General features: G+C 37.8%; 1 protein-coding gene and 1 pseudogene across 2 annotated transcripts; one reads left to right on the top strand and one right to left on the bottom strand.

The window, feature by feature from the left end:
* Positions 1-29934: 29934 nt before the first annotated feature.
* LOC131899063 (uncharacterized) lies at positions 29935-107082 on the bottom strand. 2 transcript variants are annotated; one of them, XM_059250434.1, is made up of 7 exons: positions 107010-107082; positions 103741-103846; positions 75024-75215; positions 72347-72468; positions 31557-31641; positions 30843-30978; positions 29935-30089 (listed from the first exon to the last, which is right to left on the bottom strand). In XM_059250434.1, exons 1-7 carry the CDS (start codon positions 107080-107082, stop codon positions 29967-29969), a joined length of 837 nt encoding a protein of 278 aa, XP_059106417.1. In that variant the 3' UTR covers positions 29935-29966. The 2 variants fall into 2 exon arrangements, with proteins under 2 accessions (XP_059106417.1, XP_059106418.1); XM_059250435.1 differs by having other exon boundaries at positions 31557-31639; positions 72375-72468.
* Positions 84904-85418, top strand: LOC131899064 (histone H3.3A-like; annotated as a pseudogene).
* Positions 107083-144179: the final 37097 nt, after the last annotated feature.

Raw genomic sequence — 144179 nt, 5'->3', positions numbered from 1 at the left:
CCGAACACCCTAACTGTCATGATAGAATCCTCATCCGGTGACTGATGAAAGCAGATGCAGAGATCCATGGCCAAGTCCCAGGTGGAGTTCCAGGAGTCCAATCGACAAGAGAGAGGAGGGATTATATGAGCAAGAGATATCGAGACCATGATTGGAAAAAATACAGAGACAACTAGCCAAACTAGTGGAAACTCATGAACTGTGAACCAACAGCTGAGGAGCCCCCATGGGACTGGACTAGGCCCTCTGGATAAGTGAGATAGTTGTTTAGCTTGAACTGTTTAGGGGACTCCCCAGGCAGTGAGGCAGGGACCTGTCCTTAGTGCATGAGTGGGCTTTTTGGAACCTAGTGCCTATGGTGAGACACTTTGCACAGCCTTGGTGCAGGGAGGAGGGGCTTGGACCTGCCTCAACTGAATGTACCAGGCTCTGCTGACTCCCCATGGGAGAACTTGCCTTGGAGGAGGTGGGAATGGGGGGGTGGGTTGGAGGGGCAGGCTGGGGGGCGGGAGGAGGGAGGACAGAGGAATCTGTGGTTGATATGTAAAACAAATAGAAAATCTTTTAATAAAAAAAAGAAATAAAACATAAAAAAGAATATGAGTCTGAAAATGAAGTGTACTATAAAATGCTGTCCTTTGGATGTAATATGACCATTGTAGTCATGAACACAAAGTAGCTGTGGTGCCTAACCAAGTCTTACACAAAATTGGCTCCTCAACATCCCTTCATGGACAGATGAGAGGCTCATAAGGCCTCAACTTACCTAAATATTTTGGTAGTTAATGGCTCCTGGGGAGGGGGGAGTCATTTTTTTTTACTTCATTATGTAGCCTGGTATGTTGCTCAAGATATGGTAAACAAACTACCACCCATTCTCATGAAAGCAACTCTAATTAAACTCAGTGAGTCACACATAAAAAGAAGACATGAAACCAGGATGGGAGTTAGTTGGAGAAAGAAAAGGAGTCAGCAGCAGTGGGAAGGCGATTAAGAGAGAAGGATTGGGATCAAATATGATTACAAAAATAATGTATATATGTATATACTTGTCAAAAATTAAAAGTAAAAATGAGAGGGAAATCTAGACAACTGGAATATGAGCAATTTAGGGTGCAATGTAGAAACCTGGTGCATTGGGAACTCCCAGGAATCTATGAAGGTGACCCTAGCAAGGACTCCTAGTGATGGGGAATACAAGACCTGAACTGGCCATCTTCTATTACCAGGAAAGGTTCCCAGTGGTGGGACTCGGATACCAACCCAATCACAAAACCTTCAACCCACACCTGTCCTACCTGCAAGATGTGCTGGGGTAATGGTGTAAAACCTGTAGAAGTGACCAACCAAAGGCTGGTCTAACTTGAGGCCAAAGTCTCAAGAGTCAACCTAGGCTGAACAATGCCTGGATAGCCAGGAACTGAAAATTAGATGGCCCAGAGACCTAGGATAGAAGCAAACATGATCAGAATTTTAAAAAAATCAATGAAATGATTCCTAACATTATTCTACTATACTCATAGATCAGTGCCTAGCCCAATTGTCCTCAGAGAGGCTTCCTCTGGCAACTGATGGGAACAGATGCCGAGACTCACAGCCAAACATTAGGTGGAACTCAGGGAATGCCTCGAAAGGTGAGGGAGGATTGTAGGGGCCAGAGGGGTCCAGGACACCAGAACATGGTCCACAGAATCAAATAAGTAGGGCTCATAGGAGCTCACAGAAACTGAAGCGGCAATCATTGAGATGGCACGAGTCTGCATTAGGTTCTCTGTATAAATGTTGTGGGAGTTTTGTGGGACTCCTAACTGTTGGAGGAGGGTTGTCTGTGACTCTTTTGCCTGCTCTTGGGACCCTTTCCATCCTCCTGTGCTCTCTCTTTCAGTGTTGATATGAGGGTTTGTGTCTAGTCCTATTGCATTCTTGTTATGTGCATTCAGTTGACATCACTGTAGGAATGCTCTTTTCTGAGGAGATATGGAGGAGCAGTGGATAGGGGAGAGTGTGGGTGGGGAACTGGGAGGAGATGAGGGAGGGAATGCTGTGGTTTGGATGTATTGTATGGGAGAAGAATAAATGAAAAGAAAATAGAAGAAAAGTCAAGGAAAAATTCTACTTTTCTTTATTAGTTCTCTGAGAATTCCATCCAATGTATTTTGATTATATTCACCCTTGCCTCAATTCTCCCAAGGTACACTCCCATTTCCTTCTCACTCAACTTTGTTTCCTTTTTTTTTTTCACTTGTCAAGTCCAAATTGTGCAGTCTATATATGCTTGGATGTGTGATCTTTCACTGGAGCATGGTAGACTTACTAGAGAAAATAGTCTTAAATTAACCTTCCCTTTCTCAACAGTTATTAAGTGCTGATAGCTCCTTGGCTATGGGCAGGGTTTCATGCCCACCTCCCATCTCCTTGCTGGAATTTGTTCTGGTTTGAGTTTTCACAGGCCTTGTGCATGCTGTCGTGATCTCTGGCACTTTATATGTGTAGCTGCCCTATTGTGTTTCCATCCTCTGGCTCTTATTGCCTTTCCACCTCTCTTCCAAAATGATCTCTGAGCCCTGAAAAGGAAAAGGTGCAAGATATGTTCTCTTTAGGGATTTACATTCCAATCTCTTATTCTGTGAACCTATCCTGACAAGTTGTGGATCTCTATATTAATCACCATCTACTGCAAAAAGAAACTTCTCTGATGAGTACTGGGAGATGCATTAAAATGAAGGTATAATGATATGTCATTAGGAGTCATTTTATTGCTATGTTCAGGTAGCAGAATAACAGTAACTGGTATTTCCTAGGGTCATGACTTAACTAGTCTTAGGTTCTTGGTCTCATTAATAGTTTCAGATACGCATTCCAACTCATTAAGCAGACCTTAAGCCCCATTAAGAAATGGTTATTTGCCGGGTGGTGGTGGCACACGCCTTTAATCCCAGCACTCGGGAGGCAGAGCCAGGCAGATCTCTGTGAGTTCGAGGCCAGCCTGGGCTACCAAGTGAGTTCCAGGAAAGGCGCAAAGCTACACAGAGAAACCCTGTCTCGAAAAACCAAAAAAAAAAAAAAAAAAAAGAAATGGTTATTTACTTCCATTATCATTTGCACCAGCAGATACATCTTGCAGGCAGGTTACTATATATTATTGTAGTTAGCAGAGTTTGTAGCTGGGTGAGATTGATGATTACTTTTCTGTTCTTGTAATGTGTATAGTATAGTATAGTATAGTATAGTATAGTATAGTATAGTATAGTATAGTATAGAAGAAGATCCAGCTATACAACTCTTTGGCATATACCCAAAGGACTCTACTTACTACTACAGAGACACTTGCTCATCCATGTTCATCGCTGACTATACATAATTGCCAGAAATAGCTAGACATTCACCATTTAATGAATGGATAATGAAACTTCAGTACATTTACACAATGTAATACTATTCAGCTATTAAGAAAAATTGAAATTATAAAAATGATTGTAAATGAATGGAACAAGAATCTTGGCTAAAGTAACCCAGACAAAAAGACAAACACCTTATATTTTCCTCATATATAGATGTTAGCTTTAAGCTTTAGATATGTGAATTTCATTTAGAATATCCACAGAGGTTAGATAACTAGTGAAATACTGTGGAGAGGAGCAGATCTTTTGAGGAAGGGGAAATAGAATGTAGTATTATAAAGAGATAAAGCAGAGATAAGAATAGAAGGGTTACATGGTGATGGGAGGGCAGGGTAGAAGAGGGAATATGGGTAGAGATAACTAACACAAAAGGTCTTTTGAAAGGCTACTTTAGTAGAAGATTTGTTTGTTTGTGTGTGTGTGTGTGTGTGTGTGTGTGTGCGTGTGTGTGTGTATGTGTGTGTGTGAGTGTGTGTATGTGAAAATAATTTAATTGGAATTACCATATAATGAAGGAGACATTGCCCTAGACATCATATGCTATGAAATAAAACTCTCAGTACCAGGAATAGGTTACATCTTTTTGAGTTGCAGACCAAAACATTACAGGCTACTGCCAATGCTACTGTTTACCCTCCACAACCTGGTAACATGCTATTTTCAAAGACACCAATTATTTATGTCAGTGAACATAGAGAAATCGAGCTGTCATTCAACTAGAAGCTGCATTCCTTCTGACTGCTTCTACTTTAGTAAGTTTCCATATGATTTTTTTAAAAAGGCCTTTAATATTTCTTATCTTTCCCCATATTCCCTCATCTATATCTCTCTCCTATCCCCCACCTCAATTTAATACTTCCTGTTTTTAAATTATCTTTAAGCCTTCATACTACTGTTTTCTCCCTCCCCTTCCTTGAAGGCTGTCTCTGCTATGGTCCTGAGTAAACTGGGGGTCAGGAGGGGGGATTGAGGGGAGGAGACTGGGAATGAGAACGTAAGGAAACAGGATAGTCGGGCTGGAACAGGGACAGAGTGGAAGAGCAATGAAAGAGATATCATGATAGATGGAGACATCATGGGGATAGGGAGAAATCTGGCACCAGGGAAGTTTCCAGGAATCCACAAGGATAACCCCAGCTTAGACTACTAGCAGTAGTGGAGAGGACGCCTGAACTGGCTCATCCCAGTTATCAGATTGGTGAATACCCTAACTGTCATCATAGAGCCCTCATCCAGTAACTGATGGAAGCAGATGCAGAGATCCACAGTGTAAGGACTGTGTATATGCTCAGCTCAGGGTGTCTCATCCGGTGCCTTATTATGTCATCAACAGGCGACTGCGTCTTAGCCTAAAAGCCGGACTTGCACCCCGCACTCTCTCTCTCTGTGCCTCTCTGGTCTCTCTCTCTCTCTCTCTCTCTCTCTCTCTCTCTCTCTCTCTCTCTCTCTGAGCCCCTTTGCACCCCTCTCTTTCTGTTTCCTCTCTGCCAGGCCTGGCTTCTCCTGTCCTATCCCCTCTTCTCTCTGATAAAGCCCACTCTAACTCTGGTAACCATGGCTCGTGATTCCTCAGCTCATGACTCTTCTGCCACTAGCCAAATCACGGCTGCTGCAGTAACCAGTGCTAGCCAAACCATCACCATATACCCTTTCACACAGCCAAGCACCAGGCTGAGCTCCAGGAGTCCAGTAGAAGAAAAGGAAAAGGGATTTTATGAGCAAGGGGCATCAAGATCATGATGGGGAAACCTACAGAGATAACCGAACCAAGCTAGTGGGATCTGTGGTAGGTATGTAAAATGAATTAAAAAAAAATTTAATAAAGAAAAAAACAAAAAAAAATAATTTCCTAACCTCTATGGGCATTCAAAATGAAACACACTTCTCTGAACATACAAAGCTAAAATCCACAAATGAGAGAAAACTTGCCACCTTTGTCTTTCTGGGTCTGTGTCACCTCACTCAAAATAGTCATTTCCAGCTTTACCTATTTACCTGCAGTTTTGAGATTTCGTTTTTTCTTAACGGCTGGATAATATTTGATAGTATAAATATACCACATTTTTCATTATCCTTTCATCAACTGATGGTTATCTGTGTTGTTTCAATTTCCTAGCTATTATGATTAGAGCAGCAATGCAATGACTTTGATGAGCAGGTATCTCTATATGAGGATATAGAGTCCATTGGTACATGTCCAAGAGTGGCATAGGTGGACCGTGTGGTATATATGTTCTTAGATTTTTGAGGAAACATCTCATTGATTTTCATAGTACCTGTATCAGTGTGCATTCCCACTAGCAATGAATAAGTGTTCTCCTTCTCTCACACCGTGCCAGCATTTGTCACCATTTTGTATTAATGTTAACATTTCTGTATGGGGTGAGATTAAAATCTCAAAGTAGTTTTAGTTTGCATTTCCTTTATGGCTAATAATCAATCCTGAACAAATTTTCAATGTGTTTTAGACATTTATATTATATCTTTTGATAACTCTCTGTTAGTTCCATGCCCCATTTTTTTTATTGGGTTGCTTGTTTCCTTGATGTTTAGTTTTTTTATTTCTTTGTATATACTAGCCCTCTGTCAGGTGTATAGTTGATAAAAACAATTTTCCCATTTTCTAGAGTGCTTGTTCACTTGAATGATTGTGTCCTTTGTTGCACAGAAGCTTTTTTTAGTTTCATGTGGTCTCATTTATTAATTGTTGGTCTTGATGTCTGAATGATTAGGGTCTTGTTCAGAAACTTCTGTGACAATGAGTTTAAGTGTTTTTCCAACTTGATTCTCTATCAGACTGAAAGAGTCAAGTCTTACGTTGAGGTCCTTCATCGACTTAGAGTTGAGTTTTTTGCAGAGTAAAAGATAAGGATTGACAAATAGGACAGGAATAAGTAAAAACACCCTTATTTGCATATGATATAGTTCTATATATAAAAGACCCTAAAGATGCCACAAGAAAATATAAATGACAAACACATTCAACAAGGTAGCAGGATGCTGTGGGATGTTCGGAATGCTGAAACTGTGTTGCTCTGATTGGATAATAAATAAAATGCTGATTGGCCAGTAGCCAGGCAGGAAGTATAGGCAGAATAAGCAGACAAGGAGAATTCTGGGAAGGAAAAACAGGCTGAGTCAGGAGATGCCAGCCTGCCATTCAGGGAACAGGCACACAGGTAAAGCCATGGAAAATGTGGAGACATATAGATTAATAGAAATGGGCTGAGTTTAAGTGTAAGAGCTACTCTTACACTAGCCTGAGGTAATGGTCAAAGAGTTTTAATTAATATAAGCTTCTGTGTGTTTACTTGGGGGATGCAAATAGAAGAGATTTGTCCTGACCGCCGGCCAGCCGGGACACAGGAAATGTTCTAGCTACAGCAGGATATAAAATTAACCAAAAGATCAGTAGTTTTTCTATATACAGATGACAAATACGTAGAGAAGGAAATCAGGGAAACAATACCATTCATGATAGCCTCAAAAGTATCAAGATCTTTATCTAACTAAGAAAATGAAAGATTTATGAAACTGTAAAGAGAAATTGAAGAAGATATCAGAAGATGTAAAGATCTCCTATGCTTATGAATTGGTAGGATTAATATTGTGAAATTGGCCATCCTACCAAAAGCATATACAAATTCAATGTAATTGCCATGAAAATTCCAGTATGAATCTTCACTGAAATTGAAAATAACAATCTTAAATTTCTTATAGAAGCACTAGTGACCCGGACTAACCAAAACAATCTTGAACAATAAAAACACTGTTAGAGGTATCACCATCCTAGATTTCAAGTTAAGCTACAGAGCTATATAATTTAAAAAACTAGGGCATAAAAACTCTAAACCCATTCATCCATGGAATGGGATTGAAGATCTGAACATAAACACAACACTCCTACAGCCACCTAATTTTTGATAGAGAGGCTAACAACATACATTGGAAAAAAGACAGCATCTTTAACAAATGGTACTGGACAAACTAGATACCAACATATTAAAAAATGAAGCTCACTCCTTCTCTTTCATCCAACACACACACACACATACAAACACACACACTCACACACACACAAACACACACACACACAAACACACAGAGAGAGAGAGAGAGAGAGAGAGAGAGAGAGAACTCTACATTAAAAACTCTTTTTTACAAATGGCATACAGGTTTGTTAAAAGGACATGAAAATGCGGCATCTGGTAATATCTCAATAGCAGATCAATATTGCTAGATGTGGTAGTGTAAGCCTGTAATCCTCAAATGTTAAGACCGAGGAAGGAGAAACCTCATGATTTGAAGATAGCCTTAGCTAATTAGCAAGATTATGTCTCAATAAACCAAAAAAATTTAATGAAAAGTAAATTTCCTCTCCAACTGTGCTGGCTAGTTTTATGTCAACTTGACACAAGCTAATGTCATCTGAGAGGAGAGAACCTCAATTGGAAGTTGTCTTTATAAGACTGGGCTGTAGACAAGCCTCTAGGGCATTTTCTTAATTAGTGATTGTTTGGGGAAAGCCCAGCCCATGCTGGGTGCTGCCATTCTTGGGCACCAGGTGGTCCTGCATTCTATAAGAAAGCAAGTTGAGCAAAGCCATAAAGAGCAAGCCAGGAAGCAGCACCCTTCCATGGCTTCTGCATCATACCCTGTCTCAAGGTTCCTGCCTTCCTTGAGTTTCTGTCCTGGGATCCCCCTGTGGTTGATTGTTACCTAGAAGTGTGATCAAGTTTTTGCTTCTCCAAGTTGCTTTTGGTAATAGTGTTTTATCACACCTCTGCTGTGGGATGGTCTGTATGTCAAATGTGTTGCTGATTGGTCAGTAAATAAATCACTGATTGGCCATTGGCTAGGCAAGAAGTATAGGCGGGACAAAGAGAAGAATTCTGGGAAGTGGAAGGCTGAGTGAGGGAGACACTGCCAGCCGCCATCAGGACAAGGAAGATGTAAAGTACCGGTAAGCCACAAGCCATGTGGCAAGGTGTAGATTAATGGAAATGGATTAATTTAAGATATAAGAATAGTTAGCAAGAAGCCTGCCACGGCCATACAGTTTGTAACCAATATAAGTCTCTGTGTTTACTTGGTCGGGTCTGAGAAGCTGTGGGTCTGGCGGATGAGAGAGATTTGTCCTGAGGTGGGCCAGGCAGGAAAACTCTAGCTACAAATGGCGCCCAACGTGATGGCAAGAGTTTCCATCTAAAACCTGAGTAAAAAGATTCTAAAACGGAGCTAAAAACAGCTCCTAGTTGTCTCTTTCAAGCTAGCGGCAGCCTGCGTGTTTGAGCTACTATGGCGGGTTCCTGGCGTGCACGCTCGACCTGCAGTATGGCGGGAACCAGGCCTCTGCAAATGGCACATTAAGCTGCATGGTGGATTTGGCCTTTGCTAATACAAAACAAAAAAAGAGGTTTTTGGGCTATACGCTGCTTGGATAAAAGCATAGACCCACGATAGCTCCCAGAGCTGGCAGGAAACGTAGCCATGTTGGGAAGCTGAGGTGGGCAGAGCCAGCAGTCACAGCTGCTGCAGGTTAAAGCAAGAAATTCACAATAAGACAGATTCAGATGTAATAGTTTACAATGTGTGTAAAAGATACGTAGGCTTGAAAGAGACAAAAAGGTGATATATAGAGTTATAGAAACAAATACATAGTTTTAAAAAAGTAAAGTCTTTAAAGAGACAGTAAAGGTAGTATAAAAAATAAGCCACGTAAAAATGGATATTACACAGAGAATCTGGATTGTGTTGTCTTTGGGATTTTTAACTGCAGAAAAACATTTGATTGTAAAAGCTGTTGAGTTATGCCAAAATGTATATTTTAAAGGTACCTTGACTTCAAAATTTGGATATAAGGATATGTTACTTTGGAAAGGAGTCTCTGCTTTTGTTTCCACAGAAAGCCAGAGGCTACGGATTTGTTCCAGACTAAGATACATCAGGTTTGACCAGCCAAGACCACCTGAAAGGTCTCCGATGACACCATGGCCCAGATGATCCAACATGCCGTTTCAAGGCAACTGGCTCAGACGATACACCCTCATGGACTACTCCATAATCCTAAAATATTCTTTATGTCTCCATAAGATACAGCGCCCCCCTCCAGCAGGAAGTAGTAAGAGAAGCTACGCCCAAATTCCCAAATATACCAAGCTAACTTTGGAGATATGTAAAGTTTAAAACCTTCCTTTTTAAGAAAAGAAAAGGGGAAGTGCTGTGGGATGGTCTGTATGTCAAATGTGTTGCTGATTGGTCAGTAAATAAATCACTGATTGGCCATTGGCTAGGCAAGAAGTATAGGCGGGACAAAGAGAAGAATTCTGGGAAGTGGAAGGCTGAGTGAGGGAGACACTGCCAGCCGCCATCAGGACAAGGAAGATGTAAAGTACCGGTAAGCCACAAGCCATGTGGCAAGGTGTAGATTAATGGAAATGGATTAATTTAAGATATAAGAACAGTTAGCAAGAAGCCTGCCACGGCCATACAGTTTGTAACCAGTATAAGTCTCTGTGTTTACTTGGTCGGGTCTGAGAAGCTGTGGGTCTGGCGGATGAGAGAGATTTGTCCTGAGGTGGGCCAGGCAGGAAAACTCTAGCTACACACCTCCCTTTCACTGAGAGATTCCTCTAGCCACACTGCTTCTTCATGTAGGCCATCATGGACTAGGAAAGGCAAACCCATACCCAGCTTCCAGTAATTTCACCCTTTCCCTGGAGGACTCCTACAGCCAAACTTCATCATTATATGAAACCAAGCCTGGTGAGTACCCAGAGACGTGGTCCACCTTGGACCTCCTGGGATCTCTCCCTTGATCCACTGCCTTTCCCAGACAAATTGCCAAATGTAGGCCTGGCATGGATCTGTAAGGCAGCCCCATCTTCAAACTGGAGCCCTGTCTAACTCACCTACCACAAGCAGCCTGTTAAAGCAGACCTTTGACCCTGACCCACACTGTTCTCTTCCCTCCAATCTTCCTAAGCCTCCTAGTGTGCTGCTTACCCCCAGATACTAGCTGAGTGGAATGAAAAAGCAAAACAAAAACAATAGCAGACATCCAGGTGCCATTGGAAACACATAAACAGTAAGAAAAACCAAGACAACATGTCTGAAAACAAAAACAAAAACCAAACAACCCCACAGCAATGATCTCTAAGGAGAATAACTTAGGTGCATTCAAGACATGGAATTCAAAAACAATTATGAACCACATGCAAAGGTTTCAAAGAATTTAAAGGAGGAATTGTTGTGTAGCAGTTTCCTCTGAGATTAAATTAATCTATCTTGGAGCTAAGTTCTTTAACACCCAAGATATGTATAGAGAGATGAAATACTCAGATGTTAGGAGGGAAAGTAAAACCGAACATAATGCAGGGAAGCTCCTTAAGACAGGAAGTTGAGAGGACTGGGTGGCCAAACCAGGGCCATATCAGGCTCCTCTGGCAGCCTTGACATGGACCAGGCCTTTGTTTCGATTCACTAGAACGGGCTGGAGCTAAGCAAGCAATTCTCAGAAAAACCACAACTTAGGGGCAAGCAATCAACAGGTGCCCCCTAGCCTCCTGCCAGCTCAGCAGGCACCCCCAAGCCCCTTCTGCTGGCTCAGCAGGCACCCCCAAGCCCCTTCTGCTGGCTCAGCAGATCCCCCCCCCCGAATTCTGCTAGCTAAAGATATCTTTCCCTACTCTCTTGTCAACAAGCCCCTAGACACTAGACCCCACCACCTATGGGCTCCTGACTACTACAGCCTCCCACAAACCAGCTCCTAGACTAATCTTTCCTCCACCAATCAGCACCAGATTAATATCTCCTCTCTGGAATTCCCCTAACTCTGTTTAAAAGGAGCTTGCAACCCTCCTTGGGGGTTGCTATTTGCAACCCCATCATGCTGGAAATAAACGCTCTTGCTAAATTGCATATGTGACTGTTGGTCTTTCTTGGTGTCTTCTCTCAGACCCTAACAGAAGTAAAAGACTCAAAGTAGCTTCAGGAAATCCCTGAAACTTACCAGATTTACTAGCTACTGTCCTGTCACCCCAAGAGTATACATAAGCAGTAAAGACTGCTGAGAGTCACTCTCAGACAAGTTGAGCTTCATAGACAATGCAGAGATAGTCAAATAGTCTGGAAGATGCAGAGGCCAGCTGTACAGCCTGAAACAAGTAGAGAGACCAGTTGTGCAGCCTAGAACAAGCAAAGAGCTTCTGAACTGCCTAGAAGAAACAAAACCAAGCCAAGATGCCTAGAAGAGGCTCATATCAACTGAGCTACCTGGAAATGATACTCTCCAACCTGCTGAGTTGCCTTCCGTTTATTTCAGTGTGCTCCAGGTTTCCAGTTTTCATGAGGATAGGCTTTGGTGATACAGCTGTCTTGGTGTCATTTCTGCTCCTGCAAGTAACTACTTATTCATAGTCTTATATGCAACTCTAATAAAATTCACTGGTTCACTAAGTTGGGCTTTGGTGGTATCCATACCCTAATTTTTCATCGGTTCCCTACCCAGAATGAGTAGATGTGTGCTCACATCTCTCCAGGAATAATTCCACACAATAGGCATTAATAAACATCTGGAAGAGCTGAGAAAAGTCAAGAAGCCCAAGTTATTTGAAGCCCAAGAAAACACAAGAATAAATAAGATAATCCAGGATATGAAAATTGAATTCAATAACAAGAAATACTGAAAGAAACTCAAACTTCAAAGAAGCTAGAAATGAATCAAACAAAATGATTATTGAAAAGCCTTTCCAACAGAATTTATCAGGTGTAAAAGGGACTGAAGACAGTGTGGAGGAATTGTATTATTCACTCAAGAAAAATTATACTAAAAAAATCACATGAACAGAGCATGCAAGATCTTTGGGACACCCTGAAAAGATCCAACCACGTAAATTATGAGCATAGAATTTGAATAATTCCAAATTAAAAGCATAGACAATATCATATCAAACTGTGAGCACTGCAAACTTCAGCAATGATTGGTCTGATATGACATGTCCAGTGGTGTAATAATGGCATGAATATCATTTATTGGATACAAATCCTACTTCACAAAGTGAAACCCATGTTCGGCACCATTATCTGGCAACTAGCCTATTGCATCACAGGCCCTAGAGAAGAACCTAATACTATTATTCTACTAAATAGACATAGTATTAGACCAACCCATAATAACTTATAGATAGTCCATCTCTCAATAGTCATCTGTAAAGTTTCTATTTACAGTAGATTGTAGCTAGAGTTTTCCTGCCTGACCCACAGTCAGGACAAATCTCTTTCACCTGCCAGTCCCACAGCCACTCAGACCCGACCAAGTAAATACAGAGACTTATATTGGTTACAAACTGTATGGCCGTGGCAGGCTTCTTGCTAACTGTTCTTACATCTTAAATTAATCAATTTCTATAAATCTATACCTTGCCACGTGGCTCGTGGCTTACCGGCATCTTCATATGCTGTTTGTCATCGTGGCGGCTGGCAGTGTCTCTCTGACTCAGCCTTCCACTTCCCAGCTTTATTCTCCTCCTTGTCCTGCCTACACTTCCTGCCTAGCCAATGGCTAATCAGTGTTTTATTTATTGACTAATCAGCAACACATTTGCCATACAGAACATCCCACAGCAGTAGATGATGATTAACACAGAGATCCATTACTGGCCAAAGTGCAGAGATTTAAAGAATGAAGAATGCTTGTACCTTTAGGAAGCATATATACCATCACCACAACCTCCAGGCTCAGAGAACACTGTGGAAGAGGGGGCAGAAAGCATTTAAGAGTGAGAGGTGGTAGATGACTACCGACAAACATCTTTTTGATACAGCAAGGCAACTTCACATATGAATTCACAGTAGTTGTGACAGCATGCACAAGACCTGTTCAAGCCCAAGCCAGACAAAATTTCAGCATGGAGAGAAGAGTTGGAGTTCTAGTTATGGTTACTGTTGCTGGGAGGAAATACCATGACCAAAGCAACTTGAGAAGGAAAGGGTTTATTCAGCTTACACTTTCATATCACAGTTTATCATCAAAGGAAGTGAGAACAGGAACTCAAGCAGGGAAGGAACCTGGAGGTAGGAACTGATGCAGAGGCAATGGAGGAGTGCTACTGACCAGCTTGCTCCTCATAGCTTGCTCCTCCTTCTTTCTTATAGAATGCAGGACTATCAGCCCAGGGGTGGTCTCATCCGCAGTGGGCTGGGCCCTCCCCCATTAATGACTAATTCAGAAAATGCCATAGAGGCTTGTCCACAGCTTGATCTTATAGAGATATTTTCTCAACTGAGGCATCCTTCTTTCTGATGACTCTAGCTTATGTCAAGTTGATACAAAACTAGCCAGCACAGTTGAATACAAAATACCACCAGGGGTCATAGACTCTATGTCATAGAGGGATTGACAACTGTTAGGAAAGAAGAAAACAGTTTGTTTCTAAGAATGTGGCCCCTGGCAAAATTGGCCATATTCCAATGGAAGATCACACATCCAAGAATATTTGGGCATCACAAACTGGTTTTGAAGGTTTAAAAGAAAGGAGACACAAAGTTGGGTGAGCAAGGAAGAGAGTGTGGATCTTGGAAGAGTTGGGCAGAGGGGTGAATATGATCAAAACACATAAGAAACTTAAACCTCAAAGAATTAATAAAGTAATTTTTAAATAGAAAAGATTTTCAATAAAAAACATTAAGGAAAATTTCCCAAACTTTGGGAAAGAGTTGCTCATAGAGGAATAAGAGACCTACAGAACACAAAATGGACAGGACCAGAAAATAAACTCCCCATATTATATTTAAATATATTATATTTAACATAGTATACTTAAAATACTAAAACCACAGAATAAAGAAAGAATATTGAAAACCACAAGAGAAAGGGGTGAATTCACATATAAGTACAGCTATACTGAAATAATAGCTGATTACTTGGTAGAAAATTAACTTAGTTTTTATTTTATGAGTATGGAAATTCATGTGTATGCATGTTGGTGTACCATGTGTGGTGCATGCCCATCCTCCTCACCCAGGCCATAAGAGGTGATTAGATATCCTGGGACTGGAGTTATAGACAATTGTGAGCCACCATGTGGGTGCTGAGAATTGAACTTTGATCCTCCACATGAATAGCCTGGTAGAAACTTTTAAATCCACAAGATCTGGAAAAATGTATTCCAAGTTCTGAAAGACTATAACTTCTAACTGAGGATACTATACACAGCAAAAAAATCTTTTAAAAATAAATGAAAAATTGAAAAAAAAACTATTTTATGATTTAAAAAAAAACAACCTAAAGGAATTTATGATAACTAAACCAGTACTACAGAGAATACTGGAAGGTGTACTTCAGACAAAACAGGAGGATAACCAGACCCAAGCGGTCACAGGGAAAAGTACAAAATTCCAGGGCAATTAGTAAAATGATGTGTGAAGAAATAAAAACAGAAAATCACCAAAATGACAGAAATCAATACAATATTTTTCAAAAATAAATCTGAGTATTAATAGCCTCAACTTCCCTATAAAAAGACACAAACTGGAAGACTGGATTAGAAAACAGGACTCATCATTTTGTTACCTGCAAGAAATACACCTCAACATCAAGGATAGGTAACACCTTAGGGTAAAGAATGAGGAATGATATTCTATGCAAATACAACTAAGAAACAAGCAAGCGCAGCTATTTGAAAAATAAACTACAGACCAAAATGAGCCAGAAGAGGTGTATTTCTACTTAATACTCATCAAAGGAAAAAATCTACCAGTAGGAAAAGAGATTTGTAATGAAGCTTGTATAGGAGTCCTACATGAAAGGGAAAAGAAATGTAGCATATAGGGAGTGAGTAACCAGAAAGCATTATGTACCTGTATGAAATGTGAAAGAACAAAACTTATTAATAAAAAGAAAGAAAATTATTTTCCTTTTGGAAATAAGACTATGTGATTTTGCAGTACTTGTGTCATCCAGAGCATAATTTTTTAGGTAATAGGTTTTCTTTTTTTTCCAAACTCATCTTCATTCCTTGACAAAAATAAATGGCCTGATGATCATTATCTAGAACTATCTTGGTCCCTTAATCAATTTTCTTCCTCCTCCTCCTCTTCTTCTTCTTCTTCTTCTTCTTCTTCTTCTTCTTCTTCTTCTTCTTCTTCTTCTTCTTCTTCTTCCTCCTCCTCCTCTTCTTGTTTATACAGTCTCTTTATGTAGCCCTGGCTTTCCTGGAACTCCTTATGTAGACTAAGCTGACATCTATCTCACAAGAATCTGACTGCCTCTGCCTTCCAATTGTTGGAATTAAAGATGTGTGCCACTGTGCCTAGTCATTTAATCTATTATTTTTAAGTCATTCATTTTTTTATTATAGAGTCAAGCCTGCCAAGAAACAGAAAACTGTTCTGTTTCTATTTTAAACTCCAGGTACTATACATGTAGGATATTTCTTCCCCAAATAATATTGGCCCAGGATCTAGTTAATTTCTTGTTGCTGATGACCTGTGCTTGTAACTCTGGTCTGATAATTTGATAACAACATTTTGTGACCTTGTTTTTCATTTAGGGATTTTGTTCCCCAGTTCAGAAGCATGGATTCTTCTAGATATAAGCTACTTTCTAGACCATTGTCCAAAATATTTCATACACATTAACCTCATTTTTACAATAGACTATTTCACATATGTTTCACTGGCTACTTTTTCTGGGTTGTTTTAAGTAATTTGCATGTCTTATCTCATTTAATCATCATGACTACCATATGAAATACATAGACACCTTATCTTGGGTCATCCTTCAGGGTTTGGATGATGCAAGTACCATATTATTTGTGATGAAACTAGAAGTTTAACACATTCATTTTATGGAGAAGGAAATTAAGAACCTGATGTCTCCTTCACTGGCTCTATGATATTTTTCTGAATCTCTTGATCTTATCTGAGATTTCTTATATTTTATTTACTGCCTTATTTGTAATACGCTTCTTCTAGTCTAAAAACATTCCCATCTAGATACTTAACAAGTCTTCCAAATTTTTTAGATTATAAGTAACACAAATTTTGTGGATATATGGATAAGGTGTCTCAAACAAATGATATAAAAACAAATACCTTAAACATTCAAAATACCTACTTAAAAGCATAACAGTAGAAAATGGGGAAACTCCTACAAAATTATTTAAAACTCCACATGGATAAGTAACCCCTCAGAGATGGGCACGAACAATTTTGTATATAAAGTTGATACTGTTTTAATGATACTGCCAAAAGAACTTTAAATAATCTTAACTATAGAATTACGATTATAAAAGTAATGTAAAGTGGAGCATTCCATTGTCTTTTTTAATATATATAATATTATATATATATATTTTATAAATATTTTTATTTTATAATTAATTTAATTTTACATATCAGCCATGGATTCCCCTGTCCTCCCTTCTCCCACCCCCCAGCCTTTCCCCCCAATCCACTCCCTATTCCCACCTCCTCCAAGGCAAGGTCTCCCCTGGGGATTCAGCCCAGCCTGGTAGATTCCATTCTTTAAGGATTCAGTAGCAGCTGCGACTGTGGCTTATTGGTAAAGTGCTTACCTGGCATCTGTGGAATCTTAGGTTCCATTTGTTGCATGGAAAAAAAAATTCAATGCAACTTCTCTCCTGGTTCAATTTTTTAGAGTACTTACTCTATTAACGTATAGTTTTCTTTGACATATTTTGTCTCTCTCCTATAGTCAGGAGGAACAAATGTCATAAAGACTAGTAATCATGCTTGATAGTATCAGAAAAGCAAACTAAACTCACTTCTGTATCCAACAACAAGCAGTTGAAAATTAAACCTTCTCACTATAGCATAGATCTAAGAATCAACAAACAGCCCTGATGTCATAATTACACAATCAAATTAGGCAGTCCAAGGGACATATGTCAAAAGAATAATTATATTTGGAAAGGAGAGAGAGAGAGAGAGAGAGAGAGAGAGAGAGAGAGAGAGAGAGAGAGAGAGAAATGGGTAAGAGGTTTGGAAAGGTCAAGTGAGGTAAATATATTAAAAAAAAAAAAAACCATGGGATTTGTTTTCATTAGCCCAAGTGCCATAATTAGCAGAGAAGAGAATAACTATGATTAATTGACAATTTAGTATTTCCTGAATACTCTCTTAAGTGTTTTTATATGTTTTGTGTCATTTCGTACAAAAACCCTGTGAAATACAAAATTACTGTGATTGATGTAACGGCATGAAATGGTAACATAATAGTTGTTAGTTGCCCAATATTCCACAGCCAAGTAAGTGTAGAAGGTAGGATTTTAATGCAATAGAACTACCACAGACTTGTGCAGTCTATTAATCATTATGCAAAATAACTTCTATATCTAGACTATGGCTTTGGTTATCCTGGGTCTATTCCCACATTGATATGGGTACTCACAGGTGAAGACTCAGACAGTTCGGACAGATAGGGAACAACCACCCAGATTCTATTCTTAGGCCAGCCTTAGCAGTGACACCAATACACTAAACATTCAAAGTATATTACTGCTTAGGCCTAAAGGAGCCAGAAAGAGGCTGATTTTCTATTAAATACCTACAGATGTCATATTACCCAGGTCTGGTCCCACATATCACTCAGAATGAATCACAGAAATTGTTAACAACCTGAAGTCTGTTCTTATTCTAGACCTCATGACTTTCACAGGAAACATTTGACCACCCAGTATTCCTTTCAGGGCAGACCCAGTTAAGATACTTTCCTAAGTCTGCCACATTTTCCAGAGAAAAATATCTGAATGTAAGTTATAATATGTATGAAGATCCTCCACCTCAAAAAGAAAATTTAAGTACAGTAGGACTGGAGCAAGAAGCGTGAACAAGAGTGGTTAGTAAAGAAAAAAGAAAATAAACATTGCAATAGTTGCAGATGTTGGAGTCAGAGTAATTGTTGGAATAATTCTGGCTTTTACACTTTTTATAGTCTTGGGTAACTTATTAAATAATTCAAAAATGTCAATTTCTCATTGGTACCTGGGAAAATACTAGCACTCATATCACAGAGGAGCTATAAGAATGTCATGAGTAAATTAATACAAAGCAATTTGCAGTTTCTTGTGGAAAATATTCTAGAAATGTTATTCTCTAATATGTATAAATACAGATGGTAGATGTCAGTGTAAACAGAGATAAAAAAGAAACAGAAAAATACAGAGACTCATGCTTTGGAGTCTTAGAAGGTCTAACATTTAAAGGAAATTTAAGGTTTTACTCTAGAGTAAGTTGGAGATATTAAAGGATTTAAGGATATATGTAATGAATTTAGATTGGTATGCTAAAACACTCTAAATGTAACATGGCAATATGAATGTATGGAGGCAAGTGTGGCTATGGGGAAACCCAATGGCATCCTGTTAAAATTGTCTAAGCAATAGATGGTAGTGTGTAGTGTCTTAGACAAAAGTAGTGACAGAATGGAGAGTGATGAAGATGTTAAAAGGGACATATTTGAGACATATTTGGGACATAGAAAGGGCCAATTACATCACAATTGAACTGACAGCTGATTTCCCTATCTCCTCATCTCCCTCCCAAGGGGATGAAGGAAAGATTGAAGAATAACATCATGTTAGTTTAAGTATTAGTGTATGATACTTTGTAGTGCATTTTAGATCCTGGAGAAAGGTCCTTTTCTTTTACTAGAACCTAGCTAATATGACAGTATACCAGTTTTGTTGAAGAAATTTATTTTATTTTATATCCTCTAAGAAAACGCTAGATTTACAGTATGCTATTAGAAAACCTCTAATTTTTCACTCTCTCTTGTACCCATTGTATCTGAGCAGATGCTACCTTCAAAAAGTGAAGGTCATGAAATTTGAAAAACTGAACAGAGTCAATATTTTGTCTCTACTATATAGGTGCTCTTCTTGAGACAGAATGATTCAGGAAGTTAGCTAGGAGTAGGGAGACTAAAAAGAGAAAAGAAGTTTGAGAGACTAGACAGATATAAAGAAATTGGAGATGAAGCAACAGAAGAACACAAGGAGAGAAACTGACTAGGGACTAAGGGAGGTCCGTCAGGTCCACCTTTCCCAAATTTAGGGGATAGCTGCTGTAAGTTCCCCTCACCTCCAAAACGGAGGCAAAAATAAATGTTATGCGAGACAGTAAAGTAGCTCCTAGAAACATTATGCTGAGTTCATTCTCCCTCAACTTTGAAAGTAATATATGTGTTATTTTAATAAAGAATTATTAAGGCCAGGTATGGTAGGATGAGACAAGATGACCTTGAGTTTAAGACCAGTCTGGGCTACATAGTGAGACCTATTTCAATAAATAATAATAATAATAGAGGAAGGGAGAAAGACAACCCACTGTTGTAGGCTTTGAAGATGGAAGGAAGGACCAAAAGTCAAGGAATATAGGCAGCCACTAATATCTGGAGAAACTTGGGAAAAGATTGTTTCACATGAAATATAGCCATGCCTATATCTAGTTTTTACTTCAGTGAGACACATTATCAGATTTCTGATCTGTAGAATTGTAAGAGAATAAATCTGGAATGCAAACCAAATAAATTTATGATAATTTGTTAAAATACCATAGGACACTGACACAAATAACTAGTTAATTAGAAGAACTTATTTTTTGAAACATTGAATTTTAATACTTTTGAGGTATCCCACATAGGTAAAGAAGATATGTAAAATGCAAATTTAAAACTGAAAGTTAGTAGCGATGACAAAAATGGAGGTTTGGGGCTGGAGAGACGGCTCAGCTGTTCAGAGCAGGTATTGCTCTTACGAAAGACTGCAACTCAGATCTCAACACTCATGTCAGGTGTTTCAAAGCTGCCTGTAATTCCTGTCCTGGGGATAGCCAACACCTATGACCTCCTCAGATGCCTGCATTCAGGTATACATACCTCCTAGCACACACCCACATAATTAAAAGTAACAAAAATAAACCTGAAATGAAAATAAGGCAAACACAGAGATGGATTTCTGAGCTCAAAGGATGGGACCACTAGTTAGAGGCTGTGAGTCACATTCTCATAGTTCTCATGAGAAAAGTTTTCTCATTTGACTTTGTTTTAAAAGTTTAGTGTATATTCTAGCTTATGAGACAGAGTGAATAAATAGGACAGATTTGAGATACTGTAGAAAGAAGGATGATTTATGGAGTAAGATCTAGGCACATGCACCACAGAATTAAATTTACAAAAAGCACTGCATTTTTGATGGAATGTGAGACACTTTGAAACAAGATGATAGACTGTTTTTAGTTTTGGTAGTTTCTTTTTGGAGGGTTCCACTTATTTACATTACAAAGAAGGAAGTGGCCACACCAAGCTGATTACCAGGAAGGTGATTTTCACTTCCTGTCATTCATTAGTACTTACCTAATCTCACCTCAGCCCAGCAGACATCAGCTTGCAGGTGTCTCTCCTCTCCTATTTCCTTCATTTCTTGGGACTCCACAGAACCTAGATTTGGACTCAGTTAGCCTCCTTCCCATGGACCTTCACAGTCCTCTCTTCTATCTGATTCCCATTCCATTGTGTCTGTCCATGAATACCCAGAAACCCTTCCTACCTGGGACCTACAGAGGTAAAACCAGGCTGGGACATAAGTAGGCAATGTTCATTCTGTTTTATTTCCCAAATTAGGAGCTCTCCAATCTCATCCTAGCCCAGTGTCAGTTTGCCTGCAGGTACCCCTCCTCTCACCTCAACTCCATTCACTGGAGATTCCAACTCTTGGTATAGACCCAGGACTACCCTAGCGCTTTCATAGCCTTCTCTACAAATTATTTGTCTCACTGCAACCCACTTTCAGGAGACCCTCCACCCAGCACACCTCTAACTCCCTAGGAGTCCTGCCTCCTGGTGAGGACAGAATCCCCACAGCTCTTTCCAAAAGTCCTTCTCAGCCTTTTCTCTGAGTCCATCTATACTACTCTCTGCCACTCAGCAATCTGCATAAGTACTCCCTACCAGGCAACCCACAGCCACCACATTCTCCTAAGATCCAGAGAAGGCAAAAGAAACCAAATAATGGAACACCTACCCAACATAAACTACCAGATAATAACACCTAGAATCACCTTAATCATCCTGATTCCAGATACCTAAACACCAACATAAAAACACAAATATTAACAGGAAAGACGTGTGTCCCAAAGAATTCAGTAACCTTACTACAGTAGACCCTGAGAAATGTAATATAACTGAAGCACAAGACAGGAACTTCAAAATAGCAATTATGAATATGTTCAAGGACAATAAAGAGGATATAAATATTCCCTTAATGAAGTGTATGAAAACACAAAGAAATCATGGAAGAAATATTGAAAACAATTCAAGACATGAGAGTAGAAATGGAATCACTAAAGAAAACAAAAACTGAGATAATATTGGAGATGAAAAAAAAAGTAATTCAAATGGGAACCTCCAAGGCAATTCTCCCCAACAGAATATAAAAGATGAGAGAATTTCCAGCATTGAAGATAAGAAAGAAGAAATTGATACCTTGGACCAAAAAAAAAATCTAAAAATGTAAAAATACTAGTAATAAAGGAGGAAGAAGTAATCTAGATCAAAGGCACAAAAAATATTTTCAACACAATCATAGTAGAAAATTTCCCTAACCTAAAGAGCCAGAATGATTTAGCTTTATAAGATCTTCAGAGAAGAATTTATGCCAACTCCTCAAATTATTCTGCAGAACAGAAACTGAAGGAACATTGGCTAATTCTTTATATAAAGCCACAATTACCCTGATATTTTAACCATACAAATTCCCAACAAAGAATGAAAATTGCAGATCAATTTCCCTTATGATCATAGATGTAAAAATTCTTAATATAGTACTTACAAACTACTACCAAGAGCCCATCTAAAAGATTATCCACCACAATCAAGTAGGCTTTATTCCAGAGATGTAGGGATGGCTCAACATACATAAATCAATAAATGCAATCCACCAAATAAACAAACTGAAAGAAAAAATCCATATGACCATCTCATTAGGTGTAGAAAAGGCCTTAGACAAAATCCAACATCCTTTAATGACAAAAGCCCTAAGAGACTAGGGATACAAGGGACATACCTCAATATAATAAGGACAATTTCCAGTACGTCCACAGCCAACATCAACCTACATGGAGAGAGACTCAAAACATTTCCACTAAAATCATGAACAAGACAAGCAGATGCCCACTCTCTTCATATCTATGTAGTACAGTACTCAAATTCTTAGCTAAGCTAAAGCAGTAAGACAACTGAAGGGGATACAAATGGGAAAGGAAGAAGTCAAAGCATTTTTATTTGCAGATGATATGATTTTACACATAAAAATCCTAAAAACCCCACCAGGATACCTCTACAGCTGATAAACATTTTCAGCCAATTGCAGTACACAACATTAATACATAAAAAAACAAAATCCTGCCTATACCCAAATGACAGAAGGAGAAAGAAATCAGGGAAACAATACCACAAAAATACCTTGGGTAATTTCCAATCAAGCAAATGAAAGATTTGTGTAATAAAACTTATTTGTGTAATAAAACTTGCATAAGGCACTGAAGAAAGAAATTGAAGACACCAAAATAAACTGTTGATTTTTTTCAGTGTATTTATCCCAGCAAGATATAAATACTAACACAAAAACTAGTACGAAGAGTGTAACAATCTCTGCTATAAACCTGACCATGTGGTTCTTAGGGCTTTAGGACTTGAGGGAGAAATATAGAAATGTTTGGAATGTTGGGCTACAAAAACCTTGAATGGTACAACCAGAGCTTAATGTGTCATTCTAGTGAGAGCTTACAAAACAAGAAGCCAAGAGAAACTCCAACAATAGGGTCCAGGTCATGAGGTTTCAGAAGGGAACAAGAATTATCCTATCAGGATCTGGGCTAAGGGCCACTTATGTAATAGTCTGTCAAATAATCCCGCTATATTATATCCGTGTTCTAAGGTGAGATTGAATTTAAACTTTATGGACAAATCGGGTTAGTGGAGAAAATTTTGAGACAAGATACCTTTCAGAGAATGGCATGGTTAGTGTTTACTGCTGTCACTCAGGTCAAGTGTGCAGGTGAGCAAACCATAAGGCTGAAAGATAGTAAAAATATGAATTTTGGTGAAGAAAAGAGTGTGAACAAATTCAGCCATACAGACAAGGTAGATTTGAAAGTTTCTGGAACTGCTAAGGAGATTAAAGGGAAAACCATTAAAGAGAAATTTGATGTTTTATACTAAGAGGAAAAAGTGTCCTGAAGGCAATGCACCACCTATTAAAGGCTACACTCTGGAAAAATGTATGTTCATTTGAAAGGAAAATGCTTAAGCTGAAAATACAAAACTCTACTGTAGGCAAATCCTTCTGGAAAGGAGTTTCCTAACTAATCAAATGTTTCCCCATGGTCAGCTCACAGAAGCTGACACAACTCTGGACTAAAGGGAACAAGATCCATCATGAGTTGCCAGTAGAACTTGGCAGCAGCATCCATGTGGTGCTACAGGAATAAAAAAAGCAAAATTGATGGTATAATGAAGTCACAAAACAGTTACAGAAAGACACAAAGGTCAGGCAACATGTAGCAAGATTGGATTCTCTAAGAGGGAGTCCTTGGGAGGCAAATGCATGAGCCTGTGAAGGTGATCTAAGTTGTACTGGAGACCTCAGGATGTTGGAGATGCCACAACCATGGGAGGTCCACAGGGAAATGCTAATGACATAGAATAAATCCAGTTCAAGAGAGAGTCTATGTGTGCTTCAGGAAGTAAAGCTGGAGGGATTGAGCTACCTAAGCCCTTTGGAGCTCAGAAGATTCCATCAGGACCCTGAGATGACATGGACATAGAGTTATAAGATTTAGTATTTTCTCTTGTTTTCAATCTTGCTTTGCTCTGGCTTCATTCTTTTCTTCTGGAATAGCAATGGTTAGTTTGTACAATTGTGTGTTAGAAGTACATAACTTCCCTTTTGTGGTGTTACAGGGCTGTCAGTTAGAAATCATGTTGAGTGTCAGATAAGAAATGGATTTTTCAAAGTAATTTTTTCATTTTTTGAAATTATAATTACATCATTTCTCCCTTTCTTTTTCATCATCCAAATGTTCCCATATACACTCCTTGCTCTCTTTCAAATCTGTGGCCTCTTTCTCATTATTTATTATATATGTATCATATATATGTGTGTATGTGAACTATTTATATTTTAATCAATATATAAATATATTTAGGAATATATAATATATGTATCATATAAGTATATTATTATACATAATGTATTGTAGATGAACAGTCTTATTAAATGAGAAACACAAAGCCAAATACAGAGTTAAAAGCCAAGAGATCAGAGCAATAGCTAAGAGCTGAGACTAAAAACCTTACTCTTCACTGCTGCTGCTGTCCTACCTCTCCGCAAGAGACCTACTTCCTGTGTATCTGTCTTTTTATAGACTTTCTGTTCTGTCTTTTCATTGGTTGTAAACCCAACCACATGACCTCCTCATCACTGCCCATCTATACCGACTTCCAGGTCTTCTATGGTTGGTATTGAGATTAAAGGCATGTGTCTCCATGCTGGTGGTATCCTTGAACACACAGAGATCTGCCTGTCATGTGATCGGGATTAAGGGTGTGTGCTACCACTGCCAGACTTCTGCTATGGCTTACTATTAGCTCTGACCCCCAGGCAACTTTATTTACTAACATACAAATAAAATCACATTTCAGTACAAATAAAATATCATCATATTTCCCCTTTTCTATTTAAATAAAAGAAAAAAGGAAAAGGTTATAACTAATATAAGAAAAACTATATACAAAAGTACAATAACTATATACCACATATACAAGCAATAACTACCTAAACAATGTCTAGTCCATTTGTATTTGACAAATTCAGAGAAAATAATTCCATTATCTATCGTATTTTGGTAAGTCCAAAATGTACCTAATTCACTTTCTATCCTAACTAATCTTCAACTATAACTAACTAATCTTCAACTCCCTCAGAGATCCAAGAAGGAAATAATATTAGCTAACAAAAATAAAAACAGGAACTGCATGCAAGCAACTTCCAAAAAAAATGCCAGTTGACAGAAACAGCCACCTGCCTGGACAGTCACCTGAGGTTTCTCCGCAGTGTTGGGGCATCATCTTCAGCCTATAGGTTTAGTGTATCTGACAGACTCATTTGTGAACTAGGATGTACACAAGGTCAATAGTTCAGCCTCACATTTGGTGAGAGCAGTTCATGTACCAGAAACACCTGAATTCTACTAGTGTCATGTCATGATTCAGGATTTTAAATTCTGGAAATTGTTGATGTTTTTTTAATTCAACTGTCCACTCTTCTTGGCTATGTGTGTGTGTGGCTTCATCTCAACATCCCATTCTTCTCCATATCCCTCTATTAAATGCCAGTCTACTATTGAGAGGTGTGAGTTTAGTTACTCTTCAAGAATAACTGTTTCAGCTGTTGTTCCATTGCACATCAGAAGCCATCGGCCCACTGCCTGTTCAGCTGCCTTCAAAGAAAAGGGCAATGTAACTTTTCCGGATTGCAAAGGCCACTTCAGGGATGGTGCCATATTGTCCTGGCCTCAGATGATGCCTTTTGATAAAGCCACAACCACACTTGTTTTGGCAAGAATTGGTAGTCCTTTGTTTAGTGTCCTGTCTGTCCATTTTGTCCTGTTTGTTAGCAGTTGATTTGAGGATACTTTCTTGTCCAGTGGCTAACTTTTACCACAATGAAAGTTAACTCCATATGCAGTTTCTTCAATGCCCACATATTCTCTGAAGTAGATTGGTACTGCCAGGAGCCAACATGTCTCATAGTCATTACAAAAAACAAAATTTTTCTAAGTTATTGAAACATTTTAAATGCCATATTCTGTAGATCTCTGAAGGGTTTGAAGATGACCTGTCAATCTAAAATATATCTGCTCAATCTTGAAAACATACCTAATGTGACCACAAGTTCTATTGTAATGTCTAACTACTAACTTTCATTTCTTTTTATCCTAATAGTTGGTAATAATAACATTCAAGGATCAGCAAATTGCATTACATTGTTAAATAAATGGTATAAGTACAATATCTTGAACAAGATTAAAAATATATGTATAGCATTTTCTAACAATATCAATCTCAATATATATAATTTGTATACAATATAAAACCAATCCAATGTAAAGTATTTAAAACTAGTAATTGTCTTTTTTTTAAAACAAGAATCTTAAATCTAATCTCCTTTGCTTAGCTGTTTTCCTCACCCTTAACAACAACTTGTAACCAACCCTCCTAAACAATGAAAATTATCCCAGACCCCAAACCATTAAAAGACCAAAAAACCCACCCGCCCCACACCACCTCTTTGGGAATGTGGGCGTTGTATTCTTAAAATTGCTTCCTGCTGGGTATGGACGAAGGTATCTTTATTCTGAAAAGAAAAAATTTGGGTTAATTGTCAAATTCTAGGAAAAGTAACTATATCCTTGGTTATCCAGTCTGTGCATAATGCCAAATTTCAGAATTTATCTCAAGTTCTTATTCAAGTAGTCTTTGAAACTGGATCATTTCAGCTAGCCCTCTCAAAATTGCTCTGAGCAAGATGATGCCCCAACACTGCGGAGAAACCTTAGGTGACTGTCCAGGCATTTTTTTTTTTTTTGGTTTTTTGAGACAGGGTTTCTCTGTGTAGCTTTAAGTCTTTCCTGGAACTCACTTGGTAGCCCAGGCTGGCCTCGAACTCACAGAGATCCGCCTGTCTCTGCCTCCTGAGTGCTGGGATTAAAGGCGTGCGCTACCACCACCGGACTTCTGCTATGGCTTGTTATTAGCTCTGACCCCCAGGCAACTTTATTTATTAACATAAAAATAAAATCACATTTCAGTACAAATAAAATATCACCATAATGTATTGTATCATACAATTATATATTTAATACATATCATTAATATAATCTATATCACATACTATGTATAATAATACAATACAATATTATATGTAATGTGATATTATATAGCATATTATATATAATATAATATTGTGCGTAATATATTTTTATATATGTTATATATCATATCATATTATGCATCAGTTTGTATAATGTTACTTATATGAGCTTTGATAATTCTAAATGTTAAATAGAAATGAAATTGTTAAAGATTATGGGAATAAGGGGTAGAAGAGTATGACTTCTAAAAGAAGTGATATGTTTAGCTGTCAAGTTGAAAAGAGGTGGAATTTTAATGTTTAATCTTCACTGATAGTGTGACTTGTTATAAAGTCACCTAGGTGACACATCTGTGATTGTTCTTGGGAGGGTATTTCTGGGAGAGTTAGCTGGGAGAAGAGGAAATACAGGAAAGAGGAACCCAGATTTGGGCATTTTTCTTTTGGACTACTCAGTTTACAGAAACCATATGGCAATTGTGAGTTTATTTTCAGAATTTAATTCATGATAAATTTTTATACTTCAAATAGTTATTTAATTTAATATGATATTTCACTGCAACTTTTTATCATATCACTCTAAATTACTCATTTTTAAAAATTTGAGTAACTGTTTTTTGTTTTGTGACAAATACATACATATATATATATATATATATATATATATATATAGTATTCTTATTACTGTTGCACCCAACCTTCTCTGAACTTTCCAACTACATTTGCCATACCCTACTTCCTGCAGGTCCTTTTACCCCATTCATATCTTTTATTACATTTATTTTTATTTATTGTTGATGGGAGTGGTGTCTTATACATGCAATTGCATGCATGTGGAGGCCTGAGGACAACTTGCAGAATTTAATTCTCTCCTTTCATCATGTTGATACTTGGAATTGAACTCAGCTCATCAGTCATTGGCAGCAAGCACCTTACTAAGCCATCTTAGTGGCTCCTCATAAATTTGTTTCATTATGATTTGCTGAGTTTAACAGGGGTCATCTTTGTGACTATGCGTCAGGAGCTAGCCATTTGATCCTGGTGAGCTCATCAGTGGGTATGTAACTGAAGACATTGTCCCTCCCTGCAAACTGTTCAGTAATCAATAATTGAGCAGGGAGAGGTAGGACCATATGAGCCTGTTCCTAACCCATGATTTCTTGTTGACAGGCTTGTTCTTGTTCAGAACCATTGCAGCTGACCATAACTTCAATGATCATGACCACATTGTCTATATCCTGCCCACAAGACAGCATTTCACTTTCTTTGTTCCTGTCATCCAGCTCTTACATTTTTCCCACCCCCTCTTCCACAATGGTCTCTAAGACTTAGAGATTATATAAATGCCTGTTTATGGCTGAACATTCAACCATCTTATTCTCACACGAACACCCAAATAACTCTCTATTCACCCTCTTTTATTGCAAAGAGTAGCTTTTCTGGTTAAGGCTAAGAGTAGCATTTTTCAATGAATATAAGCATAGGTATTTGGAAGGCAGCTTTGAGCCATGGCAATTCAGTTAAATGATAATAGTAAGTTCAACCCTAGGATCTATGTCTTCCTCATCCATGGGAATTTTTACTGGGTTTAAAGTACCAAAGAGGAATTACTTCTTGTGGATCAAGCCTCATGTAAAACCAGAGATTTGTTGGTTAGTTCCATAACAGTTGTGCCACTAGTGTATCAGTTGATACACCTTGCCTGAAAGGTTGGTTTTGTAGCTTGTAGTGTTCACAGATGGGTAAGATCATTGATACCTTCACTACCCCAGTAGCCAACATAATACTTTTCAGCACTATGACAGCTGGCAGCTGGAAAGAAGCCCCTAGTTCATTTCCAGCTTGATTTCTCTGTATCATAAAATCAGGGTGTGTGGTGTCTTCAGCAACAGGTTTTTATCTACTAGTTTCTGGTGGACAACTAAAAGGAATGTCAAGAGTCTGTATCATGTTTAAGGGGGCCTCTGAAGTCTACCTGACAAACATGTCATAAGGTGGTATTCTACAGCTAACACTGGGATTTTTGCTTAAAAACCCATAGCTTTTAGGAACAGCATTATCCAGCCCTGCTGGATTCCCTTTCTCTTATGCTCCTAACAAGGTACTACTTTTCATGTGACATTTTTATACACTTGTTGTTTTGGTTAATGCTTCCTCCCTCCCCACTTCATGCTCACTTTCTTCTCTACTCCATGAATCTCTGGGTTTGAACTCAGGTCATCAGGATTGACAGCAGATGCCTTTATACATCACTATTATTAACATTTTGCAATTGATCTTCCATACATTTCACTGAACATACAAAAAAAACATAAATCAACACCCAAATATTGTGCCAAATTTTGGAGATAATGAATGTCTGGAATCTGCTGAATTAATGAAATTGGACACAAGAAATGAAAGTTTTGCACCATGGTCATCAGGAGGGGGCAGCAAAGAAAAAAATTAAAGGCATAAAGAAAAGAATTAGCAGAATTGTAGGGAAAAATTATTTGAAGAATAGAAATCATATTTTTAGTGTTTTCTTGGAGTATATCAAGAATACTATCAAAATGATCATGAAATCTTACACACACAGATTTGCATAAACGTTTATTTTTCCATTTGGAAATCAATAGTTGGATTTCATGTGAGCCCAGCCTATTTTGTAAGGCATTTGTTGTTCTTCATAAGCCGAGTATTTCTTTTCTTTTGAAGAATAGGCTGGTCTTGGGGGCCCAGATATGGAAAAATCCTGCAAGGAAGTTAAAAATATCAAAGTTACTACATGACATTTCATAAAATATCTAAGCTTGCTTAGATATGCTAATGTATCAGAAAATTGAGCATATATTATGTGTCATTTTAGAAAACTGTTTAGTTGCTATTACAATTTCATAATTATTTTAAAAATAAAATATTTATTTTAGTTAATTAATGTTAGCTTCTTTTAAATAGCCACTAAATACATGTACTGCTACCCTTCTGAACTGGCTTAGCTACTATGCAATCCAGAATCTCTTCACTACAATAAAAAGCAGACATTGCTGGATGGTATATATGTAAGAAAAACAAGTAGTTTTGTGATATTATAGTTCCAAAGTTCATTTTGTTACTGTAAAGATGGATGTTAGTACATCCCTGAATAAGTCTCCTAGCATTTAATCAGTTCTCATTGGTTTCAAATCTCTTTTCTAATTATTGCAAATTTAAATATATATAAATTATAATATACAAATTAATAAAAACATGCTACATTTATCTATATATACATGAATATCTATTATATTTTATGTATTCTATATCTTTGACTCTCATTTCCTAATCCCATTATGCAAACTTAAGTAGTAGGTATAGTGATTCATATAAAGTCAATTTTCCAAACCTATATCTGAACTAATTTTGTTTTATCATTTTAGCATAATGAATGCCAATGTTCACTATGTCATCTGCACTGGAATTATGATGATTATGACCACAAATAGAAATTTAAATGTTTTCTACATACGAAGATTGGCTTCATGTTTGTAGTTGACAAGTTGTTCCCATAGTTTATTGCAGGCTTAGTTGGTCCTGGAGAGTCATCCCAATTACGAGCTGGATAGTTGTAAAAAGTACTTTCTTTGAGTTCTTGAGCCATATAGCTATTTTAAGAATAAAAAAAATTAAAATATTTCAAAATATAACATATATATATTGTTAAAGAATTATAATGCAAAGATTACTATGACTGTATTCTATATGAAATGAATGAAGTCATGCAGAAGTCATTAGATTGAAATAAGAGGCATAATGAAATAATGGTGTATTCATAAGATAGAAAGTACTAAACAATTTTTGTTTTAATTATATTGCAAAAACTAGAGGCTTGATATGGAATAGTCCCGATGTTCTTTCTCAGAATGCCTACAAAATTGTTATACTTAGATAAATGGGAAACACGGCATTTAAAGCTCTACAGTTTAATTTTCCTTGGGAAAATCATTATATAAAAATTCACAGTTAGAAACAGTGCTATCTATCTGCCTGTTTATCTCTGCAACTTTGCTTCCTACAAATACACACACACACACACACACACACACACACACACACACACGCACGCACGCACGCACGCGCGCGTTTAAACTGCTCAAAGCAATTATTTCCAAATGAGATACTCTTTTCTTTCTTTTTCAGTATTTGTACTTTGCACTTCCATTTTATAGGATAGATAACTTACTTGGAATTTATTCTGGATAAATTTGGTGATGGAAGAAAAGAATTTCCAGAAAAGGCTTCTTGGTGGGACAGACTCCAGGGATTCTACACAGAGATTTTTATAAGAGGAAAAACAATGGTTAGTCATGATTTGAAGGAAATGTAAAATACAGTGTATAATTGCTCACACTGCATCTCCATGCTAATATGTAAGTACCATGATAGTTCTAAGCCACTTCCTACAATATGACAAATGAACAATAGTAAGTAAAGCACTAGGAACTTTGCAAGCATCTATTAATCTAGCTATCTGCTATCATCTGCCTGTCACCCATATAGTGATAGAGAATGGTATTCTGAAGACGTGTAAATGGGAATCACACTTCAGACACAATCTGAGCATTAAGTAATGTTTTTACCCAAAGATTAAGCTTAAGCCCATCTTTCAACTGTCATAATGTGAACAACTTCATAGATAAAACACAACTGAAGATAACTCGAGGAGACTAAATTTAGGTTGAATACAGAACTACAGCATGAGCCAGCTACAGTATACTGGAATAAATTTTTAAGAAAAAGACAATCCATGGAAATCATTGTGTTGTGGCTATTTAGATAGCCATTTCAAAATCAGGGATAATTTTACATAACCACTTTCATACAATTAATTTTACATTAGGAAGCTTCAGATAGTCTATAAAACTACACATGTACTTTGACATTGAAATGGTTAAATGATATGAAATATACATGATGATCCATCCCCAGTTTTCAGGTACTATGCACAATCACCTTAGAGTGGTAAAGAATCTTAAGAGTAATAATAATATAAAAGATAAGAAAGAGATTAAATATCACCTGAAAAGGCCTACTGACAAACAAGAATGAGACTGACCCTGTATTTTTCTTTCACTGTTTAAAATTGTCTCTTCTGTCTCTGGGTTTCTTCTTCTTCTTCTTTGATTTAAAAAACCTCCTCAGGAGGAAATATAAAGCAATGATAAAACATAATAAAAAGGCCATAAATCCTGAGAAAACTCTGCTTGAATCTTGGTCAGAAAAGTGAGCTTGTGTCTGTAACCTTCTTACTAAGCCTCTGATATCACAATGGGCAGAGTCATGATGTCAGAGTATACCAGGTCACAGGTCTTAAAGGGGCCACGTTTCTTTTCATGGTGGATGTAATTTCTTTGGTTCATGCCTTTTCCTCTCTCAGGCAAGAGGGAAGAGTGCATTTCTTGTGGTAAAAGTTTCGACTCATGGTCATAAATGAAGAATTTTTAGATTGAGTAACATGGATGCTTTGAGGGGAAGGATCCTCAAACAAACTGCAAAGATACCTAAAGATGTAGAGTTATTGTACTCTTATACACTTTGATTTATCCATTTGGGGCCTATTTTTTATTTTTTCGTATTTATGTGTATTAATGATTTTGCCTGTATGTATGTCTGTGCACCACATGTGTGTAGAGTCTGTGCAGGACAGAAAGGGTGTCAGATGCCCTGGAACTGGAGGTACAAATGGTTGTGAACTGTCACATGAGTACTGGGAATCAAACTCAGGTCCTTTGGAAGTGTAACCAGTGCTCTTAACCGCTGAGTCATCACTCCAGCCATCAGCTGAATTTAAACTCATTAGTCTACACTTAGCCTTATTCCAAGTAAGCAGATACAGCAAAGTACTTTAGACAAAACTTGAAAGTAAAGATAGATAGAATAATTAAGGCCAGAGTGAAACTGAAATGATGAGATTGCATTTTTTAAACTCAGGCCTTTGGGGTGTTAGTAATGCTATCACTGGTAAGATTGTGGCAATCCACTATTATATGCACTTGGGAGTCAAGAAAGATCACCAGCAAGTTAGTAAAGACATGGGTTTTTGGGTTTTTTTTTTTTTTTGGTTTTTGTTTTTCAGAATTAGTAACTATCAGTCAGTACCATCTATTTCTAACCAAAAAACGTGTGGGAATAATAAAACTATTAATAATTCCAAGAAAATAACAAGCAAACAAAAGTAATGTAGTCACTCTGCTTTGAAGTCTAACAGTAGTTGAACCCAAAGCTGAATCTCTTCACATACTCCAGAAGCATGAAAAATGTGGGTTTTACTTTCTCCATGAAAAACGTTTCTTTTATATCATATTTCAGAAAAATTTGAAACACCATAATCAGCATTAGGGATTTATTGTTTTCCATCCATGTTGATGCAGAAAGAGTAGGGGGTGGATTTGCCCAATACACCATGAAACAAGCCATGGCCTACCTCATCAATTTTAAATAAGAAAAGGCCATGTGGAGGAATCCATTAGGGTACAAGAGTACAGGAGCCACCAGATTAAACATTTAAATAAATAATCAAAGAGTGTAAACACCATCTGTGTGTCACAAAAATGAAAGAAATTAAGAAAAAGTGAAACTCATGGTAGTATTATGAAGAACTGAATAATCACGTGCTTGAAGATATGGAGGTAAATCTAATCTAACTAGAACAGTCTGACTAGGAGCCTATCTAGTGAAAATCACAGACAAGGAAGCTGGCTTGTTTTTTCTCTTCAATTTCAATGATGTTTTGCCAAATTTTAAATAATATGGGCCATCTCTATGGTAATAATACCTGGGACCAGGAGAACACTGTATCATGGAGAGGAGAAGACCCAAGTTTCTCAAAAGAAGTTCATCTTTTAAAATTCGTGATTAAAAAAAAAAAAATCTTCAGAGGTCCAGAGCAATATTCAGCCTATCCTACAATTGCCTTATTTTTTAATATTGTCTTCAAGTTTCCAAATCCTTCTCCATATATTTATTCTCACCTGATAACCTTACTTCTTAAAGAGCATATTGAGTGAGGTAACCCAGACTCAAGAAGATAAACAATACATATTCTCTTGTTTACTGTTCCTAGTCCCAAGTCTTCAGATGTTGACTATATAACATGGATCAACCACAGAAACCACAAATGGAAAAAGAACCATGTAGAAATAACAGAATGCAGGTGATAGAGAGTAGAAAATGGTGCTCGCTTCGGCAGCACATATACTAAAACTGGAATGATACATAGAAAGTAGGAAATGAAAAATGGGGAGGTAGGCTCCAAATGGGATGGGGAAGGGAGGCCAATACAAAAGGAGAAGGAGAGGAAGGTATAAATACCAAAGTTGTTTGAAAAAACTTCAAGGAATAATTATTTTATAGTTACCAAAAATTATACATATAAGTGTATGCATATATATATATATATGAATATATCTTAAAAGATTTTAAGAGCTAGAGCTGTCAATGTCCCCCTAAAGAACTGTAGACTGACAGAAACCTCAGTACTAGGCACAAAAAAATCTCCTTTAAAATAATATTGACTATGGTTATTGCCCTTGGTTGCCTCTCAGATGTTGAAGGAAAGTTCCTATTGCTGAAGATACTTCACATTTAGGACACACGACCCAGATTATATGATCTGATTCTAATCTGAAAGCCTCCATTCTGTGGCTTAGCTTCCATAGTACCAGAAAATACTGTACAAGCTGCCAAGAAGGGAAGCAATTAATAGTCTTTCCTATTTATCTGTGACACCTATGAACCACAACAATGACCAGCATGGCAAGATACCCATAAAGGTGCAGTAAGAAATAGTTGTTTATTTGAACTTAAGGCCCACTCAGCAGGAGAGAAACCATGTCTGATATTAGAAACCTAACCTGGGGATAATGAAGTCCTGTATCTAAAAGAGATCTGCCACTTTTCTAGACCAACATTAATTCCTGTCTACAATCTGAATCTTGTCCTTTTACCCACAAATGGTGTGTAGATCACCTCTGATAAAAAGATGCTTTTCTTTCCAGCAAATGGAGACCATTACAGAAAACCACAGCTGGAGCCAGGCGGTGGTGCATGCCTTTAATCCCAGCACTCGGGAGGCAGAGGCAGGTGGATCTCTGTGAGTTCAAGGCCAGCCTGGTCTCTAAAGTGAGTTCCAGGAAAGGCGCAAAGCTGCACAGAGAAACCTTGTCTTGAAAAACAAACAAAAAAAGAAAGAAAGAAAGAGAGAGAGAGAGAAAGAGAGAGAGAGAGAGAGAGAGAGAGAGAGAAAGAAAGAAAGAAAGAAAGAAAGAAAGAGAAAAAGAAAAAAAGAAAGAAAAAGAAAAGAAAACCACAGCTGGAAACAAAACAGAGATCAACCAGGTCACAACAGCCCAACCCCAGTGGATACATCTATATCACAGCTCCTGCATCTATGGCTCAGGGAACCTCTCAGTAAAGGGATAAAAAGATTTTAAGAACTAGACTACCAGGAAGTCTTCCATGAAACAGTCTATCATAGAAATGGCTGCATAAACAAGATCTGACAATGACAACATCAATAGACATGCTAATGTGGAAGAAGGAAACTCTCATGGGGTCACACACCTAGACAAAAAACTGTAGGCAACTGATGACTTCTCTGAGGAGAGTTAGTCTAGTCTAGGTATGTGCCTCTAATTGTCTAATACAAAGTGGTGAGTCCTACACCCACATACAAACAAACAACAAAAATGAACTCATCAGGTTGTACTTATATATTTATGCATATATGTGCATATGTGTGTGCACGTGCATGTGCATGTGTGTGTATTCATGTAACAATAGTAACTGGAAGAGGATATCTATTTGGAGGTGAGAGGGACATGGAAGGAGTTGGATGGACTGGATTTGGGAGGGACTACAGGGAGGAAATAGAGAGGAGAAAATGATACATTTTAATGTCTAAAACATAAAGAAAAAAATGTTCTACTTATTAAATTGTAAAAGAGAGAGAACTGTTTATTATCTACAAAATTTGTCAAAATATCTGCATCAATGTTCATAACACTTTGCTATGAATAAAACATGTATGCTGATATCAAGCACAAGTCCTTCCAAGTCATCTCAAGATCATACCTCTTCTTGCCTCCCTAAGAATTTACCCAGTTATGCACATTCTTACAACAATTTCCTATCCATTGCATCATACTTGTTAATATAAAGACATATATTATACAGAAACTCTTAACTCCGTCTACATTACTGCCTCATGTCTCTTCTTCCTATTACTGTAAAATAACTTTAAAAGTTTTCTATCATCTTTGTCACACCTACTTCATCTTTCTTTCACTTTTACACCCATGTCCAGCTTGCTTCTGCCTCTGCCACTGTGCTTGTCAATGTTAGCAACCACTTCCATATTGCCAAATCCAACCCAGTAGTAAATTTTCTGCCATCATTTCACCTGCTTATTCAACACAGTTTAATACTGTGATTTATCTCAATTTCCTTTGATAATACAGCTTCTTCTTTACTAACAACCTGTAAATGTTGAAGAACCTAAGGGCTTAGCAAGTCAACAAGAACTTGCTTCCTCTGTGATTGTCCTCCAAGTTTAAGTTCAGTGGTGTGGCATTAAATAGCACCCATATCATCATAACTAACAAATTAATATTTTCAGCCTATATATATATATATATATATATATCCCTTGAGAATCAAATTTACATATCCAACTACTGATTCAACACTTCTACTTGTAAGTCTAATAGACATCTCCAATGAATTATGTCAAAACCAAAAATTTTGATCTCTCCACACACCACTCCCAAATCTATTCCTCCTCCAGTGATCCTTGTCTCCTTAGTTGCTGGAAATTATTCCTTAGCAGGGAGTAAGGAGGACCCTAGGAAGGACGCATGGATTGCCCAGTGATGGAGAAATGGATGAGATCAACATGAGCAAACTGGGGGTGAGGGGGAGTAATGGAGGGCAAGGGACAGGGGATGAGAGTTTAGAGGAACAGGAAGTTCAAGCTGGAAGGGAAACAGAGTGGAAGAGCAAGGAAAGAAATACCATGATAAATGAAGACACCATGGGAGTAGGGAGCAGAGTGCTAGGGAGGTTCCCAGGAATCCACAAGGATGACTCCACCATAGACTACTGGCAATGGTCGAGAGGATGCCTGAACTGGCCTTCTCTGGTACTCGGATGACTGAATACCCTAACTTTCATCATAGAACCCTCATCAACTGACTGATGGAAGCAGATACAGAGATCCACGGCCGGATCCCAGGCAGAGCTCCAGCAGTCCAGTCGATGAGAGAGAGGAGCGATTCCATGAGCAAGGGATATTGAGACCACGTCTGTTAAAAGTACAGAGACAACCAAAAAAAAAAAAAAATTTTTTTGCCGGGCGGTGGTGGCGCATGCCTTTAATCCCAGCACTCGGGAGGCAGAGGCAGGCGGATCTCTGTGAGTTCGAGGCCAGCCTGGTCTCCAAAGCGAGTTCCAGGAAAGGCGCAAAGCTACACAGAAAAACCCTGTCTCGAAAAACCAAAAAAAAAAAAAAAAAAAGTACAGAGACAACTAGCCAAACTAGCTGAAAGGCATGAACTGTGGACCAATAGCTGAGGATCCCCCACAGTACTAGACTAGGCCCTCTGGATAAGTGAGACAGTTGTTGAGCTTGAACTGTTTAGGGGACCCCCAGGCAGTGGGATCGGGACCTGTCCCTAGTGCATGAGCCAGCTTTTGGGAGCCTAGTGCCTATGCTGAGACACTTTGCACAGCCTAGTTCAGGGAGGAGGGTCTTGGACCTGCCTCAGCTGAATAAATCAGGCTCTGCTGACTTCCCATGGGAGACCTTGCTTTGGAGGAGGTGGAAATGGGTGGTGCGTTGTGGGGGGAAGGCTGGGGGATGGGAGGAGGGAGGACAAGGGAATTTGTGGTTGGTATGTAAAATGAATAAAAAAAATTTCTTAATAAAAAAGAAAAATGGGATGGGACTTGCAATATAAAAGTAAAAGGTTCTTGGTCATTTAAAATAATTTTTCTAAAAATAATTTTATTAAGATATTATTTATATAATATAGAATACATCCAGTTAAAGTAAACAATTCATTGTTTTCAGTATAGCCATAGATTTGTCAGTATAATTTTCATCACCTCCAAAACAAAACAAAGCTCTGTACTCATAAGCCATCATCCATCATTCTTACCAAATCTTACCCCATTCCTTTGCCCTAGAAAGCTTGCAATCTACTTTCTGACTATGTGAAACTTCTGGAAATTTTATATAAATGGAATCATGAAATATATAATCCTGTAAGACTTATTGACATTTTCACATACTGAAATTATTTCAAGGTTCATCTATGTTGTAACAAATATCAGGATTTCTATTTTTTATTACCAAATGATATTTCATTACACAAATATGCTGTATTTTTATATCTATTGATTGATAGATGCTTTAGTTCCTTATTTTGTCTATCTTGAGTTTGCTATAAACATTCCTGAATAACATATTATGCTGTGGGATGTTCTGTATGGCAAATGTGTTGCTCTGATTGGTTAGTAAATAAATCACTGATTGGCCAGTAGTCAGGCAGGAGGAAGTATAGGCGGGACAAGGAGGAGAAGAATTTTAGGAAGTGGAAGGCTGAGAGAGACACTGCCAGCTGCCACGATGACAAGTAGCATGTGAAGATGCCGGTAAGCCACGAGCCACGTGGCAAGGTATAGATTTATGGAAATGGATTAATTTAAGATGTAAGAACAGTTAGCAAGAAGCCTGCCACGGCCATACAGTTTGTAACCAATATAAGTCTCTGTGTTTACTTGGTAGGGTCTGAGCGGCTGTGGGACTGGCAGGTGAGAGAGATTTGCCCTGACCATGGGCCAGGCAGGAAAACTCTAGCTACAATATTATTTGATTTTTTTTTCCTATTCTCCTGGTTATATACCTAGAAATAGAATTGCAGGTCCTATGGTAACACTGTGTTTAACTTTTTAAGCAAGTGCCAAACTGTTTTTCTAAAGTAGCTGTGTTATTGTACATTCCCAATAGCAGTGGAAGAAAATTCCAATTTAAGAATGTCTTCACTGAGCCGGTCAGTGGTGGTTCACATCTTTAGTCCCAGAACTGGGGAGGCAGAGACAGGCGAATCTCTGTGAGTTCAAGGCCAGCCTGAGCTACAGAGAGAGTTTCAGGACAGGCTCCAAAGCTGCACAGAGAAACTTTGTCTCAAAAAACAAAGCAAACAAAAAGAATGTCCTCACCAAACCTGCTCTTTTCTCTTTCATTTTATGTACCCTAGAGTGTATGACACAGTTTCTTTTTATGGTTCCAGTTCTCAGACCTCAGATAACTATTGATGTTGAGCATCTTTTCATGCATTTATTGTTCATTTGCATATATTGCTTAGTGAGAATTTTATTCAGAGACTTTGCCAAGTTTTAAATGTATTTTTTTTTCAGTTTGAGTTGTAATTCTATGTACAAGTTCATCATCAAACAAATGATGTTTCTAAATTTTCTGTCACTGGGCTACTTTCTTCCTGGTGTCCTTTCAAGCACAATGATTTACATTTTATTTCTTGTTTATCCATTTTTTGCCAGATTCATACTTGATTTCACAGCTAAGAAACTACTGTTTAAACACAAGCCATGAAAATGTATAATTGTAATCTACTAAAAATTATATTTTAACTCTTACATTTAGATTTTTCACCAATTCTGAGTTAATTTGTATATGATATATGATATTGATTATAAATATGAAGGCTTGTTTTAGAACTACCAATTTTATTGTATTGACATCTGTGCCAATTCTTCAGCATCCAAATCACAGTAGCTATGTTCAGATTATTAATCCTCCAATTTTTAAAATTATCATTTCATTGTACACATTTATGAGATAGTGTGCAATGGACAATGCCAATACATAAGATATACTTAAGTCAGGATCAATAAGGTTACCTTCTCTTTATTATTAATTTTTATCTGGAATCTTTGAGCTCTTATTTTCTAGATGTTCAAAAGATATGCAATAGGTTATCATGAAGTATATTTATCACACTGTGCTTTGAAACCTACAACTTAATTCTTCCATCTGTGTTTTGGATACCTGTTATTCAATCTCCTTCTATAATGCCTACAACTCCAACTTTCCAACCTCTTATATTCACTAGTCTACTTGAGGTAGACTTTTCAGACAATCCACATATAAGACATGGTACTCCAACTTTCTATAACTGATATATAGTTACTCATCCATTGATGAACATCTAAGTCAATTTGTATCTTAACCATTGTTGATAGGTACACAATAACTATGACTTCACTGATATCTCCTAAATATATTGATATCATTTTTTATAAAACCCAGAAAAATACATATATAGAGAGAGAGACATAGATAGATGCTCAAATAGTTGCATCATATAATAGATCTAATGTTTACAATTTTTAGAAGCCTCCTGAAAGTACTCCATAGAGGCTGTATGAATATATAAAATTGGAGAGTTCAAAATCATCATATGAAAATAAGAAGCATTTTCATATATCAGCAACATTTGTTTGAAATAAATTTTAAAATTAATCCTAGTTATAGAAGGTACAGAAAAATTATCTTGAGAGAAATTTAACTAAAGAAGTGTAATATCTTTATAGTGAATAATAAAAAATACTCCAATGAAAGGACTCAATGAGGACACAGAAAGGAAAGGCCTTCCATGTTCAACCCACAGATTCAAGGTACTTTTCTTAAAAAGACCATTAGTACTCCTCATGTTTTTAAGAAATCCTGTAATTGTGTACTTCTGACAGGAACACACACACACACACACACACACACACACACACACCTCAAATGGCTTAAGCAATCTTAAGCAGGAATAAAACTGGAAGCACAACACTACCTAATTTTAAAATGTAAGACCAAGTAGCTGGCGAGATGGTGAGACAGATAAGATCTCTTGCTGCCAAGCCTGATGACCAGCATTTGATCCCCAGAACCTACATGGTAGAAGGAGAGAATTGACTCCCTCAGGTTGCCCTCTGACCACCACATACTTGCTGTGGAATATGTGCACTTGAGCGTACACATGCTCATACACAATAAATTAATTAAGTTTAAAATTGAAAATATGCTACAAAGCGGTAGTAATAGTATCATTGCCACTTGTACCAAAGCAGACACACTGAAGCATGAGTCAGAACTGAGTCCCCAGTAAGCTCTCTGAGCATTTATAACCAACTGATTTTTCAGGTTGTATTAGTGTGCATTTTTTTATGAAGTATATAATATACTTTGAACATATTCACTCCCAGTCACCCTCTTATATACCATACCCCCCACTTTGCTCATCCTTTATCTCTTCTCAAATAGACCCCTCTCTATTTTCATGCCATATGTATGTGCATATTTTCTATTTTTGTGCCATATGTATGTATGTATGTATGTATGTATGTATGTATATATGTTTTTATGTATCTGCATCAACTAGGTTCTACATATGATAAAATACATACAACATTTATATTCCTAGGTGTGACTTATTTAGCTTAGTATGATGATTTACATTTCCTCCCATTCTTATGCAAATGATATAATTTTGTTCTCTTTTGTGGCTAAATAAATACCACCATGCATATATATATATATATATATATATATATATATATATATATTACATTTTCTTTATCCATTCATTTATCCTTATACCTACAGTTAAGTGTAATCTTCACCCCTAATAAAGAAAACTTCCCTTTGCTACAGATAGAGACCACTACAGAAAACTACACCAATCAGAATGCAGATTTGTGGATCCTGGTTCCAACTGATACATCTACAAGACCATGCCTGCACCTAAGGTTCAAAGAACAATGTGGAAGTGGGGGTGGAAAGATTTTTAAGAGCCAGGGGATGATGGAGTTCAAAACGAGATTGTGTCTCCCAGGTATGTCAGAAATTAGACCCATAAAGTCTCACCAAACATGACTGCCTAAACATGAGCTGAACAAGGACAACAACAGTAGATATGCCAAAGTGGACAGAGGAAAGACCAGGAGGCCTCAAGCCTACACAAAGAACTGCAGGCAACTGAGGAATGCACAGAATGAGACAAATGTCTTTACTCAAAGATATATTTTACCCTAAAACATGTATTTCAAGGGATCCAAGATAGCCAAAACAATTTTGTAGAAGAGGAAGTTGGAGAGCACATTAACAGTGTGTACTAGTCCCTTTTCTCCACGTCCCAGCCAACATTTATTTCTTTTTTTGTATATAAAAGACATTCTAGTGGGTTGAGATGCTGTACCTCCTTGCAGGTTTGACTCACTAGTGATTTTGATCACATTTATTTAAGTTTGTTGGGACCTGCCTAGGCTCAGTGTGCAGGGCTCTGCTGACTCCCCATGGGAGACCTTGATTTGGGGGATGTGGGGATGTGGAGTGGCTTGGGAAAGAGGGTGGGGGTGGGAGGAGGGAGGAGGGGGGATCTGTGGATAGTATGTGGAGTGAGTAGAAATTTCTTAATAAAGAAAAATGAAAGAAAAAAAGAACTCATGAAACTAGACATCAACAAACCAAATCCAATTTATTGATGGGGTACAGACCTAAACAGGGAATTCTGAACAGAGGAATCTCAAATGGCTGAGAAGCACTTATAGAAATGTTCAACATCCTTAGCCATCAGTGAAATGCAAAAAAACAACTCTGAGGTTCCATCTTATAACTATCAGAATGGCTAAGATCAAAAACACAAGTGACAGCTGGAGAGGATATGGAGCAAGAGGAACACTCTTGCATTGCTGGTGGGAGTGCAAACATACACAGCCATTTTGGAAATCAATATGGTGGTTTTTCAGAAAATTGGAAAACAATCTACTTCAAGACCCAGCTATACCACTCTTGGGCATATATGCAAAGGATGCTCAATCATATCACAAGGAAACTTGCTCAGCTATGTACATAGTAGCTTTATTTGTAATACACAGAAACTGAAAACAACCTAGATGTACCTCAACTGAAGAATGGATAAAGAAAATTTGGTACATTTATACAATGGAGTATTACTCAGCTGTTAAAAGCAATGAAATTTGATGGAAATGATCATCCATCCTGAGTGAGGTAACCCAGACCCAGAAAGACAAACACGGTATGTATTCACTTATAAGTGGATATAAGCTGTAAAGGATTACCATGCTACCTACAATCCACTGACCCAAAGAGGCTAAGTAACAAGGAGGACTCAAGGGGGAATGCATGAATCTCACTGAGAAGGGGAAATAGAATGGACATCACAGGTGGATGGGAGGTTGGGAGGAGAGGGATCTGGATGGGAACAGGAGGGATCAGGTGGAGGAGGGAAGGAGTACTGGGAAAATCAACTGGAATCAGGGACATCTCTGGGGTGAACGAGAAACCTAGTGCAATGGAAACTCCCAGGAATCTGTGTGGGTGACCCCTAGCTACGACTCCTAGCAATGGCAGATATGAAGTCTGAACTGGCCATCTCCTGTAATCAGGCAAAACTTCCAGTGGAGGGATTGGGACCACAACCCAGCCACATAACCTGACCTACAATTTGCCCTGCCTACAGGATATGCTGGGTAAAGGTGGGAAAGAAATTATGGGAGTGGCCAACCAATTACTAGTCCAGCTTGAGATCCATACCATGAGAAGGAGTCCATCCTGACACTGCCTTGGGGGCCAGGACCCACGGGCTGGACAGCCCAGAGACCTAGGATAGAACTACACATGACTGGCAAAAAAAAGTCAATGTAATGATGCCCTAACAAAGTTCTGCTATACATAGATTAATGAGTACCCCAATTGTCATCAGAGAACATTCATCCAGTAACTGATGGAAACTGATGCAGAGACCCACAGCCAAACATTAGGTGGACCTCCTAGAATCCTGTGGAAGAAGGGTAGGAAGAATTATAGGAGCCAGAGGGGTCAAGGCATCACAAGAAACCCCACAAAATCAACTAACCTGGGCTCACAATAGTTCACAGAGACTGAACCAACAACTAGGGAGCCTACATGGGTCTGACCTGGGCCCTCTGCACATGTGTTACCATTGTGTAGCTTGTTCTCCTTGTGGGACTCCTAACAGTAGTAGCAAGGGCTGTCTCTGACTCTGTTACCTGATTTTGGGACCCTTTCTTCCTCTTGGGTCGCCTTGTTCAACCTTAATAGGAGAGGAGGTACCTAGTCTTAATGCAACCTGATATGCCATGAATGGCTGATACCCACGGGAGGCATGCCATTTTCTGAAGAGAAAAGAGGAGTGTTTTAGGTGATGAAGAGGAGAAGTTGGGAGAGGGACTGGGAGAAGAGGAGGGAAGGAGGGGAAACTGAATGGGCTTGGGAAAATTGATTAATTAATTAATTAAAACTTAAAATTGTAATTCTAATAGAAAAGCAATGAAAGTATAATTATGCAAATATTTTGCAATGACATTTGCAGTTTTTCATGTACAAACAGGTTTGAGAATTCTTTCTCTGCATAGGTCATAGTTAATATATAAACAAAGACTTTCATCTAGGCATTTCTTTCATACTTTACTATAACATCATAAAACACAGTTATACACACCTCTTCCTAACTGCCTTAGGTCATTATATTTCCCCACGCTTCACTTCACATTTATAAAGATCATTAAGACTATGGTATGTGGAAAATGTATCAGTTAATTATTTTTATGGAAAATACAAAAAGCAAGAAAGCTATTTAACTATACTATACCTTTGACATTTTTTGTTTGTATACTGTGGCTCAATACTCTTTTATATTTGACATATTTTCCATGCAAGGAAGGTAAAATTTTACTTCCAAAGAGATTATGAATGACAGAGTACGCTAAAAATGTTTCTGTGAACTTTTACTGGATCATATTATTATTTTGTAAGATAAACAATTAATTAATGGAATTTTGGACTAAATTGTTTCATGTTATAATAAAAGAGTTGAGAGATTAGTGGCTTCCAAAAATATTTTTTTTAAGATTTAGATTTTTTAAAACCATGTCTTGTTTTAAGAGATGTTTTTATTCTACTTTTCAATATTTCAAGCAATTTTCAAATTCAAATATATTTTGATCATATTCTTCCCCTCATCTAAGTCTTTCCAGATCCTATCCCCTTCCCTACCCACCCAACTTTAAGTTCTTTCTCAAGAAACAAAAACTCAATAAAACAACAAAACCCCCTAAAGCAAAGCAAAGAAAAGAAAACCACAGCCGAAAGGAAAAAAGAAACAAAGCACCAAACTAATCAAATAAAAGCACACAAAAAACTTAAACAAACAAAAACAACAACAACCACCAAAAACCTGTGGAGTCCTTTCTATGTTGGTTAACTACTACTGAAATGAGGCCTGTCCTAGAGTGGTTGATATGCCCAGTGTCACTCCATTAGAAAAGTGACAGTTCAGTTGTTAACCTTTACCATGGTAGCAAGGTTTTCATTAATTCATCAATTATTAATATATCAAAATAAAATATAAGACAAAACAAAAACTATCACATCAAACTTAAGCAAGACAAACCAACAGATCAGTTCAGTGTTTTTATGGGATTTCTGAGTGCAAATGAAGAGATAGTTTCTAATGTAAAAATAATCCAGAATTATGTGCTCCATTTAACTGTTTAATGATTAAAAAAGCAACTTTTCTTCTTTTCTACAATAACAAGAGTTTATATCATAATTTTGATAATTGGAGCACTTTACCTTTCCTTTCACATTGAAAACTCAAAGCACCCTTATGAAACAAAGATAGATTTTCATGCTACATATCATATATATGATATGATATCAATAAATTGCATGTCAATATATATCAACAAATATATACATATATATATGTATCAACACACACAAATTCATATCCCTATCCTGAGCTTTTGAAATAATTTAAGAGTTTGATTTTGTAGATTTATATTCATTTCTCTCAATATTTGATTTTAGAAGAGTGTACATACACACATACTCACAGCCTCTTCATGATATATCAGCTATTCTTTCAAAATAAATTTATAATTTTTCAATATTTAGTTTTCAAGTTATCAATGAAAACTTTTTCTTTTAAGTAATTTTTATGATCTTGTCTAATATAGATCTAATCTTTCTGCTTATTATCTCCTAGAACAAATAAAAGAAACTAAAATAAAATAGAGAACTTGTTCAGTAGTCCAAAAATATCTACAATTATATTTTTAATATTATGTTAAAAATTCAAAATCTAAAGGGGAATATTTTTATAGATGTAACAAAGTCAAAAACACAAGTGATGAAACAGGATATGAAAACAGATCAGGGACTTGTAAACTAGAAGCAACCCTGGTTATGGTCATTTTGAATTGAATTCTCTAAATCAATATGTATCTTTTACCTTGGCTCTGCCTACTCCACTATTATTAGATTACAAAATACAAATTGGCAAGAAATGAATATTAAATTTTACTCACTTGGCTTTCAGGCTAAATATCTTTTAATATATTCTCTGAATATGTGTACAGAAGGCCAAAGATAACTGAGAAAAATGGAAGAGTAAAAAAATTTTGTAAGCCAAGTGTAGTGGGCTCCCCTGTCATCCATGCACTCAGGAAGCAGAAGCAGGTGGATTGTGAGTTGTTACCAAAACTGGGAAACATAGACTCTATCAAAAACAAACAAAACAAAGGAAATCAAAGACGTTTGGTGGCAAGAACTTCATTGTATATATCTTTGAATTCTGCTTACTCTCTCTCAGCATAATATGGTGCTTTGCTCAGGATAGACACTCAAGTTATATTTTGAAAACTCAGTTTTAATAAATTCAATAAGTGAAAAGATCAAGACCAAAAATGCTTTTAAAATTCTAATTATATGCTTCCAAACACAATAATCCAAATAGGAATATCAGGAAGAAGATACAACAATTACACTAAATAACTCTTTTAATATTACAAAATAAGCTATATAAGTTATTTTCATTGATTTTACTGAAAGAAATATTAAGACTAGTACTTGTCTCAAAAAAATTGGCCAGAGTTGTTGAGAAAATTGTTTTAAATATGCAGAATGTCCTGAAGTTGTTTCCTTATTTCCACACATGTGCTATGACATGAACACATGAATACATATACACATCACATAAAATAATAAATTTTTGAAGATTTATTTATGATTATTTTCTTTACATGAGTGTTTTGCTTGCATATATGTATTGTACCATGTGCAGGTATGATGCCCACAGTGGTCAGAAGAGGATGCTGAATGCCCTAGAACTATAGTTACAGATGGTTGAGAGATGTCATGTGGGTGCTGGGAATCAAACTCAGGTCCTCTGGAAAAGCAACCCTAATAAATAATTTTTTAAATGAAAGAAAAAACATCCCTTTCTCATACTATCCACCTTTTAAGTCCAAATAATTGATATTGGTCTTAAAGAGATGGCTTTGTGATTAAAAGCACGTTTTGATATATTGACTCCTAAAACCTGCCGATCTATAGAACAATAATCCATATTTGTCCATGGTGCATAGAACAGCATCAAATAAAATATGACCATGAGGCAAAGGCAATCATGATTTCTATAAATAAAAACTATTTTAAAAACTGTACCTAATCAAATCAATTAAGGCCTTCTGAGCATTTTTAGTAATGGTGTTCCAATATTTTAAATTTACTTACACTATGAGAGAGGTATTATGCTCAGATCTTTGATTCATTTGATGTCGAGTTTTGTGTAAGGTAAGAGAGCAGTCTAGCTTCATTCTTCTGCACTTTGATGCTCAGGTTTCCCAGCACCATTTGTAGAAGATGCTGTGCTTTATCCAATGATATTTTTGGCATCTTGGTCAAAAATCAAGTAGCTCTACATGTGTGGACTAATATGTGAGTCCTCTGTTAGATTGATTTATGTGTCTGTTTTGTGCCAGTATCATTCTGTAGTATCAAGCATATAAGTATAGGTAGTGGTTGCTGTGGGATGTCCTGTATGCTGTGAATATATGTTGCTATGATTGATTGATAAATAAAACACTGATTAGCCAGTAGCCAGGCAGGAAGTATAGGCGGGACAAAGAGAGAGGGTAGTTTTCTGAATAGGACTCTAGTAACACAGGAAATAAGATGGCAATTGACAAATGGGATTTTATGAAATTAAAAAAAAACTGTACAGCAAAGGAAACTGACAATCACATGAAAAGGCATCAGACAGAATGGGTGAAATTTTTTGCTAGCTACGTTGGAAAGAGATTCAGAGAAAACCTCCAAGAGCAAACAATCCAATTAAAAATGAACTACAGAATTAAGTTGGTCTCAAAAGAAGAAATGCACAGGCCAGTGAACACTTTTAAAGTTGTCTGCAACCCTAGCCATCCAGAAAACACAAATTAAAATGCTTTAAGATTCTATGTCACTCTAGTCAAAATGGCCCTCATCAAGAACATCAATAACAACAAACACTGGTGTGAATATGGGGAAAGGAGAATCCCTATACAGTTTTGGTAGGAATGTAACTAGTGAAGCTACTTTGGAAATTAGTCTGAAGGTTTCTCAATAACTAAAACCCAAACTGCCTTCTAACTCATCTATACTACTTCTGGGCATCTATACAAAGGACTCTCTATTACACTACAGAGATACCTGCACATCCATGTTCATTGCTGGTCTATCTGTTAAAAGCAGATGCATCCTAGGGGTCCATCAATTGATAATAGACAATAAAAATATGGTACACATTATGTAATGGAATTTTATTTGGTTGTAAGGAAAAATAAAATTATGACATTTGCTGGGAAATAGATGTACCTGGAAAATACTATACTGAGCGAGGTCACTGAGGCCCTGAAGAAAGAACACCACTTATTTGCTCATATATGGATTCTAGCTCTGACTCTTTTCTTCTGTTTGTTTAACATGGAGCACGTGTGGAAGCCAATAAAGTAGGAAGGGGATGTGGGAAAAGGTAATTACTTTGGGTGGAAAGGATGAAGCAGAGAGGGAGTGCAGTGATAGAGAGGTGAAAAGTGGGGTTGCACCAAGGAGTAACCAGTATAAAGAGATTAAAAAAATCTACATGGAAACCTGCGATCTTGTATCCTATATAAAAATATATGGTAATTTTCCTTTCATGGATGAATGCCACTGCACCTAGAAACAGTGAGTAACTGAACATTTTCCCATTCCCAAGGATGGGATACTGGAGGCCCCAGGAGCCCTCAAAACAATGCAGGCTCAATCAATCCTCTTTCTTGCATGCCAGAATTAGGGGATAAGGTCATATTGTTGACGATATCTGTCCTGGTTAGTTTTTTGTCAACTTCACATAATCCATTATTATCTTGGACAAGCGAAGCTCAATTGAGAAAATGTTTCCATCAGACTGACATATTGGTAAGTCTAGAGAGCATTTTTGACTGATGTGGGAAGGCCCAGCCCGCTGTATGTGGTGCTACCCCTTGGCTTTGGCTGTATGAGAAAGTTGACTATGTAGACACTAGGGAATTGAGCCAGTAAGCAGTATTGCTCCATTTATTACTCCTCATTCCTGTACTACCTACCTGAGTTCCTGCCTTGGCTTCCTTCGGTGATGAACTATGGTCCACACATGCAATCCAAATAAATTCCTTTGGTTATGGTTATTAGAAACCTAACTAGAATAATATCCCACACCTTGGTCATAAGGAATATTGACAGCAGCCCAACCAGAAATGGAAGGCCAATCTGCCAGGCATTGTATGCCCACCTGTGCAAGCTTCACTGTTGTGGGGTAACTAATAGCTCTATGATTGGTTTTGAGGCCCTCTCAAATAAGGGGTCCTGTATCTTGTACTGTAAGAGTTGCTAACAGTCTATGTCTGTGGAGATCGCAGGCCCTGGTGGACACATGTTACTGTAGTGCAGCTAAATTGACATGGCACCAAACTGCCTTCTAAGAATCTATGCTTATGCTCAAAAGCAAATGCTGCTCCCAGCTTTGATCAGAAAAACCTCTCCTTGTAATGAATGCTAGAAACATAGAGGCTCACGGCATCCCAAGATGCTGAAAACAAGTAAAAGTGCAATTCATTGACTCAGTTCTAAATAAGTTTCTTGAAACATTGCAGAGGGAACAGGGGGAAGTACTTAAGACCTATAATATAAAGATGAAGGGCCACAAAATGCAATCCTCTAGACTTAACACAACCACTGCAATCATTAGCTGGCATCTGCAGTTACCTACCTGCACTGGACTCATATAAGATTGGCTATCAACAATTAGTCAAGGAAAGAGGAGGGACTTATGGGGTCCTACCATTTAGTTCTGAACTATTGGCTATTGGTGGATTTTGGTTGGAGGTCAACTGTCTTGATTTTGTACCCACTGCTGAGCCCAGCAGGCTCCAAAGGATAGTGCCAAACCGAATGGCCCTTGTTTAACTCTATTTGTAATATAATAAAATGGAAAGATATGAACATTAGAGAGAGAGAGAGAGAGAGAGATTTAGGGAGTTGGAGGAAGGAGGATGGAGTGGCATGGAGCTGGGAGAGAATAATCTATGAGATTGGTCAGTATGCATTGTATACTTGTGTGAAGTTGTCTAAGAACAATTTTGATAGTAAAAAAATAGTTAGACCTTCGAAAATACATGTGAAGTTTCCAGAACAAAAGCTGTTTAAATGTGGATCACCATAGGGCTAGAGAGAGGATCTGCTAAAGAGATACCTAATTTCGTCTAGGCTACCATTTGATGATGTTCTTCCTGGGATAAACTTTTAAGTCAAGGATAATCTCCACAGAGATCAGTGAAGGCTAGTTGAATGGGTAGGACTCAGCAGATAATCTTCAATAAACTAAATGTTACTCATTAATAAATGGGCTTCAAAGAGTAGCCTTGACATTTAACACACTGACAACACCGAGTTCAAAAAGGATGTTTTGAAATGCACAAGCCTAGTAAGTCAACCACTTTCTGTTGGAATGCCACATAGCCAATAATATATGGGCAGCATGAACTTCATGAATTTCATGAGTTTTCTGAAAAAAGGAAACAAAATGGGGGATGAATCTGGGAACAACTAGGGGAGTGAATATGGTCAAAACATGTACAAAAGTCTCCAATAAGTAATTTTAAAACAATTGCACATGCAGACACATGTGTGGCGCGCACACACACACACACACACACACACACACACACACACACAATCCTTTTGATCCTTCACATGTGATGTTAAATCAAATTTAAAGCATGGCATGCAGAAAAAGTATACAGATACTTAGAGTTGACACTCAGGGAATCTTAACTGTCATTTAATCTGCTCCTTCACCTGAAGATTTCATTTGTATCAATTTTAACCTCATTGGAATATTTATAGTTTTGTTGCAAGCACTGCTCCCCCAACGGAACAACCTGTTATTAATTGTTCCAGTTGTTAGAAACTAAATGTATTACATTGAGGCAATGTTTGCCTTTGTATTAGTTCTGATTCAGCCTTTTGGATCCAAGCAAAAGTAATATAAGCCCTCTTCCACATGAAATATCTTATCTATGCTTTCAATCATGTCATGTATACTATGTACAGAATGTTTCCTCTGATGCTGTTAAATGCAGCGTCTAGAGGCAAAGTAGGTGTTTAAAGGGACCATTTATATACTGATTACCATGAATAATGCTGAAATAAAGGTAGGAGCATATATATTTCTTCATCATAGCAATTTCAATTATTTTGGCTATTTACAAAGGGGTAACAATTAAAATATTTGAGAACCTACATGGTGTTTTCCATAGTTGCAGCACTAATCTATGCTTATCCCCAATAATTTTGCCTTTTCTCCAAGTTCAAATATTTACTGTTTTAAAATTATATATATAATAATATTATACAACCTTAATAATAAGATCCTATCATTTGGAACAACCTAGACAGAACTGTCGAACTTTATACTAAGTGAAATAAATGAGGAACAAAAAAAAAATGCACCCTTTAATTTGAAATCTTGAAAAACACGGAAAAGGTGAAGTAACAGATAAAAATTAAAAGGGCCTGTAGTCTTGGGCCTAAAGAATGATGTGGTTAATTTTTTTGTCAGTTTATGTCTGTAATTTATGTTTTCTTTTTAAGAAGGTAGTTGTAATCTTTTATCATCTCCATTTTCCTGGTTTTTCTTAATTGAGTCTTGTTTTAGAATACCTTTGTTTGATGCAAATCAACCAAATTTTTATTAAAATAATAATAATAATATATTGGTATTATAGCCTCCAAATAATTTGGCTCAGAGACCTTAACCACACACTTCTTTTTTGAAAGTGAAATAGTTTAACATATTTATTGAAAGCAGTATATGTATGTACATATGTGAATGAATAAGAAATTTTTTTTTTTTTGGTTTTTCGAGACAGGGTTTCTCTGTGTAGCTTTTGCGCCTTTCCTGGAACTCACTTGGTAGCCCAGGCTGGCCTCGAACTCACAGAGATCCGCCTGCCTCTGCCTCCCGAGTGCTGGGATTAAAGGCGTGCGCCACCACCGCCCGGCGAAAATTTTTAAAACCAAAGTTTAGGCAACTTGAAATAATTGGGCAACAGAATTGTTTGTTGAGGGTAAGAATTGAATTTCAGTTAATAAGCTTTTAATAATTAGAGTCCTCAGAACTGGAGAGATGACTCAGTGGCCAAGAACACTTGCTGCCTTTGCAGAGGAACCAGGTTTAGTTCCCAGCTCTCACATGGTGGCTCACAACCACCCCTAACTCCAGATCCAGGGAATTCAACATTCTTTTCTGACTTCTGTTGTGAATAATCTTTTTACACTGTGAAGATGAGTCTTCGGTACAGCACCTTCTGATAGGTTTAATGAAGAGCTAAATGACCAATAGATAGATAGGAAAGAATAGGTGGGACTTCCTGGGAAAGAGAAGAACTCAGGAGGAATCTATGCACAAGGGAGACACCAGAGAAACATGGAGGAAGTCAGATATATAGAATGAAAGAGAGGTAAGAAGCCACTTGGCAAAACATAGATTAACAGAAAACAGATTAATTAAATTATAAAGGCAAGTTGGGAACTAACCTAAGCTAAAGGCCAAGATTTCATAATTAATAATTGTCCATTTCATTATTTGGTGAGCTGGCCATCAGCAAGAGAAAGTTCAACAAGAAACTCCTGCTACAGACCTGCACAGTTACCAGGCACACATGTGATACAGATACACATGTTCAGGCAAAACACTCATACATATAAATTAAAACAATTAAAAATGACATTCCTGATCTCAGAAGATGTTCTGTCAGTAAAGTGCTTGGCTGATACAGTAAAAAAAAAATCTGAATTTTGTCCCAAAGCCTGACATGGTGAGACACATGTCATCCTAATCCGGGGAGGCAAAGGCAGGCAGATCTCCGAGGCTTGCTAACAAATGAGAGAACTCATCTTTAAAAATCAAGGTATCTGATGCATAAGGAATGATAGCCAGATAGTGTCCTCTGGCCTCTGCACACACACACACACACACACACACACACACACACACACACACACACACACACACTTTCACACACCTGTACCAGCACACATGAGTATCACATAGACACAAAATTCAGATTCCTTCTATTGCAACCTTTAACATTTTTAAAACGTTTAAACCAAATATTGGTTAAGGTTTTTTTTTTCTGCCTCAAAAATACAAACTGTTTCCAGTATGCAGTCAAAATTGTTGGAATTGGAGCCCTAAACCTCTCAAGGTCCCCTCCCTACCACCACAGCCTCTGATTCAATCTGAAGACGCTGATTTTGTTAATGAAGAGAAACAAGCTGTGTATATTGCACTGTCCTTTAATTTTAAGAATTAAAAAAGAACTTAAGTTTGTAATGTAAAAACACCCACTTCATTATTTTTCTTTTAATTTTTGAGACTATAATTTAATCCCCAAAGCAGGTTTTTGAACCTTCTACATCATGCCTCTTGTTAGCCTGATTTCCTCCTATTAAGCCAACAGTTTATTGTCTGTTGAATTATTATTTAGTAATAGTCTGAGAAAGTTTTATGAATTTTAGAAAATTGTGATTATGAAAATATTTACTAATATTTACTAATTAGAAATATTTTTATGTATTAAAACCACTTTATTTACTTATTATGTGTGTGCGTGTGTGTGTGCATGCGTGTGTGTGTGTGTGTGTGTGTGTGTGTGTGTGTGTTGATGAGGGATGTGTATGCCATGGCACAAGTGGAATTCAGAGGGAAAATCTCAGGAGTCAGTTCTCTCCTTCAGTGTGGGTTCCAGGATTCAAACTCAATTACTCAGGCTTGGCATCAAGTACTTTTACCCAGTGGGCCATCTCACCCTTGCTGAAACTACTTTAGAAGAATGTTTACACAATTTAAGTTTCATTGACTATCTGTATCATTGGCAAACGAAAACAAGTTATCACATAGGCTTTTCCTCAAACCTGGGAGATAGATATGCGAAGGTTAATTACTGCCATCTACTGGTCAAAGTAGAAAATTTCATCTAGTGAAGGTAAGGTGTGTATTTAAGATGAAAACACACTTTATGTCCCTTGAAAGTCTGCAGTTTTCTGAAGAGGAAACAGAGGGGGAGTGGATTTTGGGAAGAAGGGAGCTGGAGGAAGCTTGGAGGAGTGGATAGAGGGGAAAGTGAGGTCATTATTTATTATATGAGAGAAGAATCTATTTTCAATATTTTTTTTAATTTTAAGAATTAAAAAAGAACTTAAGTTTGTAATGTAAAAACACCCACTTCATAATTTTTCTCTTAATTTTTGAGACTACAATTTAATTACAGCACATTTATCTTCCCTTTCCTCCTTCCAAATAATCCCATATGTCCCTCTCAGTTCTCTTTAATACTCATGGTCTCTTTTTTCACTAATAATTATTGCATGCATACATATAAATACATAATAACAATTAGTGAAATTGAAAGGTTGAGATATACACCCTGCTACCCTTGAAGAGTAGGTTCTTTGGTTACTACATTTGTCTAACTGCTACAAAGTTTATAGGTGATTTCAAAATGATCTGACTGAGGAGACATGGGTCCTCTCCAGTGGTTTTAGTTGTCTAGTATGAACATGGTGTATAAAACTAGCCAGATTTAGCCAGGCATGGCTAATTTAACACGTTTAATTCCAGCAATTGAGCAGTGAAGGCAGGTGGATATCTGAGTTCAAGGCAAGCCTGGTCTACACAGCAAGTTCCAGGATAGCCAGGACTACACAGTGAGACCCTGTCTCAAAAAACAAAACAAAAACAACAAAAAGGACAAGCCAGACTTGGGGTATTCTAGCGTATGATTTTTGGAAACAGCAGTATGCAATGCCAAATCATTTCACAAGTCTTCTAAATTTCCTGAATTATTGACAGACAACACCTCTAACACAGTATGAAAAGTACTTACTCAAATAATGAACATGGAGCTAGAGCTAATGCACCAACTCAACACCTACGTGTCCTTTGGTCTTAGAGTCTCTGACCATAGGATGGACAATTAATTTGCTGTCTAACACTCTCGGCTTCCCTTGGATGATATTATAATTTGATGTCCAAACACTCAGATACACTGCTCAAAGTTTTCTCAAAGCTGAGCTACCTAGGGCCACCTGGGGCAAAGGTTTGGGGGGCCAGGTACAATGGTTAGGTCAGTGTATTAATCAGGTAGATAAAAAGACCAACTTGTCAAGAAGGTTAATTAGTCAATAATCACGGAGAAACAGTGTTCATATCTCACAGGCTATAAAACAGCACAGCAAATTCAAATTAAGGAATATTCGGAAGGCTCTTTTACATGTGTTCCTATCATTGTTGGTTTCCCAAATTTCCAGCCTTATTAATATATATGATCAAAATGGAGGTCATGATTCAGTCATAAATTATCAGTGAGCAAAGGAGGAAGACAAATAAGATAATGGTTTTTACTAGATTAGCTATATGGCTCCTATATAAAGTGTCATCATGTTTTCCCAAAGGCAGTTGCCAATTAGCAATTAATTTTAGTCCAGTTTAGGTCATACAAGACACAGGAGTTCCGAAGGCAATTGATCCTTGACAATGCTGCCTTCTATTAGCAGGTCTATAGTAATGCATCTCTAGAGAGATGGCTGTCATTTTCATTCCATGGAGAAATGATACAGAGCATTAATCCCTTGCCCTTGCATCTGAGAGACTGTATTGGAGTCTAGTTGGTTATAAATCATACTCCATCAACATCTGAAAGGTAATTATATTTCTAAAAGCCAGTATAATATGTCATGGACTAGGCACCACACAGTGAACCACCTTGCTGTCATGCAGTAGGCTGTGGTTGTTTTGTTACCGTTTTTATGACATTATTGAGGGTTCCTATAAGGATAGGTGCAGAGATACAGTTTTATATGTCCATGCTTATATCAGAGAGATGAGTGAATTTGCTGAGGCCAAAAGAAGTTACAGTAAAATACTAATTAAACTGTTATTTTGGAATACAGATGCAAACTCTGACAAGTATACTATCATTGTGCTTTATCTCATCATAGACTTTCTGGAATTAGGTCCACACTTCATGCTTATTTTGGAATAATTTCCAAGACAGAGGATGAAAATTTTGACAGATAATTTATTATCTAATCCTTCCCATTCTTCCTTTGTCTGTGCATTGCATTTTAGTACAAAGGATATATTGGCAGCAGAAAGCTGCTGCTCAGAGCTCTTCCATTATTCTGTGTGTACTCACAGCCTTCCGGAGTGCAAAGAGGATGCAACATACTAGTTTCTCCTGGTGGACAAGTTCTGCTTAATAGTCTTACTTGCTCACTATAACAGGTGCCATTTGTAGATTAATAACTATACTCCAGGCTCCATTCCATTATTTCTTTTCACTACCTTATACCCAAAACACATTTTAATGTGAATTTATAACTGAATAGTCTGAGTATTCAAAACTTGTTAAGTTCCTCTATTCCTCTGCTTCAATAGCTCATATTCTTATACATTATCATTTCATTCCATGAAATACAAACTCTAGGTTTACCTGTAAAACTGCACCCTGACGTTAACCAGAGAAGTCAGTGCTAGGCAGCCTAGAGCAACACCTAGTGGCAACAACAGACACTTGAGGAGAGATTAAGGGGGTGGGGGTTTATAACTGCGGTGTCAGGTGCTCTAGCCTCACCCCGAAGCTGTGACAAGCATTGTTATTATGACTGAGGCAAGCTCATTATTTAGCATAATTGTTACTTGAAGATTGAGACTCATATTAGGAATATAAGCCAAACTGATAAAGGGACAGAGAGATAGGGAAAAAATGAAAGCTTTAAGAGAAATGCTAAAGAGAATTCTAAAAGGTGTTCACAACATAGCTAAATAAAATAGAACAATATATTATTGGGTCATAGAAAAAATAAAACAGCCATGAAAATTGTGCTTTTTAAGATCAAATTTTAACTTATCCAATACATTTGTGTGCTACCAAGTAAAGATTTTTTTCTATTATTAACTCACAGAAAAAGAAACATTTGTTAAATACTAGAAAGGAGATGATAAAAGATAAATGAAATTATTGATGTGCTTTTGGGGTCTTTCAGATAGGCCCATTGGAGGGATCTTCTGACAGCTACCCTTGATGACCACATTCAGTGGGAAGAAGCCATAACAAATCATTGCGCCAATTCTACAGTGGCAGTTAGGGTTACCTCTTTAGAGTAAAGGGGATGATCAAACAGCAGGAAAGGCCTGTTAAGAGAAAACTCCTTGTGATCAAGAAAATATAATCTCTGGGTGGGTAGGGTGAAAACCTCACGTACCAGATGGGCCAGGTAAGTCAATCAGTCAAGGGACCATTCCTAGGAAGGAGGGATCATAGCAATAATTTACTGTTCCTAGAGACTTCAAACAGTCAACATGTGCTGGCTAAATTTAAAGGGAAAATGTATAATATGAAGAGAACTGTAAGGAACATTTTTATTTCAAAGGTAGTTAACTCCACAAGGACCCATATTTCCTAAACTTCACACTCCCACCAATGGGACCTAGGGTAGGGATAAAAAACAAGGGCCATCTGGACGAAGCATATTCACTAGATCAGTTTGGGTTCTGGAACATTATTAACATCTTTTTGCAAAAATAAATTGCCTTGTTGGGGTTGAGAGGAAGAGCTCCTTGTTGATTTAGTGAAAAATTTGCAAAGAATCGTCTTAAGAGATAAACTCTCAGTAGCAAGCTCAAATGTTTAAATAGCAACTGGGAAAGAACTGAAGACAGATTGACTATGGAAAAATATTTAATTATCATGTGCGGTCTTAATACACCATTTTTATTTTTTAAACTTTCATTATCAACTGATATAAGACAAATTTTATCATTGTCCTGGATGAATACTAATATCTTTTCTAATAACCCCTTTGATTCAAGAATCTCTAACCATGGTAAAAGTTCCTGAATGACATACTATTTCTTTTCAGTCAAGCTTAGAGCATTTACATTCTTACATGTATAGCCATCCCCCATGAAAAGCCCTATATTTTCTTGTTCTTTGAAAAGAATCATTGAAAGGGGAAAATTTTGTATACAAGAAAATATTTGAATGATGTTGTATATCACAATTTTATACTCATTAACCATATTTCAATAACTTTATTGAAAGTATGGGACTTAAAGAATGTGTTGATGCTACTATAATATGTTCATGATCAAGCTTTTATATTCTCCCTGGATTTAGTCTTATGAGATTACAAATGTAATCAACAAGAACATGTTTATTTCTAACTAGAGCACTAACATGCCTTTAAGCAATGTTCTGTCTTTTCTCTTGTAATTACAACACAGTAACAGATAAATTCGTACCCTAATTTGTCCTAAGTCTCATATTTGAACCTCTTGTTATTATTGCCCTTCATGTATTAATCAAAACAATGAGTGATTTTTATTTTATTAGTATCTCTTAGATTTAAATCCCCAATGATAGAAGATTTTTCTTAATACAATAGTCCCTCTCTTTGGTGACCAAATCATCCACATACACTGAAAATATATGATGCTATATATATATATAGCAATACAAAATGCATGGTGGATAATCATTCATTTATTATTGAATTCATCTATGTACTTATGAATTTGCTTGGTTTTAGTGGTTATATCAGGTAATGCTAACAGAATTAAACACATTGAAATTATGAATAATCCTCTACCTTGACCTCTAACAAAAGGTAAATGCTTTCACTTCATCTTAAATATTATTTGTTGATTAAACACATTTTTGAGACAGGTTCTCACTTATGTAGCCCTGGCTGTAGTGTGACTCCCTAGTAGACCATACAGATCTCGAACTCAAAGAGTGCCACTTGTCTCTGCCTCTCAAGTGCTGGGATAAAAAGCATGCACCTTCAAACCCAGAAATACCTTATTTTTAATGCATTTTTATCTTATAAATGTTTGCCTTTTGCAGGTTTTGCATTTTACAATAGAACCCCAAGACAATATTCTTTCAGAGACATATTTTGTGGTGCTTTTATTTTATTTTTTTATTAAATGCACCTGTTTTACTTGTGTGGAGGAGCATGCCACAAGAATGTTTGGAAGTCAGAGGCGGACTTTTTAGAGGCTTGGTTCTCTCATTTCACCATAGGATGCTGCTAGTGTCTTTAACCACTTTATCTGCTGAATTCCTCAATTGTTGCTTTTATGTGGAAATTCTCAATTTTCTTCAAGGCGCAAAGCCCAGCTTTGTAAAAACTAGTTTTAAATACAAGTGGATATAAAGATAATGTGCAATTTGGTTAATTGTTATTTTCTGCCATGAATTTAAGCTTAAGACTGTAAGGCAAACATTATGCCTTTCACCAGAGCACAAGACTGGTTTTGAAGTTTTAAACAATTTCACTAAGATTTTTCAAGTTTCCCTATTGACCTAAAAACCACAAGGGGGAAGTTTTGAAGAATAATATTCTCTTTTCAATTAGAGAGATTCTTCAGTGTTTCTAGAATGCCTTTTTGGAGTAAAATATTGAACCATTGCCTATTATCCCAACTTGGGAGGCAGAGGCAGGAGGATTTCCATAAACTTGAGGCCAATCAAGACTACCCATGAAACTCTGTCTCAAGAAAGGGAAAAGGACTAAGACATTATCATGGCAAAAGGACAATTTTCGCCTTGCTGATTTATATGGTGATACTTTGTTTGTGCTCTAACAAACAAAGCTTGTCTGGAGATCAGAGTGCAGAGGTAGCCACTAGAAGCCAAGCAGTGGTGGCACACACTTTTAATCTCAGCACTTGGGAGTGGAAAACAGGAAGTGATATGGCTGGGTGGAGAGAGGAAGTAATAAGGCGAGTGGAGACAGGAGCTCGGCTCTTTCAGACTGAGGACTTGGCTTTGGCTTGCTCTTTTGTCTCTCTGATCTTTCAGCATTTACCCCTATATCTGACTCTGGGTTTTTATTATTAAGACCAATCAGGATTCATGCTATGGATTTACATAATAGATTTCCTTTAGCAATTAATGAATTAGGAAAATGACCAAAGATAAAAATTTTAGTTATTTATATATCAATAAAATAATTAGTAACCTACTTGATGTCAAATATATGCAGAGATGTTACACATTAAACATGCAGTAGTGATCTTGAGTTCATCAAAATTTTCACAGAACTGTTTATAATGGAGGGGAGGTACTTAACTATTTGAAAAATGATATTAACTTCTAAGGAGAAAGTAAGTCATAATAATAGTGTCACATATATATGGAATACCTTAATTAATTAGATATTTTCATATATTATCTATGATGAATGATTTCCTGGGCTTATCATCTCTTATTTTGAATATACTCAATTTGTAAATATAACAAAGTTGGCAACTGAGTATGTTTTGTGAGTATCACTTCCAAATTTGGAAAATCTAATTGTTAAAGTATTCTCTTTTGGGGGAGGACATTTCTCCTGAAGTGTTGCTACTATTTTATGGTTTTATTTTCCGGTTATATCAGTATTTGTTCTGTGATCATCAAAATATATTCATTTTTTGAAACTCTAATAAATTCAAAATGCCCCAATATAGTTACTGTGCACTTTCATACATGAAAATGATTCGAGTATGTTTATTCTGTGGCAAAGACTCCAGCAAGTAAGCTTATTTTTGAAGGCAAATTAATTTTTAAAAATTATTTATGATCAGAATAATAACCAAAAATTACCAGCAAACTCAGTGGTGAATTCCCATAGGACTAAATTATACAGCATACACACGTTTGCTGTCAAAGGTTCAGAATATGTTGCACTTTCTAATTATATGCTCATGCTGCAATTATAACAACTTTGAAAGCTCCTTTGTGCTAAATCTAAAGGTGTGAATGGGGTTAGGTGAAGAAGAGCTAACAAATACAAAGTCTTACCGCTACTCTCTTAAATCTCATTGTTAAGTCAATTAGAAAAAAATTAACATGGACAATTCAAGGATTAACTCACACTCTTCTGTTTGTATATGTGTTCTCTAGCTGAATAAAGAAATTAACAATGGAAAACCGTATTTAATTCAGTGGAAACAATTTGAGATCAAGCATCTGAAAAGCCAGTATTTATCAAAGGCAATATTTTAAATGTATGCTTAGAGTATAGTGCATCTAGACATCTTTCTAAATAGCAAAAGTCTCCCAGTTCTTTATTAAGTAGCTAATTGATTTCTATTCAATTCTATTTTGTAAAGTCTCCAGACTAGAAAACAATTTCAAAAAGAAGAATGTGCTAGATTGGGACATGTTGGATCACTTGCGGCTTCCCCAATCAAGGAAATATTCACAGCACTTAAGAATATAAATATTTAGATAGACATAATAATAACAATAGCAAGCATTTATCCACACAAAGATTGAGAGGAGGAAAGGGAGAATAGAATATAATGAATATAGCCTAGCTGATAAGCATTTCATGTGCACTTCCTCATGAGTTTTACCCACACTTAGAGTGTACTTGGCATTTTCTAAAAGATGAGAGGGGAGTAGAGAAAATGAAATCAACTTGGAGATTTGGAAACCGGATAGGTGACAGGTATAACTATGGGGGCAAAGAAGAAGTAAATTGTTAGAAATGCAAAAGTGCATTCTGTATGCTAGATTTTCTTATTCATAGTTTCTTCCTACAAAACAAATGCACACTTCAAGAGAAAAACAGCCAGCCAAAAACCATTTGATAGTTTTAGAGAATACCATTTTGGAGATATGAACATTATTTACATTAGGTTATTCATCCAGAGTAGTTTAATCTTTCTTGAAAGATGCTTTGGAACAGATCTTTAATGCTGCTATTTTAAAGTTCAAATATTTAATTTATTTGATCTTAGGCAGAAAATAACTTGCCACAAATCTTGCGTTCAATAATCGTTTATGTTAACCTTTTAGTGTTCCAGTGTTTAACTGGCCTTGATATTAAGATGGTATCAGATTAGACACGTATATAGAAGTATACTGAGCTTGGGATTATTTAATTTCAGTACAGTTCTTACATCTATAGAATACAGAGACTGTTATTGGCATATTTAAAGATAAATAAAAGACAACAAAAAGATTTTGTGGCTGTCTTAGTTAGGGTTTTTTATTGCTGTGAAGAGACCACTGCAGCTCTTAAAAAGAAAACATGTAATTGAGGTGGTGACTTACAGTTTCAGAGGTTCAGTTCATTATTAACATGATGAGGAGCATGGTGGCATGCAGGCAGACATGGTGCTGGCTACATCTTAATCAGAGGCAGCAGCAAGTTGACTGACTGTCCCACTAAGTGAAGCTTGAGAAAAGAGACCTCAAAGCCTGCCCCCACAGTGGCACACTTCCTCCAGCAAGACCACACCTTCTCCAACAAGGCCACACTTTCTAATAGTGCCACTCCCTTTGGGGGCCATTTTCTTTTAAACCACCACATTCCACTCCCTGGCCCCCAAAGGCTTATAGCCATATCACAATGCAAAATTGCATTCACTCCAACTTCAGAATTCCCCATAGTCTATAACAATGTCTCACACTTGTTTCAAAGTTCAAAGTCCAAAGTCTCTTCTGAGACTCATGCATTCTCTTAACTGTAATTCTCTGTAAAATTAAAATCGAAAAGCAGATCATGTACTTCCAACATATAATGGCACAGGATATATATTACCATTCCAAAATGCAGGGAAAGGAGCATAGAGAGGAAATACTGGATCAAAGCAAGACTGAAAACCAGCAGGGCAAACTCCCAAATTCTGCATCTCCATGTCTGATGTTGAAACGCTCTTCATATCTCCAACTCCATTCAACTTTGTTGATTGCAACACACTCTTCTCCCTTGGGCTGGTTCCACACCCTGTGAGTAGCTCTCCTGGGCAGGGATCCCACGACTCTGGCATATTTAACATCTTGGATTCTCCAAGGCAATCCAGGCTTCAACTTCACAGCTTCACACAATGGCCTTTCTAATAGGCATCCATTCAGGGACAGCCCTGGCACATGCCTGGCCTTAGTGGCTTTATTCCATAACTTCCTTCTTCTATCCTTAACTCTAAAGCCAGAACCATATGGCCAAGGCTGCCAAGTTCTGCTGCTTGCTGGGTCTGGATTGTGGTCCCCTCATTCAATTACATCTTTACCAGCTTCTTGTCTTTCACAGCAGAAACTTGACTATCCTGAAACTTGCTCTGTAGATCAGGCTGGCCTTAAACTCAGAGATCCACCAGCCTCTGCCTTTTCACTGCTGGGATTAAAGATGTGCCCTACCACACCCAGCTCTGAGCTTTTCTTCAGTTCTTTTTCACAAGTTGAATACTTAACTGGGTGGTATCTTGCCCTGAGGTCACCAATACCTTTATTCCATTTCTTAATCACTTTATCTCCTTGAACATAGGATTTAGGTCTATTTCACTTTCTGGTTCCCCTTTTCTCAATCTGTGTACATTTTGTATTTTTATTTGCTCAGCTTGCTCCTTTTCATTATAAATCTTCATTAGAGTTACCACCAATAACCACATGACAGAGTCTACACTAGGCTGTTTTGGCAACAGAATTAATCCAAAACTCTTCAATTTAGCCACAGGCAGACTCTTTGGCACTCTCTTTACCAAAATATCACCGTGAGAACCAAAGTTAATTACTATGCCTAAGCGATCCATGAATCAAAAATGTCTCTGATCTGCAAGCCTGTTGCTCAAAGACAGATTCTGAAATGCTGGGGGCTCTTGTTTATGGGAGATAAGAAGATACATGTTTTTCATTCCTCTAAGCAAGTTTCTTTGACCCATCTGCACAGATGTGCTTGATCACATGTGGGAGGTAAGTTCACAGGCTGGAGGTACATCAGGATGTATGCTTGGCCCAGATTGGAAATGATGGGAAATGCAATGAATTATGGGTTTTCCTTCTTAAACTGTTGCAAACCGTGATTCTGGGTCATGTCCTGGGAACTGTTATGATTCTGCCACTCCTCCAGCTGCATGACCGTACATGGGCTGTTCAGTAGTAACTAAGCAAGGGGTCTTATGTCTTACATCATGAGCTGCATAATTATATAATACACAAGGCATGGTCATGCAATCTGCGCATGTGTAGCGTAGCTCTGTAAGCTCACCTGTGCATGTGCAGGGGAATCCTTAAAAGCCAGACACAGACTCCTCCCCTCTTCTGCTCTCTCCTCCTCCCGCTTCTCTCTTCTCCACATGTGTCTCTGCCCCAGGCCTGGCCACACTTTCTTCTGTCCCCCACTTCCTCCTAATAAAGCTCTGATACTGGGTTTTGTCATGCCTCGTGCCTCATGACCTCTCTAGAATGGTAACCAGCACCCCTTATTATTTTTTAAAACCAGCAGGAACTTGGGTATGGACCTGATCAGATCCCATCCACCTGGCTAGTATTTAATTAAAGCTTGTTTCTAATTTGGCTTTAAACTATGGTAGTGGTCTTGTGGGGGGGGGGGCATAAAACAGCTTGACCACACAGCTACCATGACAGGCTTTGGGGCCCAGACACAGTTGCTGTGACAGGCTTACTGACATGCAATACCTGGATCCAGGAAAAGCCATAAGCTAACACCATCCAGGGATCCACCCAGGAATGGGCCAATGGACCAGCATCTAAGTGGAAGTACCTGATATCCCAAATATTCCAACCATTAGATAAGATTGTCAGATGTCCCTGAGCCTAGCGCACACCTATTTCCCTTTTGCAGATACCCTTAGACAAATGTCAGCCAATCAGGGTCTTAGACCCTAGAAATCCCCTCACCTCAACTACTGCTATAATAAGAACTCCAGCCTGCCTGGGCTCCTGGCTCTCTGTTCTCACCACTGTGTCAGACAGGGAGTCCAAGCTCCAAGCTTGAAAATAAAGGCTCTTTGCTTTCACATATGAGATTCAGTCTTTGTGGTGGTCTTTTGGGGGGCCCCACGATCTGGGCATAACAGTCTTATTCTCAATCAGTGAGATTAACATTTTCTGGAGGCTCCAGCGAGATTCAGACCACCCACCCAAATTCTAAAGCTAGACCTTCTCTCTGGATCTCTGGGCCTGAGGGGCTGCTTCAGGAGGCAAGTACTTTGAGACATTCCAAGGCTCTGAGGCTGCCTTCAGTTTGCAGACTATTGGAGTGAACTTTCGTGCTGAGAAATGCAGCAACCATCTATTGAAGCCTCCTGGTGAGTCGTAGTCTGGTTCTATTCTGTAGGATCCCTATCTTGGACATGGAGGAGGTCCCACAGGACCCCAATATTCTTCTGTCCAGGGCATACAGCAGCAAGAAGTTGCCTGCCCATCTGGTTCTGGCTCTGGTTGGAAAGCTTTTGTTTGCTTACTGGGGAAAGTTTTGTTTGTCTTGTTGCAAAGTTTTATTTGCCTACTTCTCCAGAAAGTTATGTATGCTTGTTTTGTTGGAAAGTTTTGATTCTCTGTGTTTTCTGGTGTGCCCATGAAAGTTTTGTCTGTTTCTCAAGAGAGTTGTGTCTCCCTGTTTTGTTGGAAAGTTTTGTCTATGTTTTTTGGTGTGTCCAAAAGTTTTGTTGCAATAATGGTGCTGAGTCAGAAAAGGGTCAAATAGTTTTGCTATCTGAGCTGCTAACAGCAACCAGTCACCATCACTGTCACGGCTGCATTTATGGCCGTGACTCAGAATTTATCCCTGAGCTCTCTGGTCACTGGATTCAGGTTAGCAAGAATTCAGATGTCTTCTGGGTGTGGATAACATTAAAGTTGTTTCATGCTGTTCTTCTTTATTGGAAAACTGGCTCTAGAGTTGGATTATGGCGCTCCCTTCTCAGACCCAGGCATGCTTATTTCAAAGTGTCCTCTGTGTTTCTGTGTCAGTCTGAGCTGCCTGACAGTGATGGGGAAAAGAAAGTAAAGCAGAACAGACAAAAAACATTAGACTTGGTTTATGTGAACATTCTGTACCTTGAGATTTATGTTTATTTTGCTGGATATGGTTAAAAGTCTGTAAAAATCTGAAAAAGAAACATCAAAACTAGTAGCACTAGGAGCTGATAATTAAAAATCTGTGCATGGGTAATTTTAAAGGAACCATGTGGCATTCCATTTTGGATTGCTACCATCTTTAGGCAGCCACTTTAGGTTGAGACCCACTGGTTTAGAGAATGTCTTCTTATTTAAGGTCTAGTCATGCTTAAGAATGTATTTCTAGCCTCCTTATCTTTGCTTACTTTATTAAGCTTAAGTTATTTTGATAAACTGAGTCATAAGAAGCTGCTATATTCTGTAATGGTGTGCTATAAAAAGAAATTTCTCAGTCTCTCTGTGGACTGTGTTTTTGAGTGAAAAGCTTTATTTTGATACTAAAAGGTGCTTCAATTGAGAAATTATTTTTTAAGGCTCAAACTTCACAGAGATAAAGATATAAATCCTATTCCCAAGGTCAGGCATTTAGATAAACCCCCCATTCCTTCAGCGGCTTGAAGAAAATTCCTGCTTGCTAAAAAGGGAGTTATTCTCCTTATCTCTGGCAAAAAGAACTTGTGGTCCTTCCATTAACATATGGCTATGGTGCCTATTAACTTGTCAAGGACAATGCTAGCCTCTAGGCTTGAGTCCCTGCTGGTAAGCCCTACCCCAGCAAGTCCTAGTCTTATGAAAGCTAATAAATTATTGTAAACTATTAAGGATAATTAAGAAAAATATGACTAAAATAAAGTCTTTAAAGAAAGAATAAAGTAATGTATAAAAAAAAAAGTCATGCAAGGATGCTCCTGGATCCTGTATGTTGCTTTATTGATGTTTAAAAAAAAATGCTGATGAGCAAACAGCAGTTGCTGAGATACATTGGATTATGGAAAGAAGTGCTGAATTTTAAACCAGCCTGTGTACTTTAGGGATGCATTGGCTTCAGAATGGATGTTGGGTAATATGTTGCTTTGCGGAAGAGGTTATGCTTTTCTTTCTACAGAAAACAAAAAGCTATGGATTCCTTCAAAATTAATAAAGATCAGATTTGACTGGGGAAACCTCCTGAGGAGGAGGATCTTGGCTACAGATGTGAGGGAGGAAGCCAGGAGTGACTACAGGACAAGTGACATATATGCTGATCCATCTGCATGGGAACAGTTCTGAGACTGGACAACAAATGTTACAATCAGTTTTCCCAGGACTTAACCATTGTCTCCATTTTCTCAGATTCCCCTGGAGATTCCATCACATCCAGACAACAGGAAGCAGTCTAGAGAACACAGCACCCACATTCCCAAGAGTTAGGGTGGATGGTTTCTGGTCATTTGGTGGATGTTTGTCATTATTTAGGGGGGTTGGTTGCAAGTTGTTATTGGCCATGATCAGGAGAGAATGAAGGAGGTTAGATTTAGGGATCTTTTTTCAAAAAAGGGGAGGATATGGAAAAGGGTAGATTATTGGATCTACTTTTAAATTAAAAAAAAAAAAACAACTACTAGTCTCAAATATTTCACATTGGCATGGATTTTGTATATTGATACACATTTAAAGTTATTTTTGTTATACTATATGTGTGCGTGTTTCTACTCTTACTTAAGGTATTGTACCTATGCAGCTCATTTAAAAATGAAATGTATAATTAAAAAATACAGATTAGTAGTTAGTTGTCTATAATAATCAAACTTGTAGTCACGTTAGGTATGTTTTCATGATTAAACCTAGGTTCATTTAGCTCAGATACACTTAACTATAAGATAATGGTCTTCAAACTTGTCAGAGATTTGATGAATATGGCATTTAAAATGTTTAATGGAAAAAGCATACTATAGCAGAGATTCTCAGATCCTAGCAGTGACCTCAATGTCTCCAAAGAAGATGATGGGGCAACACGATGACTCCACCTGAGTTTGGTAACACTAACCACTCAGCAAGACTGCCCCAATACAGCATCTGCTACCAGGACCAGGCCAAAACTATGGAGAAGCAGGACACTGAAGAGTTTATTGCCCTACTTTGGCTAGACAAAGTAAGGTCAATCTTTCTCATGTTCCTCCTCCACATGAAAGCCTCTCATCTTCTGGTTCTGGCAGACAAAGACTGATGCTGTACTGATACATCTGCTTCCAATGCCATGTCATAGAGACCACAGGAACCTGGGATGGCTATCTAGGTAATGGACTAGTCTCTGTCATGTTAATTGATATATAGGCCATTCGGATTATACTTTGTGCTATAATTTATTCTTCTCAGATCTGATGGTGTTGTCAGCTTAGCTGCAACAGGCAACCAGGTTCTTCCCCAAGGCTACAGTCGCCTCTTTAGCTTATTTTATATGTAAAAAAAAATCAATCCTTACTTTTTCTAGAGCTACTAGGTCTCCTGTAGAGAAAAGGTAGACAGGTTTACCTTGCTAACAGGCTTCCTATGAAAAGATAAACGGGTTTCAGATGTATTTTCCACTAAAGAGATATGATTTAAAATGACTGTCCTCAGATATAATTGCTTATGTCTCTTGTAAATTATTAGATAGAAGAAAAAAGGGTTAAAGTCTGTGCAAGTTTTGAAGATCTAAAAATGTTTTAGGATATATAAAGGTCTGAGGATATGAAAGTCTATGCAAGTTTTGAGAGTCTTAGAAAATGATTTAAGATATAAGTGTAAGTTGTAAAAATATTAAAAAAAATAAAGTATATGAAAATGGGAAATGTTTCAGATTTCCCTTCTATGCTATTGTTACACTAGGACTTCAAAAGTTACATGTTTTGACATTGATCAATGGATTTCAGTCACAAACTCGAGATTTTAGATTTCCTTTGGTTGTCTTCTAAGTATGGACTTAAAGGTGCTTCTCACCAGGCTGAAGACATCTCTGTACAATCTATACCTAGCTCTCTGGAAACAAAGAAAATGTGCATGCTTTTTAACCCAATCTATACCTTTTGCTGGGACTCAAAGTTGTGAGTCTACTCCAACTTTTTTACAGACACCTGTTACCTGCTTTTTCTACAATATGGATTTCAGTACAGACTGATAATGCTAATATGTCTAAAACTTTTGTGTCTTTTTGTAAACTAAAAACATCATGCAAGTTTCAGAGAATCTGGGGAGTCATGAGACTTGAATCCATTTCTCACAGATCAAAAGGACTCTAGATAAGAACAGCCTAAGTTTCCCCACCTGGCTTTTCCTGAGGATGGTATTTCTCTCTCTCTCTCTCTCTCTCTCTCTCTCTCTCTCTCTCTCTCTCTCTCTCTCTCTCTCTCTCTCTCCTGGTCTTTGAGATTCCTCCACTTCCTCAATTACTAAGACTATGGGCCTAAAAGTTCCAAGTGTAAGATTTTTATTTAAGTTCCTAAATTTTAAGTTCTGTTTTTAGTCTATATCTGACTCAGTAGGTTTCCACTTGGATGACAGACACATCCAAGCATCAGCTGCTGACTATAACCTGCTCCAAATGCCTGTGAGCCTTGGACTTGCTGAAAGCTGATATGGACCAATTCAGCTGATATAAATGCTCCCTGTTTCTCCAGCTGGGTCAGTGAATCAGATGCTTCTGATGAATACTCCATTGCCTGAATTCCCTTCTTGCCTTTGACTAGCATTCCAGTCTTCCTGGGCCCTAACAAAAATGTCCAAATTTCAGCAGGAAGTAATTACAGAAGACAATCACCCATTGTCTCCCAACAAGCTGGAATATTAGATCAAAAGGAAACTCCCTGTCATTGGGGACCTGAGATGAAATAAGTGGTCCCCATTCTCATTTCTAGGTTCCTTCTAAATAGTAACTCTGTCAGTCATCACAGGGCCTTTGGCTCTTCTGCTTCTGCTAATTGCTGTTGGCTCTTGCATCATTCATGTCTTAACTAAATGATAATTCCTGTCTGGGTTGCATTAAGTTGATTTGATGGTTATTAGATCCCAATATAAACAGGTAACATTACAGAGTCAACGATGTGACTCAGGATACAACTCAAGGAGGAAATGTGAGAGCCAAAGTTACATTTTAAGTTTTAATTACTATGCCTAAGAGATTCATGAAACAAACATATCTCTGATCTGCAAGCTCCTTACCCAAAGACAGATAGTTCCTGAAATGTTGGAGGCTATTGTTTATGGGAGATAACAAGACACATATTTTTCATTCCCCTAAACAAGTTTGACTCATCTGTGCTGATGTGCTTGATCACATATGGGTGGGAGGTTCACAGGCTGGAGGTACATCAGGATGTATGCTTACCCATGATCGGACCTGACAGGAAATGCAATAAATTATGGGTTTTCCTTCTTAAGCTGCTGCAAATTGTGATTCCAGGCCATTTCCTGGGAGCCTGGGTATGGACCTGGTCAGAGCCCATCCACTTAGCCAGTGTTTAATTAAAGCTTGCTTCATATTTGGTTTTAAACTGTGGTAGTTTTTTTTAATTCTCTATTGGTGGAATTAACAATCACAAGAATGATTTCTAGGCAATGTACTAAAATTCTTCTCTGAAACCTCTTGAGCCAGCTCCTGACATTACAAATCATTACCAGCACCTTTGTCTTCTATGATCTCACTAGTATGGCCCATTAAGCAGTGCTTAAAGCATTTCAGTGCTATCCTAAATCAAACTACTAAAGTCTATATATACCACTCCAAACAAAAGATTGGTCAGGCCTATCATAGCATCATAGCAATACTCCAGTCCCTGATATCAACTTCTGTCTTAGTTAGGGTTTTTTATTGCTGAGAACAGACAACATGACCACTGCAACTCTTACAAAGAAAACATTTAATTGAGGTGGTGACTTACAGTTTCAGAGGTTCAGTCCATTATCATCATGATGAGGAGCATGGTGGCATGCAGGCAGACATGGTGCTGGCTACATCTTGACTAGAAGGCAGCAGCAAGTTGACTGACTGTCACACTGAGTGAAGCTTGAGAAAAGAGACCTCAAAACCTTCCCCCATAGTGACACACTTTCTCCAATAAGACCATGTCTACTCCAGCAAGGCCACACCTCCTAATAGTGCCATTCCCTTTGGGGGGCATTTTCTTTCAAACCACAACAGTGGCACTTTATGATTTGTTTGAACAACAGTATTTCTGACACCTCTTATACTTTCGATCTAATGTGACAGCAAGGTCCCTTTGATTTATTTATTTTTTTATTCAGAGTGACTCCTTAAATACATTGATTCTCCAAGATCTTCACATGACTGTAGTGGGTAGCCTTCATGGAGTTGCCTTAATAATTTCACCAACACATGACTTCTTTTAAAGAAGTCATGATCTGTGCATTTGAAAATATACTGTTAGTTATAAGATTTTAATGTCTAGAGCAAATTCTTTTTACTCATATCTTCCTTGCCCTCCTCTGGCAACTTTTGTTTCCTTTTTATTATGTATTTTAGTTTTCTCCAAGCCTGTCTTTAATATCTGTTTTAACTTGATTCTACCTGGAAGAAAATGACGGGAAGAAGGTAGAGAGCATTTGCAGTGTCACTGCTGCGGGCCTGGCCTGTACTCTGTTGGTACTTGGTATCTAACCTGGCACCAAACATCCCATACTTTTGCAATTTTATCTTTTGATAACATTTACTTTTAACATTTGTATGCTCTGCTTTCATTCTCTATAGCATTTCTCTCTTTGATGTCTTCTGTAAACTTAGTTTATTTGACAAATGAGTTTCAGTGTTTACCTCGCCTTGATTAGGTTGAGGAAGATTCCTATCAGTATCAAAACCATATGTAGAATTATGGTGAGGTCGAAGTTCTGGCATATTCCTCTCTTCTCTGGCACATAAAAATAAAAACACAATTCAGTTATGGTAAAACATTTGCATAACTTGTTATACCAATGTCTTAATAATTTTTAAATAATACACTATGAATGTTCCCATTTTAAGACTGTACTCAAGAAAAAGAATTGATAAAAGCTACAATCTATCAAATCTATTTCATGATCAAGGTGCTTTACTCCATCTGATTCTATACATTTCACTGTAAAAAACTTTCAAGCATATAGCAAAGTCAAAAGGAATTTCAGCAAATATTCATATATCTTCCAAATTGATTCAACCATTACCATTTTATTGCATTTATTAACATATACATGTTTATATATCCATTTTCCTATCCAACCATTAATCTATGTTATTTATTATACAATTGAAAGTAAATTTTAGAAAGCAGGATATTACACAAAGAACTGCACTGTCTCATTAGAATATTATAGAAAGCCTGCTAGTTAGGTGTTTTAAATTCAATTTATAGATAAGAAACTTAAGGCTAAGACAATTTAAGGAAACTCTCCTCTTAGGTAATGATTTGTGGGAAAGAGATGTGAACTCTATTTAAGCTCAATAATTTTTACATTCTCCACTAAGCTAAAGAATTTCACGGAGTAGATTCAGAGTTATCTCATCAATTTACAATGCAGATAATAAAAGAGCTATAAAAAGGAATTCAAACTAAAAATCATGTTAAGTGAAAGAAAATAGAGTAGTTTAAGTACACAGAAAGCCCAGAAATGAGCTCAAATCCTATGAAGGCTACTACTATCTTGATTCTGTCATTCTCAGTACCATTAGTTACTTAATTTAAATCACAGACTAATGAAGAAGTGAGATACATACTCCTCTTTCTATAAATGAGGAAACAGTGAACTTTTGCTTACTCAAAGTCACAGAGTCACAGAAGAAAGAGAATTGGAATATATGTCCATTGATTAAGATCTTTGGAATAGAGGACTGGAATTAAGTGCTCAGTGGTTAAAAGCACTTGCTGTTCTTCTGAAGGGCCCAAAGTCAGTTCCCTACACCCATGTCTGGAAGTTCACAACTGTCTATAACTTTAGCTACAGGGTATCAGATGCCCTCTTCTAGTGTCTATGGACATTCCCCCTCACATTGTATACACAGACACACATGCACATATATAAAGATGATAAATCTAACAAAGAACTTTGGGATAGGAAAATTACAGAGACTATTTTTAAAGTGACCTACGTGTTACTTATAATGATTCTTTAGTGTCCAAAGGGGTTTAAAGCTTATATCAACTGATAATATGAAATTCTTCATATTAATTTGAATTTACATTAATGTTGATTAACATTTATTATATATACCCATACATACACATATGAATACACATATGTATATGAATACACCACATGGCACTTAAAAGAATATGAAATAATGGCATAGAGATTGGAAATTTAAAATGATAAAATGATTGATGAGTTTAATCTTATGCTTTCAACAAATACCTATGACAGTTCAAATTGCTGACTTTGTTGCAAATTGAAAGCCAGTTCTTATCAATATGAGGCAAACAGTACCAGTTAGTTCCCATTTTAAAATAATATTTCAAAGCATCCCCATGATGCTTAGAAGGTAACATTATCTTGTCACAGAGGAATGATAAAGTAAAGCAGATGATGATTTTAATTGATAGAAAGTTTATAAGATTATACATTGGTATTTAAACCACATATTTCTAAAGTTCAGAAGCATTGAAAACTATAAAGGATGGAGTTTGTTTTACATAAAGAAATAAAGGTGATGCAGCAAGGCATACCACCTTTAATACTGTTTTAGTTGATCAGATTCCATTAGCACAGCACAGAATTTATACCTAATAACCAGACTCAGCACCACAACTTTGACCAAGTTATTTGATCTTTCTATGCCTCGGTAGTCTCATCAGTATTTTATAGGCTTGTTGAGAGGATCAAATGAATTAATAGTTATGATACATTTGTAACTTATCCTGCCATGCATAATAAACAGCCGATACCTGATTGCTGCTTTTAGTATCATCCCCACTGTCTCTGAAGTGAGTAGGTCTGATTATAAACATCTCAATTTTGTAGATGAGGAAATTAAAGCTCAAAGAGGTGCAATTAGTTAAATAAGACAGAATCTCATCCAAGTCAAGGCTATTAGATTCATCGTTTGGTGTCTTGGATATTGCTGCTGGTATAAAGGAGTTGTATGAACTAGCATAGCAGTGTCTGATCATTTGTTCCCACAACATCAGGGTGGAATGCATGGTGAATACAAGCATTGCCTTACTGGAAAGAAAACACTAAAATGGGACATTTTTGTCAATTGCATTTGAGTTTTATCTGGAGAAGGGACTTTTAGATTTTTCCCTACTGAGATCCTAAACTAAATATGTGTACTTTGGCAGTGTTAATTTGATTTTGAATTATAATATTGATGAATAGGAAAGAAAACATCCACATAGCATGCATGATAAATGGCATTCATTATATCTTGATTCATTTGCTGGTCACATGAAAGACTATCTACTTTTCTTTGAAGTACTTAGAAATCTTTTACCTGTGATGATCTCCCTTCTTCTTTGACTTCCCTTTACAGTAGTGGATAATCTGGATTGCCACACCAACAATTAAAGCCAGTGCTATTCCAGGCAATGTTGCTACTAAAATCAGGTCCACAGTGTTCCAGAGTTGTTCGCACTTGTCCCCCATGTACCAGTAGTCTCCCAACTGGCCTCTGAAATTTTGACATCTAGGTAGAGATAAAATAAATATCTCACACAATGGGAATGCAAGTTATCTCATATGAGTGAATCAAACATTTTATTGTTGCTCGACCACAAAATTTCTCGTTAAGCTCTTTCTCAAGAGATTGACTTCATCCCATTTTTCCATTTGAGTAAGTGTTCTAAACTTACAGGTTTGAACACATTAAGTTACAATACCAAATCTGTAAGATTTCAGGATTTCCTAACCATTAGCTAATGAAGAGGTGGCAGTTAACACTTGGGAACAGGGAGAGAAGAAAGGTGTCTTAAGAATGCTTTCGGCCGGGCAGTGGTGGCACACACCTTTAATTCCAGCACTTGGGAGGCAGAGTCAGGCGGATTTCTGCGAGTTCGAAGCCAGCCTGGGCTACCAAGTGAGTTCCAGGAAAGGCGCAAAGCTACACAGAGAAACCCTGTCTCAAAAAACCAAAAAAAAAAAAAAAAAAAAAAAAAGAATACTTTCAAAACTCTCCACATTTTGCTCACTGCTTGTTTGTGCCCTGCTTTGGCTCCTCTAGCTCTCTGGCTTCTGTAAGAGTTCTACTCAGTGTAAGCTTCCAGTTCTTTAAGGGCAGGCAGACTGTGTTCCTCCATCCCCCACTCACTTCTTTAATACAAGTTAACAGACTGATCCTACCACACCACAACAAATGCAAGAAGAAACATGAGAAGAGAATAGACTGCCAGAAAAATAAGCCTGCCCCCATCTTTCCCAGGACTCCAGAGTTTCTCTCTCTCTCTCTCTCTCTCTCTCTCTCTCTCTCTCTCTCTCTCTCTCCCTCAAGAAGAGACTTATTTATGAACTACATGTGTTTTTATAAGTTTTGGGATGCAGCCAAATAATGTGAATATGGTTCTCTGGTGCATAGACTAGAAACTGACATGGCATATACCCACATAAAAATGTCTACAGGTTTGTGAAGACAGGAGAATGGGGTTTGTCATGCCTCCCTGGGAGTGACTAAAGGAAGAGTTTGCTGACATAGTATCTTTAGAGATTTTGTCACTGTCTCCTAAAGGACTGATAGGAGATTACCCCATTGTTAAATAAAGGTGATTAATAAGTAAGCTACTTGTGGCCTTTTTGTGTTGTTCCAACACATTAAATATTACTGCATGGTTGACATGAAGGAATTTATTAGATGGTTATTATAATCTTTTATAACACTGATGGTCTATGATTCTTGCCTTCCCTGGAACTCACTTTGGAGACCAGGCTGGCCTCGAACTCACAGAGATCCGCCTGGCTCTGCCTCCCGAGTGCTGGGATTAAAGGCGTGTGCCACCACCGCCTGGTGTATGATTCTTTAAGAAAATGTATTTGCCAGTTTCAAATTAATAGTCATCTACTTATAAGATGTGCCTTTTAGTAATATACTTTAGTAATATACTTTCATCCATTTAAGGAAGTTAAAGAAGAGTTTGCATACGTTTCTTTCTGCAAAAAGACTTTGGTGAGAATATATTTCTTCTTTAGCCTAGCATAAATAACAAATGAATTATTTATTTTATAATAATATTTCCCTCATTCAACACATATCTACTATGTCCTAAATATTATTCCAGATATTTGAAAATATCTGAATATTTGATATTCTCAATATTTGAGAATACATTGAATAAAACAAAATGATCAATGTGCTCAATTAACTTACAATATATCAGAGAGAAGTAGGAAAAAGTAAGCAAAATTAGTAATTTATCTACCATGCTTAAATTTGAGAAGTGCTATGGGGTTAAGTAAAGTGGGATGGGTTAAGGAGGATTGATACCATTAATATATTCTCCAACTAACATTGACATTTCTTATACAACTTCTGGTGAAAGAGATTAAAAATGTGGATTACATTGAGAAGTTGTTGGTCAAAATGTAGGATTATAATTAAATAAGAAACATTGATTTTACAGAATGATTAATGCATTTAATGATTGTATATTATCATCTTGAAAAATTGTAAGAGATTGGCTATTATCTTCTCACCAAAAAAGTGAGGTCATGCATGTGATAATTAACTAGATTTAACCATATTGCAATGCATGTGTTTTTAAAATACCACATTTTACATGCTAAATACAGATATTCATGTGTCAAATAAATAAATATTTATATAAAGATTTTATTCCATAATGACAATATGAAACAAATAATTTTATATGCTACTCAAGACTAATTGAGAATTCAATACAAATAAATATTTCAAATATTTAGAATAGTAACTGTTTCTGACTCTGTTCTGAAATATTTCATTCTTTTTCAAAATTCATTTATTTAATTTTACATCCTGACTGCAATTTCCCCTTCCTCTTCTCCTCCTAGTCACTCCTCCACACCTCCCTTCTGCCTCCCAATCCCCATCCACTACTTCTCCTTCTCTATTCAGGAAAGGACAGGTATCCCATGAATATCAACAAAACATGGCATGTCAAGTTGTAGTAAGACTAAGCAACTCTCCATGTATTAAGGCTGGACAAGGCTGTGCAGTATGAGGAATAGCATCCCAAAAGCCAGCAAAAGAGTCAGTGACAGCCCCTGTTCCCACTGTAAGGAGTCCCATGAAAAGACCAAGCTATACAACTGTCACATATATGCAGAAGGCCTAGTTCAGTACCATGCAGGCTCCCTGGTTGCTGGTTCAGTCTCTGAGCTCCCATCAGCCCAGGTTAGTTGATTCTGTGAGATTTCTTGTGATGTCCTTAAACCATCTGACTCCTACTATCCATTCTTCCTGTCTTCAGCAGGATTCTCCAAGCTCTGCCTAATGTTTGATGGTGGGTCTTTGAATCTGTTTCCAGCAGTTGCTGGATGAAGCCTCTCTGATGACTATTAGGTTAGGCAATAATACGAAGAGCACCTAGCAGGCTCCCTAGCTGTCAGTCTAGAGTCTGTGAGCTCCCACGAGCTTGGGTCAGTTATCTCTGTGGGTTTCCCCATCATGATATTGACCCCCACTCTTGCTCATGTAATCCCTCCTCCTTCACTTCAACTGGACTCCTGGAGCTCATTCATTTCTTATCCCTAGCCACATGGTGCTAAAGCTAGTTTAAGCCCTCATTTTGCTTAACCTATTAGCAACATTTAACATAGCTGATCACTCTCCCTTCACTTCACTTGACTTCCAGAACATTCTTTTATTTACGCATTTTTCTAGCTCTATCTCTAAATACCTTTCTTAGTTTCTTGTCTTCAACCCACCTACTTAAAGTTGGAGTGTTTCATGGATTACCATCAAATTTTTAGATCTGTATGCCTACCTTGAAGGACTTGTAGAATCTAGGAAACTCGAAAAAGACCATGGGGAGGAAAAAGAAATATCTTAAGATAATGGCATAGTAGAACACTGGTTATATGAAATGGAGGATAAGGGTAATGGAGGTTTAGGTGGAGAAATGGATGGGGAATAGGGCAGAGGAGAGGGTAAGAGATGGGATAAGAAATATTAAGAATGTTTGGAGAGCCAGACATGGTGGTACATGCCTTTAATTCAGCACTTGAGAGGCCAAAGCAGGCTGCTCTCTGAATTTGCAGCCAACCTTGTCTACATAGTGAGTTTGACACCAGTCAGAACTACATAGTGAAACCCTGAATTAAAAAAAAAACAGAATGTTTGAAAAGCTATATAAGAACCTATATTTGTACATACATACATACATACATACAGAGAGAGAGAGAGAGAGAGAGAGAGAGAGAGAGAGAGAGAGAGAGAGAGAATATTCATATAAAAGTTTAATTGTAGTCACCCTATTCAGGGGATTATACTCTTTCTAAAAGCTAAAGGTTGCCAAATTAAAAGCCCAATGCCAAGTGTGGGATATTTCCCCTCAGGTTGTTTGTCAGAGGTGACCAAAAAGTTCCCAAAACAATACAGGCTATTAATATTGCACTTTGTTGACAACCAGAACTTGGTGGTCAGACTTTATTATTGAAGAAACCATATACTTTCATCACAGGACATAGAAAAATCATGTTGATGCTGATTGGAAGCTTCTTTCTTGGATGGCTAGGTTTCATGGTACCAGAAGGTACTATGTAATCTGCTGTGGGGGAAAATCATCACCAGTTTTACCTAGTTGTAAACTACAACAATGGCAGGTGTGACAAGACAGGCCAATGGGCACAATAGTGGCACAGATGTCATGGAGTTAATATACCACTTTCAATTATATTTAAGGCCCACCTCACAGTAGGAGACACATGCCTAACACTAGAGATCTGGCCAAAAACCCAAGGGTGGGGAGCTCAAAGGCTCCATAGTGAATCTACTATTACCATTTTGCTATATGGTTATAGCATCAAACTGCCCTCTAACTTAGTGTCTCTCTACCCAGATTAGTGTACCTCTCACTTACCAATTATACATCTGACATTATACAATTATACATCTGTGAGTTATTATCTACAGTATACAAAAAAAGCTAAAACCCAAACAATCAAGAAAACAAATAATTTAAAATGGGGTACATAACTATGCAAAGAGTTCTCAAAAGATGAAGCCCAATTGACTCAGAAACACTTGAAGAAAAATTCAGCACCCATAGCCATCAATGAAATGCAAATTAAAACTACTTTGAGATTCTATCTTGCTCCAGTCACAATGACCAAGATCAATAAAATGAAGGATAGCACATGCTGGTGAAGATGCAAGTGGAACATTTATTATCTCTTAGTGAGAATGTAAATTTGTACAGCCACTTCGCAAGTCAGTGCTGTGGTTCCTCAGGAGGCTGGGAATCAATCTTCCTCAAGATTCACTCATGTACATATACTCAAAAGACTCTACAGCCTATTATAGAGATACTTGTTCATCCATGTTTGTTGCTACTCTACTTATAATAGCCAGAAATTGGAAACAGCCTATATGTCCATCAACAGATGATGGGGAATGAAAATATTGTACAGTTACACAATGGAATATTATTCAGCTGTTAAGAAAATAAGAAATTATGAAATTTGCAGGTAAATGGATGGAGCTGGAAAAAAATCATCCTGGGTGAGGTAACCCAGCCTCCCAAAGACAAATATTTTTAAAAATATTTCTTAGTTATTTGTATTTCATGTGAGAACTCTGCTTAGTTCCATACTCTACTTTTAATTGGGTTGATTCCTTTTCCGTGTTTAGAATTTTTATTTTCATGTATTTTCTAGATACTAATCTAGCAAATGTACAGATACATCCAAAGTTTTTTGTTTTGGGTGTTTGTTTGTTTGTTTTCTATTCAGTAGGCTGGCGATGGCCATTTCTTTGAGCAATTTATTTGACTATGGATGCCAACCTGGCTACAGATGAAAGAACAAAGAAATTGGAAATGAATTATAATTTGAAGGAGATAGGCACATGATGGTAGCACATGATGTTAGTTCCAGAACTCTGGAGGCAGAGACAGAAGGATCACAAGTTCAAGGCTATCCTGAGATATATAGTTAGATTCTCTCTCCCAAACAAAAAAATAAAGAAAGGATCCCCCCTCTTGGTTTCTTAAATAACTAAGAAAGTAGTAAATGAAGATGCCAAAATTTAAACTTCAGATCACTTATTTGAGGAAAATAATGAGCGGAGAAAATGGATGCTTCTTTCTCATGATCAGAATAGCAGCAAAGAGTTCAGATATCTGGGAAGAGAAGAATGAGGAGGAACTTGAGATTGAAAGACACACACACACACACACACACACACACACACACACACTTCAGAGCTTTGCTTTTCTGCCTGACAACTAATAGAAGACAACGAAAAAGCAGAACACATGCAAATAAAGGAAAAGTTCTTCATGTCAAAAAACTACAACTGTTCAAGTTTATACTATCCAGAAGAGTTAGATACTACAAAAGCTTAACGTTTGGCCTCATGACAATCTGACTGCCTGGATGATGGGTCTCTGGATCAAGGAAGAAAATGACACTTCTTTAAGAAGAAATGAAGCTGAGAAAATAGTTATATTATTTTTTTCTGCATCCCTAGGTGTCATGTTCATAATGACTGTCAAATCTAAGGAAATATTATCCTCACTTAATGGCTCATCTTGGGCAGGAGAGAGGCATGACCAATTGAACAGGATCTTCCAAGACAAGGACAATCCCCATGGGAAAATATAGAAGAAGGGAGTGTATTATGCAGGAATTGAGCATTCAGCTGTAATTTGTGCTCAAATCTACAAGGGCATGATAAAGCCATTTTTATAGCCACAGTGAAAAACAGCTGCTACAAAATGCTCTTTGATAATGTGTAATCCTGCTGCGGGCCACAGGAATATATCATAAGAACTCAGCTGGTTAGGGCAAAGTCACTACCTGGAGGAATCAGGGAATTCCTCCAGAGGAAGCCAAATCCCAAGGAGTTTTTGGTGTTACTTGGCTTGTTATATATCAGCTGTCTTCTGTTATGAAAATCATGTGTGCCTTCATAGTTTTCCCAATTGATTTTTCCCTAAGAAGGGCTGGCTAACAATGTGGACTGATCACTCTCTAGACATACACATTCCAGGCATTTGGAGAACAGCCTCAGGAAAGGCTTTCTCTGGAATCAGACATCTCCCCTAGCCACTTTCAAGGACTAAAGGAGACACCACCCAGGTGGTCGCCCAATTTCCGAGGACTAACAGTGATAATAACCCACAGGCAAGTCTCCTGACTTAAGGTAAATTCCACAAGGAGACACTACCCAGGGGGACGCCCAACTTCCTAGGACTAACAATGATAGCAGCCCACAGGCAAGTCTCCTGATTTAAGGTAAATTCCACAAAGAGACACCGCCTAGGTGAGGTGGACATTAAGTAAATAGCTTCACACAATTTAGCTCGGACCCTCCCTTTATATACCGGGACTTCCAGGGCACAGGGGAGAAGAGAAAAGAGAATGGAAGAACTAGATGGGTAAGAACTTGAGAGGAACAAACAGAGATAGGGAAGAACTAGATTGAAGGGCTAGAAGACAGTACTAGAGGAACGAGATGGAAGATGAGGAAGAGCCAGATGGGGAAGAACAAGATGAGGAAGAGCCAGATGAGAGAGGAGACGGGAGAGGAGCTGATAGGGGAAAGAACTAGATAGATGAGAACCTAGAAGGGACAGAACTAGATGAAGGAATTAAGATAGAACCTAGAGGGGACGTAGATAAATATAGAGAAATCAGGCAACAAAGGAGCTAGACATGAGAGCAGAATAGAAGCTGTGTAGAGAGAGAACTATCACAGAATAATAAAGTGTATGAACTAAGGAGTTTCGTGTACATAGATTCATTTCTTTTTATCAAAGATTAATTATCAGATGGTTGTAGATTCTTCCCAGACCCTGGGAGGAGACTATCGAGGTGCTGGGCCCCCCAAATCCCCGATATAATCCCCTCCTTTACCCTGATAATCAGCCAGATTATTAATTGTATGGGTGAGGCTACTTTGGGCCTGGGAAAGATCAAAAATGGCCAGGACAAGAGTAATTTGCAACAAGACTTGTGGTGGTATTGTGTTCCCCAAAATATTGTGCACCCTAATAAACTTATCTGGGGTCAGAGACAGAAGAGCCACAATATTAAACATAGAAGTTAGGCAGTGGTAGCACATGCCTTTAATCCTAGCATTCCAGAGGCAGAAATCCATGTGTTCAAGGATACAGCCAAGCATGGTGACTCATGCCTTTAATCCCAGAAGTGAGCGTTTAATCCCAGGGAGTGATGGTAGAAAGCAGAAAGATATATAAGGCGTGAAGACTAGAAACCAGCAGCATTTTGGCTGGTTAAGCTTTCAGGCTTCTAGCAGCAGTTCAGCTGAGAACCATTCTGGATGAGGACTCAGAGGTCTCCAGTCTGAGGAAACAGGATCAGCTGAGGAACTGGCGAGGTGAGGTAGCTGTGGCTTGTTCTGTCTCTCTGATCTTCCAGCACTTCACCCCAATAACTGGCCTCAGGTTTGATTTTATTAATAAGAACTTTTTAAGATTCCTGTTACAAAGACTTGATAGGAAAAAGAAGCAATTAAGAATAGAAGAGTGAAAAAGAAGTAAGGGCCAGTTAAGATAACAAGAAAGCAGATGTGCTATGATTTACTTTCCGCTGATAACCTCAAATGCAATCTTGTTTCTTTTCTGGAAGGAACTTAAGTCTAAAAAACAGTTCCAAATTTTTGTTCTGCTTCGCACAGAGGAAGAAGAGCTTCCACATTCCAGCACTGACTGGTGTTCAGCCTGGATTGCTCTGACTTGAAATGATTAAGAGTGAGCCCACAGTTGCTTCAAATTGATGGCTGTCAGGGGCAACCAGAAGTTTTCATGGCTGTGATAGAACCTCTCCAGTCCTTGAGAACTAGGACGGATATTCTGTAAAGGAGAACGTTACAAACTTTGGTGGGGGAATTTAGACACAAGGACCAGATAGTCAATTCTGGCACAGAGAGGGAATGCAAAGCATCTCCGATACCAGGTAGCACGAGCTTTCAGGTAGACAGCTCAAGTGGGAGAGACCACAAAATAGAGTATTCTGGGGTGTTATAAATCACTCACCACATCTTCCATAGTCCTGCATTTTCAATAAAATTATGACTGAAACTTTGAGACTAATTGTTGACTATTGAGAATGAAGTATTTCTTATTTCCATTACAGTATCTAACATTTTCCAGCTACTTGGAAAAAAACCCTCCTTTGACTTTGTCAGCACTCTTTGAATCAAACTCTAAACATTGAGTTACCTTCATTTGGAAAGGAAGAGTGCAGGTTCATAACTGATACTAGATATTATCTATTTCCATTACACACACATGTATTTATGTATGTATGTATATATGTATGTATATCCCAACTAGTAAAGACTATATCATAAAACATATCAGCTATCTTTTTCAGGGATTATTTATATAGTTTGTTATTAATATATTGTGAATGATTATTCACTTACATAGAAAGTTATGGGTTGCCTACTTCAGGATTCAAGGTCTTGGGCCATCTACACAATTCCTAGGTGTGAGGGCTTCATCAGATATGAACAGCTTCATTTCAGACAACGTGCAACATCATACACAAACCTTCCAATGGCCAGGATACTATGAGTTTTACAGGCTTTTGTTTGGCTTCTAGGCTATCTATGGGCTTCAAAAAATTTCTCACCTAGCTCACTACCTAATATCAGGCTTTGGGAATTGCCAGGTATGCCAATGCAGCTAGAGGTCATCAGTACAGCAGCTGGCATGAATCAGACTTTGTGGTAAGGTTAAGAATAAGAGGTATACATGGCTTTTTAGTAACAGCTGAAAAAAGAAACTGAAGCTAGATGTACTCTTTCAGAATTGGAGTTTCTAACAGTGTACAATGCCTACTAGAGACTGAGACTCTATTATCTACAATGTGAACCATCCTACTCATAATAGGGGTGAGGAAATGCCTTATTTTGTCAGCTCCAATATGCCATAAGGAAGACCTCTAAGTAAGTTGTAGTCATATTCATAACAGGCAAGTGTCCTTTTCAGTAGTTATTGATTCCCAAGATGCAACTGTTACCTATGAAACTGTCTCACCCCCACCTACTGGTTACCCTAGTACCTATGGTATGAAAAATTTAAGAAGGGTTGACCCCTAAACCAGGAAGTGCTTGATATACAGAAGGTTGAAGTGTGGGAAGCCAAGCATCTGGACTGACACTATAGTACAGCTCGCTATTGATGCTACCCATTTTAAGAGTAAAATAGGTGTTCGCAGCCGTCACCGCGCCGCCGCTGCTCCCTAACGCCAGCGCCGCCTCTCACTTGCAGAGCTCCAGCTGAAGGAGAAGGGGGGTAAGTAAGGAGGTGCCCATACCATGGCTCGTACAAAGCAGACTGCCCGCAAATCCACCGGTGGTAAAGCACCCAGGAAACAACTGGCTGCTAAAGCCGCTCGCAAGAGCGCGCCCTCTACTGGAGGGGTGAAGAAACCTCATCGTTAGAGGCCTGGTACTGTGGCACTCCGTGAAATCAGACGTTATCAGAAGTCCAGTGAACTTCTGATTCAAAAGCTCCCCTTCCAGCGTCTGGTGCAAGAAATTGCTCAGGACTTCAAAACAGATCTGTGCTTCCAGAGTGGAGCTATTGGTGCTTTGCAGGAGGCAAGTGAGGCCTATCTGGTTGGCCTGTTTGAAGATACCAACCTGTGTAATATCCATGCCAAACGTGTAACAATTATACCAAAAGATATCCAGCTAGCACGCCGCATACACAGAGAACGTGCTTAAGAGTCCACTATGAGGGGAAACATTTCATTCTCAAAATTTTTTCTCCTCTTCTTCCTGTTATCAGTAGTTCTGAATGTTATATATTTTTTCCATAGAGTCAAAAGGTACCTAAGTATATGATTGCGAGTGGAAAAATAGGGGACGGAAATCAGGTATTGGCAGTTTTTCCATTTTCATTTGTGTGTGAATTTTTAATATAAATGCAAGGTGTAAAGCATTAATGCAAGCAAAATGTTTCCGTGAACACATTTCAACAGTTCAACTTTATAACAATTATAAATAAACTGTTAAAATTTTCTGGACAATGCCAACATTTGGATTTTTTTAAAATAAGTAAATTTCTTATTGATGGCAACTAAATGGTGTTTGTAGCATTTTTATCATACAGTAGATTCCGTCTATTCACTATACTTTCTAACTGAGTTATCCTACATGCAAGTACATGTTTTTAATGTTGTCTGTCTTCTGTGCTGTTCCTGTAAGTTTGCTATTAAAATACATTAAACTATAAAAAAAGAGTAAAATAAAAAAGCAGACCAGCTAATGGCCAGAGTTGTATGGCCAGGGTAGTATGTCTGGTAGTATCACAGGGCCTGGGCTTGGAGCACTGGTTATCTGTAATAGCAGCTGGGCAATAGTTGGGTTATTTATAATAGCAGTTGTACTGAGGTGTCGCACCTTGGATGGCACAATGACATATAAAACAATGTAACCACACTTCCAGGTTCAGAGGTATTTAAAATGTAAGTGTGGCATACTGGTACCTGTGCCACATCAGCAATGGCCTGGCATTCATTCTGCAGGGTGTTGTGACCAATATTGTGCCAGGGCACTTTTATCTACTATATATGTCTCATGAAGTAAAGTTAGAATAAATAAAAAACAAAACAAAACAGGCATATTAACCCAAAACATGTGGAGCTGGAGAGATGACTTAGCAATTAAGAGCACTTGCTTATCTTGAAGAACTGGGGTTCTAAAAGGGGCAGGGATAGATAGATGGCTCAGTGGTTAAGAGTACTGGCTGCTCTTCCAGAGGACCCAGATTCAATGCCCAGCACCCACAAGGCAACTCACAACTATCTGTAACTCCAGTTCCAGGGTTTCTGACACCCTCACATAGACATGCATGCAGGCAAAACACCAACGCACATAAAAATAAGTACATCTAAAAAAAAAGATTATGACTAGGGTTCAGTTCCTAGTACTTATGTGGAAGCTCACATCTGTCTGTCACTCCAGTTCCAAGAGATCCAACTTCCTCATTTTGCTTCTGTGGGCACTACACACGTTTGATATGCATACATGCAGGCAAAACACTTATATACAGGAAATAAAAATTAAGTCTTAAAAAAACAAATACATGGATCTCTGCATGTGCTTCCATCAGTTACTGGAGAAAGGCTCCATGATGACAGGGCATTCAATGATCTGATTTCTAGGGTAAGCCAGTCCAGTTGAGGAGAGAGAGAGGAGGGATTCTATGAGCAAGATCATGATGCACAGGCCTGCGAAGATGGCCAGACCAAACTAGTGGGAACTCACGAAATTTAGAACACCACCTGTGGAGCCTCCACGGGACTGGATGGGCCCTCTGCATAAGCAAGGCAGTTGTGTGGCTTGATCTGCTTGGGGGGCCCCTGGCAGTAGGATAGGGATCCATCCCTGGTGCATGAACTGGCTTTTTGGAGCCCATTACCTATGGTGGGACACCTCGCACAGCCTTGAGGCAGGGGGAGGGGCTTAGACCTGCCTCTACTGAATGTACCAGGCTCTGCTGACTCCCCATGGGATGCCTCACCTTCTTGTAGGAGGAAATGGGGGTGGGTTAGCGGGGAGGCTGGAGGGGCAGGAGGAGAGAGGAAGGGGATCTGTGATTGGTATGTAAAATGAATTTAAAATTTTCTTTAAAAAAACAAATAAATAAGTCCCATTGGACAAATTCATCTTGTTTAGCTGGCCTGAATTCCTTGAAGAACCACTAATAAATTTAAACTCTTATGTAGCCACTATGCCTGCCTCTTATGCATGGTTGTGGGTTTTGGCTTTTGATCCAAAGAACTATGTCCAAACTTTGCTTGTAGATGCTACAAATCGGAGTTAACAAATGGGTAAAATGTGTCTGTTATGAACACAAAAAGCAATATATTCGGTGAAACAATAATTCAATGGGACTATGCATAGCATCATCTCCTTGGAATCATCAGCTAATTTTTGCCACAGTGTGAGAAATCTCCAGCCTTCATGAAGTTTTATGCTGATCTGGGTGGACTTTAGAGCTCTTCTCACAGCTTATATACTGAGTGGGTCAAAGAAAATACATTGGAGTATTACAACTGCCTTCCTAATCTGGTATGACGCTCTATATATAGTTTTAGGTACTACTCACAGGCCCCATCATGTTGGCTAGCATGTGTTATATGCTCCACTACACCTGCCAGCATATTGTCTAACAGGAATTATTGCACAGCATTGTTTAAATGTACATAGATGGCACACAGTTACCTTTACAATTTGCTACTAAACATTTACTGTTCCATCCATAACTAAAATCTTGCTATTTTTATTGTTAATGCTATAGTCTGTAGAATCTCAATACTTTATTAGGTATTATCTTGAGTGGCAACCTTCTGATCCAAGCAACTGCATGTTCATCCAAATCCTGTTACAAAAGATTATCCCAGCTGGGCGTGTTGACTGTTGATATCCCTTCATAGAGGAAGAGAGAGTGTCACAGGACCATCACCCAAATGTCTAGCTGATCCCTACCACTTGTTGTACATAACTCTGCCTTAATTGTACATGGCCTCATGGAGAGCTAGAGTATAAAAGCCCAGGAAGAGCAGGGGAGAAGGACACCATCTATGAGGCTACAGGGAAGCTTTCTTCCCTGTTGGATAAAGGCTTTCCAAGTACATCCTCTTGAAGAGGAGCATCCACACTCTGTAAGTAACCCCTCACTTATGGTCTGTAAGTAATTCCAATAAACTCATTGTTTCCCCAGAGTGAATTCTGGTGAAATTCTGGTGAATTCTGCTTTGGTTTGTCATCTAGACCTTCGGAGTAGGGGTATAATTTCTCTCCCTGAGAGGAATTTTATCAACAAATGTTTATCTTATACAAAAAGTGATAAGACGATGACTTGGTTCCTGTGGCTTTTGATAGGGGAAAATGATTATTTTTATTATCAGAACTGCCCTGTCTTTTCTGTGTATATAACTCTAATGTTGCTGTAAATTCTACTTACAAGTTTGACAAATGGCTACACTATATTACCTATGCAGTACATCTTGAAGGATCAGGGCACATCAAGGAAAGAGGTGGCATGTGAGAATATAAAAGCTGATAATGAGGAGTGGCAAGCATGGATTAAGCTTAACATTATTATAGTCATCTTGATTCTTAACTACCACAATTATTCCAGAGTATCATAACTCAGTTTTGTCTGCATAGCTTCCCAACAAACTATAAATGGGAAAAATACAGTCTAGAGATATGGTGAGTATTACAATTTATCCTGGCTACAGAAATGACTTAACTCAATGTTAGCTTATTATAGATCAAGTAAATTCTACCTTTGATCAAGTCATTTTTTGCCTCTACTCATATTTACTCCCCTCCTGAACCAAATTGTGAAAATCCAACCTGTCTTACTGAAATTATGAGTAATCCTCTACCTTGACCTCTAACAAGAAGTAAACTCTTTCACTTTATCATACATCTTCCTGCCTCTCTTTCTTTGGTCTCATGGCACCTTGGGTCAGACCTCATATGTAAAGACCAGGTAGTTCCAAACTGTGGGCAATGAAAGAAAGTGAAAGGTCTATTTGTGTTGGGAAACCCAAAACCCAGTCCAAGATGAGATCCAACAGGAAAATAAATTGATGTCATTCTTATCAACTTAGTGCTGAAAACCTTAAACTATGTATAACCTTAATATGATGTGACAAATAACAAGTTTAAACTCTTTTTAGGACAAATGAGGTGGGGTAACTATAATAAAGATTAGGGAGAAAGAGTGTGGTTAGCTGTCAGTCAAAATGTTGAATAATTGCTTCCATAATCCTACTATCAATTTAAAATATCTTATTAAAATTATAAAATTGCTAATGTATAGTCCTTTGTTAATGTATTACATTTATTTCTTACTCCCTGGGTATAATTTTACAATATGCTATTTAATACCACTTTAATCTTAAAAGAATATTCTAAAGGTAATAATAATAAGGAAGAAGAGACAGGAATTTAAAATGGTAGCGAAAGGGATGGAAGGAGTTGGAAGAAGGCATGGGGAGAAATGATGCCATTATATTTTAATTTTTTAAAGAAAAAGTTTATCATTCCCTCCTCCCCCTTTGATCCTAACACATCCAATTGGCAGGGAATTTGACCCTTTTATCAGCTGCAATACTCAGGATAGGGGGACCTGTACTCATCAAGGCAACACAGCAGTGTGGTGGTATTTTACTTGTGCTGAAATGTGATTTTAATTGTATGGTAATAAATAAAGTTGCCTGGGGATCAGAGTTTTAGAGCCATAGCAAGTGTGTGGCGGTGGTGGCGCACGCCTTTAAGGACCTGGAGGGCGGTACATACAGGCAATGACAAGGCAGTCACATGTTTAGGTTTACAACCAATGAGAAGGCAGAACAGCTAGACTATAAAAAGGCATACACACAGGAAGTAGGCCCCTTTTTTCAGAGAGCTCTCTTGGCTGAAGCAGGATAGCTGAAGCAGGAAGGGTAAGGCTCTTAGTTCTGACCTCTTGGCTTTCTTCTCTGAATGGGCTCTGTGTTTCTTATTTAATAAGACGGTTGGTTACATCTACATTTGGTGCCCAACGTGACAAGAATCCATTAAAAACCCCTTAACTTGGCTAGGCGGCAGGTCCGGGTTCCCACCAGGGCAGCCGGCAGGTCTGGTTTCCCGCCAGGGCGGCCGGCTCCCGAGCCCGGGCCCAGGTCGGCTTGGCCTCAGGCCGGACTAACCTTGAGCTACTTGCTTAAAGCCAGTGCTACAAACAACTCAGGCCTGCCCTGCCGAACAGGGCCCCTGCCTGTAAAGCCAACACACGTGGTTGGAGCTTAAGGTAGCCAGAGCCAAGGCTTGACTAGGCTCAAGCGGGAACACGTGGCTGGATTCAAGCTCTTAGGCAGAACTTGTGGCTACGCTTGCTCTCTCTCTCTCTCTCTCTCTCTCTCTCTCTCTGGACTCACACCTCGGACACTAGGTGGCTGTTTTGAAATTCCCTCGGATTGGTACTGTTCTACAAGGACTTGGTAAGTCACTTAACATATCAGATATTTTAAAGGAAACTATTAAAAGAAAAATTTTTTTCCACATTAAAAAAAAATGGGTTTTCTGTGTACATTGGAAGAAAATTGGGCTTTGTTTGCAATTTTAGACAGTCTGACAATGGAACAGCTATATGAGAAGATTAATGTTGATCGAATTATGCATTTTATTACTATGTTTATCCTCATTTTACTATTTAAAAAGATAGTCAATTTAAGTGCCAGGATGACAGCTTTAGAAAAACCTATTAAACCTGTAAAAACTCAGACAGAAGAAACTAACAGTGAAGTTGCTTCAAGATTGGATCATAGGGTTACAGAAAGAAAGCCTGTTTTCACACAGTCACCCTTAGTTTGTCCAGTAACCGTACAGCAGTCGCCTGGTCAAATGACTACACAAAATATTTGGGCTCCAATTGAAATGATAGATTTATGAAGGTTTAAGGAGGCAATAGTATCTTATGGTATGCATTCCCCATATGTAAAGCAAATGTTAAACTCTTGGTCAACAAATAATAGGATTGTACCACAGGACTGGCGGGAGCTGGCACAAGCTGTTCTTGAACCCAGTCAAAGGCTTCAGTGGCTAACTTGGTTCAAGGACGAAGCTAAAAACATAGAAAAACAGTGGAGGGATAAAGGAATACAAGTCTGCCAGGATCAGCTTATTGGAGAATGTCAATATGCTTCAGCACAAACACAATGTTTATATGATGTCCAAACCCTAATTTTATGTTGAACAGCAGCCTTGAATGCATGGGACAGAGTTGAGGAACCAGGAAAAAAAAACTGAGTCATTTACAAAGGTTGTACAAGGCCCAAAAGAATCTTTCACAGATTTTTTACAAAGACTGGCTTCAGCAGTAAAGAGAATGGTCCCGCATTCGGAAGCTGGTAAGATAATAATTGAATCTTTGGCCTTTGAGAATGCGAATGCAGCATGCAAAACAATAATCAGGCCGTTAAAGGCAAGATCTGCACCTTTGGAAGATTGGATTAGAGATACGGTTAATGTTGAAGCTCATGAGCATGATGATATGTGGGTAGGAGAAGCAATTTCAAAAGGTTTGAGGAATGTTAGATGTTTTGGATGTGGAAAGCAAGGACATTTGAAAAGGGACTGTAAACAGGTCATTCCTAGAAACAATGTTTCTTCAAGGAACAATGGCAACAGAATGCCCCTTCCTTCTGGAGTATGCAGAAGGTGTGGTAAGGGAAAACACTGGACCAACGAATGTAGATCAACAAGGGACAGACAGGGTAATCCTTTGCCTCAGTCTTCGGGAAACTCCCAGAGGGGCCTCATGCAGGCCCCAATAGCAAATCCAGTTCAAACCTTTCCTGCAGTTGTAGAGGAAACCCCTACCCAGAGCAATTAAATAACCAAATGCCTATTGGAATAAGTCATGCTGGTCAGGATGATGAAACAGAGAGAATAGAAAATTCAGGAGCAAATATAAAGAAAATTTTTTGGCAAACTTCTATTCATGAACAAAGACCAAAATTATCGATAAAAATAAATGGTGTTTTGTTTGTTGTCTGGTCTGGTAGACACAGGTGCGGACATTACCATAATTGCACCAGAATTTTGGCATCCAACTTGGCCTCTTCAGGAGGTAAACGTTCAACTGTTAGGAATTGGGACATTATCTCAGGTGAAACAAAGTGCAAGATGGCTCGAGTGTACAGGTCCAGAAGGACAGAGAGGAAAATTTAAACCATATGTAGCTAACATAGCTATGAACTTGTGGGGTCAAGACTTGTTGCAACAATGGAATACTCAGATTAACATCCCTCCAATCTCAGAAACAAATCATAAATTAGCACATGTTTCTGAGAGAAATATTAGAAGGCATTATTCTGAGTGGTCACCAGCCATCCATATTATACAAGAACAGGGCACAACAACTGATGATCTTCCAAAGACACCAACAGCTCTACCTTTAAAATGGTTAACAGACAAGCCTGTATGGGTCCAGCAATGGCCTTTAACAACAGAGAAACTCCAGGCTTTAGAAGAGCTGGTAGAAGAACAGTTAAATGCTCAGCATATTGAGGAATCAACCAGCCCTTGGAATTCTCCTGTATTTGTTATTAAAAAGAAATCTGGTAAATGGAGAATGGTAACAGACCTTAGAGCAATTAACAAAGTAATTCAGCCAATGGGCTCTCTACAATCTGGAATTCCTCTGCCTACTCTGTTACCAAAAGGATGGCCTCTCATAGTTATTGATTTAAAAGACTGTTTCTTTTCAATACCGTTACAAGAAAAAGACAGAGAAAGATTTGCTTTCACAGTGCCTACTTATAATAATTCTCAACCGGTTAAAAGATTTCAATGGAGGGTCCTCCCACAGGGAATGTTGAATAGCCCAACTCTATGCCAATATTTTGTACAACAGCCATTGGAAGTGATACGTAAAAAATTTCCTAAATCTATAATTTATCATTATATGGATGATATTTTACTAGCTGACTCAAATGCAGATACTTTAGAAAGAATGTTTGAAGACGTAAAGAAAATTTTGCCTTGCTGGGGATTACAAATTGCTCCTGAAAAGATACAAAGAGGAGATTCTATTAATTATTTAGGATATAAAATAGAGCTACAAAAAATTAGACCCCAAAAGGTAAATTAGGAGAGATAGACTACAGACTCTTAATGACTTTCAAAGATTATTTGGAAATATTTCTCATCTATGAACTATTGTTGGGGTAAAAAATGATGAACTGCATAATTTGTTCAAAACCTTAGAAGGTGACAAGGACTTAAATAGTCCAAGAGAGTTATCACCTGAAGCTGAGAAAGAATTGGCCTTGGTAGAAAAGAAAGTACATGAAGGGCACATGGATCGTATTGATCCAAAGCTGGATTGCATTTTGGTTATTTTACCTTCTAGGCATTCTCCTACAGGAATATTAATGCAGAGGGAAGATATTATATTAGAATGGATATTTTTACCAAATAAACCAAATAAAAAGTTAAAAACTTATGTGGAAAAAATCTCTGACTTGATTTGGAAAGGAAAATTGAGACTTCGTCAATTAGCAGGAATAGACCCAGCAGAAATTGTCATACCTTTAACTAAGGAGGACATTGAAAAATTATGGACAGAAAGTGAACCTTGGCAAAGAGCTTGCAGTAATTTTTTGGGAGAAATTAACAGCAAATATCCCAAAAGCGATAGAATTGATCTTATAAAGAGAGCTGATTGGATCTTGCCTCGAATTGTACGGGAAAAGCCCATATCTGGAGTTCATACATTTTATACAGATGCCAACAAACAAGGAAAGGCAGGTTACAAATCAGAAAATTTAAGTAAAGTGGTTCAAAGTCCTTATAATTCAGTTCAAAAATCAGAATTATATGCTATTCTGTTGTATTAATGGATTTTTCAGAACCTCTCAACATAGTAACTGACTCTCAGTATGCTGAAAGAGTAGTATTACATATTGAGACTGCAGAATTTATCCCTGATGCTTCAGAATTAACTTCACTATTTATTCAATTACAAGATACAATCAGGAAAAGGAGTCATCCTTTATATATAACTCACATCCGATCCCATACTGGTCTGCCAGGCCCTCTAGCACAAGGCAATGATGAGATTGATTAGTTATTAATAGGAAATGTGCTGGAGGCCTCAGAATGTCATAAAAAACATCATGTTAATAGTAAAGGTTTAAAAAAGGATTTTTCCATAACCTGGCAACAAGCCAAAGAAATAGTAAAGAAATGTCCTACTTGTTCCTTCTACAATCAAACGCCATTACCAGCAGGATGTAACCCAAAGGGTACTCAAAGGAATGAAATCTGGCAGATGGACGTGTTTCACTTTGCAGAATTTGGAAAACTGAAATATGTACACCACACTATCGATACTTATTCAGGATTTCAGTGGGCAACTGCTTTGAGTTCTGAAAAAGCTGATTCTGTAATCACTCATTTGCTAGAAGTTATGGCCATCATGGGTATACCTGCACAAATCAAAACTGACAATGCTCCATCATATGTCTCTGTTAAAATGAAACAGTTTTTTTTGCTTATTACAATATAAAGCATATTACAGGCATACCACATAATCCTACAGGTCAAGCAGTTATAGAAAGATCAAACAGAACTCTAAAAGATATGCTAAATAAACAGAAAGGGGTAACAAAAATCCCCAGAAATAGACTGCATAATGCTCTATTAACTCTGAATTTTCTTAATGCCAATGAGAAAGGAACAACAGCTGCAAAGAGACATTGGATAATAGAAAAAACTACAGAATTAAATCAGCCTATATATTTTAAGGATGTGCTGACCTCAGAATGGAAACCAGGGTATGTGTTACATTGGGGACAAGGTTTTGCTTTTGTTTCTACAGGAGAAGATAAGTTGTGGGTACCATCAAAATTGATAAAGGTTCGATTTGAACAAGAGAAACCTCTTAATTAGCTCATCAACCAACATGGACATCCAATTTAAACTAACTTATACCAGTAACACATGTCTTTTCATTTAATCAGATAATAACTTCCCAAAAAGGAACATCCCCAAAATTAGTCTTGGGGAAAGGTTTTTGTTTTTGTCTTTTAGGAGAATGAAGGTTAAGGAATCTGAAGAACACTGGACAAATAAGACAACTGAAGAAAAGGGACAAATCATCTATCCCAGGAAGCAGAGTGAAATGGCGTATGGGTATATATTATCTAAAACATTTTATGTCTTCCTAAATGTTTGTTTCTGCTTTTCTCTAAAGATTTAACACTATTGGTCTTCTAATAGTCCCAGTCCAATTAAAATTTAAAGCTGACTTTGGAGTTGGAGAATGGCTCTCTCCTTCTTTAAACTCAAGCATGTTGTTAAAAGGAAAATGCAAACTCCCTGTATCATGCCAGAATAAAAGAGCCATCTTCTGCTATGAGACAGGAGAAAAGCCAAATTAATTAAGGGACTATTCTATTACTAATCTCAACTCTTTGATTCTATTCTGATTCTTTAAACTTTTCTTAAAGTATAAATTTTATATCAAAACTTACAAGATTAATATATATAGATATATATATATATAGATATATATACATTTTAAACTTTGCTAAGATATGAATGGTCATATAGAGTACTAATTAATTCTAGAAAAAAGGCTTCAATTAGCTGCATATATATGTCTTTGTGTTCGAGTCTCTTATCAGTTTTCTGCAGGAATTCACGGCCAGGCCTAACATCAACTGAAGTCTCCAGGAAGAAGTTGGGGCCCCACAACAACAACAATTCCACGTGGACAATAATAACATCACTAAGCTCACAAACATCATCTACAGATCAGCTTTGAACTACAAGGTGCTCAGAGCAATTTTGAGATGACTAGCTGAGATGATCCAGTCTCAAAGACTACTTGAATAAGGACTTGAGATAAACCCTGAACTTTGGCATTATACACAGAATGGATAATGAAGGATATAGTTACCGTTCCTAGAATTTGACAATTAACCTAAAATTTTTCTTTCAGGATAAAGATAACTTCACCCATACCCAGCAGGAAGCAATTTTAAGGATACGACGCCCACATTCCCAAAGAGGTGGTGTGGGGCAGGTGGTTTTTTGGTCTTTTTAATGGGTTTTGGGTCTGGGATAATTTTCATTGTTTGCGGGGTTGGTTACAAGTTGTTGTCAAAGGTTAGGAAAAAGACTAAGCAGATTAGATTTAAGGTTCTTATTTTTTTTAAAAAAAAAAAGAGAGAAAGAAAGAAGAAGAAAAAGACAATTACTAGTTTTAAATACTTTACATTGGATTGGATTGTTTAATATTGTATACAAATTATATATATATTGAAATTGATATTGTTAGAAAATGCTATATGTATATTTCTAATTGTACTTATATCGTTCATTTAACAATGCAATTTTCTGATCCTTGAATGTTATTATTACCAACTATTAGGATATAAAGAAATGATAGTTAGTAGTTAGATATTACAATAGAACTTGTAGTCATATTAGATATGTTTTAAAAATTGAGCAGATATATTTTAGATAGGTCATCTTCAAACCCTTCAGAGATCTACAGAATATGGCATTTAAAATGTTTTAATAACTTAGAAAATTTTTCTTTTTTGTTATGACTATGAGATGTGTCGGCTCCTGGCAGTACCAATCTACTTCAGAGAAAATATGGGCATTGAAGAAACTGCGTATGGAGTTAGCTTTCATTGTGGCAAAAGTTAGCCACTGGACAACAAAGTATCCTCAAATCAACTGCTGACAAAATGGACAGACAGGACATGAAACAAAGGACTACTAATTCTTGCCTAAACAAGCGTGGTTATGGCTTTATCAAAAGGCATCTTCTGAGGCCAGGACAATATGGCACCATCCCTGACGTGGCCTTTGCAACTCGGAAAAGGTACAGTGCCCTTTTCTTCGAAGGCAGCTGAACAGGCAGTGGGCCGATGGCTTCTGATGTGCTATGGAACAGCAGCTGAAAGTTATTCTTGAAGAGTAACTAAGCTCACGCCTCTCAATAGTAGACTGGCATTTGATAGAGAGATGTGGAGAAGAACGGGATGCTGAGATGAAGCCATATGTACACAGCCAAGAAGAATGGAGAGCTGAATTAAAAAACCATCAACATTTTTCAGAATTTAAAATCCTGAATCATGACATGACACTAGTGGAATTCAGGTGTTTCTGGTGCATGGACTGCTCTCACCCAATGTGAGGTTGAACTGTTGACCTTGTGTACATCCTACTTCACAAATGAGTCTGTCAGATATGCTAAGCCTATAGGCTGAAGATGATGCCCCAGCATTGCGGAGAAACCTCAGGTGACTGTCCAGGCAGCTGGCTGTTTCTGTCAACTCACAAATTTTTTGGAAGTTGCTTGCATGCACTTTCTGTTTTTATTTTTGTTAGCTAATATTATTTCCTTCTTGGGTCTCTGAGGGAGTTGAAGATTAGTTAGTTATAGTTGAAAGTTAGTTAGTTATAGTTGAAGATTAATTAGGATAGAAAGTGAATTAGATACATTTTGGACTTAACAAAATAGGATAATAAAATTATTATCTCTGAATTTGTCAAATACAAATGGACTAGACATTGTTTAGACATTTATTATTTGTATATATTGTATATAGTTATTGTACTTTTGTATATAGTTTTTCTTTTGTTAGTTATAACCTTTTTCTTTTTTTTTCCTTTTTATTAAAATAGAAAAGGGGAAATGTGGTGGTATTTTACTTGTACTGAAATGTGATTTTAATTGTATGGTAATAAATAAAGTTGCCTGGGGATCAGAGTTTTAGAGCCATAGAAAGTGTGTGGCGGTGGTGGCGCACGCCTTTAAGGACCTGGAGGGCGGTACATACAGGCAATGACAAGGCAGTCAGTCACATGTTTAGGTTTACAACCAATGAGAAGGCAGAACAGCTAGACTATAAAAAGGCATACACACAGGAAGTAGGCCCCTTTTTTCAGAGAGCTCTCTTGGCTGAAGCAGGATAGCTGAAGCAGGAAGGGTAAGGCTCTTAGTTCTGACCTCTTGGCTTTCTTCTCTGAATGGGCTCTGTGTTTCTTATTTAATAAGACGGTTGGTTACATCTACACAGCAGAGCTGACCCTATTGATCTGGACACAGGTCAGATGACCCAGGAATGTGAACATGAGAGACCTGGCCCACCCCTCATCTGGATATGGTGGCATGGGTGGGAGAGAGAAGTCTCCCTTTCCGATCAACACCTGAGGCATGTGGGAGAGCTAGCCTTGAGGTCAAACAGATGCTAGAGCTACCCCTGCCTACCACCAGCTACAACACTCAGGAGAGCAGATCCTGCACCTCACAAGAGCAACATAATAGAGCCAACCCCATTGGCAGAGGTGTGGGTGAGCCCACTCTGAAGTTGTGAGCATGGGAGAGCTGTCTCCATTACTCACCTGTCATGTGGCAGTATGAGTGAGGGAGAGAGATGCTCCCCTATCAACACCAGAGGTGGGTGGGAGAGCTGGCCATGAGATCAGAAGAGAGAGAGAGCTGTCATTGCCCACCAACAGCTGCAACACTCAGGAGAGCAGGCCCCGCACATTGTGTGGGCAGAAAAATAGAGCCAGCCCCATTGGGAGAGGTGTGGGTGAGCTGGCCCAGAAGTTGTGAGCATGGAAGAACTGTCCCCATTACTCATCTGTCATGTGGCAGCATGGACAGGGGAGAGATGCCCTTCCCTGCATCAATGCCAAAGGCAAGTGGGAGAACTGGCCCTGAGGTCATAAGAATGAAAGAGTGTTGTAGAATATTATTTTAAGATGTGTTACATTCATTTATGTTGTGGAATATTTGTTTAATGATGCAAAGATGTGTTACCTTCTTTTATGTTGCATTTGTTTAACTCTGTGAAGCTGTGTTACTTTGCCTGTCTAAAACACCTAATGGTCTATTAAAGAACTGAATGGCTAATAGCAAGGCAGGAGAAAGGATAGGTGGGACTGGCAGGCAGAGAGAATAAATAGGAGGAGAAATCTTGGAAGAAGGGGAGCAGAGGAGGGGTGAGAAAAGAAGGGGCTAGCCACCCAGCCACACAGCCAAACATAGTAAGAAGTAAAGAAAGGATATACAGAAATAGAGAAAGGTAAAAGCCTAGAGGCAAAAAGGTAGATGGGATAATTGAAGTTAAGGAAGCTGGCTAGAAATAAGCCAAGCTAAGGCTGAGCATTTATAAATAAGAATAAGCCTCTGTGTATTTATTTGGGAGTTGGGTGGCGGGCCCCCAAGAGTCAAAGTGTAAAAAACAACAACTACAGGAGTTGGCCCTGCCCCACATTAGCTTCAGCACTCAGAAGAGTGGCTCCTATACCACGCCTGAGCAACAGAGTAGAGCTGACCCTGAAGGTGTAGGTGTGGGAGGTCTGACACTAGGGACACAAAAGCAGGAGAACTGGCCCAGCCCACAGCTAATTGCTGCAAAGGGTGAACTCAACAGGACAATGCAGGAGAACTCACCCTGATGGTGAGGACAAGGAAGAGCTAGTGTGCTAACTCCACAACTACCCAGGCCCAGAACCAAGGTTATGTGTTGGCCCATCCCAACCAACATCCACCCCATTTGTGATCTGCTGGAGCACATGAAGGGACCAGTACTGCAGACCCAAACCTACAGGATCTCCACAACACAAGACAACAGCAGGATAACCAAGGGGAATCCCAGTGATGGTATTCATAGTGTAGCAGAAAACAGACACCTTGAACCAGACCAATGACACTCTGCAATGAACACTTGCAAATAAAGATATATGGATAAAAGGGTATAATGTGTCACACTACAGCTTCCATGATAAGATTGATTTTTTCTCTATCTTTTTTTCTTTCTTCTCTTAAATTTTATTTTATTTTATTTTGGGAGAGAGGTTGCAAGGATACAAAGAGACAGAAAAGAATGGGATGGAGATACATGATGTGTAAAGACACAAAGAATAAATAAAAAGGAAAAAATAAATAAATATGCAAGATATAATTATAAAAACAAGTTTATCATTAAAAGTTTTGGGTTTTGATAAAGAAAACAGAAATACACACTGGAAAAAAGACATCATCTTCAAAAAATGATACTGGTCAAACATAGAAGAATGCAAATAAATCCACATGTATCACCTTGAACAAAACTCAAGTCCAAGTGGATCAAAGACCACCACATAAAACCAGACACATTGAACCAGATAGAAGAGAAAATGGGAAACAGCCTTGAACACATTGGCACAAGAGATGACTTCCTGAATATAATACCAATAGCACAGATACTAAGATCAACAAATAGTAAATGGGACCTCATGAAACTGTAAGCTTCTGTAAGGCAAAGGACACTGTCAATTGGACAAAGCTGCAGCCTACAGAACTGGAAAAGTTTTTACCAACTCTATATCTGACCAAGGGTTAATATCCAAACTATATAAAGAACTCAAGAAACTACATATCAAAAAAAAAAAACACCAAATATTCTAATTAAAAAGTGTGGTAGAAATCTAAACAGAGAATTCTCAATAGAGGGAACTCAATTAAACACTTAAATGTTCAGTATCTTTAGCCACTAGGGAACTGCAAATCAAAACTACTTTGAGATTTCATCTAAGACCTGTCAGAATGGCTAAGATCAATAACACATGTGACAATTCCTGATAACAAAGATGTGGAGCAAGGGGAACACTCCTCCATTGCTGGTGGGAGTGCAAATTTGTACAGCCACTATGGAAATTAATATGTGGTTCCTCAGAAAGTTGGGAAATTATTTACCTCAAGATCCAGGTATACCACCCTTGGGCATATACCCAATGGATGTACCTTTCTACCATAAGGACACTTGCTCAACCATGTTCATTGCAACTTTATTCATAATAGCCAGAAACTGAAAACAACCTAGACAACCCTCAACAGAAAAATGGGTAAAGAAAACATGGTACATTTACGCAATGGAGTATTACTCAGCTGTTAAAAAGATGACATCATTAAATTTTCAGGCAAATGGATGGATCTAGAAAAACAATCATCCCGAGTGAGATAACCAAGACCCAGAAGGGTAAATATGGTATATATTCACTTATAAGTGGATATTAGCCATTAAGTAAATGATAACCAAGCTGTAATCCCTAAACCCAGAGAGGTAAAGAGAAGGTTTCTGGCAGGATGGAAGCTGGGGGTCATGTTGTGGAGAGATGGGGTAATAGAGAAAAGGCTGAAATTGGGGGACATTTGGGGATGTGCAGACTTCCTGGAATGTATGAAGGTTATCCTAATGAGGACTCCTAGTCTTAAGGATACAGAATCTTAAGTGGCCATCTCTTGTAGCCAGGTAAGGCTTCCAGTGGTTGCATTCAGTTGAGTTTTTGGCAAAGATGATTCTACAGAAATCTCCAAACAACCCAGGCTGTTGCTAAGCCAAAGGGCTGCTCTCTGAAAACTTACATCAGGGCCCTATCATGGAGGACTACACACCTACACACACACACACACACACACACACACACACACACACACGCGCGCGCGCGCGCGAAGAAATCAAGTTGATGCCTACATGGAACCTTCACCCCTATGTTCTAGTCTTTTTGTTGTGGGAAGGTACTCTGTAAACTACTGAAAGAGAAATGTAAACACCAACACAGCCACAAAATCTTTGACCTGAAATCTATCCTACCTGAAAAATATGCTAGGGCAATGGTGGCACAAAACTTGTGGGACTAGCCAACCAATGTCTGATTTAACTTAAGGCCTAATCCATGAGAAGGAACCCATATCTGACACTGCTAAGGTAGCCAAGAACCAGAGACTCCATATCCCAGAGACCTAGGGTAAAACCAAACACTATTAGTCTAAAAAAGTATCAATAAAATGACTCCTAATGATATTCTGCTACACTCATAGACCAGTGCCTTATACAGTCATTATCAGAGAGGCTTCCTCCTGAAGCAGAAAGAAACAAATACAAAAATCACAGCCAGACAGTACACAGAGAGACCTTTGAACACACAGCTCTAAATGGGATATCTCCATCAAATCCCTCTCCTTGAACTTCAGGGTATCCCAAGGAAGAGGACATGGAAAGAGTTTAAGTGACAGAGGGGATTGAGGACAACAGGAGAATAAGACACCCTGAATCAACTAAGTAAGGCTCATATGAACTCATAGAGACTGAAGTAGCAAGCACAGGCCCTTCATGGGTCTGTACCAGGTCATCTGCATATATATTATTGCTTTTAGCTTAGCATTTTTATGGGACTCCTGTGAGAATGATGGGTAGGTCTCTGACTCTTGTGCTTGCCCTTGGGACTCTTTTCTTCCTGTTAGGTTGCCATGTTCAACTTCAAAATGATAGTTTTTCCTTCATTGTGTTACATTTTATTTTGCCATATTTTGTTGTTATCTCTCAGAAGTCCTTTCTTTTCTAATGAGAGACAGAAAGGAGGTGGATCCAGAGGGGGATGGGAGGCAGGGAGGAACTGGGAGGAATAGAGGGAGGAGAAACTGTAATCAAGATGTATTGTATGAGAAAGTAGTCTATGTTCAATAAAAGCAGAAAAAATGCAAGGTTTTCATTTTGTTGTTACTGTTTTTGAGATATGGCTCTTGCTCTTTTGCAGCAAGAGTACCTTGGAACCCATGGGACTAAGTAGTCCCTCTGTCCCCAACTCCAGAATTGCTGAGAATATATGTACATGCCACCAGGGTCAACTTCAATGCCTTACTGTTTAAAATCATTTTTCATTGTTTTCAGTGATTCCAGTATTTTGTATTACTAGGCAAACACTTCTACTCAATGATTGATTCATTGAATACATCTGTATAAAGAAGAGAGATAAGAGAGTACATATATGGAAATGAAAGTACAGTCATTTGTAATGTCTACAGCATAATCTATCTTAATCTATCTGCACTTCTCCAACTGTAAAATTTTTCAAACCTCAGAGCCTTTGTCTATACACGGTGATGTTATTATTCATTTTCATTATTGGTCCTCCCTGGCTGTCTATCCTCCTTTTCAGTCAATGAGGCAAGCTTTCTTATTCGTATACTATCTTTTCTTCCAATCTCTCTTATTTGTATGGTTAGAAAAAATAGAAAATCTGTTTGAATTTTAAAATAAAAATTTATTACTCAACATACTTTTATGCTTTAAAAACTGGAAAAAAGAAAGCCTGTCACATGTCATAGTATGTCTAAATCATATCTGGATTTACAAACAAAAGACCTTTATCCATTACTGAATAAAATGATACACACCTAATTTTTCCTTGTTTGTTAGAGTTATAACATAGTTTACTAAGAGTATATATAATCTAGCTGTAAAATGACTATCTGTGGAAAGCAAATCTAAATGGTATTAATCTCATAAATTCAAAAGAAAGCATCTAGGAAGACCACAACCATTGTCTCATGTGCATAGGAGCTGTTTCTGATTACATTATTATTTTCAAGTGTTACATCATTGCATATACCAAACAAATAAAAACAGACAAAATTATTTACAACATACCATGTTTCCTTTTCTACAGCATAAATACTACTTACTTGCAGAAAGGCTTTCCATCTTTGCATGCACAGACAATGTCCTTTGGGCAGAAATCTGTTGTGTTTCCTAGACAATCATCAAAGTCTCTCACAGATGTACAGTTGGCTGTAAACAGTAAAATTTAAAACCATCTCAACAAGAGGAAAAAAAATGTTTCAAATGTTCTGAGTGTTAAGAAAATTATTCATGTGGGAAGGAGCAGGAGGAAACAGACATGGGAGGGAAAATAGTGAAATTATATTTTCATTAAAGAATAAAAGAATTTTAAAATACAAAAATGAAAATAAGTTTATGCTACTTTAAGATTTCCAAACATTATCTTGATAAGGATTAGGCCTCAAAATTCATGATGAATATCCAAATATCTTTTCTTTACACTATTTTATACTGCTTATTTTGAAAATATGGCTTTAAAAGTTGACCCATAGCATTATGGGCAAAAGGTTATATAATGTTTTTTTCTTTTTCTTTTTTTCTTTCTTTTTTTTTTTTGCTTCAGCTGCTGTTTACTGACATTCAGTTGGACACTATAGCAATAGGCCTGGAGATGCTGCAGCAGCAGCAGGGAAGGTGGAGAGTGGCGTGAGTGTTTGCAGTGACAGCTGAGAAATGCACAAGGAAGAGCAGGAGAGGCCAAAGCTGTCAGGGAAACAAGTCAGGGCCAGGGCCAAAGGTTAACTACACAGGAACCTTGGACTCATGCCCTAAGCACATATCTCTTGCTGTCTCCTGACTCCAGGCCAGGCTAATGTTTTTTTTTCATACAAAATTTGAGTATACTCTTCTGTGTAAGAAACAAAAGCATCCTATCCAAATGTAGAGGCAGTATACAACTGGCATGCTTAACCTCAATTTATTCCTATTATCCTGGAAAAACAACTGCATCCTCTTCCCTCCAAAACAATACTGATATACACAGGTAGATTAAAGAAGCCATTGGATGTATCTCTCACTCTTTTTCCTGCTCTTGGGACTCTTTTCCTCCTATTGATTTGCCTTGTCCAGCCTCAGTGTGAGGGCTTTTGCCTTGTCTCATTGTATGTTTTGTTGTGTTTGGCCATTGTCTCTTGGAAGCCTGCTCTTTTCTGAAGGGAAACAGAGGATGAGTGGATAGGGGACAGAGGGGAGGAAAGGGGTAGCTTGGAGGAGTAGAGGGAGGGGAAACTGTGTATTGTATGAGAGAAGAATTTATTTTCAAAAATAATATTTTTAAAAAGTACCCTGACTACTAAGCCACCGAGAGTAATAGGCACGTCAGCCCCAATACAGAATGAATTTTTTCAGGGCCTCCAAATAGACTTATTTTGCCAAGACTTATTCTATGGCTGCAGTAACTTATTCCCACTGAGAATTGAGGAAAAGGTTAGAGTACAAAAACAAGTGAAGAAAGCTTGTTACAAATCATAGGACCCATAAAGCACAAAAATCTTAATTCCCCCACCAAATGGTGAATTATTTTGATCCTCCACCAGCACAGACACAAAAACGAAGTATTTATAGAGTGAGATTTCACAGTTGTCTGAATCACGGTATCTGTTTGGCATAGGAGATGGTAGATAATGAAGATCAGACTTGTAGAACACAGAAGGTCTTGCAGGCTGCAAGACTATATCATAGAGATTCAGCTGTGTATTAAAGCTGAACTTTGACTGGCCAAGGGTCTGTCAAAAGGCAAAGCCATTTATTATGAACATTTGGTGTTGCCCAGCCTTTAATATTCCAGCTGTCTTCTGCTATGAAATCCTTGAGTGCCCAGACCAATTAGTAAACAATTCAGCTCTCCAGACCTGCTGAACTAATTACTAACTCCCCTGCTGAGTTTAGGAAACAAGCTGGCAGAGACGCCTAGCTTTGTTTCTTGTGCTAATGAAGCTCTGACCATCCCCTGGCCTTGAGGAGACCTAGTGGTTCTCCAGAGCATTTTGACTGAGAACAAAAGAGGTTTTTGCATATCAAGGTGAGAGGTAAAATGACATTCTTGAGGAGGCAGGGAACCACGTGCCCAGGGAAAGAAAGAGCAAGCATTTTCTGTAGACAGGGACAGAGCAGCATGGTGAGAGAGAAGAGAGGATGACAGTGGTTCTGTAGAGGGTAAGCAGATCTTGGGTAGAATTTTCTGAGTGCCAAGAGTAGAGAGTAGAAGAGATCGAGATAGAGGATACAGAGGACTAAGATGAGGCTGGAAGCATAAGAGTTTAGTCGTTAGCTGGACTATGAGCTAGAGAGCTGGACGGAACTTTGCAGTTATGGAGACAGGATTTCATCCCAGAGAAATAAAGTAGATGGATATAGAGCTTGATATGTCTAGAGTTATTCCTGCCTTGAATGCCTGGTGGAGCTATAGCTGAATTGATGTAATTTTGTCTTAGAGGAATAAAGTTAACAGACATAAGAACATAGTGTACTTAGATCTTTTCCCTCAGATATCCTACGCTGGACATAGCTAGGCCCCCGGACCCTGGGTACTCCATAAGAAGGGAATCAAACATTTCCTGATTTTACTATTCAAATATATTACTCAAAGGAACAAAAGAGAAACATCACAAAACATAATGGAATTTGTAAGCAAAACCAAAATTACAGTAGAGTACACTGAAAATTTGATTCTCATTTTTTAAATATGAAAGCAACTTTAGCTGACCAAAATGTTCCCTCTAACTGTACATTACAGAAATCCCTACCACAATTACTGAACCAAATATTGCTGTTTAGGGGAAATTTAAGCCCTATCTGTTTTTACCAGGCAATGTTCAGATAAAGAAATATAGTTCTTGGTTTGGCAACAATTTTAGACTATTTTATAGACACATATGATTACATTCCCTATTTCTTTAACCATCACTTTATAGCAATCTATATGATTTTATTATAACAAATAAGTATATAACTAAATATATTGCACTTTGAAAGTTTTCTGAAAAACAAATTACAGCATTTACACATTCTGAAAAACAAATTATTAAATATAAGTAGCCTAAATCTATTTCCAGCATCTACTCAACTAAAATTTTAACTTATTTTCCTACAAAACTTTTCATATTTCATGTTTATCTAAAAGAATCAGAAAGAAACACATTAGCTTCAGAAGAAAAACATCCTTTCAGAAAGTAAACATCTCAAATAAAAGAGGTATGTCCAGAAATTGCATATGTTTAATAGTAGAACTTTTGCTTAAAATGCTGGTTAATTCCTTAGGCTTGGACATTGAAACCTAATTAATTCATTATGTCTTCATCCTATAGAAATAAAGCAAGTAAAAATTTCTTACGTTGTGTGCAGTGTACCATCAAAAACCAGCAGATGAACAGAAATTGAATCAGCATAAATGTGCAATCTGCCATTGTGAGAGAAATCCAGAACCCTTAGCAGTCTTAACAACTGAACTTAGATCTCCTGCTGTTATAATATCCAGCCGGCAAACAGAGATTGTGAGTGGCTTATATAGGAGATACGTGAAGATGGATTTTGAACTTTGTCATTTCAGACTGTGTAAATTGCTAATTAACTTTTCATTGTAGACTTACTGGTTCCTGGTACCTGCTTGTTCCTACTTCTAAGATTTTTGTATGAATTGTATACTATTTGTGTTTATCCTCAACACTGTATTATTTCCTAAAAACTATCTGTTTATCTTTATACTAGGTTTCATAATGTTTTACTATTGCCAAAGAAGGGTCTTTACTTGGAACATCTTTCTATGAATACAATTTTCAACACTGCTTAGAATCAGAGATCTCTGACCTCATGGCTACTGGGATTGCTAAGCAAGAATCAGAAGACACAATTGTGTATAGCATTGACAATAAGAAAAGGAGAAATTAGAAAATGTAATAAAGACAGAAACAGGTAAAGAGAGCTGATAGGAAGAAAAAATAAAGGGATGAAGAGGGAAGTATTAGTCAGGACAGCAAATGCAAATGTAATTCATTTGGGACACTGAACTTTTCACTCTAACAGGCAATGTTTAGAAAAAGAAATATAGTTTCTGGCTTAGAAAAAAATTTAGGATTTATTTTATAGACAGATATGATTACATTGTTTATTTTTTCAACCATCACTTTATAGAAATTCATGTGATTTTATTGTATCAAGTAAATGTACAATTGAGAATATTAATTTCTTAAGCTTGGACATGGTCACAGTATTTCTTTCTCACTAAAACCTAATGTATCTCTCTTCTCTCTCTCTCTCTCTCTCTCTCTCTCTCTCTCTCTCTCTCTCTCTCTCTCTCTTCTCTCTTTGGCCCTCTCTTTTATACACACACACACACACACACACACACACACACACATTTAGGTTTGCATCATCAGAATGACAGTTCACACTATAGTGTCCACATCTGCTATATATCTTCTACCAAGTGAAACTGTAGTTTACCTTGTATCACCCTTTTATATCTCAAAAATCCATTATTTCTCCTGCTTACTGGCAAATATATTTTATGTACTATTTCCTGTTTGGAATTTATCCATTCTTTTATTTTATATCCTACTCCTGGTTTCTGGTTATTAATAAAATGACAATACTGTGAGCTCAAGGAGGAAACTTCTTGTTATCATGAACAAAAATATTTTTACCTATTTTGCTCATCCTGATTCTATATAATTTATTTATTATGAAAAATTTTATTTAATAGTTTAATAGTAAGATGTTTATTTTATAATACCATAGCAGTTAGATACATACTTTATGATATTAGTATATTAGTATGAAAATATAAATACTCATTTTGAGTATAAGCAATTTTATTTGTTTGATTCTATTATGGTGAAAGTAAAGTTCTTGTTTATATACATATATATATACACATATATATATGTGTGTGTGTATATATACATATATATAGCAAAAATAGACATAAAATTCTGTTATTTGTAACAAAATTTATAAATAATAGAATTTAATTCTCTCCCTATTATGTGACTTTCCTCTGCATTATCCACTGCAATTTTCTTTTGAAACAGAGACTCACTATATGTTACCAGTTGGCCTCACACTCAATAGTGAACGTAGCTTACCAAGTGTTAGGATTGTGTGTGCCATCACAATTATTTTCTAATGGACTTTAAGACAAATCCCAGCCCTCCTTGATTCAGAACTTACAAATTACTGTTGTCATTCAAGAATTCTGCTTACATAGTCTAGTGACAGGTCACTGGGGCCTTCTACAAGCAGTCTTCTACAAATTCTTTTTGAAATGTGTAGTGGTTAATTTAGTGACTTGTAACTGTTCAAAGTGCCAGGTATTAGGAACTCAGTGCTGCTAAGCTTGGATGGGTCATCTGTATCAACCTCCCACTATCCAAGACTCAGGGACTATCGTGGAAAGGGAACAAAAAGAAAGTAAGCTAGCAGATGGGTAGGAGAGCTATGAAATACCGACTTCTGTACATGATGTGGATATTGCATGCATCAACTTAGCTGTGGTGACCTACACAAGAGCTGTACAAGATCAAGACTGCTGAAAATAGAGCATGGATGGGGGAGGGAATGATGAGCTCTCACCCCTAACTGAAGAACTATTGGCAGTTGATGGCTACTGGGAAAGGGAATATAACTCTTTGGGGGATGTGGCCACTGATGTCACAGTGGATGGCCACCTATCAGTATGTATAGTTACAGCACTAATTGGACCCAGAGAGTTATTGATAATAAATAAAATAAAATAAAATGAGAACATGAAACTGGTAGGGTGATGGGGTAGGGGAACTAAGAGGAGTTGGAGAAAGGTGGCAATAGATGGATATGGTCAATATACACTGTATAAATGTATGGAACTTTCAAAGAATAAAAATTATTATTAGGAAGTAAAATAAAAGTGGAACTTATGGTAACTATTTCATAAGTTGTTGAGATATTTAAACAAGTGATACTGCACTTATGAGGATCATACTAAGTGCTCATTGAGTGGGGCTACTGCTATTATTTTTTATTTCATGGAATAAATATAATAAAATTCAGAACAAAAGTTTGTCATTGGAATAAACATATGATATATTTTTGCCTTGATCCTTAAATGAACTAAAAACATCAAAAACAGTCAATAAATATCTAGATCGAGGATGAGAACAGAGAAAATCTAAAGTAGGGCAAATGTAAGTTCAAAATTATATACATCTAATGCTGATAGCCTTTAGAGGGGTAGCCACTAAAAACTGCAAAGAACAAGGAGGTAGTAATGACATTTCTTGATTGGGTTTCCACCTGTGGAAATATATCGAAATGTGAACTTACAATTTGTTAATGTAAAACTTAAATTGAAATTAATTTTTAAAATGGGGCTTGGAGTTCCTCATAGAAATAGTATCAGTTTAATGTAGACTAAAATCTAATATTTTACTTTGAAAATGTATTACAACTTTACTTTTTTTTACTGGTTTTTTGAGAGTTTCATGCAACCTATTTTGATCGTATTTATCTCCCTCCCCAAACTCTTCCCAAATCCATCCTCCCTTTCTTTATCCACACAACTTTGCATCTTATATTTTTAAATCCTTCAAGGCAAATTTGTGCTTCCCAAACATTATTGGCTGTGTGGTCATCTATTGGATCATGGTCAAATTACCAGGGGTTACACTTTTAGAGAAAACTATCTTTCCCTTTCCCAACAGCTAACAATTGGCAATGTCTCCAGGGATGGGGTGTGATTGTAATCCCGGCTGCCCCTCTACATTGAGATTTTATCGGGCTTGGTTTTGCACAGGTTTTGGGCATACACTTGCAACCACTGGGAATTTATGTGTACAGCTGTCCTGCCATGTCCAAAAGATATTTCCATGTAGTCATCTACCTCTTCTACCTCTTGTACTCTTTCTTCCACCTTTTCCAAAATGATCCACAAGGCATTGGATGGGAGGGTTGGTATATATCTTTTATTTGAGGCTGGGCATTCTGTAAGCTCTTATTCTCTGAATCTTGGCCAGTTGTGGGTCACCATGTTAATCATCATCTACTGCAAATAGAAGCTTTTCAAAGGGTATTTAGAGATGCAATGATCTGTGGATATAATGATAAGCCATAACGAGTTGGTTTAATTCTATGTCCATTTAGCAGAATAACAGTGGTAGTCCTGTCTAGCCACAGGTTCCTGGCCCCAAACTGATCGCAGGTATGTATTTCACCTTATAGAGTGGAACTCAAATCCAAACCAAAAGTTGTAGTTTACTCCCTTGATGTTTGTTCTACTATTGCACCAGTGGACATGTCTTGCCAGGCCAGTCATTATTATAACTCAGATGGCTCATAGCTGAGTATGTCTGGTAACTGCTTTTTTCCTCTGGTAGCTTTAATCTCACCTTCCAGCTCTGTGAAAGCTAGCCAATAGGGATGAAGCTACCAGGTATGTACCAGCTTGATTTTGCCATGGTCTATGAATCAAGTATATGATTTCTTCAGCAATGGAGTTTTATCATCAAGTTCTGGAAGGTAACCAAAGAGCAGTGGCAATAGACAGTAACGTTTGGGAGTCTATGGGTTATCACTAGACAACTCCAAAATAAATAAACAATTCCTGGCAATGGGCTTTTTGTTTGTTAGCCTTTGGTGTCTAGTAAAGGTATTACTGACCCTTATAGGGTAGCTCTAATTTGACTCTTTACACACACACCCACACACACACACACACACACACACACACACACGCACACGCACACGCACACGCACACACATGCGCGCATGTGCGCGCGCACACACACACACATAGTGGAAGTTTTTCTCCTGTGTCCTCTCCAGTCCACAGCCACTCAGATCCAAGTAAACACACAGAGGTTTATATTAATTAAAACTGCTCTGCCATTAGCTCAGGCCTACCACTGACTAGCTCCTACACTTAAACTCAGCCCATTTCTGTTAATCTATATGTTGCCATGTTTTCCATGGCTTTACCTGTGTGCCATTACATGTTGCTCCCTGGATGACAGCTGACATCTCCTCACTCAGCCTTCCTCTTCCCAGAATTCTCCTTGTCTGCTTATCCTGCCTATACTTCCTGCCTGGCTACTGGCCAATCAGTATTTTATTTATCAATCAATCAAAGCAACACATATTCACAGCATACACAATATACCACAGCGCACGTGTGCATGTGCACGTCCACACAAACACACACACACATACACACACGCTTTGCAGTAGGAGGTTTCTATATTTTTTTTGAAAGTCCTTAGTGTTGCTTACCCTTCCTTATACTCCTTCTTCTACCCTATGCTCTGCTCCCCAACCCAGTTAAAACCTTTCTATTCCCATGTTCCTTTTATATCTTTTATACCAGTGTTTTCCATCTCCCTTCCATCAAAAGCCCTCTCCATGGCCACTTGGTAATTTCCTAACTCTATGAGTATTCCAAATGAAACACACATATCTGATGATTCAAAGCTAACATCCACAGATGAGAAAAGAAAAACATGTTATGTTTGTCTCTCTGGGTCTGGGTTCCCTCACTCAGAATGATTGTTTCTAGATCCATCCATTTACATGCAAATTTCATTTTTCTGAACAACTATACAACATTTTTCAATAGGTATTCATTCAGTTAATGAATCACTAGGCTGTTTCCATTTCCTGGATATTGTGAGTAGAAAAGAAATGAACAGAGATGAGCAGGTAGATCTAGAGCATGATATGGAGTCCTTTGACTATCTATACTCAAAGATATTATTGCTGGACCATATGGCAGATCTATTTTTAGCATTTTGAGGAACCTCCACTCAATTTACATAGTTGATACACCAATTTATACTCCTACCATCCATGAATAAGTGATTCCTTTCACTCACATCCATATCTGCATTTTGTCATCACTTCTTGAAACTTAACCGTTTTGAATAGAGTGAGATGAAATCTCAAAGTTTCAATTTGCTTTTCCCTAAAGCCTAAGGACATTGAAAATATTTTTAAATGTTTCTCAACTATTTGCATTTCACCTTTAGAGAACTCTCTGTTTTGGATCATTAGACTAAACAGAGTTTATGGTTTGATGCTTTATCCCTACATTGATTTAGAAGTGGGAATGAAAAGGGATCATTTTTTTAAGCTCACACACTTGAGCTCAAGTTCTGACCCTGTCCTCAACTTCTTGTCAGCTCTTGAGAAGTCATTTAACATAATTGTTTTTTTTAATACTTAAATAATATGACTCTTTATTCTATTTACCCGATACATATGTAGCTAGCATAAAATAAGTATATTTAACTTATCATATATATTGTCCTACAAATGTAAGTTAGTGAGTTGGTATGATAAAGAAATGAAAAACATAATCAATCATGTTGGTGTTTTCTTCACTAAAAATAACACTTTCACTGAAGAAGAGAGCTCATGTCTATTTCTGTAATCCTTGAATACCTTTAGCACATTATCCACAATACTCTAAGCTTTGAACAGTTCCTTTCTTTTTACAATTTACTACAGCATCATGGTGCTTTGGAATTTGATTTGTATTTGTCTTTGTCCCTAGAAAGGAGATAAGATATCATAGACATTATCTGCAAAACACTGATGGGAATGTGGACAGGAATGCTGAATCATAAAGTTGGAAACTTCAGATTTATTTATGTGGATATTGTCTCAGAAGAGAAAGTGGCTCCTAAGAAAATCACTAGAAGCAGTGAAAGAAAGAGAACTCCAAGAATTTGCAGGCATTCTTAGAGAGGATTCGCCTTCAGGTTAGTAAACCTTTGGTATGTTTGGTTTTGCTGCAAAATGGATAGAATAGTTGAGAAGAATGGATCAGTATTTACACAAGGTTGTTAAAAATATAAGATTTACAGCAAAAGAAAATCTATTTTCCTAGAACAACTCTTATTTCTCCATTATGATGCAAGTAGAGGTCTTGATACAGCATTCTTTGGACTAAACTATTGGTACTTAGCAGCCAGTGACAGTAGAGATTAAGGTAGGGAATGGCGATGTGATATGAAAAAAATATACCTAGGAGAATAGGAGATCATGGAAAAATGTTCAAATGATAATGAAAAAGAGAGTATGAAGAATATAGTGAAATCCGAGTGACTGAGAAGAAAAATGAAAAGAACCTTGTATTTTTATAGTAGGGAGATCAAAATCAAGTCCAAAGAAAACAACTACAAATAACCATCTCAGAAACAATTTAACAAACAGTGGTCATTAGTGTTCTAATGATTATTTCAAGGAGAAATTTGTTTTATAAGCACTTCACTTGAACCCATCCCACCACTGGCACTCCAATCATCTGTTTTTTATAACCCTATTTTTCTTTTATTATTACATTTTAGATGAAATGACTCTTGTTAAATGGTACAGTATACTATACAGTACAGTATACACTAAGTAATCTCACTCCATTTAAAGTTTGCATTCCATTTGTAAAATTAACTCTTCAGGACTTTGATAATGTAAGTAGTTCATTAAGACAAAAGCAATTATATTTTTATTTTTTAATTGAAAATAGATTCTTCTGTCATACAATATATCCCAACCACAGTTTCCCCTCCCTCCACTAGTCCCAGCCCCCCTCCACATGGTCCATCCCCCAGATCTACTCTCCATTCTTTATTCTTCAGAAGAAAGCAGGCCTCCAAGAGACAACAATCAAACAGGAAAAACTAAAATACAATAAGACAAGACAAAAGCCCTCACACAGAGACTGGACAAGGCAACCCAATAGGATGAAAAGGGTCCCAAGAACAGGCAAACAAGTCAAAGACACACCTGCTCCCACAGTTAGGAGTCCCACCAAAACACCAAGCTAACAGCCACAACATATATGCAGAGGACCTGGTGCAGACCCATGCAGGCTTCATGCTTACTGCTTCAGTCTCTGTGAGCCAATATGAGCCCTGCTTAGTTGATTCAGCCTAGGAATCCTCCATTCCCTGACTCCTACAATCTTTCTGCCCCCTCTTCTGTGAGATCCCCAATCTCCAAGGGAAGGGACTTAATGGAGATGTCCAATTTACACTCTCTCTCTAGATAATGTCTGGTTGTGAGTCTCTGGATCTGCTCTCATCTACTTATGGAGGATGCCTCTCTATTAAAAAAAATGAACAAGGCACCAATCTATGAGTATAGAGGAATATCATTAGGAATCATTTCATTGATTTGGGGGGGGGTATTCATGTTTGTTTCTACCCTAGGTCTCTGGGCTATCCAGTCTCCATTTCCTGACCGTTCAAGCAGTATTGGGCATGGACTCACTCTAGTAAAGCAGGCTTCAAACTAAATCAGACATTGGTTGGCCAATCCCATAAGTACTGTGCCACCATTGCTCCAGCACATCTTGCAGATTGTATAGGTCAAAAGTTATGTGGCTAAGTTGGTGTCCATGTTTCCCATTAAATAGCCTGAAAAGTACCTTCTCACACCAAAGAGTTTAGAACATAGGGGTGAAGGCTCCATGCAGGTACCAGCTTGATCTCTGCACTCAGTGATCTGTGTGCATGTTGTCCTCGGCAAAGAGGCTCTGCTCTAAGGTGTCAGTTTCCAGAGAGCAACCCTCTGTCCGATCATCAGCCTGGGTTGTTTGGGGATCTCTATATGACTGCTAGAGTCATTAACTCAAGCAAATTCATAAGTCCTGCCACTGGGAGCCTGGCCTGGCTACAAGAGATGGCCAGTTCAGACTCTGTATCCTCCATTACTGGTAGTCCTCAATAGGGTCACCCTCATAGATTCCAGGAAGTTTCTACTGCACTAGGTTTCCACACCACCTCCAAAATGCCCCGTCCCAGCCATCTCTCCCTGCATTCTCTCCCTCCATCCCATACTCCAACCTGATCCCTCCCAGTCCTGTCCTCACCTGCTCCCAATCCAGCTGCAAAATCTATTCTATTTCCCCTTCCCTGGGAGAGCCTTGCATCTATCCTAGTGCTCCCCTCCCCCTTATCTAACCTCTCTGCACAACAGATTGTAGCTTGGTAATCATTACTTAATGTCTAATATCCACTTATAAGTGACTACGTATCCTACTTGTCTTTCTGGGTCTGTGTTACCTCACTCGGAATGATTCTTTTCTAGTTTCATCCATTTTTCTGCAAATTTCATGTTGTCATTTTTAACAGCTAAGCAATACTCGATTGTATAAATGTACCACATTTTCTTTTTTTCTTTTATACTTCTCTGACATATTACATCCTGACTGCAGTTTTCCCTCCCTCCTCTTCCCCTAGTAAGGGGGGTACCCTTACTCCCCCCTCTCTTTTGGTCCACTACTCCTCTGCCTCCCCTTAGAAAAGAGCAGGCCTTCAAGAGACATCAACCAAACATGGCATAACAAGCTACAATAAGACCAGGCACATACTATCAACATCAAGGCTGGATGAGGCAATCCAATAGGAAAAAAGGTGTCCCACAAGCAGGCAAAAAAGAGTCAGAGACAGCCCCACTTCCACTGTTAGGAATTTCACAAGAATACCAAGCTACTCAGCTGAAACATATATGTAGAGGACCTATATGTATAGGCTCCCTAATCTCTTTGAACCCCCATGACTCCCTGTCAGTTGATTCTGGTACCACATTTTCTTTATCCATTCTTCAGTTGAGGGAAATCTAGGTTTGTTAGGAGACATTGCTGGCTGGAAGAGGTTGCAATCTCCCCATGGCCTAGCAGCTTATCTCAATAGATTGGCAACATGGGGCTCCCTCTCTCCAACAGAATTTCTTGCCTTTATCTGCCCTTATCTGGAGAATGTCCCTGGGCTTGGAGGACTGACCTTATCTGAAAGCTATCTCTAAACCAGATGCATGTCTCTAAACCAGATGCCTGATTTATCTTTAGCTTGAACCCTGACACGGAATCCTGCTAGAAGACGCCCTTGCTGCACATATGATAACTAAAACTTGTGCTAGGAGCCTTATGATAGGAGCATGGCACTTTATGAAAACTAAAGTTTGTCCCTAGGCTCTCCAAGCCTATGTTTTTTATACACTGAGATAAAGTTGAATTGATTCATTGAAGTCTGTCTCCCTGAGTGCTGTCTCCATTCGTGCTCACGGGCCACATACAAAGCTTTCTGTTGGGGGTGGGGAATTTGGAGAGGAGGGAGGAGGGAAGAGGAAGGTCTGTGATTGGTATGTAAAATGAATAAAAAAGATTCTTAATAATAAAAAGAAGAAGAAGAAGAAAAAGCTTTCTGTCGCTGCTACTGCCTCTTTCTCTCTCATCCTGGTGGCTGACAGGCTGAGAGGGAAAGAGGACCCCCACATAGACTGTTTCCAGTTTCTGGTTATTATGAATAAAGACAAAATGAACATAGTTAAGCCAGTATCCTTGTGGTAGGATGAAGTGTCCTTTGGGTATTTTCCCAAGAGTGGTATAGCTGGATCTTGAGGTAGATTGATTCCCAACTTTCTGAGGAATCACCATATTGATTCCCACAGTGGCTGTGCAAATTTGCACTCTCAACAGCAATGGAGGAGTGGTCCCCTTGTTCCACATCCTCACCGGCATGAGTTGTCAAATGTGTTATTGATCTTAGTCATTCTGACAGGTGTTAGATGTTTTGATTTGCATTGCCCTGGTGGCTAAGGATGCTGAACATTTCTTGAAGTGTTTCTCAGACATTTGAGTTCTCTCTATTGAGAATTCTCTGTTTAGATCCCTATCCCACATTTTAATTAGATTATTTGGGTTTTTTTTTTTGATATGTAGTTTCCTGAATTCTTTATATAGTTTGGATATTAGTCCTCTATTAGATGTAGAGATGGTAATTTTTTTTTTTTCCAATTCTGTAGGCTGCTGCTTTGTCCTATTGACAATGTTCTTAGCCTTACAGGATCTTTGCAGTTTCATGAAGTCCATTAATGAATTGTTGATCTTAGTGCCTGTGATATTGATTTCATCCATTTTTTCTGCAAATTTTATGTTGTCATTTTTAACAGGTAATCAATACGCGATTGTGTTCTGTTCAGAAAGCCATCTCTTATACCAACGTGTTCAAGGCTGTTACCCACTTTCTCTTTTTATCAGGTTCAGTGTGTCTAGTTTTATGTAGCAGTCTTGGATCCACTTGGACTTGAGTTTTGTACATCGTGATAAGTATGGATGTATTTGCGTTCTTCTACATGCAGATAGCCAGTTTCACAGGAACCATTTGTTGAAGATGCTGTCTTCTTCCATTGTTTGTTTCTAGATTCTTTATAAAAAAAAAAATCAGCTGACCATAGCTGTGTGGATTTATATATGGGTGTTCAATTAGATTCTACTGATCAATATGTCTGTTTTTATGCCTATACTGTGTGTGTGTGTGTGTGTGTGTGTGTGTGTGTGTGTGTATGAATGTGTGTTTATTTTTTCACTATAACTCTGTAGTACAACTTGTAGTACAAGGGATGGTGAGACCTACAACAGCTATTTTATTGTTCAGGATTGTTTTCCCTATCCTGGGATTTTTTGTTTTCCATATGAAGTTGAAAATTGTCCTTTTAAGATCTGAAAAATTTGTGTTGAAATTTTGATGGCCATTTTATTGAATCTTAGATTCCTTTTGGTAAGATAGTCATTTTTACTATGTTAATCTTAGCAACCCATGATCATAGGAGATCTTTCTGTCTTTTGATATCTTCTTCAATAGTTTTCTTCTTCAAAGACATGAAGATTTTGTCATATAAGTCTTTCACTTGCTTGTTTAGAGTTATTCCAAGTTATTTTATATTATTTGATGCTATCATGTGTTGTTTCCTTGATTTCTTTTTCAGTCTGTTATTTGCATATAGGAGAGCTACTGATTGTTTTAGTTAATTTTGCCTCCAGCCGCTTGACAGGAAGTGTTTATTAGCTGTAGGATTTCTCTGGTGGAATTTTTTGGATCACTTATACATGCTATCATATAATCTGCAAATAATAATACTTCAACTTCTTTCTTTACAATTTGTATCCCCTTAATCTCCTTCAGTTGTCTTATTGCTCTGGCTAAAACCTTAAGTACTATGTTTATGAGATATGAAGAAAGTGGACAACCTAGTCTTGTTCCTGATTTTAGTGGAACTGCTTTAAGTTTTTCTGTATTTAATTTGATATTACAGGCTTCTATAAATTGCCTTTATTATGTTTAGATATGTCACTTGTATCTCTAATCTCTCCAGGCCTTTTATCATGAAAGGGTGTTGGATTTTGTCATAGGCTTTTTCAGTATCTATTGAGATGATCATGTGTTTTTTTTTCTTTCAGTTTCTTTATTGGTGGTTTGCATTTATTGATTTTTATATGTGCACCATCTGTGCATCTCTGGGATGAAGCCTATTTGATACATGGTGGATGATCTTTTTGATGTGTTCTTAGATTTGGTTTACAAGTATTTTATCGAGTATTTTTGTATCTATGTCTCTAGGAGAAACTTATTTTCTTTCTTGTGTCTTTATGTGATTTAGGTATCAAGGTAATTGTGGACTCATAAAATGAATTTGGCAATGTTCCTTCTGTTTCTATTTTGTGGAATAATTTGAGGAGTATTGGCATTAGCTCTTCTTTGAAAGTCTAGTAGAATTATGTGCTAAAATAAGCTGACTCTGGGCATTTTGTTGTTTTTGTTTGGAGAGTTTCAATTGCTGCTTCTACTTCACTAGGGGTTATAGGTCTATTTAAATCATAGATTGGTTCTTGTTTTAACTTTGGTAAGTGATATCTACACAGAAAAATATCCATTTCTTTTAGATTTTCTAATTTCGTAGAGTACAGGGTTTTAAAGTATTACCTAATGCTTCTTTAGATTTCCTCAGTGTCTGTTATTATGTCCTCATCTTTGTTTCTGATAAATCTTTTACCCTGAAGTAATGCATATTCTTGATATTGAGGTATGTTTCTTGTATGCAGCAGAAGAATGGATTCTGTTTTCACATCCGTTCTGTTTGTTTGTGTCTTTTTATTGTGGAATTGAGACCATTGATATTGAGAAATATCAATGACCAATGATTGTTGATTCCTGTTACTTTGTTGATGGTGGTGGTTGTGGTTTTGTGTGTGTGTGTTTGTGTGTGTGTGTGTGTGTGTGTGTGTGTGTTTCCCTTCTTTTTTGCTGTTTTGATTTTGCTGTTGTGAAATTATTAATTTCCTATGTTTTCATGGGTGTATTTGACCTCCTTGTATTGGAGTTTTCCTTTTAGCACCTTCTATAGGGCTGGATATCTGAATAGATATTGTTTAAATTTGATTTTTATCATTGGCTGTCTTGTTTCTCAGTCTATGGTAGTTGAAAATCTTGCCTGGTATAGTAGTCTGGGCTGGCATCTGTGGTCTTTTAGAGTCTGCATCACATCTGTCCAGACTCTTCTGGCTTTTCAAGTCTCCATTGAGAATTCTGGTATAATTATAGTAGGTCTACTTTTATATGTTACTTGTTCTTTTTCCCTTGCTGCTTTTATTTTCTTTCTTTGTACTATATGTTTAGTGTTTTGATTATTATGTGTTGAGGGGCTTTCTTTTCTGCTCAAATCTGTTTTGTAGACTCTATACTTCTTGTAATTTATAGGCATCTCCTTCTTTAGGTTAAGAAATATTATTTATTTGAAAACATTTTCTGGGTCTTTGAGATGGGATCCTCTCCTTCCTCTATTCTTCTTACGCTTAAGTTTGGGCTTTTCATAGATTCCTAGATTTCCTGGATGCATTGTGTCAGGAATTTTTTTAAATTTAACATTTTTTTTCACCAATGAACCCATTTTTTCTATCATATCATCAATGCCTCACTTCTCTTTCATTTCTTGTATTCTGTTGGAGAAGCTCACCTCTGTAGTTACTGGTCAAATTCCTAATTTTTCATTTCCAGAATTCCCACAGTTTGTGTTTTCTTTATTGCTTCTATTTACATTTTCAGATCTTTAAAAGTTTTACTCATTTCCTTCAAGTGTTTATTTTTTCTTGGCTTTCTTAGATATTTATTAATTTCATCCCATTGTTTGTGTTTTCCTAGATTTTGCCAAGGGTTTTATTTATTTCTTCTTTAAGAACCTCTATCATCTTTATACAGTTGATTTTAAGGTCTTTTTCTTGTGTTTCAGCTGTGTTGGAATATTCAGGGTAGACTGTGTTGTAGGATAGCTGAGCTCTAGTGGAAACATATTGTCCCAACTGTGATTGTGTTTTTATGCTGGCATCTAAGCATTTGGGTTAGGAGTAATTATATGTCTAGGTGCTGATTTTGGGGAGATCAGGATGAGATAGTCTGTGGGATTCACAGGAGGCAGGGAGAAGGGGAAGGGAGGCTGCAGCAGGTGTTCTGTTGCAGTACTTGGGATGAATCTGAAGGATTGGATTTGCTGGGTAACACAAAGAGCAGAGGAGGTCTGCAGGCAGGGTACCTGGTCTTTTCAGTTATATTTATCTTAATTGGTATTTCTGAGTTACAATGTTACTCTCTTGTCTGTCAACATACTGTTTAAGATTCCTTATAGTATGATTTGTACAGTGTGATACTCCTGGGAGAAAACACAGTTTGAATACTGCCTCTGTGATCCAAGGATGTTAAATATTGTACCCAGGAAGTCATAGTTAGAATATTCCTTAATAATAGGAACTTGGATATTGTGTATTCTGCTAAAATACACTATTTTTAAAATAATTATGATTCCTCTTCATCTTTTTTGTTTAAAATTTGGTTTGTAATAATGTTTTCCTGGTTACTTAAAACTTTTTGGAATCATATTCTATTTCAGTAACTAAAATAAAGATATTGAAACTATGATCAAGTAAAATAGGAGAAATTTTTGAGGAAGCTGAAAAACAATTTAACTTCACTTTGCATATTCAGTCTGTTAGAACAAGGGTTATAGAAATATCACAGAAGCTTTATGATCAGAAGTCTGCATTTTAAACTAAAACATGTTGATGCAAATGATAGACAAAATATCCAAAGGAAATAACACTTTATTTAACTATGAGATTTGCATGTGAAATAAAGCCTTTTTAAGAATTAAATAGCAAGTCTGTGATTCATTAGATATATAGTACCTTTCATTCAGTCAAAATGCTAACCTACTTTGTATACAAAATTGTGTGGGTTTTTTTTTACATTTTTTATTTATTATTTAATGTGGGGTGCTGTGGTGTGTGTGTGTGTGTGTGTGTGTGTGTGTGTGTGTGTGTGTGTGGTGTGCATGTGCTAAGTTGCAAATGTGTCGGTCAAAAGACAATTTGCAAGAGTCAATCTCTTCTACTATGTTTGTTCTGGAATCCAATTTATATAATCTAGTCAGCAAGCAGTTACCTACTGATTCATCTCACTGGAACTCAAGTTCATTTCCCCCTTTTATAAAAATAGATTATTTTCTTACACCACATATTCTTATTACAGTTTCCTCTCCCTCTGCTCCTCCCAGTTCCCCCCTACTTCCTCACCCATGTGGATGCATTCCCTTTCTGTCTCTCATTAGAAAAAAAAAACCCCAGGCTTCTAAGAGATAACAACAAAACATAACAAAATGGAATATAATAAGACAAGACAAAAACCACCACATTGAAGTTGGACAAGGCAAACCAACAGAAGGAAAGAGATCCAAGGGAAAGCATTAGCATCAGGGACACACTCACACTCTCAGGGGGCCACATAAAAATACTAAACTGAAAGCTATTATACATACACAGAGGATCTGGTGCAGACCCATGTGGGCCTTGTGCTTGCTGCTCTCAGTCTCTGTGAGTTCATATGCACCTTGTTTAGTTGATTTAGAGGGCCCCTTTCTCCTGTTGTACTCCATCTCCTCTGGCTCTTACACTCTTTCTCTCTGTCTCTCTGTCTGTCTCTGTCTCTCTCTCTGTCTCTGTCTCTGTCTCTGTCTCTGTCTCTCTCTCTCTCTGGCTGGCTGACCCACCCATATATTTTTATATTTTGATCCTGATTTTCCCTTCCCAAAACTTCTCTTAGATCCAAGCTATCTCCCTACCAACCCCTTATTTTCTCGTTTAATTTTGTGAGTTCTTCATATATTCTAGATACCAACCTTCTCTTAAGTGCATAGCTGGTAAAAATTTTATTCATATTTTGCAGCCTGCCTTATTACTGGAGCAATGCTGTCCTTTGCTGTACACAAATGTTCTTTAGCTTCATATTTCTTAATTGTTAGTTTTAATATCTGCATTATTGCAGTCATTTTCAGAAAATCTTTTCCTGTTCCAATGATTTAAAGTATATTATCTACTTTCTTCTCAATTTAGAGTCATGGTATTCAGTATTATATTGAAGTCTTTGATCCATCTGGACTTCAGTTTTGTGCAGGGTAAGAGAAAAGAACTCAATTTCATGCTTCTATATGTAGTCATAATTTGATGAGCATCATTTGTCGAATATGCAGCCTTTTTCCAATGTGTATTGTTGTTATATATTTTTTTATCAAAATCAGGTGGCTGTAAAATTATTAGCTTTTTAGGTGGGTAATTAATTCTATTGATCATTGGGTCTGATTTTCATGCCAGCACCATGTTTTCCTTACTATATCTATGTGGTTTATTTTGCGATTGGGAATGGCGATGCCCTTAGATGTTCTTTTATTATTCAGGATTGTTTTATTTAATCTTTTGTTTGTTTGTTTGTTTGTTTGGTGTGTGTGTGTGTTTCCATATGAAGCTGAAAATTGTTCTTTTAATTTCTGGGAAATATTGTGTTAGAATTTTAATGGAGATTGCATTGAATCTGTAGATGGCTTTTGGTAGGTTAGTGGTTTGAATGAAAATGGCTCCCATAAGCTCATAGAGGGTGACACTATTAGGAGGTGTGGCTTTGTCATAATGAGTGTGGCATTTTTGGAAGAAGCCTGTGACTGGGGTCTTTGGGGTTTCAAAAGCCCAAGTCAGGCTCACTGTCTCTCTTTCTTCTTGCTGCCTGCTAAGATGTAGATCTCTGCCAGTACCATGTCTGCCTGCATGCTTCCATGCTTCCCACCATGGTGATACTGGACTAAACCTCTGAACTGTATGCCAGCCCCAATCACATGCTTTCCTTTATGAGTTGCCATGGTCACAATTTCTCATCACAGCAACAGAAACCCCAAGGTAGGATTATCATTCTCACAATATTAATCCTACTGATCTATGAACATGGGAGATATTTCTAACTTGTGGTGTCTTCTTCAATTTTTTCTTCAATGTCTTTATGTTTTTATTATATAACTCCTTCACTTGGTTTGCTAGAGTTATCTCAAGATATTTCATTTGAGGCTATTGTGAAAGGCACTGTTTCCCTGACTTCTTCCTCAATCCATTGGTCATTTTTACATAGAAAAGTTCTTGATTTTTCTGTGTTAATTTTGTATCATGCTACTTCTCTGAAAGTGATTATCAGCTGTAGAAATTTATTGGTATACTTTTTAGGTTTTCTATGTAAACTATCATATCATCTGCAAATAGTGATACATTGACTTCTTCCTTTTCGATTTGTATCCCCTTGATCTCCTTCAGCTGTTTTATCGCTCTAGCCAAAACTTCAAGTACTATGTTAAACAGGCATGAAGAGAGTGGACATCCTTTTCTTGTTCCTGATTTTAGTGGAAATACTTTGAGCTTTTCTGTGTTTAGTTTGATGTTGAATGTGGGCTTGCTGTAGTAATTTGCCTTTATCATGTTGACATTTGCCCCTTTTATGCTCAGTCTTTCCAGGATTTTACCATGAAAGGATGTTGGATTGTGTCAAAGGCCTTTCCTCTTAGTAGTGAGATGATCATATTTTGTCACTCAGACTGTGGGCGCCTGTTTTCAGGTTCCTAGTAGCTTTACCCAGCAGGTCCGCATAGAGAGGATGATTGGACCACGGGCCTGAGTGCAGGTGTCTGAGATGGTCTGCACTAGCTGTGCTGGGGGGAGGTCTTTTGCTCCACCCCTTGGTGTTTCTATAAATACTCTGGGGCAGAGACAATCAGGGCCCATTGGAATAAATTCCAGGCCCTCTCCAGGCTATCCTGTATTTTCTATCTGTTTATCTCCACAATCTAAATCCTTCTATCTAATATTTCCTACTGCTCTCACTCAAGAAAACTCTGGGGAACTGTGAGGTTGGTGAGTAATTGTCCCACAGAATGGTACCATGAACAGGGACTAGAGACAAATGAACAGGGACTGGAGACAAAGAAATAGGGACTAAAGACAAAAAGAATAGGGACTAAAGACTAAGGAAAATAATAGTTTTATTCAGAGTTTTTGTTGAAAGTGTTGAGTCAGATCCTGCCAGTGGAAAAAGGGGTATGTCCAGTGTTGTAATGGAATATATATTAATAAGGGCAGGGGGTTTTATCCTCGAGAGAAAAGGAAAAACCAGACTGGAAGGATGTCTGACGTTGCAGCGCAAATATCTCTATCAAGATTTCTATCTTCTATCTCTTAATTTCTATCTGTGGAAAATAAGTATAATGTATAGTGTAGTAATATAGTGTAGGAAAACTTAGAAGTGTAAGATTGTATAAAGAAAAATTATTAAAGATAAGTAAGGCAACTAGACAGAAAAATTCTTCAATTTCTAACTTTGGGGGCTATGAATGCAAACTGGGAAAAAAAATCCTTGAGCTTTATGGGTAGGAAAAAGCTCTTCTTTCAGCTTATCAGTCAGAAAAAAGTTTCCTATGGAAGCTTTTGGCCTGCAGACAGCTAAAACACTAAGTCCAAGGGGCAGGAGAAAGTGATTTCACCCTGAGGCAAAAATGCAGGTGTAAGAAGCCAAAAGGTTTAAAGTTCAGAAGTTTTGGGGAAAGTTGGTCTTTCTCTCTCTTGGGAAAAAAATCTTTCTCTTAAACTAAAAAGATTTGCTTGAAAAATTTGGGGAAAAAATCTCTCTAAAAAGCCTTTGTCTTTCTCTCTCAAACTAAAAGCTCTTTAAAAAAAAAAACTTAAAAACTAAAGCCTTTAACTTTCTCTCAGAAGGACAAAAATTAGAATCACCTGTGATTAGCTCTAAGGGAAAACAATAAACCTCTTAAGACAGCAAAACCTCTCTAAGCTCTTTCTTTCAAGCTTTAAAAATCCTCCCTGCTGTGGGGCGTTTACCCACAAACCCCACAGCTCCCCAGAGTTTTCTTGAGTGTGAGCAGCAGGAAATAATAGATAGAAGGATTTATTGCAGAGATGAACAGATAGAAAATAAAGGATAGCCTCGAGAGGGCCTGGAACCTATTCCAACGGGCCCCAACTGTCTCTGCTCCAGGATATTTATAGAGATGCCAAGGGGTGGAGCAAAAGACCTCTCCCCAGCACAACCAAGTGCAGACCATCTCAGACACCTGCACTCAGGCCTGTGGTCCTAATCATCCTCTATGCGGACATGCTGGGTAAAGCCATGAGGAACCCGAAAACGGGCTCCCACAGGTCCCCCTTTCTTAATATATAAAAAATAACTAATTATTAATGGCTTACAGCAATCTCCATAGCTGTTACACCTCCCAGTATGGGAGTAGAGGATGATAAAGATGGCATTTCTCTTTTGAATTAGGTCCAAGGTCTTAGCTGCCTCAAGCCCTTTCTAAACCAAAAACTCTTAAGGCAAGTACAAACTTAAAGAATCCCTTAGCTTCATTAACAAGTTAACATAAATTTTGGTATCAGGCTTTCACTTTCAAATATGAAGAGACGTTTTACAACCAAATTTTTGCAGTTAGCAATTTTAGTTAAAACAAGGTCTCTGCAACTTTTATTCTCAAGCCAGAGACCTTTTTAGTTATAGTAATATTTTAAACTGCACCGTTTTTGCTGTTAGCTCGGGTTTTTCTGTTTTGCGTTGATTTTCCACGGATCTCAGCTGCGGATGCATTATGCTGGTTCTGGCGTCCGCCATTCTTAGCTTCTTAGCGGCTTCTGGAGCTTTTGAAACCATTCAGACTGCCTGCTTTGCAGTCTGCTAGGACACCAACTTCTGTGTCTCGGGTTCTTTCACCATACACATTAAGCATAGATTCACATTCAACATTTACACTTTTTCACAAACTCACATACAACATGTGCTTAAGCATAAACTCACACTCAACATTTACACATTTTACAAACTCACATATAACATATTAACATCTACTTATTTATATACTTCTTATCTTATTTCTTATTTAAACTTACATTTACAATTATTATCTTTCTTACAAGCTTATTACTACATGTCTTAAGACTACCTTAGATACTTCTTGCAAGCTTATATTCTTTTTTTTTAAATTTAATTTTATTTTATTTTACAATGCAACTCAGTTCTACATATCAGCCATGGATTCCCTTGTTCTCCCCCCTCCCGCCTCTCTCCCTGTCCCCCCAGCCCACCCCCCATTCCCACCTCCTCCAGGGCAAAGCCTCCCCCGCGGACTGAGATCAACCTGGTAGACTCAGTCCAGGCAGGTCCAGTCCCCTCCTCCCAGGCTGAGCCAAGCGATCCTGCATAGGCCCCAGGTTTCAAACAGCCAACTCATGCACTCATGCAATGAGCACAGGACCCGGTCCCACTGCCTGGATGCCTCCCAAACAGATCAAGCCAATCAACTGTCTCACCCATTCAGAGGGCCTGACCCAGTTGGTGACCCCTCAGCCATTGGTTCATAGTTCATGTGTTTCCATTCGTTTGGCTATTTGTCCCTGTGCTTTATCCAACCTTGGTCTCAACAATTCTCGCTCATATAAACCCTCCTCATTCTCACTAATTGGACTCCCAGAGATCCACCCGGGGTCTAGCCCGAACTGACCTACTCTGGTGATGGGATGGCCAAACACCCTAATTGTCGTGCTAGAAACCTCATCTAACTACTGAGGGATCTGGATGCAGAGATCCATGGCTAGGCCCCGGGTGGATCGCAAGCTTATATTCCTAAAGGAACTGTATGGATCTATTTTACAAACTTATATAGGGCTACCATTAGCATATATTTAACTTAGCAAACACCTAAAGATTTCTTAACACAGATCTAACAAGACAGAATAATTTCTACAAACTCACATATCTTATTTTCATCTTTTTCTACTTCTTATTCTTATTATCACTATCTCTATTAGAAAGATCCTCTTAACTAGACAGGAAGTACGTACATCATTTCTAAAGTTTAGAGTTTATAGTCAGCTTTGCTATGAAACACAGGGATTTAGTGAGTGTTGTCGTTATAGAGTTGTGATATGCTATTTCGAACTGGCAGAGATGCACTGTCAGCGGTAAATGGTTTTTAACTAGAGGCTGTCCCTTCACCCAAATTCATAGTAGCTCCCCTAAGTGCTTCAATTCAGACAAATGTTTCTATTACAGCAGTACTTTTGGTTTGTTCTACCAAAAAACTTTACTTCACACTGAGGGTGAAATTACCGTATTTAGCTGCTCTAAAGCTCTTTGCAGAATACTGCACAGCTATTAGGTGATATAAAGTATTTTTCTAAAGGAGCTAGTAAAGCCAAAAGCAGCACAGCTCTGAACACTTATTTTTTCACTGTTTGCATTAACCAGTGACAAAACCTCAGAAACACTAATTGAGCCACTTTCATTCTGGTTCCCTTACAGGAACGTCATTGGAGCTGATCTTCCTTAGTTCCATGATCCTTACCAGATGCTCCAGTAACCACTGAGTTTCATTCTCCTCTTGTGAAAAAAAACAAACATGTCCTCGACCCCATATTAACACAGGATCGGGACCCTTCCATAATCCCGAGCAGGGATCTTTCCATTTCACTTGAGCAAAAGTCTCTTGGGTGCCACTGTGCCAAAATCTATCTGCGGCAGACTGTTCATAGACAACCATATTCAAAAATGTTCAGAACAAAAAGAGCATGATTTAATGCATTATGTGGCAAATAAGGGTAAATTTCTTCCTTTTTTATTTTTATTTTTTGAAGTTGTATTTTAAGACTGCTATGAGCCCTTTCTACAATACCTTGTCCCTGAGGATTATAAGGAATACCTGTTTTATGTACGATTTCCCATTGGGTACAAAATTGTTGAAATGCCTTACTACTGTATCCAGAACCATTATCAGTTTTAATAATTTTTGGTATGACCATATACGAAAACACTTCAAGCAGTGCATAATTACATGTTTTGTAGCTTCCCCAGGTTGTGCACTAGCCATTAAAAATCCTGAATAAGTGTCAATGGCCACATCTTAATTTGCCAAATTCTACAGTATGAGTAACATCCATTTGCCATAGATGATTGGAAAAAAGATCTCGAGAGTTTACCCCTAAGTGAGACAGGAAAATATTTTGGACATACCCCACATAATTTAACTATTTGACGAGCTGCTTTGGTAAAATTGAATTGCTTTCTTAAGCTTATGCTATTTTGATGATGAAGAGCATGTGACTGTTGAGCCATTTCCACTTGGGATAATGCTACTATCTTTGTTAGCTTATCTTTGTTAGCTTATTACCCTCAGCTAAAGGACCAGGAAGATTGGACTGAGCTCTAATATGGCCCACAAAGCATGGCAGCTTTCTTTTGTGGAATAGCGTCTTGAATTTGTTGAAACATTTTGACTTGATTGTTGTTAGTTCCAATATTTCCAAAACTGTTACTATTCAAGGGAGTCAAGAACACAGATGTTCTTTCATGAAACATATCCTTCATTAGCTTACTTTGAGAAAAAGCATTTTCAGGATTTAGTATTTTCACTCCATTAGGTTTAACTCCTGATGTTATTAGCGGCTGTAACATTTAGCATTGATTTTTTTTATAAGGAACTTTCAGGTGAAGCAACTATTTTTTTTTAAAGACTGCTTTTCTGAAGTTTGTTTCCTATCTATAAAGCAGTCATTTCTTTTTGAATGCCTGCTTCTTATCCCCTTAATTATATTTGCAAAGGAATTACTCATTGCAGGCTGTTTGTTCAAGAGGTAAAGAATTTTTAATTTCACATAAGTTTCTTCATATCTAAGACAACGTTCAGTGTATAAACTGCTTTCTCTTGCTTTCTTAAGGATTTTAAAGTGGCTTGTTTGCTCTTATAGGTAGCTTTTTGTCTGATCTGAGTTCTCAAGAGGTAAGATTAAGCTTTCTAGCATTGCTTTGAAAAGAAACATCATTCTGAGCTGAAAAGTTTTTGGACAGTATCACCATCTTTAGCCGAAATACTACATTTCCCAGAATTCATCAGCTCACTGTAATAAGCTAGCTTATGGACTCCATTTCCCATAGTTCTTTTTGGGTCTGAGAGTCAACTTCTTGTCTTTTACCTGGCTTGCTTTGAAATTCTTGCCCGGGAGGTTTGAACCAGGTTTTTTGCTTTTGTGATGGGAGATTTGAACAAGCATTTTAAGTTTAGAAGAGGTTTTTAAGAACTTGTCCCTGCCTCCTGCATTGCAGGGAGGATTTTAAAGCTTGAAAGAGAACTTAGAGAGGTTTTGCTGTCTCTTGGTTTGTTGTTTTCCCTTAGAGCTAATCACAAGTGGTCCCCATACTAATATCTTCAGGTGATTCGAATTTTTGTCCTTCTGAGAGAGAGAGTTCTGAAAGTCTTTAGTTTTTAAGTTTAAGAGAGCTTTCGATTAAGGCTTTTTAGAGATTTTTTCCCCCAAGTTTTCCAAGAAAAGCTTTAGTTTAAAGAGATCCCCCCCCCCCCAGAGAAAGACCAACTTTTCCCAAAAGTTCTGAACTTTAAACTTTTTGGCTTTTTACAACCCCATTTTTGCCTTAGGGAGAAAACACTTTCTCCTGCTGCTTGGACTTAGCATTTCAGCTGTCCCCAGGACAAAAGCTTCCATAGGAAACTTTTTCTTCCCCATAAGCTCAAAGAAGAGCTTTTTTACTACCCATAAAGCTCAAAGAAAGATTTTTCCCCCAGTTTGCGTTCATAGTCCCCAAAGTTAGAAAATTGGAGAGTTTTTCTGTCTAGTTGCCTTACTTATTTTTTTCTACACGATCTTACACTTCTAAGTTTTTCCTACACTATATTACTACGCTATACCTTAAACTTATTTGTCACAGATAGAAATTGAGAAAGGGATAGAAGATAGAAAATTTTGACAGAAGAGAATTTTGTGCTGCAGCATCGGACATCCTTCCAGTTCTGTTTTCCTTTTCTCTTGAAGATAAAACCGCTGTGACCCTCAATTATATATATTTTCCATAACACTGGCATGCCACTTTCCACTGGCAGGGCTGACCCACACTTTCACCAAAAACTCTGTAATAAAACTATTATTTTCCTTTATCTTTAATCCCTGTTCATTTGTCTTTAGTCCCTCCCCCTTTTTTAGTCCCCCTTTTTCATTAGTCCCTTTTTTCCTTTTTTCTTTAGTCCCTATTCATGGCGCCACCAACCCCACAGCTCCCCAGAATTTTCTTGAGTGTAAGCAGCAGGAAATATTAGATGGAAGGATTTATTGCAGAGATGAACAGATAGAAAATAAAGGATAGCCTGGAGAGGGCCTGGAACCCATTCCAAGGGGCCCTCTGCCTGTCTCTGCCCCAGGGTATTTATAGAGACACCAAGGGGTGGAGCAAAAGACTTCCTCCCCCAGCACAGCCAAGTGCAGACCATCTCAGACACCTGCACTCAGGCCCCTGGTCCTAATCATCCTCTATGCAGACCTGCTGGGTAAAGCCACAGGAACCCGAAAAAGGGCTGCCACACCCTGCAATGCAGCAGGCAGGGATCAATTCCTGCCTCATGTCTTCTTAGCTCTGTCTTCAAGCTAGTAAAAGGCAGCAGGTCAGAATACCCTGAGGAAACACTTGGGAGAGTGTGGGTAAAGAGCCACAAAGAGCCCAATAGGGCAGGAAACTGTTTACATGGGAAAAGCAAAAAAGCCAAGCTTTTCAGTTACAGCCAAGCTGAGGCATCAAGGGTTTTGTTTGAGTGAGCACTTGTTGGAATGAAAGGGTGCTCCTAACTGACCTTATGCAAAGATCCCCTGAAGCAATGCAAACTCTGTTAAGCATTGTCCTAGCTTCTAACCAACAACTGAGAAGCAACTAGCCAGTGTCTCTGAGCTGGAGTGCATTTGGGGGATACTAGGTTCCTGGAGCACAGAGCTGAGGCAGGAAGGTGTAGGACCCAGGGGAAAACTGCTAATGAACAAAACTAAAGCCAGTGGGAACAGTACAGTTGCTGGCTTTCGTGCAAGTCCCTGGTTGTTAAAGCTTTCTTTTCTGTCAGAGAAAGCATCTCTTTGAGAAAAGCTTTGTTTCAACTGATTTTCTGAGATGAGGGAGTGTAGCCCTAAGGGGTGATTGCCTCTGGCATAAGCTCTGCCCTTGAGCACCCAGACAAGCAAATGCAACCCACTGGGGGACTGGGTCAAGTGAAAGGCCTGATGAGGGAAGTACATCTGTCCTAATGTGAGCTTAGAGATGGCAAAAAAAACCTTATTAAAAAAGCAAAAGATTGATTTTCAGTATGTACGCAAACCACACAGACCCTGAAAATAGAGATGGACTAAAGCCCCTACCTTCAATAACAGGAAAAGCTGCCACTTTAGTGTCAGAAAATGTTCCTGGGACAGAGGGGATAAACTGAAACCAAACTGGGAACTGTCAGCAAAAAGACTCTGAAGAAATGGAGAAGGGACAAATTCCTCCCCAGAAAATGAAAGCTGCAAAGAGTTTGAGGCAGATTCTGGCGAGGAAAAGCCCCTATCTACAAAGGCAGCTAGAAGCTCTGCATCTGGGGGGAAGGAACAAGCAAAATGAGATGATCTATCAGTGGGAGAAAATCTCTCTGGAGGAGCTATGGAAAAGCTCTGTTGTAAATGCTTTTGTTTTTCACTGACTGGCTAAGGCAAACACAAGCCCTGAGGAAAGTTGAGATCAGAAATGCCAGCCTCGATGAATGATAATGAGGCAGGTGTGGTTCTGATCCAGGGCCAGTGTCTGATGAAGGAGAGACACCTGTTAAAGCCAGCTGAGGAGAGAAGAGAAATCTCCTGATATCCCATAATTGAAAATGCAAAAAGCTTGGTTCAAACCTCCCAGGCAGAAAACTTTGAATGTAAGCCCGGTAAAAGAGAACTAGAAGTTGACTTTCAGACCCGAAAAAAACTATGGGAAATGAAGTCCATGAGGTAGCTTGCAACAAAAGACTGATATAAGAGAAATGCATCCTGGGAAAGGTAGTTTTTCCCGCTAAAAATGGCGAAATTGCCCTGAAAGACTTTTGTCAGCTCGAAAATACATTCATAGTAAATTTAAAATACAGCTTTTAAAAGAATAAGGAGGAAAATCATGTAGAGTTTCTTGAATGTTAGTTCCAAGGAAAGACTGTAAGAATACGAAACTCAAAGCTATGCTGCTTTTTGGCTTTACCGGCTCCTTGAGAAAATGCCTTATTTACCCTAATAGCTGTGCAAAATTTTTACGGTAGTTGGATGACAAAAAGCTACCTATAAGAGCAAACAAGCCACTTTAAAATCCTTAAGAAAGCAAGAGGAACAATGTTTTAAATATGAAAAAACTTATGTGAAAATAAAAAAGTCCTTTGCCTTTTGAACAAACAACCTGCAATGAATGATTCCTTTGCAAATCTAATAAGGAGACAAAGAAACAGGCATTCAAAAATAAATGACTGCTTTATAGATGGGAAATAAACTTCAGAAAATCTAGCTGTCTTACAAAATAGAGTTGCTTCACCTGAGAGTTCCTTATAAGAAATCAATGCTAAATATCACAGCTGCTAACAACATAAGGAGTTAAAGCTAATGAAGTAAAAATACTAAATTATGAAAATGCTTTTTCTCAGAGTAAGCTAATGAAGGATATGTTTCATGAAGGAACACCTATGTTCTTGAATCTTGCTAAGAAATATTGGGCTAATATAAATCTATCAGAAACAGCATTGTTAAAGAACTCATGGCAAATACAGCTTTAAAATAATTAAGAAGGGAGAAAATTGTATCAGAGTTCGATGATGAGTGCAGAAAGCAGCTAAAACAAAGCTCTTAATATTAAGGGTTCCATCTTGCAGTCTGGGGATAGTAGGAGTATAAGGAGGCCTCCAGACTGCTGAGGAGTTTGAGACAACTATAACTAAGTTTCAGCAATTTTTTCAGACCTGCTGAAAGCTGCAGGTCTGGAACCTGACTCCAATTTAGACAACTATCTTCTCCTGTTGGGAAATTGACTGTTGAGTTGCCAGGTAAGCAATTCAGAAACAGAATATTTCTTACAAGGTTTATCTTCTCTTCTCTTTTCTTTCTTTTTGGGTTTGCGGTAAACTGACATAGCTCTTAATAGAGTTGTTATAAAACATCTGAAATGCGCCGGGCGGTGGTGACACACGCCTTTAATCCCAGCACTTGGGAGGCAGAGGTAGGCGGATCTCTGTAAGTTCGAGGCCAGCCTGGGCTACCAAGTGAGTTCCAGGAAAGGCGCAAAGCTACACAGAGAAACCCTGTCTCGAAAAACCAAAAAAAAAAAAAAAAAATCTGAAATGCATAGCAACAGAAGTCACTAAGTCCCACAGTTAAGAGAGAGCCATTAAAGAATTATACTCTTGTTTCTTAAGAACTTTCAGAATTATAAGCTCTGAACTTAAGAAATGATTGCATACTTCCTGTCTAGTTAAGAGAATCTTTCTAATAAAGATAGTGTTGACAATTAAGAGTAAAAAATAGAATTATTCTGTCTTGTCAGAAAATGTTAAATTGCTTCTAAGTGTTAAGAAATATTTAGGTGTTTGCTAAGTTAGATATATGCTAAAGAATATAAGCTTGTAATATGTATATGCTAATGGTAGCCCTGCAGAGTTTGCTTAATAGTTCTTACGAATATGTTTGTAAAATCTATAGAATTTCTTTAAATATATAAGCTTGCAAGAAGTATTTAATTAAGGTAGTCCTAAGACATGTAGTAATAAACTTGTAAGAAGTAAAGATGCTAGTTTTTAAATGTAAGTTTAAATAAGAAGAATATAAGATGAATATAAGAAGTAAATAAGTATATTTGCTAAGGTAGTCTTATAGAGTTTCCTTAAGGATATAAGTAAATAAGAATTATATAAATGTGTTATATGTGAGATTGTGAAAAGGGGTAAATGTTGAGTGTGAGTCTCTGCTTAATGTATATAGTTTTTTTAAAAAAAAAACAAACCTGAGATACAGAAGCTAGTGTCCTAGCAGACTGCAAAGCAGGCAGTCTGAGTGAATTTCAAAAGCTCCAGAAGCCGCTAAGAAGCTAAGAATGATGGACGCCATAACAACCACAGACAAGGCATCCGCAGCTGAGATCTGTGGAAAATCAACGCAACACAGAAAAACCTGAGCTAACAGCAAAAACGGTGCAGTTTAAAATATTACTGAAACTAAAAAGGTCTCTGGCTTGAGAATGAAAGTTGTAGAGATGCTCGTTTGAACTAAAATTGTTAACTGCAAAAATTTGGTTGTAAAACGTCTCTTCATATTTGGAAGTGAAAGTCTTATATCAGAATTTACTTTTTTTGAAATTTTGAACTTAAAAAATGAGCTAAAACTACAAAAAGGTCTTTGTTATGGATTTCTTCATATTTGGAAGGCTAATACCAGAATTTATTGTTTGAATTTGGGGACTTAAGAAATGAAATGAACAATAGTAATTTCATTGCTATGGGACAATTTCGAGTTTACTTATAGTAATGACCTAGGAACTGTTTTCTGGAATTATTTGTTTTAGAAATGGAACTGTTTAAATGAAAAAATTTATTGTTTCTACCTAGACTCAAGATGCAGTTTTGTGTATGCATATATGCTTTATTAACTGATTCATGAATTGTTTTGTGTTAAAAATGGAACTGTTAATGAAAAAATGGAATTATTTATGGAACTAGTTTTGTGTTACAAATGGAGCTGTTTAAATGGAAAAGTTTAGGTTTTCTAGCTAGGCTTGAGGTTTTGGTTTCAAAAAATTATAAAGAAAGGGGAGAAGTAATATTCTTTACTCAATTTAATTTAAAAAACATTTTGTTATTTGAGTGGATTAATGTTATGTTTTGATAGTAAGAAATGCAAATGGATATACTAAGAGATTACTTTAAAGTGTAAAGAGTTTTATTAAAAAACTGCTTTTGTATGTTTTGCTAAAAGTTTTCAAAGTGTTAATGGTTAGATTGAGAATATTGCTTTTCAATATGGGTTTGTAGGAATTGTGTAAGTTTGAGTTTTTCTAAGTAGGTTCAATATTTTGTTTAAAAAATTATAAAGAAAAAGAGTTATGAGTGAATTAAGGTTGAATGTATGTTTGCAGAAATTATGTTAACCTATTGATATTAATGTGCCCTGGTTTGAAGTTAAGGAAATATTTAAGTTTGATGTGAAAACATCAGAAGTATTTTCTGTGTCCTGTTAGCAAGAAAATTCAAATGGTTCTGTTAAGAATTAAAGTTGTAAGACTGAGAAAATTGTTAACTATATATAGCACCATTTATGTTAATTCAAATGGTTCTGTTGAGAGTTTTCTTTGAGATGTAAGATTGCAAGAATTGTAACTATGTATAGCAATATTTATGTTAACCTGTTAATGGTAATGATGAAGCTGAGGGATTCTTTAGGTTTGCAATTGCATTAAGAGTTTTTGGTTCAGAAAGGGCTTTAATGCCACTAAAGACTGCTGTAGTCACCTTGGACCCAATCCAAAACAGAAATGCCATCTTTATCATCCATACTGGGGTGTAACAGCTATGAAGATTGCTATGAGCTCTTAATAATGAGTTATTTTTTATATATTAAGAAAGGGAGACCTGTGGGAGCCCATTTTCAGGTTCCTCATGGCTTAACCTAGCAGGTCTGCAGAGAGAGGATGATTGGACCACGGGCCTAAGTGCAAGTGTCTGAGATGGTCTGCACTTGGCTGTGCTGTGGGGAGGTCTTTTGCTTCACCCCTTGGTGTTTCTATAAATACCTTAGGGCAGAGACAGTCAGGGCTCCTTGGAATAGGTTCCAGGCTCTCTGAGGCTATCCTTTATTTTCTATCTGTTTATCTCCACACTCTAAATCCTTCTATCTAATATTTCCTACTGCTCTCACTCAAGAAAACTCTGGGGAACTGTGGAGTTGATGGGTAAATGCCCCACATCAGACTATTTATGTGTTGCATTACCTTTGCTGATTTATGCATGTTGAACCATCCCTGCATCTCTGATATGAAGCCAAGTTATTCCATGGTAGATAATCTCTCTTACGAATTTTTGCATTTGGCTTGCCAGTATTTTACTGAGACTTTTTCATCTTTATTCATATGGGATATTGGACTGTAATTTTTATTGGGTCTTTGTGAGGTTTATGTATCAGGGTAATTGTGGCCTCAATAAAAAGAATTAGGCAGTATTCCTTTCCTTCAGTGTCTATTTTGCAGAATAATTTGAAGAGTATTCACATTAATTCTTTTAGAAGGTCTAGTAGAATTCTGTTCTGAATCCATCTGGCCTTTGGGTCTATTTGGTTAGGTGATTTTTAATTAAAACTTGTATTTCACTAGGCATTATGAATCTATTTAAAATGCTCATTTCATCTTAATTTGACTTTGATAAGTCATATATATCCAAAAATTCATACATTTCTTTTAGGATTTCTAGTTTGGCAGAATACAGCATTTAAATACATATCCTTATGAGTTCCTGAATTTCTTTGATGTCTGTTGTAATGTTCCTCCTTTCATCTCTAATTTTATTAATTTGGATCTTCTCTCTCCATTTTTTCTTTGTTAATTTGGCTAAGGTTTGTCAATCTTGTTGATTTTCTTAAAGAACCAGTTATTTGTTTCATTGTTCTTTGTATCATTTGGTTGTTGCTGGTTTTGTTTCATTTATTTCAGCCCTATATATGATTACTTCTTGCTTTCTATGCTTTGGGGTATTATTTATTTTGTTTTTGTTTTTCTAGCACTTTCTGGTGGTGGCCATATCTACTTCAACTCTGCTTAGGAAACTGATAAAAAACAGTAGCTTCTCTTACATCCAAATGCACTGTACTTGCTGGGAACAGACACAAGTGCTATTTCTACTGTGTATCTCAATGGCAGCCCAATAGTGATTTTGCTTACCAGAAAAGAACTGTTGCTCATAGGAAAAGAGACAGCATGTGATTCAACTCCGTTTATGAAGGGGAATTCAACACTGAGTTACCTTACAAGAAACACACTCTGCTTTTGAGAAAGGAGCACTCTTCTACTCTACTGTGTTTCCAATACAGCCAGAACAGTGAGCTTGCTTCTTATCTCTTCATATTGTTAAGTTACTAATATGAAATCTCTCCACCTTTTTTTAAATGTAGTCACCCAGTGCTATGAACTTGTCTTTTAGAACTGCCCTCACTGTGTCCTGTAGGTTTTGATATGCTGCGTTTTCATTTTCATTCAATTCTGAAAATTTTATTTCTCTTCTGGATTCTATCTCAACTCAATTTTTATTCAGTAGTGAGTTTTTCAGTTTTCATTACTCAGTTTTTGTTCAGTAGTGAGTTGTTCAGTTTCTATGGGTTATTTTACTTTCAGCTGTTTCTACTGTTATTGATACCGGCTTTAATCCATGGTGTGTTGGGATACACTGAGTTATTTCAATTTTCTTATATCCTTTGAGACTTGATTTGTGTCCTTATACATGACCAAATTTGGATAAAGTTGTAAGAGAATGTGAGAAGAAAGTATATTCTTTAGTGTTTGGGTGGAATTTTCTGTAAATATTTACTAGGTCTGTTTGAATAATGACCTTATTTAATGGCAGGATTTCTCTGTTTTGTTTTTGTCTGGATAAACTATCTATTGGTGAATTGGATATTGAAGTTACCCACTATCACTAGGTGAGGGTCAATATATGATTTTAGCTGTAGTAGTGTTTCTTTTATGAATTTGGGTGCCCTTGTGTTTAGGGCACAGATGTTTAAAATTGCAATATACCGTTGCTGGATTTTCCCTTTAAAATGTATATAGGGTCTTTCCTGTCTCTTTGTTACTTTTGTTTTGAAGTCTGTTTTGTCAGATATTAAAGTAGCTTCACCTGCTTGCTTCTTGGGTCTGTTTGCTTAGAATATGTTTTCCCACTCTTTTAACCTAAAATAATGTATATTTTGATGGTAATGTATGTTTCTTAGATGAATCAGAAAGATGGATCAAGTTTTCTTTTTTATTAAGAATTTTTTTATACATTTTACATACCAATCACAGATCCCTCTCTTCCCTCCTCCCACCCACCCACCCCGCATTCTCTCCTACAACAAGGTAAGGCCTCCCATGGGGAGTCAGCAGAACCTGGTACATTCAGTAGAGGTAGGTCCAAGACCCTCCCCCTGCCTCAAGTTTGTACAAGGGGTCCCACAATAGGCAGTGGGCTCCAAAAAGCCAGCTCATGCACTAGGGATGGATCCTGATCCTACTGCCAGGGGGCCCATTAAGAAGATCAAGCTACACAACTGTCTCCGATATGCAGAAGGCCTAGTCCAGTCCCATGAAGTCTCTACAGGTGTTGGTCTAAATTTGATGAGTTTCCACTAGTTTGGTTTGGTTGTCTCTGTACATTTCCCCATCATGATCTTGATGTCCTTTGCTCATAGAATCCCTCTTCTCGCTTAGACTGACCTCCTGGAGCTTGGCCTGGTATTTGTCTGTAGATCTATGCCTCTGCTTCCATCAGTTACTCGATAGAGGCTCTATGATGACAGTTAGGGTATTCACCAATCTGATTATTGGGTTAAACCAGTTCAGGCACCCTCTCCACTATTGCTAATAGTCTAAGCTGTGGTCATCATTGTGGAATCCTGGGAACTTCCCTAGCACCCAGTTTCTCCCTATCCCTATGATGTCTACCTCTATCATGGTGACTCTTTCCTGACTCTCCCACTCCATCCCTGTTCAAGCTTGACCATCTTCCCTTATGTTCTCAGCCCCCATCCCCTACCCTCCATTGCTCCCCCCATCCCCAGTTTATTCATGGAGATCTCATCTATTCCTCCTTCCTAGGGCAATTCAGGAGTCCCTCTTTGGGTCCTCCTTGTTAGCTAGCTTCTCTGGAGCTGTGGATTGTAGTCTGGTTATCCTTTGCTTTATATCTAGTATCCACTTATGAGTGAGTATATACCATGTTTGTCCTTCTGACTCTGGTTACCTCACTCAGGAAGATATTTTCTACTTCCATCCATTCGCCTAAAAATTTCATAATGTCATTGATTTTTACTGTTGAATAGTACTCCATTGTGTGTATGTACCACATTTTCTCAATCCATTCTTTGTTTGAGGGGCATCTAGATTGTTTCCAGGTACTGGCTATCATGAATAATCCTTCTATGAACATAGTTCAGCATGTGTCCTTGTGGTATGATTAAGCATTCTTTGGGTATATGCCCAAAAGTAGCAAAGCTGGATCTTGATGAAGATTGATTCTCAATTTTTCTGAGAAACCACCATACTGATTTCCAAGGTGGTTGTAGACATTTGCACTCCCACCAATAGTGGAGGAGTATTCCCTATGCTCCACATCCACTCCATCATAAGCTGTCTTCAGTGTTTTTATCTTAGCCACTCTGACAGGTATAAGATGGTATCTCAGAGTCATTCTAATTTGTATTTCCCCAATGACTAAGGATGTTGAGCAATTTCTTAGAGGTCTTCTGGAAATTTGAGATTCTTCTGTTGAGAATTATCTGTTTAGATCTGTAGCCCATTTTTCTGATTGGAATGTTCGGTATTTTGACGTCTAGTTTCTTGAATTCTTTTTATATTTTGAAGATCAGCTCTCTGTCAGATGTGGGGTTACTGAAGATCTTTTCCCATTCTGTAGGCTGCCATTTTGTCTTATGGACCATGTCCTTTGCCTTATAAAAACTTCTCAGTTTCAGGAGGTCCCATTTATTAATTGTTGCTCACAGTGTCTGTTCTACTGGTGCTACATTTAGGAAGTAGTCTCCTGTGCCAATGCCTTCAAAACTACTTTCTACTTTCTCTTGTAGTTAGAGTTTTCCTGCCTGGCCCACAGTCAGGGCAAATCTCTTTTACCTGCCAGTCCCACAGCCTCTCAGACCCGACCAAGTAAACACAGAGACTTATGTTGCTTTCAAACTGTATGGCCGTGGCAGGCTTCTTGCTAACTGTTCCTATAGCTTAAATTAATCCACTTCTATAAATCTATACCTTGTCATGTGACTCGTGGCTTACTGGCATCTTCACAAGCTGTTTCTTATCATGGCAGCTGGCAGTGTCTCTCTGACTCAGCCTTCCACTTCCCAGCTTTATTCTCCTCCTTGCCCCGCCTATACTTCCTGCCTAGCCAACGGCCAATCAGTGTTTTATTGATTAATCAGCAACACATTTGCCATACATCCCACAGCATTCTCTTCTATCAAGTTCAGTGTAACTGGATTTATGTTGAGGTCTTTGATCCACATGGACTTGAGTTTTATGTACAGTGGCAGATATGGATCTATTTGCATTCTTCTACATGTTGACATCCAGTTATGCAAGCACCATTTGTTGAAGATGTATTCTTCTTTCCATTGTACAGTTTTGGCTTCATTGTCAAAAATCAGGTGTTCTTAGGTGTGTGGGTTAATGTCAGGGTCTTTATTTTGATTTTATTTATCCACATGTCAGTTTTTATGCCAATACCAAGCTGTTTTTATTACTATAGCTATAAAGGAGAGCTTCTGGTCAGTGATGGTGATGCCTCCAGAGGTGGCTTTATTTTATAGGATTGTTTTTAGCTATCCTGGGTTGTTTGCTTTTCAATATGAAGTTGAGCATTGCTCTTTCCAGGTCTGTGAAGAATTGTGTTGGGATTCTGATGGGGATTTCATTGAATGTGTAGATTGCTTTTGATAAGATTGCAATTTTTACTATGTTAATCCTACCCATCTTTGAGCATGGGAGATTTTTCAATTTTCTGATATCTTCTTCAATTTCTTTCTTCAGAGACTTAAAGTTCTTGTCATACAGGTCTTTCACTTGCTTAGTTAGAGTTACCCCAAGGTATTTTATATTATTTGTGGCTATTATAAAGGGTGATATTTCTCTGATTTCTTTCTTAGCCCATTTATCATTAGTACATAGGAGAGCTACTGATTTTTTTTTTTGAGTTAGTCATGGACCTGCCACATTACTGAAGGTGTTTATCAGCTATAGGAATTCCCTGGTAGAAATTTGGGGGTCACTATCATATTATCTGCAAATCATGAAAAATTGACTTCTTCTTTTCCCATTTGTATTCCCTTGATCTCCTTTTGTTTGTTTTATTGTTCTAGCTAGAACTTCAACTGCTATATTGAATACATATGGGGAGAATGGACAGCCTTGTCTTGTTCCTGATTTTAGTGGAATCACTTTAGGTTTCTCTCCATTTAATTTGATGTTGACTGTCAGCTTGCTGTAAGTTGCCTTTATTATGTTTAGGTATGTTCCTTGTATTCCTGATCTCTCCAAGACCTTTATCATGAAGGAGTGTTGGATTTTATCAAAGGCGTTTTCAGCATCTAATGAGATGATCATGTGGGTCTTTTCTTTCAGTTTGTTTATATGATGTATTACATTGACAATTTTTTGTATGTTAAACCATCCTTGCATCTCTGTGATGAAGCCTACTTGATCATGGTAGATAATTTCTTTGATGTGTTCTTGGATTCAGTTTGCCAATATTTTATTGAGCATTTTTTATCAGTGTTCATGAGGGAGATTGGTCTGTAATTCTCTTTCTTTGTTGTATCTTTGTGTGGTTTGGGTATCAGGGTAACTGTAGCCTCATAAAAAGATTTTAGTAATGTTCTTTCTGTCACTATTGTGTGTAACAATTTGAAGAGTATTGGTATTAACTGTTCTTTGAAATTCTGGTAGAATTCTGCACTGAAACCATCTGGTCTTGGGCTTTTTTTGGTTGGGAGATTTTTAATGACTATTTCTATTTCCTTAGGGGTTCTAGTTCTATTTACATTGCTTATCTGGTCTTGATTTAATTTTAGTATGTGGTACCTATCCAGAAAATTGTCCATTTCTTCCAGATTTTCCAATTTTGTGGAGTACAGATTTTTGAAGTATGACCTGATGATTCTCTGTATTTCCTCGTTGTCTGTTGTTATGTTTCCCTTTTCATTTCTAATTTTCTTAATTTGGATGTTCTCTCTCTGCCTTTTTGTTAGTTTGGATAATGGCTTGTTGCTGTGGACATCACTTTGTATGCTGTTAATGTGTTGCTCTGATTGGTTAATAAATAAAATGCCAATTGGCCAGTAGTCAGGCAGGAAGTATAGGCGGAACTAGAGAGAAGAGAATTCTGGGAAGAGTCAGGAGTCGCCAGCCAGACACAGAGGAAACAAGATGTGAAGGCAGACCTGAGGAAAGGTACCAAGCAATGTGGCTAAACATAAATAAGAATTATGGGTTAATTTAAGTGTAAGAGCTAGTCAGTAGTTAGCCTGAGCTAATGGCTGAGCAGTTTTAATTAATATAAGCCTCTGTGTGTTTACTTGGGTCCAAGTAGACACAGGGCCGTGGGAGCCTGGCAGGACCAGGAAAACTTCAGCTGCAAATGGTACCCAATCTCATGCAGGAAGTGACATGCATGTTGAGCTACTCTATGGTGGGTTTGTGCAGTGTGGGCTTGACCTATGCCATGTTACACAGAGGTGTCTCCAAGTTGCACACTATGTTGCATGGTGGATATAGCTTTTGCTACTACAAAAAAAAGGCTTTAGGCTACATGCTGCTGGATGGAGGCCTGGACCCACTGCTTCCCAGAGTCAGCAGTGAGCATGGTACTTCCAGAGCTGTCAGTAAACTTAGTTCCACTATGTTGGAAAGCTGAGTTTGGCAGAGCCAGCAGCCAAGGCTTCTGCTTCAGTACTAGCCACTGCAGTTTAAAGCAATAGGTTCACAATTAAGACAGATTCAGATGGAATAGTTTACAATGTGTGTAAAAATGTACGTAGACTTGGAAGAGAGAGAAAAGGGAATATATGCAGTTATATAAAGAAATAGAAAGTTTTAAAAAATAAAGTCTTTAAAGAGAAAGTAAAAGTAATATAAAAATAAACCATATAAAGATAGAAATCACACAGAGAGTCTGGAGTGTATTCTCTTTGGGATTTTTTTTTTTTTTTTTTTTACTGCAGAAAGACATTTGATTGTAAAGGCTGCTCAGTTAAACCAATATGTATATTTTAAAGGTACCTTGACTTCAAAATTTGGATCTAAGGATATGTTGCTTTGGAAAGGAGACTCTGCTTTTGTTTCCACAGGAAGCAAGAGGCTATAGGTTTGTTCCAGATTAAAATACATCAGATTTGACCAGCCAAGACTTCCTGAAAGGTCTCTGATGACACCATGGCCCAGATGGTCCAACATCCAGAATGGTTTCAAGGCGACTGGCTCAGCAAATACAGCCTCACAGACTACTCCATAATCGTAACATTTTCTTTGTGTCCCCACAAGAATACAGCGCCCTCGTTCAGCAGGATGTAGTATAAGAAGCTACACCCAAATTCCCAAATATACTAAGCTGGCTTTGGAGATGGAATTGGCTCACTCCTTCTCTAAACCCAAGCATATTGCTAAAAGAAAAGGTTGAGAGATTCTTCTGTCCCATATCAGAAGAGCCCTCTGGTGTAGGACAGAGGAAAACCAATATTTTTATTTAAAGCAGGTTGATTATAATTGCAATC

This window comes from Peromyscus eremicus, chromosome X, assembly GCF_949786415.1.
Source record: "Peromyscus eremicus chromosome X, PerEre_H2_v1, whole genome shotgun sequence".
Lineage (NCBI taxonomy): Eukaryota > Metazoa > Chordata > Mammalia > Rodentia > Cricetidae > Peromyscus > Peromyscus eremicus.
This window is presented reverse-complemented; position numbering and strand designations above follow the sequence as displayed.

Coding starts and splice junctions, on each gene's coding strand:
- LOC131899063 (XM_059250434.1), bottom strand. CDS start 107,082: ATGGCAGATTGCACATTTATGCTGATTCAATTTCTGTTCATCTGCTGG. Junction 75,216..103,740: donor GATGGAAAGCCTTTCTGCAA/GTAAGTAGTATT, acceptor ATCTCTACCTAG/ATGTCAAAATTTCAGAGGCC. Junction 30,979..31,556: donor TTATCCAGAATAAATTCCAA/GTAAGTTATCTA, acceptor TTCTTAAAATAG/CTATATGGCTCAAGAACTCA.